The sequence below is a fragment of the Phocoena phocoena genome, chromosome 7 (genome assembly GCF_963924675.1).
Source record: "Phocoena phocoena chromosome 7, mPhoPho1.1, whole genome shotgun sequence".
Taxonomy (NCBI): domain Eukaryota; kingdom Metazoa; phylum Chordata; class Mammalia; order Artiodactyla; family Phocoenidae; genus Phocoena; species Phocoena phocoena.
The window spans coordinates 69,173,017-69,317,195 of record NC_089225.1 but is presented as its reverse complement, the minus strand read 5'-3'; the positions used below and the strand labels follow the sequence as shown (position 1 = coordinate 69,317,195).

The 144,179-nt window shown below is 35.9% G+C and overlaps 1 pseudogene; it reads right to left on the bottom strand.

Annotated features, from left to right (window-relative positions):
- Positions 1-67,544: 67,544 nt before the first annotated feature.
- Positions 67,545-127,951, bottom strand: LOC136125402 (serine/threonine-protein kinase VRK3-like; annotated as a pseudogene).
- Positions 127,952-144,179: the final 16,228 nt, after the last annotated feature.

Below are 144,179 nucleotides of genomic sequence, written 5' to 3'. Positions count from 1 at the left end.
CTTTTGACTGACTGTGAATTTATACATTTCCATAAAACAAACATATGCATTAAGCTAGAGCATAGAAATAATTTACTTGATTGCTTTTTTATTGCATTGTAAATCTATTCAATGAAAACTTACAACTTATTGTTTTTTAATACTATTTATAAAGAGTCCATAAAAAGCATATCAAAACGACCAGCTGGAGGACAGGAAAGGATTTTTGCAAGGGCGTAATTTAAATTCAGAACCTTCAAGCAAAATTTGCATTAAATCTGTCATTTCCAATATTGGATTTATCTTTATAATTATTGTTTATAAGTGTGAAAATGATCCTTCTATATACAATATTGGTCTAACAAATTGACTATAAGTACAACATAATGGTAGTGTTATGATGGTTAAGAGCTTATTTTTGGAACCAGATAGACCCAGGTTCGTATATGTTCTTTATATTCATTGTGTCAATACAGCAATTATCTGATCTTCACCAGCCTCTGGTTTCTCATCCACATCCACAATAGTAATACCTACTTCAGAGCTTCTTTTGGGGATTAGGTGAAAAGTTAGCACAGTGCTTGGTACAGCATTTGGCACATAGTTCTCCATAAATAAAAGTGATTATAATCTCCCCTTGTTATCCTCTAGCTAACTAATTACTAATTAGCAAATGAATTACTGCGGATTTGTTATTTTTATGCCATTACACATTTTATTTAAATTATTTTTCTTTTCCATATGCTCTACTCCTAAATAGGTCCTTATTTTATTTTTCTGAAATTTAGAAAAAAATATGTTTAGTTTTATAAATATAGTTTAGTTGCATATGTTTATATTATAATAATATATTTATAGCTTTATAGTATTATATATAGTATTATATATATATTTATAGTTATATATATATATATATATATACATATATCTTTGTCCATGTAGCAATAGTGTATAAGCAATAGTAATCAACTTTGATTTACTCAGGAATTTATTAAAATGATACTGGGTTGCTAGCAGAATGAAGAATGACCATAAATAGAACTTCCTGGAAGAAAAGGAAGAGTGATTATGGGAACCATACAACCAGGGTCACAGTTAAAAATCATGATAGAACAGGGCAGGGAGGACTCTGATGAAATCACCATTGAACACCTGTCATAGCTTTTACCTCTGGTGCTGCTGGCATAGAAGAGTGTGACACCACATTTGCCATTGTTGCCACAGATGCCCAAGGGGATTATATGTTTGTGGTACTCCTCTTGAAAGAACTGTCTTCACATTATGTTTGAACCTCTAGCTCTTGTTTACTATGCATCTGATTGACTGAGTTGTTTGAGAGGCCACAAAAGCAAGTTTCTAGTATTTTAGGTTCAATAGTAGGCTCTACTTTCCATCAAGAACTGTAAGGTGGGACATTTTCTAAACATAGCAAAAAGAATTTACATGCTGGGCCACCAAAATTGACTAGTGCTCAATATAAACAGTAAATTTTAAAACGAACCTTAAGGAAGTTTCCTGGTGACCTAGTAGTTAGGATTCTGGACTTTCACTACCGTGGTCTGGGTACAATCCCTGGTCAGGGAACTGAGATCCAGCAAGCCACGTGCTGCCAATAAAACAAAATAAAACAAAAAATAAAATGAACCTTTAAAAAGTTTTAATGTACACGAAGGTTGAAAAATTGACAACTACGATGGATAGAGGAATATTTCACCTTGAATTATACATCTCCACGACTTTTTTCCTTTAGAATAAATTATTCAGGATAAGAACACAGTTACCAAATTAGTCACAAAGAAATAATGATTATGAATTACGTATGGTACTGTCATGAATTCTGTAGGTTTTTGTTTTTTTTTAAAGAAGATGTTGGGGGTAGGAGTTTATTAATTAATTTATTTTTGCTCTGTTGGGTCTTCGTTTCTGTGCGAGGGCTTTCTCTAGTTGTGGCAAGCGGGGTCCACTCTTCATCGAGGTGCACAGGCCTCTCACTATCGCGGCCTCTCTTGTTGCGGAGCACAGGCTCCAGACGCGCAGGCTCAGTAGTTGTGGCTCACGGGCCTAGTTGCTCCGCGGCATGTGGGATCCTCCCAGACCAGGGCTCGAACCCGTGTCCCCTGCATTAGCAGGCAGATTCTCAACCACTGTGCCACCAGCGAAGCCCTGTAGGTTTTAATTTGAAATCTTACTGAAAGGATTAAAGCCATCATTTCTGAGAAGTTTTGATAAAGGAGGTTGCATTGGGTGAAATATTCATATAGATAAAAATAATAGCAAATTTTCTATCCTCTAATTATTTTGCATGTTACTTGGGGGTGGATGATGTCTACAAACAGAAGAGCAATACTATTATTTAGAATTTGTATAGTCCTTTATGCTTGTGAAGGTTTTTGCATGCAATTTGATCCAATCTTTCCTCTGATCTGTTGAGTTGCACTATATAGCACAGAGAACAGTTGTGAGCATTTCCATTTCTTAGCTGGAGAGAGGAAGCCCAACAGATTCTTCTTCTGGCTTTCCTGGAGTAAATTCACTTTCCTTTTGCCACCTTTACCCTTTGAAAATCTGAAAAATTTTCTTAACATCACTCCATCCAGAGTGCTTAGAGAAAACTGTAGGGTATGAACCTTGTGTAATTTATGTTTGTTGACATGTCAGTTAAGAAGATATATAGATGGGAAGAAAAACAAAACCATTTTCTTAAATGAGTTTGGGTTTCATACACAATCTGCTCCTGACATTAAACATTATCTTGGATCATTAGCTGTATGTATGACATTTATTTTTTTAATTGTTAGGGTTGGATTGGAGGGAGAGTGCTGTCTTCTCAGGTCTAGTAGGTTCCTGAGTGATCCTCAAGGAAGAGTAATGCAAATTTGGTTGCCTTTCTTTCACTCAGTTATCTTCCCTGCAGTCACTTTGACTCTGAAGCATGGCTTGTTTTTGTTGTTGTTTTGTTTTTTTGGGGGGGGAAGGGGGTTTGCTAACAGACATTTTTAGAAAGCTTTGTTTCCCTGTGAGTTTGCCTAATACACTATTTAATGTTTAGAATACTGGAACAAATCTAAATAGTTTGAAATTGAAAAGCCAGGTCATAGAGGTAGTAAGTTCCTGAAGTGAAGACAACGTCCCGAAGGTCAAATGACTAGATTTTCTTTGTCTCCTTTCCTCTGCATCTCTCAGGATGAAGCCAGGATTAGTTAGAAAATAAGAAAGAGAACTTATTCTTCAAACTCAATTAACTGTTACTTTTTAAAGAATTCTTTGCTATACTACCCCCACTTCAATATCCAATCTATTTAACAGCATAGTCAGTCAAATGTGAATAATCCCATCTTTTTACTGATGAGCTTTTCTCTATGTGTCGTGTGTGTGTGTGTGTGTGTGTGTGGTTTCTCAACAAGCCCTGGTGTCTATTCTCTCTCTATTAGTTATCTGAATCCCAAAGTGATGAGAAGTCATGATTTGTTCTATCTAGCTGTTTTGTACTGCTGTCCCTGAAGAAATGGGCTTTCTTTTCAGTACAGAATAAACTGTCGAGCACACTTAGATGTTGATCAAATGGAACAATTATAACTCTTATTGTGGGATCCTTAAAAGTCCTCTCGTTGGAAGATAAATAATTTAAATCACCTTGACTATTGTTTGAGAGTCATCTTTCTTCTTTTAAAAGGAAATTTACCTATGAGATTTTAGATCTTAATGTGATTTTTATTAATTTTTGAAAATGCCTCTTAAGTTAAATGAATTAATCAAGTTAAGTATATTCTAATACATACACATAAACTTAACTGTTGGAGGTCATAGTGGTGCAGCAAATACTTGAAGTATTCCTATAACATATTAGGCAGATATTTCCATAATACAAAAAGGTGAAAAGGATTATTCTCAAATAAGAATGTGTCGACGATTCGACACAAAGCAATTAGATAAGGAAAAGCAGGGCCCCAACAAGAGTATAATGGGATATTTTTTTTTGTATTGACTAGATGGTTAGGGTGACATAAATGTACTAAAAATTGTAGGGTAGAGGATGCCGAATATTAGAGTCACCTAATAGCCATTTTATATTTCTAAGTTTAGTATCAAGCCCAGATATCCAGTTTTTTAAAATGGATGAGATAAACAACAGTAACAACAACAAAGTAACATCTATTATCTCATTTGCAAAAGCTAAACTGGAAAAATCTATGGGAGAAAAGTCACACTGTGCTTACTTGCCTTGCCTAGATGAGTGATGGCAAGAAAACTCTTAGGTCGGTCACTGAAAGAGCAAGCACTAGTCTTACTCAGATTTCTCTTTACTGTGTTCTTTCTCCTCTGGTATTTTTCATTCCTATTTATTCATTACTTATTTGCTGCCTATTTGATTACAAAGTCCTCATAAACTTTTTGACTAGTAATAGACAAATTAAAAAATAATTTGTTGGATTATTTTCTCAAATGTATAAACCAGGACATTTCAATTTACTAAATAAGCTGGTGAGTGAATGCAACTCAGAGTATCAGTTTAATAAAGTATCTTAAATTAAGTCCTAGTTAAACACACTTGAAAAAGACCTAAATTAATTTTTTTTTCAGCTTTGCCACCTATTGTTCATTGTTTTCAAAATCAGAAGTCAAAAGTTTTCACTGAATACCTTAGTTTGTACAAGAAATTGTGCCTGATCCCAAGTGCTGGCTTAGAGAGAACAGAACAGACATGTTTCTGCCTCAGTAGGTAGGAAAATGAATAAGTGATTACTTCAAGTAAATAAAGAATTACATGATGATAAGTGTATTGTTTAAAACAAGATGTTCAGTTGGCCATAGGAGTATATAACAGGGTAACCTACCCTAGCCTGGGGGTTCAGGAAAAGTTTCGCTTTGGAAGTAATACTAAGTCATGCAGGAGAGTAGCACTTACATAGGCAAAGGCAAAGAGAAGAGAGTTCCATGCAGAAGAAAGGGCAGGTAAAGATCTGAGAGGATGAACAGTCCAATAGGTATGAAGAAATGAGAGAAGCTCAGAGAGCTGGCATGGAGAGACAGGGACAGCGTGTCCTGATAAGTGACTGAGAAGCACAAACCACTGTATTATGCAGGCCTTTGTAGATCGTGCTCAGGTTATTGGAAGAGTCCAGGTGAGAGAGGATGAACTATGCCCATGGCAGTGAAAAAAAGAGACAAATAGCTTGCTGATCAACAGGAGGGGACTGGGCATGGGTGAGAGTGAGAATGTGAGGAATCCAGAGGGGACCAAACTGACTCCAAAGGTCAGTGGATGACGGTGTGAGTATCAAAGACTGGGAAGCAAGAGAAAAATCACGTTTGCAGATGAAGATCAGATATTAATTTTTGGAGTTATTAGTTTATGACGTCTATGAGGCATGTCAAATAAGTTATTGTGTATAGGAATTTGGAGCTTGACCCTCCTGGAGAAATAGATTTGAGAGTCATCAACGTCAGTATAATATGTTGGAGAGGGTTTAGTCTAAATTGTTTTGATGAAAATAATCCCATATACAATGGATTAAACAAGATAGAAATCCATATGTTCTTTTTCAGCAGTGCAGAGGAAGGTAATACAGGGCTGGCCAGTTAACTCTATTGATATCAGGACATAGTTTTATGTCTGGACCCATGGTGGCTGGCTGCTCCAGCCTGTGCCATCCTGAATGCATTCCAGCCCAAAGGAAAGGGAAAAGAGGAGTTCACTTCTTCCTCTTAAGGATACTGAAAGTCAGACAAAGTCTTACAATCTCCTGACTTAGGCAAGAAAAGTGCATTCTGTATTTAGTAACATGGCATTGTCTAGTGACCTAGTTACAGCAGATTGAAGGGTATTTACTGGGAGCAGAAAGGGCAAACTTTTTGAGAAAATCTATCATGAGAAAACAGAGTGGGACAGAAGCTGGAGGGATAAGGGGGGCTCTTTTAAGGTAGGAACCTTTTGAAATAATTAAATTATTATAGAATAAATCATAAATGCATACAATTTGAAGACACTGAGAAAAAGGCATAATTGGTGGTGGAGTAATAGTCTCTAGATAAGAAATAAGACAGCAATTCCATCTGCAGAACAGTAGAAAAGGATGAATACAGCTGAAGGAATAACTGGAGGCTTGAAGGCAGAATTTTGACATAGTTTCATTTGTTGTTTTATATCTATAATAGATGGTAAACTCATCTGCTGAGAGTGACTGAGGAGATGTCACCAGGAGTCAAGATGTTAAGGAGAGAGGAGGGGATTTGAAAACATCACGGAGGGCAGGGCAGTCATGTACAGACCTGCGCAGGGCAGACTTGGGCAGGGCAGTCGCGTGCAGCAGGTTGTGCCCCGCTCCTCTTTAGGGATTACCATGCACACAATTTACCATGAGAACAGTGCTCCCCAGAGTTATAAAGTACGTAAACACGAGACTCAGGGCAGGCTTTCACATTCATAGAGTGTGTCACTGGAAAACTGACTAGAGACCTATGTTACCGTGCAACGTACAGGCCGTCAGTGGTTGTCAGCCTGAATTCATGGTGCATCAGTTTTCCATCATTCTTTAGCAATCAAACTGTGTTCCTATTTCCGACACTCTACAATTTGTTAGACTTCTGAAACTTTGTCATTTCATCAGTTACCTTATCTATTTTCAACCTTTTCTTATTCTGTCTCATTTGAAAAGTTGTTCAAGAAGATTCTACCTTTTTTTTGATACTCATTCTTAAGTTTTTCCCATTTTTCTCCACATTTAATTTTTTTATTTTATATATTTATAGTTTAAGCTTTTAAAAGGAAGTAATGCTTTCATATACTTAAGAACTTTTGTACTTTTCTCATGCTCTTTCGTTATGTCAGATTTCTTCAGTTTTAAGTGCTGATTTCTTCATAGCTGCCCATTTTCCCTCATTTTATTTGGTTTGTAGAGTTATTTTTTGTTTGTCTTAGGTATTAAATCTTCCAAAATCATCTCACTTTAAAATTTTTAGTGTAATAAATTGGAAGTGGCAAATAGGTTGTATCAGCAGGGGCCAGTTCTGAATAATGATGCCTGCTATGAACAAAAAGTTGACAAATGTGGCACATGTGACCTGTATCTCATTATCCTTCTTCCTAACATTGTTTATTATAAACAAACAAATGAACACATACAACAACAACTAACCTGAGGGTTTGGTCCTTTGGAATGTAATCCTGGTTTCATTTCTATCTAGAGACACTGAGGTGACTTGAGCAGAACAGAAGTTCTGTGTAGTGTTTGAAGTCTAAGAAACGGAAACCAGGAATTTTCAAGTGTATAACTCTATTGCTCACTTTATTCTTGTATCACAGTGGTTGTCCCTTATGAGAGCTTGACGGGCAGTATCAAGACTTGCTAGCTCTCAAAAAATCAATTCAGATATCTGAGTTTAATACACTGTATGAACTCTCTGTGACTGATCTGTGACTATTCTTCTAGAAAGGCAATGTCCTTGTAGGAAGTCTGGACTGATTACTAAAAATATGTGACATTTTATTATCTCCTTTTCCCATATCTCAACAATAAAAGGGAATGGTAGAAATGCATGGGGCAGAGAAATGTAGGTGGCTACAGGTTTGATCTTTAAACTTTGAATCAAAATGCCAAGGACTCACAATGTAAATAATGCAAAATGTAAATGAGTCTTTCAGGCTCTATGTTGTCATGTATTTAGCTATGTAAAAAAAGGCTGGTCCTAAACACGGTCTAATGAGGCTTAGACAGTGGTTCTAAAAAGATTGGTCCTACAAAGATTTTCTTTTGGTCAAACCATTTCCTAGGATAAACAGATTAACTCCAGATTAGATTTTGATGTAGATAGAGTAAATCTTATGATTCATGAGAAAGTCCTGGATCTGTCTATAGGCAGTCCTGATATCCATCTATATGCAGTGATAAAAAAGTTCCACATTTGAAGTAAAATCACAATGACTTTTTTAATTTTCAAAATTAAATATCAACTATGATAACAACATGGCTGGTATTTAGAATATATAGGCTTTTGTCATTCAATAAATAATAAAGAATAAATCAACTTCAGACATCACTCTCATATCAGTTAATAATTAGCTACTCTTAGTAATCTGGCTGAAATAATTGCACAGCACCCACCCAACAAAAAATCTAAGACATTGGGTTGCAAACTGCACCCTATGGAGCAGAGGGTTTCTCCAGAGTTTTCAAGTTAAGCTTAAGAAGCTTCCTGGGTGGATGAGGAACCACTGTTAACCTCCATCCTCTGCAAGAAAAGGAGGTCTGCTTTGATATCTTTGAAGTATGAACCCCTGCACAAGCATTCATTTGGAGAACGTATTTCTCAAACAAAAAAGAGGTTTGCAAATCACTGTTCTAAGGATTATGGAACCATCCTTTCCTACGGATACTTTAAACTCTATTCCTGAATCACGTTGGATAAATATCAACATAGGGACATTCTTTTAGCATAGATAGATCTATCTATATCTATACATATCTCCATATCTATCTATCTATCTATGTATCTATCCACCTTCCCAAATGCTCATTCCTGGCTTCAGGGTTGGGTCTTAATTACTGCTGACAAAAGTAATCCCATTTGCCTTGCCACTGTTGTTGACTTAGTGATGGGCATATGACTCTCTTTCTATGGAATGAGATGAAAAGAGGGCTTTATTAGGGTTTCTGGAAAGGGAAGTTGATAGCTCTTCTGGATGTTGATGACAATCCAATTCTGGATTGTCAAAAAGAAAGCGTCTCATCCCAATTCCAGCTGGAAGATGTCCTTGGAACATAAGGACTAGATTTAGAATGGAGCCCCCATGATGGGTGATTAAATCAAAAGGTGGAATAAAAAGCATGGGCTGTTCAAAAAGAGAGGAAAGAGGTCCGTATAATGTCAGTCAATAGCTCTTTTTCCATTGCGGAGCACAGGCTCTGGAAGCGCAGGCTCAGCGGCCATGGGTCACGGGCCCAGCCGCTCTGCGGCATGTGGAATCTTCCTGGACCGGGACACGAACCCGGGTCCCCTGCATCAGCAGGCGGACTCTCAACCACTGCGCCACCAGAGAAGCCCCAGTCAATAGCTCTTGATCAACATAATAAAGATCGCAACTCAAGTTTAGGTAGCAGGTGAAGGATTAAGTTTTTTGCAAAGATAGGAATTGTCTACAGAAAAATTACCCTCAATTTTCCCATTTTTAAGAGTATAATGGAGCAGAAAGGGCCTAGATTTGGAATTAGAAAGTCTGATTTCTTGTGTCTATTCTGACTCCAACCAGCTGGAAAATTTGTGCTGATGAATTATTCTAGGTTTCTCTTTTGTTTTTCCTTTGTAATGAAGGGACATTTTCTAGATAATTTCTAAGCTTTAAAAGTCTAATTCAAAGACAAATGGCAAGTGAATTCAGCCTGGTGCTGCAAGTAGAGCTTTATTGTTTTCAGAGAGCCCAGGATACAGGTCTGTGTTTGCATTTATTCTTTTTTTTCCCACTCCTCCGCTTTTTTTTTTTACTTCATGACAATTTTCATAAAATAACAGTTCTTTCCATTTATTTCCTGGTTGCTGAGGGGTGTGGGTCTTCCTTCTGGCTGGTTTGCTAGCCTGTATTCTGAACTCCACAGGGCTGAAAACAGAGCATGGTGAGTCTGGAGGCACTCTCTGGGATCTCCGCACATAAAAGCTCATCCTCTCCTCAAAAAAAAAAAAAAAAAAAAAAAAAAAGCTCATCCTCTGTTCACTAACATCTGTAGCACCAGCATGAGTTGGTGTCAGTCAGAAATGCAGAGAGGGCTTCCCTGGTAGCGCAGTGGTTGAGAGTCCGCCTACCGATGCAGGGGACACGGGTTCGTGCCCTGGTCCAGGGAGATCCCACATGCCGCGGAGCGGCTGGGCCCGTGAGCCGTGGCCGATGAGCCTGCGCGTCCGGAGCCTGTGCTCCGCAACGGGAGAGGCCACAATAGTGAGAGGCCCGCGTACCGAAAAAAAAAAAAAAAAAAAAAAAATTGCAGAGAGAAGCCGGCTGTGGAGGAATTGTATAGTCCCCGCCTCGTTTTGTTTTGTTTTTTTCCCAGAATGAGTCCCAGTGGAACCTGTTAACACCTCTGCTAGACCAAAGGCTTCCATAATTACCTGGAAATATGGAACTGCATTGCATTTTCTTTAAAGTCATGATTTTATAACATGAATTCATTGTATGCCACTCTTCAATCCAGAAATGGAGGACTCATACTCTGAGTTCCTAATAAAGTAAAATCTGTTAACTCATTATTTTTTAGTTTTTGCAGATAGAGATTAGCAATTTTCATTATAATAATTTTTTCGAAGATTAAACAAAACCAAAGCAACAGATTGCAGGATTTATGGAAAAATAGATATTTACTGGGAAACATAGTGAGAGACTTTAGGAACAGAAAATTGCTCTGAAGCAAATAACATAGACAAATGGAGATGGTAAGTTAGGAAAACAACTGAAATAAATTGAACTGTATTTCTATAGTTTAAAGGTATCAAATGAATATCTTAACAGAAAATGTAAATAAAATGAAATAAGTTCTTAACTCCAATAAAACCAATCAAGCAAAATAACTTGAAGAGCTCACTAAAAAGTTAAAAATACAAGCACATAATTTCTGGGGCAAAACCTTACTCTCTTCCTAGAAAAACTCATAGTTACTTGATTTCTATCATCTTATCTACTTCTCTTTGAGAGTAAGCATATTAAAAATATTCTATGATCTATAGTTCAGAAGTTTAAAGATCATGTTCACACATGAGTTAATGTGTAATCTGGGCTGAGTTTTCAGTGTTAAGTTCAAGGAGAACTTTTTTCTTTCTTATTTTTCTTGTTATCAACCATAGTTTTACACCTAATTTATCACTAAATAATCCAAGCTCCCAGGTAAAAAAATATAGATGACTCATAAGATAGAAGATACTGCTCTAACTTTAGCTGATTATCTTCCCTGACCTATGAAGTCTACATTATTCTTAAGGCCTTATTGATACCATTGTGGTCAAGAGTTTGGGTGCCAGAGTTTCAACCAGTCATGTCCCTAAGCTACACTAACATTCTTTTAGGAGGTCACAATGCAAGACAGGAAACAGAATATCAATGACTTATTGTAATTCACCCTTTTGATGGCAAAGAATTCCAGAGTACCTGTTTTGCTGACCCTGAGGGTGAAGGACAGCATAGAGGGAGCATCTGGAAGAGTGAACATACTGACTAAAACTTCAGCATCTCATTGAAAAGAGTCACGCTTGGCAGTTTGGTTTTTCCACAGGATAAAACTGGAGTGATTTCTCCCTTCCTATTTTAGAATTTCCATACCACTATCTAGAAGCCATTCTTCACATCACACAGCTTCCTGGAACTGAAAAAATAATATGTATATTAGCCTTTGCTAGTGAGAAATGAGGGAATAGAAGATAAAGAAAGATTGTGGAAGAAAATGTAAAGTACCAATTGGCAAAATGTAGTGAGTAATTAAAAGCAGAGAATCCAGGAACAAGAGACAGTAACAGCGATGCTGGATCTAAGGGACTTAGAAGGTGTGGGTGCCAGTGAAGTGGAAATTGAGGAGAAAGCTGGCTTTACAGGAATATGAAAATATTGAAAGAGCAATGCTCCAATTTAAGGAAGAACAAAGCAGTGCTGAGCTAAACTGCCTGATATTTCTTTTTCAGAATAAAGAGTTATTCAAACAAATTTGCAGGGGTAGATCTCTTTTATGTCTTTAGCTAATTATTAGATTGTTTTATGTAGTTAGACTTAGTTGGGTCAGTTCTCACAGTCAGCATTGAAGTGACAGTGGCCAAACTGGGTGAACCATGCATGACTGTCTTGGTCTGATTTGGGTAAATATGACCTAAGAATTAAAAATGAAGGCTCAAAAAAAAAAAAAAAAGAAGGCAAGAAGTAGAGCAGAGGGAATTAGAAATATTATCCTCAGCCTGAATGCAACATTTGCTGCTTATTTTTTCTTTGTACTGTCTGTTGAAGGGTTACCGAATATTTTCCCCTTTTCCATGTGACAGAATTTATTTTCTATTTTTGTTCCCTTGGTAATCTGTTGAGAAATTATGCTTTTTGACATTTTTCAGTTATAATGATTTCTGAAACTGGGCACATCACTGTGGGCAACCTGGAAGCTACACCATTGGGGATATTACAGGAGATACTGTCTCGTTAGGCTTTTAAGCCAGAGTAACTAGCACATCTACCTCAAGTGACTCACATTCCCTTCCACCTGGGCTATCACCTGGGGACAAAAAGGCATAGCTTGTGAATGAACTGCTGAAGACCCGCTGGGAAGACAACTCCTGTGCAAAGGAAATGGCTGATGGGGTTATCTGGGAGATATGGTTCTTGCCCTAAGCTCTCTGACAGCTGCAAGAGTGACCAGTTGAAACAAAGAAGTCCTCCTAGTGAGCACTGAGGAATCAAAGTAGGGAAATTTTTTTTTGCATTTTGCCCCCCTCCTGTTCCTTCAATGAAGAACACTTCTCTTTTCAGTTTTACTGCTATTATTTATTAGTGGTATCATCTTAAAGGACTATCTCAACGTGTCTAATTAGTCAGAGGAAACTTATTTTTTCACTGCATTTGTTACCACATTGGATACAAAAATTTTTCTTAGCATCTAAAAGTTGTCAAAATTATAAAGAGACATTGATTCAACAATTGAATTATTTGCGCTTTAGTGCATAAGGTTCAATCAATCATATGCTTCATTTACTGGCAAACCAACATCAAAGGCCATACAAAGTCATTTTCTTGTTTTGTTATTTGTTCCTTAATGCCCATCCTTACTTCAATTCCCAGTGCCGTCATAATGTCCTCTATAATTTCTTCAAAATACGTAGATGTATATTTGTGTGTGCATGTGAACACACGTGGAGAGAAAGAGAAAGGGGATGGAGGGAGAGAAAGATGTTTATGGACGTGTTACTAATCTATATAAATTTATAGGCCTCATAACCAATTATAGCAGAAGTACAAGTTTTCTAGAAATTAATTAAACAAGAAATGGCCAAGACCATTTTGAAAGATAATTTTAATATAAAAATAGTACTTTGGGTATATGCAGAACAATACTGTGTTTGTGCATGTGATTTTTAACATAAAAAAGTTATCAATTTTTTCAAATTAAGTCCAGAAGATGATACAATTCCAATAAAAATTGCACCAGAAGTTCCAGCTTATGGAATGACAGAGTAAGTTCTTTATGAGAAATTTTGAGTTATAAGTATATTCATTAGCATTTAATTTTTTATTGCAAATCCACAGACTTAGATTTATCACCTTTGTTACCATTATCTTGCCACATAATTTAAATAAAACTAATGTACACATTATGAGTTGAATTGTGTCTTTCCTAAAAAGATATGTTGGAGTCCTAATTCCTAGTAGTTCAGAATGTTACCTTATTTGGAAATAGACTTTTTTCCAGTTTTACTGAGATATAATTGACATATAACATTGTGTACATTTAAGGTGAATCACCTTTTTACTCTGCTTCTGTAAGTTTGATGTTTTTACAGTGGTAATCAAGTTAAAATGAGGTCATTAGGGTGGGCTCCAATTCAATATGACTGATGTCCTTATAAAAAGGAAAAATTTGAACACAGAGACAGACACGCACAGGGGAAGACAATGGGAGGACACAGTGACAACACGGATGTGAAGATGGAGGATTGGAGTGATGCATCTACAAGCCAAAGGGCGCCAATAATTACTGGCAAACCACTAGAAGCTAGAAAGAGGCAGAAAAGGATTCCCTACAGGTTTCAGAGGGAACATGGCCCTGCCTGCCGACACCTTGATTTCAGACTTCTAGTCTCCAGAACTATGACAATACATTTCTGTTGTTTTAAGCCACCCAGTGTTTGGTACTTTATTAAATCGGTTCTAGGAAACAAAAGTAGTACATGATAAAATTTATTATATAATGTATATATGCCAAAATTAATTACAAATAAGCTCTATTTAGGTTTTCCATAAATGTACTAATTTATATTGTTTAATAAATTGAATAATTTGACCAAACATAGTGACCAACAGTTTTGTGTTGTGTTGATAGTCTCAGAGCTGATAAGGAAGTAAAAAGAAACTTACTCTTCAGGTCAAATTTGACATTCTAATTATTCTTTTCACATGTGACCCTCATAAAAGAGTTAATTGTCAAATTGATTAAAATATATGTGGTAATGAATACATATAAGTATATATAAAATATTGGTTGTCTTTAACCAGGAATTAGCCAATTCAATATTATAATATAAAAATAATATTATTATATAGATGTGCGACTCTTCCTTTCACTTGAACACTTAGAGGCCATTGTATGGTTCTTAATTGGCTCAATTTCAATGTTGTTGTGTCTCAAGGAATGAGAAGGCCTGAGGAGAAGAAAGATTGGGGAGTGGCTGGTCGGTGGAGCAGTCAGAACCCACACAACATTTATCGATTAAGTTCACCATTTTGTATGGACGTGGTTCTTGGCACCCCAAAACAATTACGATAGTAACATAAAAGATTACTAATCACAGATTACTGTAACAAATATAATAATAAGGAAGAAGTTTGAAATACTGCAAGAATTACCAAAATGTGACTGAGACCTGAAGTGAGCAATGCTGTTGGAAAAATGGCACCGATAGACTTGGCTTGAGGCAGAGTTGCCACAGACCTTCAGTTTGTAAAAAACACAGTATCTACAAAGTGCAATAAAGCAAAGGAGGCCTGTCTGTATTAGTTAATATCAAATCTGGCTCCTTCTCTTGTCGCACTTCTCTCACTTTAAATCAAAAGCTAAAAATGATTTAGCTTAGTGAGGAAGGTGTGTCAAAAGCTGAGACTGGCTGAAAGCTAGGCCTCTATCACCAATTAGCCAACTTGTGACTGTGAAGAAAAGGTTCTTGAAGGAAATTAAAAGTCCTATTCTGGAGAACTCATGAATAAGAAAGCAAAACAGCCTCATTTCTGATATGGACAGAGTTTTATTGGTCTGGATAGAAGATCAAACCAGCCACATTTGCTTAAGCCAACACCTAATCTAGAGCAAGGCCCTAACTCTCTTCAATTCTATATTTCATGCCTGCTAACATAACGTTCATGCTCCAGCTCATGGATCAAGGAATAATTTAGACTTTCAAATCTTATTCTTTAAGAAATTCATTTTGTAAGACTATAGCTGCCACAGATAGTGATTCGTCTGATGGATCTGGGCAAGATAAATTGAAAACGTTTTGGAAAGGATTTACCATTCTAGATGCCATTAAGAACCTTCGTGATTTAAGGGAAGAGGTCAAAATATCGACATTAACAGGAGTTTGGAAGAAGTTGATTCCAACCTTCATGGATGACTTTGAGGGGTTCCAGACTTCAGTGGAAGAAGTAACTGTAGGTATGGTGGAAATAGCAAGAGAACTAGAACTGGAAGTGGAACCTGAAGATGGGACTGAATTGCTATGATCTCATGATAAAACATTAACTAATGAGGAGATGCTTCTTATGGATGAGCAAATAAAGTGGTTTTTTGAGATGAAATCTACTCCTCGTGAAGATGCTGCGAAGATTGTGGAAATGACATCAAAGGATTTTGAATGAAGCAGCAGCAAGTTTTGAGAGGATTGACTCCAATTTTGAAAGAAGTTGTGAACGTAAAGTGCCATCAAAATCATCGCATGCTACTGAGAAATCATTCACATTCATGAAAGGAAGAGTCAGTCAATGTGGCAAACTTCATTTTTGTCCCATTTTAAGAAATGGCCACAGCGACCTCAACCTTCAGCAGCCACCACCTGATGAGTCAGCAGCCATCAACACTGAGGCAAGACTCTCCACCAGCAAAAAGATCATGTCTCACTGAAGGCTCAGATGATGGTTAGCACTTTTTAGCAATAAGGTATTTATAAATTAAGGTATATACATTGCTTTTTAAAACATAATGCTATTGCACACTTAATAGACTACAGTATAGTGTAAACATAACACTTATATGCACTGGGAAACCAAAAAATTCATGTGACTCACTTTATTGCAATATTCTCAAACTTTAATGCACTGGTCTGGAACCAAGCCCACAACATCTCCAAGGAAGGCCTGTATTAAACTGGACAAAGATTTTTAATATCTGACAAAAAGTTCTAATACCCACAAATGAACGGATAGCTATAGATTCTGTCTAGGACATTGTTCAAAGATGGGGAAGGAAAACCAACAGAACTGGTTTCTAGGGGGATATTTTTAGTTTTAAAAATATTATATATATACTTATATATAATACATATTTTAAAATATGGGGACTTCCCTGGTGGTGCAGTGGTTAAGAATCCACCTGCCAATGCAGGGGACATGGGTCTGATCCCTTGTCCGGGAAGATCCCACATGCCGCAGAGCAACTAAGCCCGTGCACCACAACTACTAAGCTTGTGCTCTAGAGCCCACGAGCCACAACTACTGAGCTCGCACGCCACAACTACTGAAGCCCACGTGCCTACAGCCCATGCTCCGCAACAAGAGAAGCCACTGCAATAAGAAGCCTGCGCACCGCAACGAAGAGTAGCTCCTGCTTGCCGCAACTAGAAAAAGCCTGTGTGTAGCAATGAAGACCCAATGCAGCCAAAAATTTAAAAATAACATTAAAAAAAGTTTATAAAAAAATAAAATACGTATTTTTTCCCTTTCATGAATGACTACTTTAAAAGGTAAAATGGAGTAACTGGAGAATGCCAAAGTAGAATAGGATCACCCAAAAGTAAATCATCCACAAAATCACTGATTAGGTTAATTGTTTCTTTCAACATTAGTAGAATAGTTTAGATAATTTAGGGACACAGAATAGCCTTTATCTACTATATAGTAGGGTAACATGCTATCAATTCCATACAAGTACTTTGGTTGGACCCGTGGTATCTTTACCATGAAGCTAAGTTTTTGCATATTGCTAAACTAAAATAGTTTTAGTAACCCATTAAACCTATCAAATTTCATTATTTATGCTAACTTTGGACTCTGTGTTCATATCTAAAAATATGAAAATGTTGAAGATAAAGTATAAAATTTATCATAGCTATATATAATTAAAATACAAAATAAAGTATACATGTAAACTCAAATTGTCTTTGCAGTTTTGAGATTAACTTGTTTATTTGCTAGTGGCACCTTCGGAAAGGTGTCTTTTGCTTCCTTGAGAGTGAAGTTCTTTAGTCCTTTCTCTTTGTAGTGCACCATAGGAGGTCTGGTGTTCCCTTTAGTCTACCTCAGATCAAAAACTCCCAGTGATGGAGAAACAGGTACTTTTTTTTTTTTTCTGCCAACTGTTGTTATGTCTGCCTGGGGGGAAAACCAAACCAAACCAAACCAGCCAACCAATAATAAATAACTGTCCTCTATGGAGCTTAAGAAGTCCTTTTACTGAAGGGTGCTATACATATCCCCAAACAGCTCAGAATAAAACTTGGACTTGTCCCTTTTTCTAACCTATTGTGAAACGGGTTGTGCAGGGGTAAGCGGCACTAGGAAAATTAATCTCCCAGGATGTCTGTCTATTCAAGAACAAAGAAATCCCTTTGGAGAAAAAAATCAGCCTAAAATAAAAGAGTAAAGAAGTATAAGTTTGGTTTAAAGACATTGCATCAGTATCAGAAGAAAACTGATCTGAGGTAAAGCTGTAGGCTCTCATTAGATTATTCTGTGCCCCACATCCATGAACTTACGTCTTAACTCCAGGGAGAAAAAGCTGCAATGAAAGAAAAAAACTCTAGAGTCAGTTGCTTTATATTTTACATAAGACATCGAGAGCACTACTTAGGTCTTTTGAAACAGAAGAGCAATGTTTAAGCTGCAGGTGCAGTGCATAATGTCCATTCAGACCAACCTCCATTTAGGATAGAAAATAGACATCAGATATTGGTGCCTTCAACATGAATGGTGATGCCTTTGGTGCCAGTCTTGATAGCTTTGGCGGTAGACACCACGTGAAAATAGAGCAGGAGTGTGAAAAACCACAGGCACAGCAGGGGATAACCAAGATCAAAATTTGGTGAGCAAACAAGAGACACTATCCTAAAGAAAATGAAAACTATCAGGCAGGAACTTAGGGGAGTTGAAATTCTTGCAAAGAGGGGAGAATCCAAAGGGAAATTTTTAAAAATGTTAATATGATTCTATTACTACCCCCAGGCTAGTGTCATTTAAATACAATGAAGCAGCTGACTAGATAAAATTATCTATTGAAAATTTAGAAAATACAGGGAAGGAAAAAGCCATCTATTATCCTACAGGTAGACTCTTTGGATGCTTTCATGGAGAAAATAGATTTGGATTAAGGGAGACATCAGAACCATGCAGTTGCTACTAAATATATGTTTAAAGGTGACCCATAGGAGGATACATTTCTGACCAGAAAGTTTTATGCACACTACTTTTTTTCTCATAAGAACTGCAAATCTAAAGAGGAACCTAAAAGAAAGGAAAAAGAATCAAAATAAAAAGATAAAAATTATAAATTATAATTATAAGTTATAGAGACAGGATGTTAATGTTTTGCTGATATTTTCAATCAACACTTTAGGAAGTGTTTAAATTTTAAGTACCAGAATCAGTTGTTTACAATTCAAGGGTAGTTAATTAGCATTTGAAAGACTTTAATCAAAGGCCCACACTTCAGCCATCCCTTCAGCAAGCCATTCAATTAGTGTTATCTAAATCTGCACTAGAGAATTTGTTACTTAACATAAGAAATGGTAAAAATAGGGCTTCCCTGGTGGCGCAGTGGTTGAGAGTCTGCCTGCCGATGCAGGGGACAAGGGTTTGTGCCCCGGTCTGGGAAGATCCCACATGTCGCGGAGCGGCTGGGCCCGTGAGCCATGGCCGCTGAGCCTGTGCTCTGCAACGGGAGAGGCCACAACAGTGAGGGGCCCGCAAACTTAAAAAAAAAAAAAAAAAAAAAAAAGAAATGGTAAAAATAAATTTTGACTTGCAAAACGAATGTTGAACGAGATACGTGATTGCTTAAAAATAATGCACAGGTGGGTGGGGGAGGGGCAAGATAAAGGACGGGATTAAGATCTACAAACTACAAGGATGGAATGTACAGCACAGGGAATATAACCAATATTTTATAATAACTTTAAATGGAGTATAATCTATGAAACTATCAAATCATTATGTTGTACACCTGTAAATCAACTATGCTTCAATTGAAAAAAAAAAGAATGAAGAAAAAAAATGCACAGGCATCCATTACCAGTGTATCAAAATCTAGGAAGTTCAGCAAGTGAACAGCTTTGGAGTAGCACCCTAGTTCTAGCACTTCATGAAGACTTGTTCCCTTCACTTTTTTTTTTTTTAAATCTTTATTGGAGTATAATTGCTTTACAATGGTGTGTTAGTTCCTGCTTTATAACAAAGTGAATCAGCTATACATATACATATATCCCCATATCCCCTCCCTCTTGTGTCTCCCTCCCACCCTCCCTATCCCACCCCTCTAGGTGGTCACAAAGCACCGACCTGATCTCCCTGTGCTACGCAGCTGCTTCCCACTAGCTATCTACCTTACATTTGGTACTGTATATATGTCCATGCCACTCTCTCACTTCGGCCCAGCTTACCCTTCCCCCTCCCTCTGTCCTCAAGTCCATTCTCTATGTCTGTGTCTTTATTCCTGTCCTTCCCCTAGGTTCTTCAGAACAATTTTTTTTGTTCGTTTTAGATTCCATATATATGCTTCAGCATACTGTATTTGTTTTTCTCATTCTGACTTACTTCACTCTGTAGGACAAACTCTAGGTCTATCCACCTCACTACAAACAACTCAATTTGTTTCTTTTTATGGCTGAGTAATATACCATTGTATATGTGTGTCACATCTTTATCCATTCATCTGTCAGTGGACACTTAGGTTGCTTCCATGTCCTGGCTATTGTAAATAGTGCTGCAGTGAACATTCTGGTACATGATGCTTTTTGAATTATGATTTTCTCAGGGTATATAGTCAGTAGTGGAATTGCTGTGTCATATAGTAGTTCTATTTTTAGCTTTTTAAGGAACTTCCATACTGTTCTCCATAGTGGCTGTATCAATTTACATTCCCACCAACAGTGCAAGAGGGTTCCCTTTTCTCCACACCCTCTCCAGCATTTATTGTTTGTAGATTTTTTGATGATGGCCATTCTGACCGGTGTGAGGTGATACCTCATTGTAGTTTTGATCTGCATTTCTCTAATGATTAGTGATGTTGAGCATCCTTTCATATGCCTCTTGGCCATCTGTATATCTTCTTTGGAGAAATGTCTATTTAGGTCTTCTGCCCATTGTTGGATTGGGTTGTTTGTTTTTTGATATTGAGCTGCTTGAGCTGCTTCTATATTTTGGAGATTAATCCCTTGTCAGTTGCTTCATTTGCAAGTATTTTCTCCCATTCTGAGGGTTGTCTTTTCGTCTTGTTTATGGTTTCCTTTACTGTGCAAAAGCTTTTAAGATTCATTAGGTCCCATTTGTTTATTTTTGTTTTTATTTCCATTTCTCTAGGAGGTGGGTCAAAAAGGATCTTGCTGTGATGTATGTCATAGAGTTTTCTGCCTATGTTTTCCTCTAAGAGTTTTATAGTGTCTGGCCTTACATTTAAGTCTATAATCCATTTGGAGTTTATTTTTGTGTATGGAGTTAGGGAGTGTTCTAATTTCATTCTTTTACATGTAGCTGTCCAGTTTTCCCAGTACCACTTATTGAAGAGGCTGTCTTTTCTCCATTGTATATTCTTGCCTCCTTTATCAAAGATAAGGTAACCATATGTGCGTGGGTTTATCTCTGGGCTTTCTATCCTGTTCCAATGATCTATACTTCTGTTTTTGTGCCAGTATAATACTGTCTTGATTACTGTAGCTTTGTAGTAGAGTTTGAAGTCAGGGAGCCTGATTCCTCCAGCTTCATTTTTCTTTCTCAAGATTGTTTTGGCTATTCGGGGTCTTTTGTGTTTCCATACAAATTTTAAGATTTTTTTGTTCTAGTTCCATAAAAAATGCCATTGGTAATTTGATAGGGATTGCATTGAATCTGTAATTCTTCTAGGTCTCTGTTAAACATTTCTTGCTTCTTCTCGATCTTTGCCTCCATTCTTTTTCTGAGGTCCTGGATCATCTTAACTATCATTATTCTGAATTCTTTTTCTGGAAAGTTGCCTATCTCCACTTCATTTAGTTGTCTTTCTGGGGTTTTACCTTGTTCCTTCATCTGGTACATAGCTCTCTGCCTTTTCATCTTGTCTATCGTTCTGTGAATGTGGTTTTTCTTTCACAGGCTGCAGGATTGTAGTTCTTCTTGCTTCTGCTGTCTGCCCTCTGGTGGATGAGGCTATCTAAGAGGCTTGTGCAAGCTTCCTGATCGGAGGGACTGGTGGTGTGTAGAGGTGACTGTTGCTCTGGTGGGCAGAGCTCAGTAAAACTTTAATCTGCTTGACTGCTGATGGGTGGGGCTGGGTTCCCTCCCTGTTGGTTTTTTGGCCTTAGCCAACCCAACACTGGACACTACCTGGTCTCTTCGGTGGGGCTAATGGCGGACTCTGGGAGGGCTCACTCCAAGGAGTACTTCCCAGAACTTCTGTTGCCAGTGTCCTTGTCCCCACGGTGAGCCACAGCCACCCCCCGCCTCTGCAGGGGACCCTCCAACACTAGCAGGTAGGTCTGGTTCAGTCTCCCCTGGGCTCACTGCTCCTTCCCTTGGGTCCCGATGCACACACTACTTTGTGTGTGCCCTCCAAGAGTGGAGTCTCTGTTTCCCCCAGTCCTGTCAAAGTCCTGCAATCAAATCCCACTAGTCTTCAAAGTCTGATTCTCTAGGAATTCCTCCTCCCGTTGCCGGACACCCAGGTTGGGAAGCCTGACGTAGGGCTCAGTACCTTCACTCCAGTGGGTGGACTTCTGTGGTATAAGTGTTCTCCAGACTGTGAATCACCCACCCAGCAGTTATGGGATTTGATTTTGCTGTGATTGTGCCCCTCCTACCATGTCATTGTGGCTTCTCCTTTGTCTTTGGATGTGGGGTATCTTTTTTGGTGAGTTCAGTGTCTTCCTGCTGATGATTGTCCAGCAATGAGTTGCGATTCTGGTGTTCTCACAAGAGGGAGTGAGAGCACGTCCTTTTATTCCGCCATCTTGGTTCAGGGCCCATTTAAGGTAATTATTGATATGTATGTTCCTATTACCATTTTCTTAATTTTTCTGTTTGTTATTGTAGGTCTTTTCCTTCTCTTGTGTTTCTTGCCTAGAGAAGTTCCTTTAGCATTTGTTGTAAAGCTGGTCTGGTGGTGCTGAATTCTCTAGCTTTTGCTTGTCTGTAAAGGTTTTTATTTTCTCTGTCAAATGTGAATGAGATCCTTGCCGGATAGACTAATCTTGGTTGTAGGTTTTTTCCCTTCACCATTTTAAATATGTCCTGCCACTCCCTTCTGGCTTGCAGAGTTTCTGCTGAAAGATCAGCTGTTAACCTTATGGAGATTCCCTGTATGTTATTTGTTGCTTTTCCCTTGCTGTTTTTAGTATTTTTTCTTTGTATTTAATTTTTGATAGTTTGATTAATATGTGTCTTGGCGTGTTTCTCCTTGGATTTATCCTGTATGGGACTCTCTGTGCTTCCTGGACTTGATTATATCTTTTCCCATATTAGGGAAGTTTTCAACTATAATCTCTTCAAATATTTTCTCAGTCCCTTTCTTTTTCTCTTCTTCTTCTGGGATCCCTATAATTCGAATGTTGGTGCATTTAATGTTGTCCCAGAGGTCTCTGAAACTGTCCTCAGTTCTTTTCATTCTTTTTACTTTATTCTGCTCTGCAGTAGTTATTTCCACTATTTTATCTTCCAGGTCACTTATCTGTTCTTGTGCCTCAGTTATTCTGCTATTGATTCCTTCTAGAGAATTTTTAATTTCATTTATTGTGTCGTTCATCATTGTTTCTTTGCTCTTTAGTTCTTCTAGGTCCTTGTTAAACATTTCTTGTATTTTCTCCATTCTTTTCCAAGATTTTACATCATCTTTACTATCATTACTCTGAATTCTTTTCCAGGTAGACTGCCTATTTCCTTTTCATTTGTTGTCTGGTGGCTTTTTACTTTGTCCCTTCATCTGCTGCCTATTTCTCTGTCTTCTCATTTTGCTTAATTACTATGTTTGGGGTCTCCTTTTCTCAGGCTGCAGGTTCATAGTTCCCTTTTCTTTTGGTGTCTGCCCCCAGTGGGTAAGGTTTGTTCAGTGGGTTGTGTAGGCTTCCTGGTGGAGGGTTCTGGTGTCTGTGTTCCGGTGGATGAGGCTGGATCTTGTCTTTCTCGTGGGCAGGACTGCGTCTGGTGGTGTGTTTTGTGGGGTCTGTGAACTTAGCATGATTTTAGGTAGCCTCTCTTGTAATGGGTGGGGTTGTGTTCCTGTTTTGCTATTTATTTGGCATGCGGTGTCCAGCAATGGAGCTTGTGGGTCATTGAGTGGGGCTGGTTCTTAGTGTTGAGATGGAAATCTCTGGGAGAGCTCTTGCCAATTGATATTACATGGGGCCAGGAGGTCTCTGGTGGTCCAGTGCCCTGAACTTGGCTCTCCCACCTCAGAGGCTCAGGCCTGACACTCGGCTTGAGCACCAAGACCCTGTCAGCCACATGGCTCCACTAGGTATGAGGGATGCTTGCCAGTGAATTAAGGTGTGAAAAAGACAAAAGGCATAAATACCAATGGTGTTGCATGTGGTGCCAACTCTCTGGTTCCACCTGTTCCCTTCAGTTTGGCTAGAGCGTTTTCTCTTGATTCACCCAGAAAGGAACATATTAGGTGATGATATTTGCCAGCAAATATTTGTTGAATTTGCCTCAGTTGAACTTTGTTTTTTTTTTTTTTTTTTTTTTTTTGCGGTACGTGGGCCTCTCACTGTTGTGGCCTCTCCCGCTGCGGAGCACTGGCTCCGGACGCACAGGCCCAGTGGCCATGGCTCACGGGCCCAGATGCTCCACGGCATGTGGGATCTTCCCGGACCAGGGCACGAACCCGTGTCCCCTTCATTGGCAGGCGGACTCTCAACCACTGCATCACCAGGGAAGCCCTTTTTTTGGTTTTTTTTTTTTTTTTTTTCAGTTGAACTTTTTATCCAGATGCTAGTTAGAGTGCCTAAGAGGATTGAAGGCTGAGGCTTTATCTAGCTTACATTAACATGGCTTTAACTATTTTTGCACCCTTTTATAACCATGTTATAAAAACTTCAGTCTGAGACTTACTGTTATGGTAACATACCAGCTGGTAGTGAGGTTCTAGGAGAGGAGACATATAGAGCACACGAGCTTCAAATTGTTTTCAGCTGCCAAATTGACTTGGTTAATTTGTAACAACAGTAATTTTCATCCTTGGAAGCTCTAAACAGTACTGATGCCTGGGACACTCCCAAGAGATTCTGATTAATTGGTCTGGTGTGTGGTCTAAGCATTGGAAGTTTTGAAAAGTCCCTGGCAATTTTATTGGGCAGTCAAAATTGAGAACCACTGTCATGTTGCTTTCTCCACAGCAGTTTTCCTATAATATTTTCTCTTTGTGCAAGTCCTGGTCTCTCTCCATTTTTCAATATTTAAGTAAACTTTCACCTATTTATTAGGGAATTGAGAATATCCTCTGAGAGTTTTTTTTTTTTTTTTTTTTTTGCAGTACGCAGGCCTCCCACTGCCACAGCCTCTCCCATTGCGGAGCACAGTCTCGGGACGTGCAGGCTCAGCAGCCATGGCCCATGGGCCTAGCCACTCCACGGCACGTGGGGTCCCCCGGGACTGGGGCACGAACCCATGTCCCCTGCACTGGCAGACGGACTCTCAACCACTGCGCCACCAGGGAAGCCCTCTCTGAGGGTATTTTAGCGTCCTTTTTTTCCTTCTTCAAGTTTCTCTGTCTTCACCATCTATTGTATATACCTATGTAAATTAGAATGTCTCTTCATTGCTAGTAAATACACTTATTGCTGTTCTCTTGAATCCATCTTCTCCTACATTTGCTAGCACAGTGTCCCTTAAAGTTTGGTTCCCAGACTACCAAGCATCAGTATCACTTGATAGGTTTTTAGAAATATAGAATCACATACACTATCTCAGACCTGCTGAATCAGATCTGTATTTTAAACATGATATCCAGGTCATTTGTATGCACTTAAAGTTTGATATTCATTTTTCTAGGGCAGTACTCCACTAAGTATCTCTTAGTTGCATCTCTATTCTCTCTTGGTTGACTCTCTTTGACTAAAAAATAAAAATCAAATAAATATTCTCATCCTGAGATAGTATTCTCAGTACCTTCCTCCCCATGAAACAAAACATCTTACCTCAGTCCTCCTAAAATCTCAAATCACAGTTCTCAACAGTGCATTTATACATTCATTTACTGACTTATTCATTTTGAAACATTCATTCATTAGTAAGTATTGATTGTGCCAGGCACTGTTAATGCACTGGAAATACAATGGAGAGCAGAAGAGGCACGGGATTTGCTTTCAAGAATATTAGGGATAGTTAGGGAGTTTGGGATTAACATATACATACTGCTATATTTAAAATGGATAACCAACAAGGACCTACTGTATAGCACAGGAACTCTGCTCAGTATTATATGGCAATCTAAATGGGAAAAGAATTTGAAAAAGAATAGATACATGTACATGTATAACTGAGTCATTTTGCTGTATGCCTGAAACTATCACAACATTGTTAATCAACTATACTCATATAAAATAAAAAGTTAAAAAAAAGAATATTAGAATAAACTAGGAGAGACATATAATTAAATACATAATTAAAATATAGTATGATTATTCCTAAAATGGAGGGAGCATATGGTACTGTGTATGTGCAGCAAGGCAGTCATATCCAGCTTAGTTCGGGAAGACTTCTGAGAGGAAGTGACATTTAGAATGTGTCAACAAGTGATGTTGAGAGGAAGGGAAGTGTGATAGAAAGATGTTAGGAATAAAGGGCAGAGAAGAATTAATGGCACATTGACATGCTTGAGGATCTGAAAGAAAACAAAGATATTGGTTTACATTTATCCCTTCCTTAGTCATCTAACGATAATCTATATTGTCTCAATTCTTTATCCTCTAGTCATTTCCTTAATTCCTTTCAATCTGACTTCTCATACCAACACTCTACTTAGCTTCTCACTTGGCAGTACCAATGTCCTGGTCATTGTAGAATCCAATGGAATTTTTCCCCATCTTCATTCCCTTAACATGATATTGTGTAGCAGAGTGCCTGATTGGGCAAAACTTGGTTAGGAGAAACAGCTTTTCAAATCTTCTGGCTCCTTCCTGATAGAATTGGATCAGAAACTCACTTTTTATCAGATTGTTTGTTATTTAAAGAGTAACTGAATAATTCCTCTTAGTTATATTATAGTAAGACCAAAATGTGCTTATTGCTTAGAGAAAAGCTTGCTTAAATTTTTTGCCCCACCTTAAATTCCTTGGCAAGCATTTGATTACTAGGCAATGACTGGATAAACTGTCTTTTAAAATTATCAAGATAATATACGTAAATGATTAACACTGATTAAGTGGGAATAATAAAAGTGATGGCCTTCTCTTTCATCTTTCTCCACTTTAGCACTGCATTACAGAGGTAAACACTTTTAAACAATTTTTATTTCAGTTACTTTCTTAGCTTCCTCTGTATCTCTAAATAAAATTCTTATGTCTCTTTTCCATAATTTATTAAAAATATACAACCCAGTAATTTCCTAAAAAAAATATATATAAAGTTTTGAGCTATTTGCCACATCTTCATCTCCCTTCCTCCCTTTCAATTTTATAGCGATATCAGTTTTTTTTTTTTTTAACATTTGGTTACACTTGAAATTTAAGTAAATAGGCTTCCCTGCTATTTCTTTTCCCATCAACATTTGACTGTACATCTTGTTTTTGTGTTTTTGTAGTTCTGTTTTTGAAGTTTTAGAGACTTTTTGGTCCCTCCACTTCCCTTCCCATTTATTCTCACTCTTGCTAATACGGATAATTGTTACCAGATTAGTAACATTTATACTCTGCGCTGTAAGAGAATTAACTTTTCAATACATTGAATGTAGGTTGATTCTAAAAGTTGAGAAATCTGTTAGCCACATTAATAATATTAATGTACATACATATGGATTGTCACAAAACCCAGCTATTCACTGATTATATTTCCTTCTCTACACTTCCAACAACCCAATGATTCAGGTGGTATAAAACATAGAATATGCTTAGTTTCAATAGATTCAATAATCATTGCCAGCCTTTTTACCACAAATTCTAAAACTTCTCTAATTCATATGATTAATTTTTTGAAGTTTTAATTTTTTTACTTAAGAAATGCTCCTGGGGCTTCCCTGGTGGCGCAGTGGTTGAGAGTCCGCCTGCCGATGCAGGGGATGTGGGTTTGTGCCCCGGTCCGGGAGGATCCCACATGCCGCGGAGCAGCTGGGCCTGTGGGCCATGGCCGCTGAGCCTGTGCGTCCGAAGCCTGTGCTCTGCAGCGGGAGAGGCCACAGCAGTGAGAGGCCCGTGTACCGCAAAAAAAAAAAAAAAAAAAAAAAAAAAGAAATGCTAATGGGTGTTATAGTTTCTGAATTTATTCATGTTTGAGAATGTCTTCCTGACATTAGCTTATCTATCTGTCTACCTATCTATCTACCTATCTATCATCATCTATCTGCTTTTCCCAGTTTCTTAAATTGTTTCAGACTGTTTTCATCTGTCTTTTCCAAACTAATTTTATCTTTCTGTCTCTCTCTTTATCTCTCTCTTTCCTTGCTTTAGTGTGTTTGAATACTTTTAAGGTCATAACCTTGCTTGGATTCTCCTTAATGATTATTTGCCTCATTTAGGACTTTGCCTTACCTTGAGAGATACAGATGGCAGGCTAGGTGTTATGTCTATACAGTTTCTGTAGTTGAAGCCATGGGGGAAAGCTCTTCTGACCCTACTTGCAGTTCTTTTTGGAAAACCCAGGATCTGTTCTATACTCTGAGACAGAGGAAAGACAGCCATGTGAAGATGGAAGTAGAGCTTGGAGTTACGCTGCCACAAGCTAGGGAATGCCTGGGGCCATCAGAACCTGGAAGAGGCAAGGAGATATCCTCCCCTAGAGGCTTTGGAGGGAGCATGGCCTTAGCAATATCTTGATTTTGGATTTCTAGCCTTCAGAACTATCTGTTGTTTTAAGTCATCTAGTCTGTGGTACTTTTTAATGGCAGCTCTAAGAAACTACTACAATGTTGAGTTTAAAAAAAATTTTGGTCACAAAGAGTAGCAGGTGTTTTTAGTACCTTGATATCTTTAGTAACTAACATATTTTTTTCCTACCTTTCTCCATTGAATTTTACCTAGAATTAACTATAGTTCCTATTTTTCTTTATATGTGACTGAAGCATGCTTTTATTATCTTTGTCTCTAAGAAGGTAATATTCAAATATCAGTGTCCCATTGTTGATAAGAATTTGAAATTTATAAGGAGAATGACAGAAATAATTCTGGGGAGGGTATTAAATAAGAATTTGAGTCATTGGAATTAAAATTAACAGTAATACAATGAATATGAGTTGGTATCAATTTAGTTTTTCATCTATCTGTACAATTAATACATGTCGTACAAAAAGTATGTTTCATTTGGACTCACTTTTCTTTCATAGTGTAATACTTCATACAGTGTCATATCATCACAAATTATTCACTTAAAATAATTCATCCTTGTGTCAGGTGTTAACTGGTTTTAGTCCAATCAATTGTGAAGCGTGTTAAAAGTGATTATCTCAAAAAAAAAAAAGAAATGAGGAATCTGAATAATTTATATCTTAAGTACATTTAAGTGAATTCAAATTATTTCTTCAATAATATCACCTGCAGTGACATTCACATATGTTTTATGAGTGTATTTAGCAAAACTGAAATTTGGATGGGAAAGGCTTCTCTTCCCAAGTAAAAAGATAAAGTCTCACAAAGGTAAGTCCTCCTATACTTTCCTTCCCCGTTTTTGTCTATAATGTAGACATTATATCTAGAGAAGTAGAAGCCATCTGGTGACTTTAATTTTTTGATGACAACAGGCTTAAAAATGCAGGATAAAAAGCCATTGTAAACCATCTACAAGGATCATTTGCCTATAAAATTGCCCACTCTTAGGTCCCCATGATGATGTGTAATTAATGGTTAAATTAAAATTGTGGCATCTGACAATTCCAGATATTATTATAACTCTAATGTCAAGGACAGAGCTATGCTACCATTCTATTTTAAAACAAAATTATTTTTAGCTTTTGAATGGTTTTCCTTTAAGTTAAACTCCTTCTAATTCTGAAGCTTCTAAAGTTAGTAATTCTTTGTCATTGCACTAGTCGGACCTGGAATGGTGAAATGGGTGAACCATACATACAAACTCTGAGATCTTTTAGTTGAATAAACAAATGATCATCAGCTAACTTAAGGATATTCATTCCCCATATTGCTGTCCATCAATCTGTGGCAACCTAGACAGGAGAAGGTAATTTTCCTTCTTAGAAATTAAACTAAAATTATTAAAATAAAAACATTTTTAGCAATGAGATTGGAAGCTAAGATGTCATAAGGTAGAGGGTCAGGACTATGAAGAGGTGTAACAAGTCAATGTTCCAAGCAGGCTGAAATCCTGTTTCAGCAGATACTATTAGACAGAGGAAAAAAAGTATACAGTAGAGATGGAGAAAGGTTGACATAGAATGATACAAAGAAGGACTAAAAAGTTTAGCTGAGCATCTTCAGTGATGGCCCACGGAGTGAAAATTTTAGGGTAAGCATTACCATAAATTCCAGATTTATCCATGTATCTGACTTTTCTCAGTCCATGCTGTTCAACTCTGACTGTTCAGTGTTTTATGGATTTGAATGTTCATATATGTAAGTTAAGATTCTTTTGGTTACAAATAACTTATGTAAGAATATGAATTTATTGTGAAATACTTGGGCCTATCATTGATTCCAATCCAATGAATAGGTGGGTCACCAGACATGAAAAAATCAAGATTTTATGAAAATTCTCTTAATGTGCTGCCATCAATGTAACTCAGCTCCCATGAACTCAAACTCTATCATTTAGTTTAAAATTACTAATTTGTAAGAAAATAATATTTGATTAGCCCAGCTTTTTTTTTTTTCTTTTTCAGATATTCTATTATAATGCCTAGGGAAGCAGAATTACATAACAGAACAAGGACTGTGGAAGTGACTCCAGTGTTAAACGTGGGTAATTTTCAGAGAAAAGGAGCTGAAAAGATAACCTAATACGAATGCACCACAATATTTATTCTTACAACAACTTCTGATTACTAGGATAATTCAACAAGTTTTTGTTGATTGCAAACAAGAGAATCAAGCAACCCTAGGTATTAAATTTGAGATATTGCATGTGGTTGTAATGATACATCTTCATATTTGCCAAGGAATTATACCCAGAGCTTCTGCATCCTATAGTTTCAACTGCCCAAATCTGTTCACATGTTTTCAACTTGAAGATCCCAAGAGTTCCAGAGTATATCACGAGTGTCTGAATTGTGTGATTCCAAATGAGGTGGCTGAATACTAGGCTAACATGACTAGATAATTTTGCCATGAACTAGGTTTAGTTAAGAGTTAATTTCATTTGTTAGGAAGAATGAACAATAACTGGAGAGAGAGATCACACTCTTTTTGTTGGAATGACAGAATTACCGAATTATCTACAAGTTTCCCTATAGTCCTAATCATCATTTATTTCATAACTCTTAACTCCCCGAGCAAATTCTTACAAAATCTCCATTCTAATTAGTTAGTTTCAACACCTGTGTTCTTGAAAATCCTACCAGGCTTGCTCTTGAATATTTATTGGAATGATCTGCTTTAGGTCTGTATATACTAAGAGGCCTAGATACTTTAGGAGATGCGAACATAGACACTTCCTTGGCTAATAGGGAAAGCATTTTATGTGATCTGAAAATAAAGTAAGAAATGTGCCAGAATGATTAAAGAAGTTTTCTTTATGTATCTTAAGAACATACAACTAGGTAAGTGTATTTTGCCTCATAATACTGGTAATATTTCATACTTCACTATTTCATTAACACGTCTCTTCAATGCTTCAAAATATTAACTCTTTCTTGAGAGAAATGTAAGCAGAAAGTGAAATTTTATAAACTTTAGGGAAAATTCAAGGGTCAAACATAAAAAGAACATTCATTTTGCTTTTAATATTTGTTATATTTTAAAATGTTAAATGTTGATTTAGTTAGTAATAGAAGACTAACCAAAGAAGGTCTCATCTAGATATAAGAAACTTAGGAATGACCATGTAAATACAGAGCTATTCCAAAAAAGAGATGTAAACCAAGGAAGGCTTGCTTTAAACTGAGTCAAAATTTTTGACACATTTTCATTGAAATCAACTGATTTAAAGGTTATTGCTAAGATAATAAAATGGACAGTTTCAGATGAAGATTTTGGTGTGATAGTTTTTGGAAAAGAGATGTATTCACTTGCTTTTCACAGTGTCCTCACAGCTTTTCATTAACATAAACAGAGAAAAACAAAGTGCAGCAAATGTTCCATTAACAGGAATTTGATTTTTGGAAGACTGACAAAATAGAATAAAATTAGAATGATTAGAGGAAACTGATAAAATAGTAGAAAAGTAATTCCTTCATTTTGGTAGTTTAATTTAAAATAATACATTGAGTAAACAAGTTTAGAGAAACACATCAACGGTTCTCAGTAATTTGAAGTTATGACATTAATTCACTGTATAAGCCTGTTGTAGCTTGAAAGTTTGTAAGATGCTATATTGTTAATATCCTTTGATAAGAATAACAAACTTAAAATTGAGATGTTCTCAAGTTGACCTAATCTTAACATTACTTTTAAATTAACTAAAACAGCTAGAAATTAATGTCATTTGTTTAAATAGGCATTCTTCATTTTTCATAGACCAACCAGTCATTCAAGTGGTAGGATATATGGGAATTTAAAAGTTTGCTGGCTCCAAAACAGCTTTTTAAGGCTGTCAGAATTCCTGAGGTGCTTACAATTATAATTTGGTTGAGTCTAAGAATTGGAGACAGAGGAGGTGAGGGTGGGAGAAAATAAACATTTTTCAAATACTGTGCTATGTATAAAAATGCATTGACTTGCTATGTTAGCTGTGAAGCATTTATACAATAAGATTTATTCAGCAATATACCAGCACAGCTGGTTTTCAGATTAGTTCACTAGTCATCCAGTCAGGTACTGAGAGACCATTATATGGTACCAGATAGTGGCATTATATCAGAGGAACAGTGACTGAGAGGAGAGAAAGGGAATACCAAACATATTTCAGTAATACCTACCAATACCCCTAAGAACTAAGCATTTACTGAATGTGTGAGGCCCGCATTTCCCAGCATGAATTCTAGGAAACTCTAGAAGATCTGGTGTGTTTATTATTCCAGGGTAATGTTTAATGGTCGAATAAACTAGAGAAACAGTGAATTAAACAAAGGTAAATAGGTTTCAGCATTGCAGGACTTCATAGATCTTTTAATAAGCTAATAGGGAATAATTTCAAAAAGGGATTTATATATTTTAATCCTAATTAAACTAATCAGTGAAAACCTTTGTCTTAGAATTTCTCTTCTGGCCAGTATTTTATGTACCACACTTTGGGACATGCTTTCCTAGACCTATTAATAATAAATGCACAGTATAAAGCCCTGATTCCAATCATTTGGCAAAGCAAGAGTTCCCTATGCAAAGGCAAAGCTAGGCTTGTATGAAATTTTATTTTGAAGGTATTGCTAAAAGAGAAAATGAAACTCTTTATAGTATTACTTTAATTCTCTCACTTAGATATTTACAAAACAAGAATTTATAGAGCTTTAATTTCATAACAGATCCAAACACTTGACTATAATTAATTTGTAGTAGTATTGAGAATATTCATTTGTATTTGAAGTGATTAAAATAAGAACCTCTTGATTAAGATTATAAACCATAATAGATTCAAGTATTAGGTATAAATCCATTTATTCTTATTTGTTTCTAAGAAATTAGTTGTTACTGAGAAAAGAAAAAGTTGTTTTTTAAAAACAACATACTTGGTTACAGCTGAGCAAAACCTGCTCACTGAAATGTGTCACCAATATTATTAATGTGATTTTTTTGGTACTGACTTAAAATGATTATAAAATAAAACAGTTTAGAGATAGTCTACACTGCTCTTTTCTTTCCATACTTCATTTTATTCAAGTTATTTTTTATATGAAATAAAATTATGCAAATATATATTGTTAGAACTTTTGGTATCTTTACTTATCTATGTATAATAGCACATTTTAAAAAGTAACAAAACCAGGCCAAAGAAATACAGGCATACCTCATTTTTATTGTGCTTTGCTTTACTGAGCTTTGCAGATACTGTGTTTTTTACAAACTGAAGGTTGGTGGCAACCTTCAAGCAAGTCTATTTGATGTCATTTTTCCAACAGCATTTGCTTAATGTCTCTGTGTCACATTTTGGTAATTATCACAATATTTTAATATTTTTCATTATTATTGTATTTGTTATGTGATCTGTGATCTTTGATGTTACTATTGTAATTGTTTTGGGGCACCACAAACTGCGCCCATATAAGATGGTGAACTTAATAAATGTTGTGCGTGTTCCGACTGCTTTACTGACTAACTATTCCCCTCTCTTCCTCTCTAAGGGCCTTCCTATTCTCTGAGACACAACAATAGTAAAATTAGGCCAGTTAATAACCCTACAATGGCTTCTAAGTGTTCAAGTGAAAGGAAGAGTCAACTGATGGGACAAACTTCATTGTTGTCTTTTTTTTCACATTGGGAAGCATTAGTTTATTTCAAAATCAATTGGGTCTAAAGAGAGTGTTCAAAGAGTCTTAGCAAAGTGGCTCCTGATGAAAAGTTTCCTGAGGGCACCGTTCAGATCTCAGTTCCACAGGCTGTAGATGAAGGGGTTCAGCATGGGGGTGACCATGGTGTATATCACTGTGGCTGCCATGTCCCTCTGGGTGTGTGTGGATGTGGGGTTGAAGTAGACTCCAATGACAGTCCCATAGAAGAGACAGATTACACAAAGGTGACAGCCGCAGGTGGAGAATGCTTTCCATTCCTCCCCCACCACCCCCACCGGGCTGAGGGCACATTGTTGTCTTATCTTAAGAAATTGCTACAATCACCCAACCTTCAGCAACCACCACCTTGATCAGTCAGTAGCCATCAACTACTGATCAAGTGGTGATCAGTGGGTAAGACACACCACCAGCAAAAAATATTATGGCTCATTGAAGGTTCAGATGACGGTTAGCATTTTTTATCAATAAAGTATTTTTAAATTAAGATATGTACATTGTTTTTTAGACATAATTCTGTTGCACACTTAATAGACTACAGTATAGTGCTGATGGAAGAAATTTTCACATATTGAGGTATGGCAAAGTCATTCTGCCTTATACATGATTTGGCTTGAACTTTATGCTAACTAGAACAGCTTGTTTCATGGCCTGTCAAATGTGCATTGTACATCTGCTTCAACCATTAAAAAAAAAAAGAATGCATTTAAAAATCAAAATGGAGTAACTGTGGTTCAGGCATTCAAAATGCAGCAGGGTGACCATTAGGGATGTAGTTTCAGACATGTTCCTGAATCACCGAGAACTTGAATTTTCTGAAGTTTATCAAACTCAAGGACACCACCAGCCATTCTCAAAACAATATCTGCTAGCAGCTGCCAGCTGCAACCTTATGGTCTCAAGGTTTCTCTTGTAACTATGCAACCATTTCAGACCCCAACCAATTCTTGCTTAACAAGCACTCTTATTTCTTCTTCTTTTTTTCTACAGAACACTTTAATTCTCTTTTTTTTAATTAAAAAAAATTTTTTTTTAATTTTTTGGTCATGCCATGCTGCATGCAGGATCCCAGTTCCCCGACCACACCCCCTGCAGTGGAAGCATGGAGTCCCAACCACTGGATTGCCAGGGAAGTCCCAAGTACTCTTCTTGCCAGCTCCAATTATAACTCTTGACAACTTATGTAATTTTTCAGTTTCTACTTTTATAAGCCTCCGCCATTGTGTAGTTTGATGCAACATAATCCAACTGCTTCTTGAGTCTGTGTCTCCCATGTTAAAGTCTCCAGTTTGCCTCCAATAAAACTCTTTTCTATCCTTATTATAAATTGTTTATTGGTTATTTCCATCAACAGTGTAAACATAACTTTATATACAGTGAGAAACCAAAAAATATGTGTGACTTTATTGCGATATTTGCTTTATTAAAGTGGTCTGGAACCTAACCTGCAATATCTCTGAGGTATACTTGTAAAAGGAATACAGATTAGAAAGGAAGAAATTTAGTTGTCTCTAATTGTTAGTTCCCTCCTTTCTGTTTTTACTATCATCTTTTCAATTCAGGGCTTGCTTCTGCACAGAATAATGGCCTATTTTGCTTCCATTCCTGTTTATTCCACCCTGCACAAGACTACAAGGTTATTCCTTCTCAAGTAGAACTCTAATAACTTCATCTGCTAAAAACAAGCAAAACAGAAACTGCCAGTACCTCCCCATCACCTACAGTTTAAACTTGTCAGGCTGCATTTTAAGGCACTCAGTGATCTGGCTTCCACCTGTTTCTCCAGATTCATCTCTTGTTATTCTTCACGACTTCTGGGCCACAGTCAATCTGGACACCTGAATGTTTCCTTAACACTCTATGTATGGTCCCACTTCTATAACTCTCCTTACTGTTTTTTTTTGTTTGTTTGTTTGCGGTACGCGGGCCTCTCACTGCTGTGGCCTCTCCTGTTGCGGAGCACAGGCTCTGGATGCGCAGGCTCAGCGGCCATGGGTCATGGGCCCAGCCGCTCCGCGTGGCATGTGGGATCTTCCTGGACCAGGGCACGAACCCGTGGTCCCCTGCATCGGCAGGCGGACTCTCAACCACTGCGCCACCAGGGAAGCCCTCCTTACTCTTTTATTTTACCTTTTCTTGATTTCTTGACTCCTACCATTCTTTAAAATGCCACCTCATTCATAAACCTTTCCATGAGCCAAACCATCAGTTACAGTCACTTACTGCTTTCTTGAATCTCCACTATAGTTTAGCATATTCTGCTTTTAATGAACTGTGAAATAATAAGAAATACATTTCTTACATATTTCGCGGTTCCTGACACACACAGCTCCTAAGACCTTTGTAATTTCCTGAGTGATAAGATCCTCTGACACCGAACTCCTAAATCCCTTGGGACTTCCTAGGTGATAGGAATGGTTTTTGTTTTAATCAGGTGACTCTTCGTGGGCTTCTGGATGAGGCTGGTCACCAGAAAGCCCATCTAAGCCATGATTAGGAACTTGGAAATTTTACCCCACCCCGCCATTTTCCAAAGAAGCGAGAGGGGCTGAAAATGAAGTTAACAATTGACCTTGCCTACATGATGAAGCCTCCAGAAAATTCCTAATAGTATGGATCTGGGGAGCTTCTGGGTTGGTGAACACGTGGATGTGCTGGGAGAGTGGCTCTCCCACATACTTTGTCCTAGGCATCTCTTTCATCTGGTTGTTCCTGAGTTATGTCCTTTTATAACAAACTGGTAATTTAATAAGTAAAATGTTTTCCTGTGTTCTGTGAGCTGCTCTAGCAAATTAATTAAACTCCAGGAAGGTTCATGGGAATCTCCAATTTATAGCCAGCAGGTCAGAAGCAAAGATTGACAACCTGGACTTGCAACTGGCATCTTAAGTGAGGCAGAAAGCAGATGGGGGCACAGTCTTGCTGGACTGAGCCCTTAACCTGAAGGATCTAATGGTAACTCCAGGTAGATACTGTCAGAAATGAATTACAGGGCTTCCCTGGTGGCGCAGTGGTTGAGAGTCCGCCTAATGATGCAGCGGACGTGGGTTCGTGCCCCAGTCCGAGAAGATCCCACATGCCGCGGAGCGGCTGGGCCCGTGAGCCATGGCCGCTGAGCCTGCGCGTCCAGAGCCTGTGCTCTGCAACGGGAGAGGCCACAACAGTGAGAGGCCCGCGTACCGCCAGAAAAAAAAAAAAAAAAAAAGAATTACATTGTTGGACACCAGCAGGTGTTGCAGAATTGCATGATGTGTGGAACACCCACACATATGGTGTCAGAAGTGTGTAAAGGAGAAACAGAGGTTTTCCAATACATAAACAAACAAAGAACAAACAGCCAAATCATAAAATTATGCAAATTATAAAAAGTATTTTATCAATTTCTCTATTCAAGAAACCACTGTACTGCAGGCACATTGAAGTTAGGATTTGTGCTTTACTTTGTATTGCTCCTTGCCTGTGTCACCCCTGACACCTTTATAAATTCCATATTATTTTGCACAAAGTATATGTATAGTAAAGGTTTGGTGAATTGAACAGAATCACCAGAAATATTTTGAATTAAGCTATTCCATTTTGCCTCAGAATTAAAGCCATCATTTTCTTTTCTCATTATATTAGTTCACTATTAAGTTCAAGATGTGAATTTTAAAGCTTGATAGATGGTATGTATCTGAACAGAGCACTGTGGCCTTGTGTTCACATTGGCATTTGGATTTGGCAAAACCTAAAGATGCCAGACTGTACTTTTCCACCTGCTGTTCCAGCTCAGGGTTTGATGTTGGATTTTAAATCTGAGCCAAACAGGTAGGGGAAATAAGTACTAACCATCTGATACTGTAGAGATTGAGACCACATGGAAACTTGCCTTAAAAAGTCAGACCAGTTTCAGTCATGTCAACATGAGCTACCTTGAATTTCTGCTTTGGAGACATTATTATTATTATTAATGATAGTATTCACTGAAACATTGCATTTTATTAAAAAAATAACCTGGAAGGTAGGCTCAGTAATGTGATTGTCAAAACGTTAATCCTGAATCGGAGGTGGTAGAAAATAATAATTTTAGCTTGTGTTTAATTTCCACCAATGATCTTAAAATCTGGAGCTGAACTTCTTGAAAAGAATATCAAGTTGGCTCTGAAGACTGATATATGCATAGCTGCAAATGGCTATTTTCTCACAAAAGTAGTAAACTTTAAAAAGAAGTGCAATGATCCAGCAATTAATTTCTCCAGAATTCGTTTCCTGAATTTTTACTTTTTAGAACATTTAAAGTTCCTATAGTACTTAAAGAGAGACTGGAGATACGGCATTCACAAGAGTTTGGTGATGATGGTAACTTTAAGAGAAAAAAGGCAAGAAGACTTTAGTATGGAAATAATGAAGGGATGCCCTTAAAAGGTCAGATAACACACACTCAGCCATTCAACATAGCCCATTAAAAAGTGATTACAGAGTCATAGAAAAGGATGCACTTTGACTAAATGGGAGCTTTATAATTTTCCAAACTACTATCTTCCTAATCATTGCAATGGCCTACTTGAATATGAGACAGGTGATCTTTTGCTTATCACAAACATCTACTGGGAAAACACCTGCTCTCTTTCAATTGTCTGCAATTTTAATGGTACCATAATGCATAATTATCACACTGAACAATGACCTCTTTCCTCTCATACAGTTACACAGATGCTGGAATAAATGATCAACATTGAATCATACTGTGCCTTCATTTATGTGTCTTTATCTTCCTCCTTTAATGTAATTAACAAATTATCTCGAATACTATTTCAATCTTCAATATTTTCCATTATTGGAGTCTTCAAGTTCAGAAGAAAAAGAGTATGCTAGCTCATTATTTACACACAATTATATTATCTAAATAGGTACTCAATCAATCCTCTTTGTTATCAATAATGATTACGCAGAGATCCTGTAAGCATAATGAGCAATATAGGAAAGAATGAATTGTTTCTCTCTGTCAGAAAGTAAATTCATTCATTCATTTTCTCATTAAAATAAATTTATTTAGTGGCCATTATAAAGCAGATGTGCCAGGTTCCAGGGATACAAAAAAGATTAATACTGAATTCCTGTCTTTCAGGAGCTTGGCCTCTCAAAGAAGCTGGCAAGTACATTAATAAAGAAGTCTGTATGAGGGAGAATGAAGCCAAAGGAGAGAGTTTTAGAGTTTTGAGACCTTCAGGACAAATAGAGCCGGCTTTCTTTTTTTACACTGTTTTCTTCTCCTGTTTTAAAATTGCATGTTTATTTCACAACCTCCTGATTAAAAAAAAAAGTTCTGCATCAGTTTTATGATAGCATTTATGAAGAGTTGAAAGGACACAAGGAAGCTAGTTTTTCACTTGGGTGGGACATCAAATGTGGGGATACACAGAGTGGAATAAATACATTTTGTGGGCTGTACTTCAGATTTGTAAGTCTAGAATATTGACAAGGGTGAGAGAGAGATATTAACACTAGAAAAACTCAAAACATTTAAGACAGAGTGCCTATTAACTCACCTGGGAGCACTTTTTTTGCAGCCCCTAGAATACAAGTTATTCTCTCACCTCCAAATCACTGCTCTCCCCTCAGAGGCCAAACTGGCAAAGAGGTGAATGAGCACAGTGAATATGGAATGGGTTTTGAGAGAGTTTACTAGAAACAAATAAATACTGCCATTCTGATAAATCCCCTTATATTGACATATTTTTTTTCTTCAGATAGGCTGTAGTACAACTGATTATGTTTATGATAAACTCCATCCATTTCTAGAATGGATTAAGCTACAGAATCATTTATTATTATGAGTAGGCTAAAAAGTGGTATAACTGAGACTGCCATAGTCACTCTGATGGAAGCTTTTACTTCACCTATTTTGTCTCTTCTTTAGGGTGGATCATTTCCATAAGTAGCTCATTACAACTGGTAGCTATTATTCTTGATTTCATTCTTCTTCAGTTTGTCAAGGTTCTAGGAATGCCTTATTTGCTACACATAGGTTTTATGACGTCATATATGTTATATTGATGTTGCTCTCATTTAATTTATGTTTACTGTATGCATGTGGTATGCATATCTGCCCTGGTAGAATCGGCTTGAGTTTGCAGTGTACATTGTATGCTTTCCTGCTATTCTTCAGTGTGATTTAGATTGATATGTTAATTTAAAAGTAGACATTGGAACAAGTGCTTTTTGAATGACATGGAACCTAATAAACTCTGAACTGATTTAAAGAGGACATTAGGTCAATTCCTGCTTCTGCCTTAACACAATGTCTAAACTTGAACAAGTACCCACAATTCTCCAGATTTCAGAATGTTTGCCTATAAAAGAGAAGACCCTAGATCATCTATCTCTAAGCTATCTTTCCATAGCAAAAAATATATTACAAACCACATCATGATGCTGTAGGGCAAATAATAAAGTATTGCGTAGAAGTATCAGTACATTTTCTGGAGAGATAACAGCTAGAGAACTCTGAACTTAAAGACATGGGTAGTGGTGAGACACAAAGATCAGGCTGAACATAGATATAAAGGCAAATAAAATAAAATAAAAGACTTCTTGTTAGTGTTTTGAGTCTTTGGGATAGTTCCTTGGGCAGAGATTTCTACCACCATAGCCCTGTGTTGAATCCTAATCTCTATAAGTCAAGAATTCTTTCTGCTCACCTTTCTCCTGCATACTCAGTGATCATTCCAGAATTATACCGTTCAAAGCCTTAGTATTAGAAAATTCAGTAACTTCTTGACCTTGAAAAGCTCATATATGTAAATATTTATTGGAAATTTAAAATGTGGGTATTATGTTTACCTCTTGATGCCAGATTAGAAAACAAATCTAAATATTTTATTCAGATTATGAAAATAAATGAACATAATACTAAATATTGGTAGTAGGTATTAAATTTATAGCTTCTTGTTTTAAAAATTAAACTACACCAAATAACTTGTTAGAGATTCCTTCTATCGTCTGAAGAAAAATCTCCAAGTATAAGGACAAAGTCCTTTTTTTCAATGAAAATTAATTCAGTCATAATCACAGATAAGTGTGAAATAAGATAAGAGGAAGATAATTATTTACTTTTGTTCAAATTATCTCTTAGACTTAATTACAGTAATTTGTAGACAGAACATTTATAGATTTGACAGTGTGATTTAGAACAGACTTGGACATAAATTCAAAAAATGTACAATTCCACTAAAACTTTTATTGGTCTACTTTATCCCTAATTAGGAGAAACATAGTGAAATATATAATATTCTTAGTACTAATTCTACACTCTGGGTAGTGTCAGTCTCTAAGATTGAATGAGGTCATCAGCATTTGATGTTTATCTGGTAGAGAAAGGGGTAGATGACATGATGCATGAATAGGCATTGGTTTCTTTAGAGGAAAAGTGTGTTTACTTTTCTATTAGTGTCATAATGAGATGTGAATTACAATTGAGGGGAACCGAAGAAAAAGGAATATATTAGTTTTTGCTTATTTTTTGAAGAGAATGTTTACCAAAATGTGTTTCTAGAATAAAAAATCCTTTTATTGATCACTCTATATTTACAAAAAGTGTTTTTGTCACTAATGCTTTGACTCAAGCTGAATCAAAACCTATTTGTTTCATTTTTAGGAAGCATAAAGAGCAAAATAAATATAGCCAACCACATGAAGCAGGGTCTTTCTAGTCCAGAAAGCCTTAAGGTTTAGAAAGAAGCTACTTGTTCAAAGTGTAAAAAGGAACACTCTTACACTGTTGGTGGGAATGTAAATTGGTACAGCCACTATGGAGAATGGTATGAAGGTTCCTTAAAAAACTAAAAATAGATCTACCATATGATCCAGCAGTCCCACTCCTGGGCATACATCCAGAGAAAACCATAATTCGAAAAGATACATGTGCCCCAATGTTCATTGCAGCACTACTTATAATAGCCAGGACACGGAAGCAACCTAAATGTCCATTGACGGAGGAATGGATAAAGAAAATGTGGTGTGTGTATATACACACACACACACACACACACACACACACACACACACACTGGAATATTTCTCAGGCATAAAAAAGAACGAAATAATGCCATTTGCAGTGGCATGGATAGACCTAGATATTGTCATACTCAGTGAAGTAAGTCAGAGAAAGACAAATATCGTATGATATCATGTATATGTGGAATCTAAAAAAATGGTACAAATGAACCTATTTACAAAACAGAAAGAGAGTCACAGATGTATAAAACAAACTTATGGTTACCAAGGGGGAAGTGGGGAGGAGGGATAATTTGGGAGATTGGGATTGACATATACACACTACTATATATAAAATAGATAACTAATGAGGACTTACTGTATAGCACAGGGAACTCCACTCAATACTCTGTAATGACCTATATAGGAATAGAACCTTAAAAAGAGTGGATATATGTATATGTATAACCAATTCACTCTGCTGTACAGCAGAAACTAACACAACATTGTAAATTAACTAGACTCCAATAATAATTAATTAAAAAATAAAAAAACTGAATCCTCAATGGAGCAGTCAGACCTCATGGCTGTGTACACCTGGGCTGAGGAGAGAAAGGTATGGATATAACAAGTGCCTGGGAATTACACAACTGAAAGCCTGTGTTTAAGTAAGAAGAAAACCAAATACAAATCTGGATAGACTTACAAGTAAAAAGTGTCTATTGCTATTAACAGTAGGATAAAGTTATAGGAGTTAGGATTTGTTCTCCTATGAATTAGTGATATAGGCAAAGTAAAAGCATGAAAATTTTATTGCTTTTTCTTATATCTTTGATTGAATGAGAGAGAGAATAAGTGTTACAAGATTTAGAGTCAGTCAATAAGAAGGAAAAATAATACCTCGAGTCTCTTCAGTTCTCACCTTTACAACTCTGCAACTACCTAGACCAAGGTATCCCCATTCTTCATCAGGGCACTGCAATAGCCACCTAAATGGAGGCTTCCTCCATCCATGATGGCTTCTAGCCCATTCTCCAAACAGCAGTAGGGGTAGGATTTCTTGAATGTTGGACTGAGGGAGGATCTCCATAAATCCACTTAATAAATGCAACAAAAGTACTGGCAAAATTGTGAAAATCAGAATTCTACTCTGACTTGACAGAAAGCCATGGCAAAGGGACTTTCATGAATGTGATTAAGGTAAGAGCATTAAAATGAAGAGATTATCCAACATAATCAAATGAGTCCTTAAAGAGGAGGACATTTTCCTGCTCTGGTCAGAGAGAAAGATGATAATGGAAGAAAGGCATGAAGATATGCAAACCCATTATTGGACTTGAAGATGGAAAAAGGGGACCATGAGCCAAGGAATGTGGGCCACATTTAGAAGATACAAAGAAATGTATTCTCCCCTGGAATCTCAGAAAAGAACGCAGCCCTGTTGACAACTTGATTTTAACCCAGTGAGACCCATGTCAGGCTTCTGAACTAGAGAACTGTAAGATTATATATCTGTGTTGTTTTAAGCCACTAAATTTGTGGTAATTTGTTATGGCAGCAATAGAAGTTGAGTATGTCCTTGCATACTCTGTCAATTTCTTTATCCCTCTCTCACTTTACTTGTCTGGCTAAACTAAATGTTGGCCAGACCCAACTCTGTGTTTATTCTCATGTAGCTGAAAATAACTGAATGAAAACATAAAACCTTCTAGCTAGTCTGACTTTAAATTCATAATCATGTACCTCAAATTAACCCTTAAATGTACCCAGCAATAGTTCCTTATTCTATTCAATCTTCTCCTAGCGATAATTTCCCACATTCGCCTCTTTCCTAAATCCATTCCTAGATGTCCTACGTCCTAAGTTTGTAATTATTTTCCTATGTTACTGAGAAAATAGAAGTAAAAGGACAAGAACATTCATAATGCTCTACCATCCCATCTATACACTTAGCTCCATCCATTTTCATATTCCCTTGCCTTGTTTTTTTTTTTGCGGTACTCGGGCCTCTCACTGTTGTGGCCACTCCCGTTGTGGAGCACATGCTCCAGACACGCAGGCTTAGCGGCCATGGCTCACGGGCCTAGCCGCTCTGCAGCATGTGGGATCTTCCCAGACCGGGGCATGAACCCGTGTCCCCTGCATCGGCAGGTGGACTCTCAACCACTGCACCACCAGGGAAGCACCCCCCTTGACTTGTTTTTATTGCTGTGCTTCCATCCTTTTATTTAAAGCTAAGTGCATCTGCTTGTTCATTAGATTTCATCACCTATCACTTACTCAAGGAAACTATTTTATCAATTTTTCCCCCTTTAGCTTCAAAATCTATCCTGAATCTAATTACTTCTCACCACTTCCATTCTTGCTACTTAGCTCAAGCTGTTTACATTATTGTCCCCCTAAAGTGTATTCTCCACCCAAATGCCAGAGTGGGAATGTTAAAATATGAGTCACCTTATGAACTGTTCAGCAGTTATCCATACCTCCTAGATTATTTCTGTAAGTATACAAAGATGCTGTTGTTTCTCCCACCCACAGTAGCATTTTCTTGACTTTACTTTTTTTTTTTTTGCCAGACCCTGCCTTATTTCTACTCTTTTTACAGAAATAATCATTGAAAAGGAAGTCAATTGTTTTGGTCTTAATCAAGTTTCACCCCGACTAGGCTCTGAGCATGATCTTGTCAAGGTGAACAATGACCTTCATGTTGTTAAATCTAGTGGTCAATTTTCAGTCTCTTAATTAAACTTTAGCAGCATATAACAGAGTTAATATATATTTTTTCACTTCCAGGACTACAGGCTTGCTTCTTTTTCCTCTAGCTCACTGGTCAAATTCCCTGGTTCTTCTTGCTTCCCTGACCTCTAAATTTTGAATTGCTTCAGAGTCCTTGGAACTCTTCTATTTTTATTTTTATCCACTTTTTGTGTTGGTGAATACTGTTACCCTGTATATACTGCTGACTCCTACGATTCCCAAATTTATAGCTCCAGCCAGGACCTCTCCTCTGAACTCAAGAATCATATATCAAACTGTCTACTGGAAAACTGTACTTGGATGTTTAATATGCATCTCCAACTTGATTTGTCAAAAACTAAGGTCCTGGAATGACATGCTCCTCAAATCTGCCTGTATCCCAGGCTTCCTCATAGTAGTAAATGACAACTCTACAGTGTGCTCAGGATAGAAGCCTTGTAGTCATTTTACTCTTTTCTTTTATATGCCACATCCAATGTGTTGTCATGTCTTGTCAGCTCTGCCTTTAAAATCTATGCAGAATCTACTACTTCTGACCACTTCCACTGTAATTACTTTATCCAGATAATAATCATATCTCACCTTGATGACAATGTCCTCTTACCTAACCTGTCACCTTGATTTCATGCCTGTTTTCCTAAAGAATATTCTCAACTCAAATCAGAGTGAGACTCCTTAACACATGTCCATTCATGTTATTCCTTTCTTCAAAACCCTCCAAAGTCATCTAATCTCAGTCAGACAAGAGACACAATTGTTACAACTACCTACAATGCCTGATTACCTCTTTGACCTGATCTCCTACAAATATGCCCCTTACTTACTCCACTCCGTGCACGTAGGTCCTCTTGCTGCTTCTTGAGTAAGTCAGGCATGCTTCCATCTTTGCATTTCCTATTTCAGTTTGTATATCATCTGCCTGGAATGCTCATCCTTCAGATAGCCAATAATTTGCTTCAAAACACTTCCTTCAATTCATTTTCCAAAATTCATCCCCTCAGTGAGACCTTCTCTGGCCACTGTGTCTAAAGCTACAACCTCTTCCACTACCACCATAGTTTCTAGTTTGACTTTCTGCTTTATTTGTCTTTTTAAACACTAATTGCTTTATAATATGTGACTTTTTTTGTTGCTATTGACCTTGTTTATTGTCTGTCAGCACTTCTAGAATACAGCCCCAATGAGAGTAAAGGTTTTACTGGGTTTTTTTTTTGGTAACTTTATCTCCAAAACCTAGAATAATTTGCTGGTACTTTATATTCTCCATAGTTGCTTAATATATGATTATAAAGTAGATGCTACTGCTTTTTCCATTGTAAATGAGACATACTTATACACGCATTTACTTTTTTTGTCTGTCTCCTCTAAGATGTGAGATTCATGAGCGCAGAAAAGTTGTCTTCTCAGCTAGAATAGTGCCTTTTATAAAATGGCCTTCACTTCAAAGAATCAGGGAGAGAGAGACTCCTTTAAGTTTCCGATATACTCTTAAGAAAAATGCAAACATGTACAACCATTCAGAAATAGTTTTCAGGGAATTTATAGACACTCTGAAGCCCATTATTAATGTCCATACTGGTAGAAATGTATGATTTCTACTTCAGTGTTTATCTTTTGCTGCATCCTAAAGGTCTGGTATCACAATTGAGAACTTGAAAATAAAATATTTATTACAGCTTATAATTGTACACAGGGTGAAAATAAATATTAATGGATTTGTGAGTCATGGAAATCCTTCTTTTTTAAAAAAAGAGATATATGTGTGCATTGACCAAGGAGACAAGAGAATCCTTTGTGCCTTATGTGCCTTATGTGAATGTTGGAACCCAGTGGTTCTCAACCAAGAGTGCTCTTGACACCTGGAAGACATTTGGCAAAGTCTGGAGACACTCTTGGGTGTCAAAACTGAGGAGCTATTGGTAGCTAGTGGGTAGAGACCAGAGATGCTGTGTAAACATACTTTAATGAATAGATCAGAGCCTTCCCCACCAGCAGAGAATTTTCTAGCCTAAAATGTCAGTAGCGACAATGTTTGGAAGCCCTGATATAACCTTGGGGTACAAGCACTATGTTCACAGATGTATTCTTCAGCATGATTCCTGCGCATAATAGATACACAAGAACACCTGTTGTGTAATTGAAAGATAAAGCCTAAGCAAGTACACTAGTCCTTCTTAAAAATAACATACCATATCTAATTCATCCCAACATCCATTCATCCACCCATTCATTGATTCATAAGTATGTACTGATCACCTCTTATGTGTCAGGCATGGGACCAGGCAATCGGAGCACACTGAAGACTAGGGTCTTTGTATCTAGTAATGAAAACAGATAGCTCACAGATAATTTCAAAGCATCGTATGTACTCTGATAATGGAAATGCTAGATTTTGTGAAAGCCAGCACTAACACAGGTCATCTAATCGAAATTTGAGGGTGAAGAAAGGCTGAGTTTTCTAAACCAAGATTTGCAGGACGAATATGAGTTAACAGAAGGGGAGGTAGAGAAAAAACATACAAAAAAGGGCCAGAAGCTAAAGACAGCATTCCATATTCCGAGAATTATAAGCAACTTGGAATGGCTCAAGTTCAGAGTGTAATAAGGTCCTAGAAAGTGATGGATCTAGAATAATAAACATGAGTCACATGAAGAAGTTTGGACCTTATTCTGATAGCATTATAGAATTTTAAGCAGAGTTATAAAATAACATAAATGTGAGGTATTACTATTATTTTTGTTATTACTATAAATGTTATTACTTTTCCTTGTAAAAAGTTGAAGCAAGTATAAGAAAATTGAAAATAAAATAAAAATTCTCAATAGGATTTATTTAAAAACAAAAAGTTCACAAATTTTTAAATGCTAATGTGTCATTTTACTTTAGCCCTATTTCTGCATTTTATGCATTTTTATATGTCTGTCTGTAAGGAAAATTGGTATTGCCTATACATGCTTTACTGGGCAAATGGTGCTTGACTGTGAAACTATCTGTAATCACAACCTCCATGAAAGCATCCACAATGGGAAAATAGAAGATATGATCATCTAATCTAATGTAATTATACTCCATCAATGAGGAGGAAAGAGGTTTTAAAAATAGAGGTGGGTGCTCCAGGATTCAGACAGTAGAGTGAAAAGTTTAAAGCGGAAGTTATTTACAAAGGCTCTGCTGATCCTTTCTGGGTCACTTTGTCAAAAAAAGAGATGTTTCACCTTCCTTCAAAGTCTACAAGGGGAAGCCACAAGTTGGAAGAGTGTCCTGATCCTTTTTTTGAAGACGTTAATCATTTCAATTCTGGTCTCGACTTAAATGTCCTTAGCAGTTTTAACAATCTGCTGGTTTCCCACATCCCTAACTCATATTCTCAGAGGGATTAAAATATAATTAAATGTTACCTTTCACACACCACTTCACAGTTTACCAAATACTTCAAATCTGCATTGTCTTAACAAAATGTTGGAGGTTTGGCTTTCACCAAGGGTCACTTAATTGCCATGTTTTTCTTCTGGTATAGAACTTTACATGGTGAACACTGCAATTCAAATAATGATTAACTAGTCAGACATTTTTACGCTTATCCAAGTATTCATTTTGGAAAGTTATAGTTTATTTGATTTTTAATTATGTATATCCAAAGTGCATAATAACATTTAATCATGAAGACAGCTTTTTTAAATTTGCTCCACCTTTTGGTCTTCACATTGTTTATGGCATTGTTTTAAATCTAAGAGCTCAGAATGTGTTTTCTTATGTTTTCATGAATAAGAGAATCTGTCATTCACATGGATCTGTTAAGACAATATACAGTAGGTGAGACCTGTAGAATTATTTCTTAAAAGCAAGCAATAGAGACTTCCCTGGTGGCGCAGTGGCTGAGAGTCCGCCTGCCGATGCAGGGGACACGGGTTCGTGCCCCGGTCCGGGAAGATCCCACATGCCGCGGAGTGGCTGGGCCCGTGAGCCATGGCCGCTGAGCCTGCGCGTCCGGAGCCTGTGCTCCGCAGCGGGAGAGGCCACAACAGTGAGGCCCGCATACCAAAAAAAAAAAAAAAAAAAAAAAAAAAAAAAAAAAAAAGCAAGCAATAAATTATTTTGGTTTCAGGTAAAAAAATACTTTATGCAAGTAAAGTAATGAAAGAAAGTGAATGCATTGTGCGATGGTATTTTCTTAGTGAAATGGGAATATTTTTCTGATCAATTATTTGGAAACTGTAATAGAAGCACATTGTTTTGAAAAACAATGGCATAGGTAAAAGGAATAACCAACAAGACTTTCATTAAAAAGGCAAGTAGAACCAGCAGCAGAGGAAAACTATAAAGACATTATATTTAGGAATGACCCATTTAAGAAGCACAAGTTGCTGACACATTTCTTCAAAAGGATGTATGTTTAATATATTTGGAAGATGAAAGAATCTGCAGCAAAAGGAGTTAGCTTTAGGTTGTATTTAAATCTCACACACCCGCCTTAATATCATGTATACAACTGCAATATCTTTTCCAAAATACATATTTTTTCCTTCCAAATTTTGAGGATAACATTTTTTACCTTCAGAGTGTATAATTTCCTCTTTTAAGTATTTTTCAAATAAGCTTTATATTTTAGAACAGTTTTTTATTTACGGAAATGTGATATTAGTACACATCACACTATTTACTATATACCCTACGCTATTTCTGCACTTGTTAATGTCTTATGTTAGTATGCTACATGTGTTACAATTAATGTTATTGATACATTATTATTAACTAAAGTCTACACTTGATTCAGATTTCCTTAGTTTTTAACACATGTCCTTTTCCTCTTCTAGAATCCCATCAAGGATACCATATTACATTTAGTTGTCATTTCTCTTTAGACACCACTTGGCTATGACAATGTCTCATACTTTCCTTGTTTTTGAAGGTTTTGGCACTTTTGAAGAGTAGTGGTTGGATGTTATATAGAATGTCCCTAAACTGGTTTCATCTGACATTTCTCTTATGATCAGATTGGGGTTGTGGATCTATGGTAGAAAGACCACAGAGGTTAAAATGTCATTTCATCATACCATGGCAAATGTACATTCTATCAACATGACTTATCTTGATCACCTGGAGAAATAGTGTTTGTCAAGTTTCTCCACTGCAAAGCTATTCTTTGTTTCCCCTTCTGCATACTGTACACTTTGGAAAGAAGTCACTATACACAGACCACACGTGAGAAGTAAAAATTGTGCTCCATTTCTTTGAGAAGAGAGTAGCCACATAAATTACTTGGAATTCCTCTGCATTGGAGATTCCTATTCTCTCTCATTTAAAAAATTCAATCAATCATTTATTTATATTAGTAGGGACTCATGAATATTTATTTACTACTTTGGGTTATAATCCAATACTATTTCATTTATTTTCTTGCTCAAATTATTTCAGCTTTGGACATTGGCAGCTCTTTCATTTGGCTCCTATATCTCTTTGGCATCACTGTTGTTTATTTTTTCCTTTTTGAGCACTTATTTTCTGACATTACAAGATGTTACAGACTCATGTCTATATTTTCTGCCCCATGCCTAGAGTAAGCCATTTCTCCAATGATCCTGGTGCTTTTTATTGGAGGATGGTATTAGAAATCAAGATCCAGGAACTAGTTGTGTTCATTGCTCCTGGGGATTCATTGCTTCTAGGCCTTCTCAGGTGACACAGCAAAGAAATACATGTGTATATACTTACTTGTGTATATACACAAATCTATAAGTCTTTCTATTATATATGTAATCATCTTTATCTATATTAAGCTAAACATGGGTTTGTACTAACGACTCCAACTATAATCCATTACCACATGGATCACTCTAACCTATTCCCTTTGCTTATCTGTAAACTCCTACTCTAAAAGTGAGAAACTTGGCTCACACCATCTACCATGCATTTACTTTCCATCCAGTATAGATGTATAGTGGTATCAGAATTGTTAACTCATACCCAAAGGAGATTAACTTTATTAACTAGAATATAAGGCTTATGTGCAGTTTCTTTCACTTTTAGTCTTACAGATTCCATTCATTTTTAACATTACTTAGTACTTTTTATCTCTACTCCCTTCAGTGAGGTTGTTTCATATATATTCTAATACTGTTAGATTGTTTTGTTATGTTCTACATTCCATTCTAGGATCCCTCAACCTCCTAAATGATTCTTTAAAATTTGTATGAATAGTTACTCTGTGCTAGAAAGTTGTATGCCTTCTGGAAAATGGATAGTATCATGCCTTTACTATTGAAGTATCATACAGAATAGTTTTACTGCCCTAAAAAAAACCTCCTGTGCTTGATCTATTCATTTCCCTTCCCTTGCCACCTGATCTTCTGAAACCACTGATCTCTTTGCTGTCTCCATAGTTTTGCCTTTTCCAGAATATCATATAGTTGGCATCAAGGTAGCCTTGGCTTCTTTCACCCAGCAGTATTCATTTCAGATTCATCCATATATTTTTCTGACTTGAAAGCTCATTTGTCTTTATCACTGATTAACATTCTATTGTATGGATATACCACAACTTGTTTATCCACTCACCCATTGAAGGTCATCTTGGTTGCTTCCTGTTTTTGACAACTATGGATAAAGCTTCTGTAAACATTCATGTGGAGATTTCTGTGTGAATATAAATGTTAAAATCAGTTTGGTAAATACCTAGGAGCACAATTACTGGACAGTATGGTAAGATTATATCCAGTCTTGTAAGAAACTACAAAACTGTCTCTGGCAGTGGCTATACCATTTTACATTCCCACCAGCAATGAATGAGAGCTTCTGTTGCTTTGCATCCCAACACATGCATATGTGTTTTGCAAATATCTAACCTCCCCAATGTGTGGGGTTATTTTTTCCCCTTCTCATAGCAGTGTCTTTCATGGAAGTTTTTAATTTAAAGTCCAATTTGTCAATTTTTTTCTTTTATGGATCATGCTTTTGAGGTTTTGATATTTATATTTTTATATCAGTTTACTAAACACATGCTCTAAATGTTATTATTTATTAAGATTTTCCTGTGGCCTAAGAATCTATTCTAGAAACATTCTATTTGTTTATGAAAAGAGGCTTGATAGCACATTCTCCTGGTTTTCCTCCTCCCAGTCTGACCTTTCTTAGTTATTCTCCTATGTTGCTGGGGCTCAATCCTAGGCATCCTTATGTTTGCTTTTACTTCTCACCTTTATGGATTCCCATAAGCTTCCAAAGCCTTTCATGTACCTGCTCCCAAATTTATTTCCCTAGTACAGATATCTTTTTTTCATTTTCAGCCCCATACATTCAACAGCTTACTTACATTATCACTCATATGTGTTACAACATCTCAAAATCTGCATATGCAATACTGAATTTCTGATATCCATTTACTATGGCCAGTACTTAGGTACTTGGTCCAGAAATCTTGGTATTGTCCTCCATTATGGTCCTTCTCCTGAACTCTGACTTGAAATCCTTTTACTTTAATCATCCACTTCTTTTACTTCATTTATCCTACCCAATTTAAGCTGTGATCATGTCTCTTGGACCATAGCAATATGTTTCCTGGGTGTCCCTGCTTTCATTTTTACTCTCTATCATTTTTCATATAGAACCTCTGCTTTAAACCTTTTAATAACTTATTATTATAATTAGCATGTGATTCAAATCCTTAACATGATGGGCCTTACCCGTGACTACTCACCTCAAGCCACTTTTCCTCTCTACTCGTTACACCCTAGCCCCCTCTAAATTTTCAGTTGGCCTCCAGCTATTTTTTTCATTGAAGCTTTTACACATATAGTTCTGTTTATCTTTAATGTTCTTTTGGCCACTGTGTACTCGGCCAGATCCAAATTATTCTTCAGGTCACAGCTTACTGCAACATTTTGGAAGAGAACATCACTGACATGCTAATATAAAATATCTCTCTTTTCCGTTCTTTCATACTACTCTGACATTTTCCTAAATATTTTCTTCTATAACTCCCAAATGTGGATTTTCCTTTTCAATTACACACAAAAATGCAGATGCAAAGCTGCACATTTTCTTTTAAAGATGCATTTTAATCTTTGAAGATGGTGCCCTCACCTAATTATCTGCCTATCTATTTTAACTAAGAGTGAACGCTTCTTAGCATAATATAATGTAATTTCCTCCCCTATTTTGTTAAAGCTTTGCTAAAATTTTGATCACTGAGAACAGTAGATGGTTCTGGGAGTATATTCAAGGCTGCCTTTGTGTACAAAATATCAAGATAAAATACGCAATCAGGAAACACAGAGAACTTTTGTCAGGGATTTCATATATTAAGTTTAATGCTTTAAAACAAAATATTGGGACTTAACAGAGTTATACCACTGAAAAGAAAAGGAAGTAAATTCTTCAGCTTTCAAGTTGAGCTAACAGGTTTTAGTAATAAAATAATAATGTCTTCATCCTTCCAATGGCCAGCCTGATGAGTCTTACCCTTCTGATTTCAACTTTGTGATTGTTTTCTCACTTCTAAATGAGAAGAAACACTGTGTCCAGTGCACTGGACAGAGAATGGGGTATATGCTAAAGTCACTACCCACACCTCACACTCATGTTTTACGTCCAGTTTTCTATAGCATCTGTTTGTACTTCAAATGTGATTGTGTGACCTATTGTCAACTTCAGCTACATATGATGAAGATAGATTCATCATATATATATGATGTTTTATATATATAAAACTTTTTCTTACTCGTATGACATCCAACTAACTGGATAAAAAGGTGTCATTTTTCTGACAGCTCACGTGAAGACATAAAGTGATTTTCAGTCCATCTCTCTTTTGATTGTCATATACATTTGGTTGTAATATCCTGCTGCTTCTTCATATAGCTCCCCCTGGCACCCTTCCTGTGTCACCTTCAGTACTGTCCTAGATGTCATTTCTTCTAGAACTACTTCTGGAACTGCCACTTCACAAGATATTTTCAATACTCTTCTCATCCACTGAACATCTGCCCTGCCAACCTTCATTTCTACTGTCAAAGGCATTCTAGTACAGGATATTTTGAACATATCACACCCACTCTGAGTCCTTGGAAGTTTACCTCTGTCTTCCCATTCCACTACAGATCAGGTCTCAGGTCCTTATTCTATATATCAAAACCCTCCCACTAAGGGATATGTATTTCCTCTCCTTATCTTTCTATTTTTAAATCCAAACAACTTTCTGAACTTTTTTCCAGGAAGCCTAATGTCAGTTTTTCTTTACTCCCATCTTTGATGTTTTTCCCCTCTCCAAGCAATGCCACAAGCTTGGAATTCTCTTCCTTTAATGACTACCAAAATCTCTGACTCTTCTCCTGCCCCCACCTCTTTTGTTTCTCTTTCCTTAAATAGTGTCTAAAAATATTTCACTTATTTTGGAAAATCCTTCTGTATTGATCACAAAAAAGTTAATAATCTTGCTTAGTTTATTATGTGCAAGGGTATTTTATAAGGCTATTTCTCCCATCTTTCTCCTTTATTTACATTTATCTTTTCTTCTTGATAGATGTTACATTTTATTTTGATATAGTGTACTTTTATCATTATCTTTCATATGATGGTCACAAATTTTTAGTCTCCTCATCCTATAAATGTGTATTAGTAAGAATGTTTGGTTTTAAGCAACAGAAAACACTTCTAAATTAAGTCCAAAATGAAATTTTTGATGGATATGGAGTAACTCTCAAAACCAACAACAAAAATCAGGATATTGGCAGATACCAGTAAAGGTAGCCAGCAGAAGTGATGGCTATATTCATGACCCAATAAATGTTTGGTCTGTATACTTGCCCAGCCACAGGAGGATCCAGAAACTGAACTCTCCCTGACTCTACTGTGATTGACTTCTAAACTCTGCCCAAATTTTCACCTCACCACCAAGACTGCTATTATGAGCACCAATTATCTGAGCATACATTATATATAAGCGAATATAGCTTTAATTCCATGTGGTAAAGAGAGGTACTAATTCCTTGGCTTTCTCTTGGAATTCAGAACATTGCCTCCTAAAGAATACTCAAGTGATGGAAGATTGCTCCCTTTCTGTCACTATTTTAGATTGTAGTCTAGGAAATAGGAAAAAAATTTGTATTATTCTTATATGCTATTATCCTGGTTTTTAAGCATGATTTTATGTTTGGGGACAATGCTATTAATATCATTTTTGCTTCAGTATGAATGCCTTCTTTTACAGGTTAAGAGAAAATTTTCCTCTACTTTAGTTTAGCATTTAAGGTGTTACATGTGCTAGAATAATGAATTAATTTCCCCTTTTTAAAAAATAGTATCTGTGTATGCTGAAAACATCATCTGGCTTCAAGTATTTGTCTTAACTTTGGTTTCTGATTAATTAGAAGCTTAAATTGTGAGTTTATGTGTCTTATATATTAACTTAATTACCTGGCTCTAATGCACAATCTGCTGGATTTAATTGGCAGGGTGTATCACAACTTTTAATGAGTCACATCTTCCACCAAGCTATGCTTTAAAAAGAAAGAAACCACATAATTAGATCAGGTTTACTCCATTTAAAAACATTGGACTGATTAGATACTTTGGCTTAATTTGCTGGAAAAAGATAGGAAGTTTTAAATTGTGTTAGTTATTCATGCTGTGCTTTTCATCCATTTCAAGTATGAATCTATTTGGGCTATGGAAAAGAACTAGGCATGTTTTGCTTTTCAACAAGATAAATAAAAATGTTTGTATCAGGTGGAAATTGAGTATATATATATGTGTTTATGTGCATTTTTTATCCTGGTATTATTGAACTCTCAGATATTTAATTTAAAATATTATATGTATATCTATATGTTCATTAGATTCTCAAAGAGATCCTGACCAGAAAGAGATCCAGAATCACACTTTAGTGACTTATTTTATATTGTTTTCTTACTACTTAATAAAATAAATTTTAACAAAGTGTTAAGTAACCCAATTATTGAAAAATATCTTGTATTTGTATATAAATATATAAAATACCATCTCCATAGTATTATTATATCCATTTATATTCTTTAAATTTATTTGGTGAAAGATAAGTTAAAAATTGAATCCCTATATTAATACATGTGTAAACTAGATCTATACATTCACTAGAAATACCTTGATGAACTTACAAATTTGAATACATTCTCAAATTATATATATATATAAAGGGTTAAAATGTTAATAATGAAGTCTCAACTTAAAAAAGGTAGGGATTTTGTAGATTTTTCAATGTGAACAATAAAAAAAATGGAGGAAATATTCTTCCACTATTCAAAAGCTATTGCCTAATTAAGTAGAATAGTCATTCACATCACTGACAAACACCTGAGGTTCTGGTGTACATCTTTATTTCGTTTACATTTTACTTAATGTAAATAAAAATATCAACCAACATTCATGCTGAAGCTACAATCAGAAAGCTAATTGTTAAACATTTAGCAGCACACCACTGCCTGCATATATGACAGCTGTGTTCAATAGATTGGACACTGTGATGCAGAGAGCAAGATTGCCAGTTATGCATCTGTATGGTCCAGTCTGCTTGGCTGTTATAAGATGACTTTCCTGCTACAGCTACTAACTGACATGTTTCCCCTTAATTACATAAGGAAATATTAATCCGAATTCTTCATTTTTACTGGAAAAAAATAACACCGAATGTATGTCTCATTGATATGAATAACTTGTTACTCCAAAATAACTGTTCTAAAATTAATCTCATTGATTCCTTTTTAAACCTTTGCATATATCAAATGTAACTGCTCATTATACATGATTATATGTTTACATTAAATGTATATTTATACATTTAAAGATATTTACAATATTTAAAGAGGCATCTCTTCCCCAGTTCCACTGACCATTTTTAAGAGGTACAAGTTTTTACTTATATGATTATTGACTGTCTTCTTTCTGAACTATTTGACAGTTTTCACTACTAAAACATAAACTGGTAATTATATATTGTTGTTTTTTTTCCCCAGATCATCTTTAGGTTCTCTAGCTTGCTGTAGATTATGAGAGTTGGGAAAATCTTTTTAAAAAGCCTAAAACTATAAAAGCAAGCACACATACACACACCCAAATACACACTGAACAGTATTTGTAACTGTAATAATTACTTAAAAATTCACAATAGTCTATGGGAATGATTTGTAATTCACTCAGTATGTTAAAATCATATTTAAATTTCAACAGGTGAAAAACATCCTCTGAAATGTAGGAATCTATGGTGAATATGTTTCAGTTGAGGATCATTTGGAGTAAAGCCAGCCAGAGATGGCATTGGCAGAGTGGAGAGTATGATGGTGGGGCAGTGAGTGTCTAGCTACATATAGGCAAAGTTCTCAGTGCCAGTGGTAGCAGCAGTGGGCATCCATCTGGAAAATGGCCAAATCCTTGTAATCTACATTTTGGTTCCTGCTACAGCCTTGTATTTCAGCCTTGCTGTTGATTGTCTCAGTTTCCCTATGTCATTCTCACTTTTCAGTTTTGGTTAACTAGAGTCAGAGTTTGTTGTTTGTTTGTTTTAGAACAATTGATAATGGCATTTTCACATTTAAAGCACCGATATCCTATACCAGATGGGAATTTTCTCTTGGCCACTATTATTTCATTTTTCAGGATTCCTATTCATTCTCATTTATGTCATATAAGAATTCATTTTAAAAATCAACCAATAGGGTCTTGAATTAGATGTGAAGATGAGTTGGGATTCTATATCTATGATAGATAAAACTCTAGTGGGTCTCTGGACAATGAAGCACCTATGCAGTATATGGCTATTCAAGGAAGGGGGTAAAGTTTTATTTTCAAGCTGTACCAAAAATATATTGTGTATTCTAAAAGAGGGAGTGGTCAGAATCTACATGTTGACCACTACTAGGCATAAATGGGATTATTTATACAATAAAGAGTCTATCTATTAGGACATCTTGCATTTTTTAATTTGTAACATCACTTGACCATTTTATCTCTCCTTTCTAAAAATGAATGGCATTGGAAACTAAGCATTTGTCATAACCAAATATTTCCTGAGACAAAAGAGACTTGAATATTATTATTCATAAAGTTTAATGAACATTTATACAACTTCAACAACTATATTAGAGTTAATACTCTCCTTTAACTGAATGTTCAAGTAATTGATCCTTTTAACTAGTAAGTTGGGCATTTTATTACAATTATTCATCTAGTTTAAACAACAGCAAGTCTTCCATAAAATAATTATTTATAATAGGAACCTGATGAGCTGGAATATCAGACTTTGCCAGTATTAATTGTGTGCATTAACTCTATCTTTGTCTAATAAATAAAGGAGAAGATTTCAGCTTGGCACAGAGTAAACTCAACGGTCCAGATGAGGTGTTGAATTTCCCTTTTCAGATGTGCAAGTTGGGGAAAAAAAAGGATAACAGAAATCTAATCATATTCTTTAATATTAAACACACCTCCTGAGAACTGTGAAAGTACTATATTTGCCAAAATACATAATTTAAAGCTGAGATTTCCTTTTAAATAGAGTGAAATTAAGCACATATTTGATACGTATTATTCCGAGGTGGGAGGAGCAAATAAGAACATGAGAGAGAGAGAGCCTGAATCATCTAGTATAATAGAGGGAGGACAATCCCAGAGGAGAAGAATTAATAGCTGTGCTTTAGTTGTTCCAGTAGGGTGTAGAGATAAGTTGGATTGGAAGTTTCATTTAACCTGCGTCTTGATGGAGTTAGATAATAGTCAACCCTTTAACACTTTATAGTGCTTATCATGGGTCAGGTGTTATTTGATGTACATTATGTATATATAGTCCTTTAATGCTCACAACAATCCTATTAGGTTGGTTCTATTAGAAATCTTGTTTGGAGGATCTAGCAAGGGAGTGCAGCTACTGGTGTACATGTGACCATACAACCACCCTCCTCTACTGGGGAAGGTTGTCCTCTTCCACCAAGTGTACAAGTTCAGAGCAGATGCACATGGAGCAGTGGGGACACCTGCCTAGCCAGATAAGCCAAATCTAACCTGGCAATCGATCGGGTGACTGATGTTGCAGCCAGATCGCCCTCACATCTGAGGTTGGTCTTATTAGAATCACCAGTATACAAATGAAGAAATTAAGGTAACAAGAGATTAAGAAACTTGCCCCAAGGACACACAACTTGTAGCAGCTAGCCATGCAGACTGGATCCAGCACCAGTGCCTTTCATTCCATATCCCATTTCTAGGTCATCTGCTTTGCTTTCAGTGCTACTAAAGGAGTGGCTCTTATTGGTCATATCCCTTAGTCATAAAACCCTGCCTCCTGCCATGTTCTCAGAAAACAAATATTTTATGCAAATACTATTCAATATTTTGCGCAAATAATCAAGCTGAGCAAGTGAGTTTGAATTAAGAAATACAGTGATGGCTTCCCTGGTGGTGCAGTAGTTAAGAATCCACCTGCCAATGCAGGGGACATGGGTTCGAGCCCTGGTCTGGGAGGATCCCACATGCTGCAGAGCAACTAAGCCCATGCACCACAACTACTGAGCCTGCGCTCCAGAGACCACGAGCCATAACTACTGAAGCCCGCGCGCCTAGAGCCCACGAAGCATAGCCCCCGCTCATCGCAACTAGAGAAAGCCTGCACACAGCAACGAAGACCCAGTACAGCCAAAAATAAATAAATAAGTTTATTAAAAAAAGAAAGAAATACAGTGAGACTAGGCCAGTGGGTGGTGGAGATTGAAGCACAACTGTCATTATTAGGAGAAGAATCTGAAGGGGCCATGATGGCCATGACCAGAAAATGAAAATGGACTCAGGGGGCTTCCCTGGTGGTGCAGTGGTTGAGAATCTGCCTGCCAATGCAGGGGACACAGGTTCGAGCCCTGGTCTGGGAAGATCCCACATGCCGCGGAGCAACCAGGCCGGTGAGCCACAACTACTGAGCCTGCGCGTCTGGCGCTTGTGCTCCGCGACAAGAGAGGCCGCGACAGTGAGAGGCCCGCGCACCGCGATGAAGAGCAGCCCCCACTCGCCGCAACTAGAGAAAGCCCACGCACAGAAACGAAGACCCAACACAGCCATAAATAAATAAATAAATAAATAAATAAAAAGTAATTTAAAAAAAAAAAAAAAAAAAAAAAAAGAAAATGGACTCAGGAACCTGATTGGCAGAAAAACAGCTTAGAGAAGACAATAGACTCATGGCAAGCCAGAGACACCACGAAAGAGAGTTTGAATAGTTCATCCCATTCCAGGTGTTTCCTTATAATAAGGCAGAGAAATTGAGAGTGTGTCTATTTCTGCTTGGATCTTATCATGGATTATATCACTGGGGAGTCATTGAGAGTTTTTAAACAGAAAGATGAAATAATTAGGCAGATGATGCAGTAATGGTAGGTCAGACAGCAGAGGATGTAACAAATTGAAATGGGAGAGACTAAGAACAAGATGCTCATTACAGAAGGTGATGGCTATAGTTGAGGTACAAGAGTAATATCATTAAGAATGGCTCAGAAAACTATTACAGAGATAAATCTGACTTCTTTCATATGCTAATTTATTCATTCACTCATTTGCATCTTTGTTTCTGTATTTTTTTGCCAAAATACATTGACTCCTACATGGGTTTCTGGAAACACTAAGGTGAACAACTCAGTCCTTTCCCTCAATGAGCTCATTGACTAGTGAAGACTGTTATCAAACAACAGATCATTCATAAAAGGGACAGCATATCCAAACTAAGAAAATCAGGGAAACTTTTCAAAAGAAATGACGTTAAGTTAGTGGTTGGAGATGGGGAAGGAAATGTGCAAGATTTTGAAATTGGTGACTATGAGGATAGTGCTGATAATAAGAAATATAAAGACAACAGGAGGATGATTCATCAAGAACTACTTTTTAGGAATCAATGTGAAATTTGATGGAGATGAGAGAGATAGATGACCTGGTCCACTAATAACATATCCTTAATTTGTCTCCTATTGCCCTATAAGACGACTGAGGAAAATGTAGCACAGATTTGGTGGTCTAGTTAACAAACTGTTATTAGGTTGAGACCAAAACAGCTTTGGAAGGCTTATCTTAACTGGAAGGATCAAATGAAGGATTCCCTGGCTTCACTGAAGGCAGGCCTAAAGTTCAAGAAGGTAAATGACTATTGTCCTCATATCCATTAATCCTATCCTCTGATGAGAAAAGTCAATTTTGTTGACAGAAAACAAGCAAATGAGCATAAGGACTAGAACGAAAAGCCAGAAAATTTTCTCCAAAACCAGGAGCCTCTCATGCCAGCTTTTCTCAGTCCAGGGTGCCTCCAAAGCAGGACCACAGCCCTGGCCATCTCATCTCACCATTTAAGGGGGAGAGAGAGCCCAAAGGGAGTCAAAGTGGGAACCAAAGAGAAATACAATATGATGTTTTTAGCCCCTGGAGACAAGACTGGCCTTAAATGGATAAGAACCCAAGAGACTGAGAGAGACTAAAACTTATCTCAGAGGAAAGCAACATTGCCCATCTCCCTTTGACCTTTCTTGCCTCTCAAAAGTGCCTTACCTTTCTGGTATTAAAGAAAGATATGCATCTCTAAAGTAATAATTTTTAAATGAGTTTGGAAAATGTTTACATACCTCTTCAAGATATCCATGCACGTTAACACAGAAAAACACTAAAAAAATCCCATAGTAAAGAAGTTAAATTATTTTCAAAACTTATTTGATAATCAATCTTATTTATGTAACCTATTAACATGTTGCAGACAACACCTTGTGAAATATTGCAGTAAAGAAAGAGACTATAGATGTTTGCCAGGGCTTTTCCCTATTCTAAAGTAACATGTATTTAAAAATATATTTTCTAAAGATAATATATATTTTTCAAAATATATATTTCATGCTCAATAACTTTGGAGTGAACAAGTATTATTTTCTCTGTGATGGACATTTCTTATAGTGCCATGTTAGTCGCTGGGAGTTGATAATCGTGGTATTCCCAAAATTATACTGCATAAGTACCTACTCCTTTTACCTTTTTTTTTGAGTTTTCACCTAGATTTTATTTTTATTATTTAAAAAAATTAAGAAAAATTTTTATTGAAGTATAGTTGATTTACAATGTTGTGCTAATTACTGCTGTACAGCAAAGTGATTCAGTGATACATATATATACATTCTTTTTTTAAATATATTCTTTTCCATTGTGGTTTATCATAGATATTGAATATAGTTCTCTGTGCTATACAGTACTCCTTATACTTTAAAATAAACTTAATTCTCAGAATTTAAAAAGGTCCCCACTATTCTCAGGGCCAAGATGACCTGTAAAGCCATGGCACTGGAGCTTGCCTGCTTTATTCATAATTTTATTAGGGACAATGATAGTTTGGGTTATTCAGCATATTTAAATGTAGGCTAATTCTTTTAAATTTAGGAGTTATCCCTCATTGTTTGCTTTCCTAATCCCCACATTTCAATCTATCAGAAAATACTGCCTTTTCTAGCCAAATATATTTGAAAACCATTGACAAATTTTCACCTTGTTGGCAGTACGCTATTCTCAGCCATAATCATCTGTCTCCTAGACTCCAGCAATAGCTTTTATATTGGTCTCTTCTATCACATATTTTTCTCCACAAAATTGCCAAAGTGTCAGTTTTTAAATATAAATGAAAGTATGTTGCTTCCTTGCTTCAAGTGCTTAAAATAGCTTCCTCTTGCTGTCAGAGTAAAATCCAAATTATCATGGCCTACAAGTCCCTTTATAGTTTGCTCCTAGTTTCCTAAGTCCTAATGAAGCAGAATCTCTGGAAATGGAGCCTGGGGTTTTATTCTGAATAAGATTTTGATGGTCAGTCATGACTGAGAATTACTCCCTTCTTCAGTGTTGGTGTTCATTCAGTTCCTTCACTTTTCACTTTCTCAGCAATGTTCTGGTGCCTTAAAGTCTTTGCTACCTGTTAGCAGAGAGAGAGCAGTTTGGTCAATGGAACACATCATAGTTCCCCTTAGAGATTCTAGTCTTTGCTGCATCTTTTCACTTCAGACCCAGAGCCTTCTCTGAGGCTACTCTGGGTCTTCCCGCTGCTTCAGCTGTAGCTTCTTTGCTTCTGCTATCATAGCTGCTGTTGCCAAATAGTCTATGCTGCCAGAGTACCTGCCAAAGCACTTCCAAATGTCACTCATTTCCAGAGTTGGGAGATACATTTTGACCTTGGCATAAAGGAAATCTTGTCCCGGTTAACATTCCCAAATTTGGAAACGAAGCATCAAAGGACTACTAAGTTATCACCTTTCAACTGCATGCCAAGATCCATCCATGAAGAAATGCTGGGTTATTTGATGATGATAATGGCCTTAGCCTTGAAATATTCTCATCTGAAGACTTCTAGTAATGCTCCATCCCCCCAAACATATACACACACACACACATGCACTCACCGCTACGTATGTGTATATGTTGTTGAGCATACTCTCTAACACCAAAAAAGGAATAAAGGTAGTTTTACTCTGAAGTATATAGGTGACAGTCACTATTGTAAGTAAATATAGAATCTAGTTTTTGAAAATAGTTGATAGTGGAGAAACATACAGCTTGGAGGTAATGTAGAGAATCATGATGAAAGTGTAGTAAAAGTATATTTTACTGTAGCTATGGTGTTAGCCTAGGTTTCCCAAATAGTAAACTCCCCAGACAAAAACCTCGTTCAAATGGGAAAGTGAAAAACAAGACAAAATAAAACAAAGTGTCACTGGTGGTAGACTGCAGTAAAGGAGCAGTCCAGGCAAAATTCTAGAGCTGGCTAATGATCAGTTGCTTCTATTTCATTGATAGTATGCCTGGGTATAATTGAAAAAGGGACATAGTGGTTGTATACCAGACTGTTAAAAGTGGTAAAAAGGAATGGACAATAGATTTCACAAGATGGAGATACTCAGAAAGATTGAAGCAAAAATGTTTTAATTTCAGGATCAGGGTTATCTGAAATAAAAATTTTGAAGAAAATGAAAATGTCAGAAATTCAAGGCATTGTCATGTTCTTTATTTAACAGATTGTATGAGTTTTCCACCTATATCTTTGATTAAGATAATCATGTCTGATGCCTATAGTTTTGTTTTGTGAGTACTAACATGACTACATTTTAATGCTTGAATTTATATCCTCTAAAAACCATATGAGGACTACCTTTTTAAAGGTCATCCTTTGAATTTTTAAAGATCTAAAATGTTCAGCACTGTTTTACGGTTTTCTCCACATTTGTCATCTAAATCTTACCTGCACATCCATTTGGGGTTTCCCTGCACATACGTTTGTCATTTATACATACATATTCATGACACCAATTTGATTAATGATCTTGTCTTTCTTACTCCTACAGTTTAATGGACAAAATAAGATGTTGACAAGGCTCTGGAGGTTGGAATGAGACATGCTAATTACATTTTTTAAGGCCAATAGACATTTTCAGTCATAGAACTTTCTGATGTTCTAAATGTCTGGTATTTTTAATGCTTAATTCTTCAAATTCCTTCGAATGTAATGATGATGGTGAAATAATGGTAATTACAGCAGTTGTTTTGTTGCTCCAGACTCTGACATTAAATCTATTATGCCCAGCTTCTTAGAGGGAATGGGTCTGAGCATTTTTTAATCAAGTGAGCAGGGTCATTATTTGAAAGAAACAAATAATGTGTAGAGTATCTATTTTTCTCATTATTAGATTTAATTTTGTCAAGAAATCCTATTCATTTTTTATAGTTTTTGACAATAATCCTGATTATAACATAGTCTTGAAGAACTTTATATTTGAATAGTTTTCAATAGTTTATTAGCTATCCTCCACAGAAATCTTATGAGGTCAGTATAATTATCTCTCATTTTATGGCAAGCCTATTAGAAAATGTTCTCCATCTACCTACCAAAGTAGCATTGTTATTTTAGTATTCATTTTTAAAGTAATAGTGGAGACTGTGCTCAATAGTGTATCCTCAGGCATACTGCACTTAATATGTTTTATTACCTGACACTTTTTTCATTTAATTTCTATAATAATGCAAATGTAAAACAATAAAGACTAAGAGACATATGTATGACCTTCAAGATTAAGTATGAGCCCATAAAGGAAAGAGGAAAGAGAGACTGTGAAAATATGGTCAATATTGAATAATTATAGATAGAAATTATTCACATGTAGTTAAGCTATTTAACTCATTTTATGTTGTCTCAAGATATATGGAAAGCTAATTATTTTAAAACTGTATTACATAAAGCTGTATGAAATAACTAATGCTTTTATGAAAGACACACTGAAAACATTTTTATTGCATGATAAATTTTCAAATCTATCCTGCCCCTTGTCATTCACATACAGTTGTCTAACTTGGGCAAGGGCTAGCTCTTTGGCCTCCCATTTTTGTTTCTTTAAGTGTCACCTACCCAAAAAATATTTATGAGATGTATACATGTATACACGAGACATACTTTTTTCAGTACAATGAAGAATACCTGTATTTTTACACACATATATTCATCCTAGATTTCAAAGATATATCTAGACTTTACCCAAAGTAAAATCCTAGATTCCAAAGATATATATTAGACTTTACCCAAAGTCTAATATTATATGATCTATATGTATATATACCTATAAAGTTAGAAATAAGTGGATTTAAAACCAAAGTCCTAAAATATGCTTCTTATAAAGCACACATGTTAAGCAAAATCATATAGAAAATATAAAATTAAAGGAATAGAAAATATATACCAGTTATGGAATAACTGGGAGAAAAACTGATTAAATATGGAGCCTGGAAACAAACATATACACATATGGTAATTTGATATAGAATAAGAATAAAATGAGAATGAGATGGTAATGATGATAGTAACTTATGAGGATGATGAAGATAATGATGATGGTGATGAAGATGATGATGATGGTGGTGAGGATGATGGGGTACGTGTTATTGTTTGCAAATCATGTGCCCAGGTTTATAAATGCTTTATATACTTTAGCTGATTCAGTTCTCCTGACACCTATTAAGGACTTTAAAAGATATAATATAAACTAATATGGTGCTTTAGTTGCTATCAGTGGGTATCCTTGATTTTAGATCTTTAATATTAAATGTGAAAAGAAAACCTGACAATCTGATAGAAAACTAGTCTATGAATAGGAACAGTGAAAATATACACAAGAGGAAAACCAGGAAGCTGATAAATCTATGTAAAGGAACACATTTCTCCACTTATCAGAACAACAAGTTACTGTTTCATGCTCATCAGTTTGGCAAAACATATAAAGTCTGAAGATACAACAGTCGGCAAGGATGAAAATTCAAAACATAAACTTTTATACAGCTGGTAGAAGAGTAAATTGGTACAGCCATTCTGGAAAAGTTATAGAATAAATTTACCTTATACCCCACCAAGCAATTCCATTTCCAGGAGTACACCCTGGAGAAATGCTTTCACACACTAACAGGGAAACATACGTAAGAATGCTCACAAAATCAAAGCTTTTGTTTGGAAACTATTGGAATTAATTTCATGTAGATAAATCTCAAATGCATAATATTGATATGGGGAAAGGACTAAGTAAAGGTACATAAAATTGGTACATAAAAAAGGTACATAAAGTTGAATGCCATTCACAGAAGTATGAAAATATGAAAATTAAAGCTATGTATTCTTTCCGAATCCAATATATTAAAAATATAAAAGGATGAATGGCAATAATGAAACAAATTCAAGGTAGTGACTACTTCTGGGGAAAGAAGGAGAGAGACTCCAAGAGAGTTGTACAGCTTCAATTTTATCTGTAACGCTTTATTTTTTTAAAAAAATAGGAAGTGATACATGAAAATGCTAAATTATATTAAACCTGAGCAGTAGCTACAGAGATATTTGTTGTATCATTCTTCATATTATATTGCACATTTGAAGTATTTTATAATATTTTGTATATATACTATAATCTAACAGTATGATATATTAAATATTATACAGAGGTTTATAATATAATTCATACTTTCATAACTCTTTCTTTATATATGTCCCAATATGTTTCCTCCCTCCCAGTTGTCTCAGCATTCTTTCTGATTAGCATATTACCTATCAGATAGATGGAGTTCAACATGTGTTTCCTAAGTAAAGAGATGACTGACTGAATATTAAAATCCTTCTATATACAGAGTGTATAAATTACCTCCAGGAGGTCTTCAGTAGGTAAAAAAACACAAATATAGAAAGTGGGATATACTGATAAGACATTATTCATGAAAAGATTTTACTATTTTTGCGCTTTTCTTAGAAATAATTTACTCCAAATGTCCTTGGAAATTTTCACTATTTCAAAACAAGTTTAAAAGATTATTTAGATTGAATTTAAGGATGATTACTATAGATATAATTAATTATTTTTTGATATAATTAATTTTTAAAAAGATGTTGGAGGGCAAACTGAGCACATAGTTTTTTCAAAAGTTATATCAGTAATCTGTAGATCTTTTACTACAAGATATAAGCAAATGAGAAATTCTTTAATTCCACTTAATAAGGAAGTTCCTTAGGAATTAACACAGTCTGAACAGCTGCTATTTATAAATGTAAATCCAATAGACAACTTTTGAGAACATAATTCAAAAACCAAAATGATAGCAAATCACATTAATTATGTAATACAAATAATTTAAAAATTTCAAAGTATTCCTAAAATTAGGGCATTTTCATATTATGACAGTACCTAGGGAGGGAAACATCTAAACAATATAAATTCTAATTGTTACTGTAATTTGTATATAATAAATCTTTTCTTCCTCCCCTCTCATATTAGCCTGGAGAGGAATCTATTTTATTTTGGTAATAATTTACTTTTATCATTATGGTCCTTTGTCTTATAGATAACCTGAACCTGAAACTCAAAATTTTACTCTGAGCAAAAGAAACAGATATCATAAAGGGAATGTAGCTGTTTTTAGTAAACAATCAACTTACGTGATGAAGAGTCAGAGATGCTGATCTCTTTTAGGCACTGATGGATGATAGGAGAATGGAGATGGTGGCTGACATTACACACAGGGATCCGAACATGGTCTAATATGAAGAGACTGGAAAAAGACATTAAGTGTGATTTTTGTTATTTGTAAGAAAACACAATTAGACAATGACTAACTTCAAAATGGATTTATAGTGACTCATAACACTAAATTATATACATGACAAAGAGCTGAAAAGATGGCAGACTTGGCTCTTTCTTCAGACCAGATCTGGAGCTACCCCAGAACTGAAGGAAAAGCATCTGCGTCTAAGGAACACAAGACTGAAGGAAACCCCTTAGGATACAGAAAGTGTCTGCTGGAGTATCCCAGGATAGCGGAGTCCTGGTGTCACAGTTCGTGAATAAGTTGGGGAAAGCTTTTTAAGTATGCTCTTTTCTGTCCACAACACAGTCCTGGGCAGGTTATGGTTTCTCAATAAATAACATGAGACAAAATGAATATACATACATATATAAATATATATAAAATAAAATAAAACTTAAAAAGTGATAATCTATTACTTTTTAAGGATTGGAGGGTTACTAATACTTAAAATAATCAAAAATTTCTTTCAAAAATAATAGGTTATATTGATAATAGAAAGTAGGTAGGAGTAATTATAAAGAATTAAAACCAAGTGGTAAAGGGCCAACTTATTTCCAAAGAGAAATGAGTTATAGCAGAACTTGGGGGCAGGGCCATTTTTATTTTCAAAAGAGAACATTTTCACTGCCAAGTTCTTTGGGCAAATTTTCAATGTATTGCAACATAAAACATGGAAAAGCTGATTTTGCCATCATTTTTCTTTTTAAGATATGCCACTATTATTTGATCTCCTTGTTGTTCATTAACATCCACAAGTACCTGACACCCCCATTCTGTTTTTTGGTAGGGGTGGACCTTTCAGGTTGAATTACAGCAAAATATCTCCAAATGGTGGAATTAGTTAATCTGTTAGAAGAGGAATTTAGTATTAAGCATTGACAAATTCTGTCAAAAATCATGATTCAAATTTAATTTTATTGATACTAAATTGTCCTTTCTGGCAAAAATTAGCCAACAATTTAATTTGTTTTTTATATTGAATCTTTTTTTTTATAATAAAAACTACCAACATGCAAGAGGACTCTCATTTTGTCTACTTGATATAGGGTATTAATCTAAAATAGCTTGTATATTATTCAGATATTATAAAAAAAACAAAGGTGAGGCTATTTCATGCACTATGACATACAATAAGGGAATTTTACCTGCCAGAAACTTCTCCTGGTTCTGAGACTTAGAGTAATATTGTGGTACAGGCTTTGTTGATGCATTAATAGCATAGGATTTATATCAAGACTGTTCATTCTGGAACACAGTCAGAATCTATTTGTGGAATCAAGGCAAGATCAATGAGCACAGTGAAGAGCTTATTCTGTTATTAGCCATTTTCTTGGTAAGACGAGAGTGAGGTTAGACACAGTAGTGGCATAATTGTGTCTAAAACCTGCTTGCTTCTCACGCAAGATATTAAATTGAATTATTCATTCTTATACTCTGTTGAGAGAGAAGCTTAGTATAATATTAAGGTGACATTCAACATATAAAAGTATTTATAACCTGGGGGGGATAAGGACTTCTTTTCATGACAATAAATTAGACTGTGTTTTGAGACTATCTAAAAAGCTTCTAGAATAAATAGTTTAGAATAACTGAATTTGCCTTTCAGGGGAAGAAGAAAAATATGTAGTTGCAAGAGTTGCCTGATTTGGCTTTTTTAGTTTAAGGAGATTATGCATTTTATAGTAGATAAAATGATAGGAATCCCAGAACTATAATAAATTCAGAGAGGTATTCCAAAAACTATCAATTTGAAAGAAATACTTCACCTAATCACAAATACAGCAGTTTTCATTGTGAGTTAGAGGCTTTCCAAATGGAATATTGGCTCTGGAGACTAAATCCAAAGACTCCCTTTGAAATCTGTTAAGATAGAAACTGTTTTAATTATTTTGAATTGCTTACAAAAAGTCTAGCAACTTTTTTTTTTTTTTTTTTTTGCGGTACGCGGGCCTCTCACTGTTGTGGCCTCTCCCGTTGCGGAGCACAGGCTGCGGACGCGCAGGCCCAGCGGCCATGGCTCATGGGCCCAGCCGCTCTGCGGCATGTGGGATCTTCCCAGATCGGGGCACGAACCTGCGTCCCCTGCATCGGCAGGCGGACTCTCAACCATTGCGCCACCAGGGAAGCCCTAGCAATTATTTTTGAATCACTTTATTCAGTTGCATAAATTTTTATTTTCTTCCTGATATTTAAACTTTACTTCATGAAGGTTTAAGTAGTATGTAACTTAAGGAAACATGGATACATTTGGGGATTAACTGCGTCATATGGAAGTATCTAATTCAACACTACCCTGGGTAAATTTGAAATCTTCAGTTCATTTACTGAAGGATGTTGACTCTTCCAGAGCAAAACAGCAACAATGCCCAGGTAATAGAGATATACTGTATACTTTCCAGATCTCTGAGTTGACTGCTCTTGGATGACTCACACCATGTGACATAATTTTACCTGTTGAGATAAGATGTATGAGGAGGATTCTTTTTTTTTTTTTTTTGCGGTCCGCGAGCCTCTCACTGTTGTGGCCTCTTCCGTTGCGGAGCACAGGCTCCGGATGCGCAGGCTCAGCGGCCATGGCTCACAGGCCCAGCCGCTCCGCGGCACATGGGATCTTCCCGGACCGGGGCACGAACCCGTGTCCCCTGCATCGGCAGGCGGACTCTCAATCACTGCGCCACCAGGGAAGCCCGATTTGTTAGTTTTATCAAGGGACTTCGCACATTTCTACTACTGCCAGCAGAAAATGATGGTGTCTCCATTGATAACCTCTGTTTTAGGCAAAGATGACATTAAAAATATTTCACATAAGGCCGTGTGGAGTATTAAAGTCCACACTGTGCTAAGAGTTTGTAGACCAGTGATATGGGTGAGCTAGGTATTCAACGTCCTGTAGTGAGACGCTGGTTTGCTTTCTTGAATCAAATATTGGAAGCTTAAAACTAACACAATTTTGAGAGAGCATTCTAGAGATAAGCTATCAGTTCTCTTCACAAGTTTTCCTTCTTGAGGTAGTTAGTAGGAATAATACTGAGCTGTATAGATTCCAAGATATACAGGAGTTCATGGGAGACATTTAAGGTAATCTGGAGAGTCCACAGGAAGAATTAATTTACTGCCAGAAACTACAGTGTGTTTGCAGTTTTCAAGAAGAGACTTCTATGCTGTCTAGACTCAGTGCCTCAACTCTAGATGTAGGAAACTTTAATAACAGTTTAACCACTAAGGAGAGCTCAAGGGTCCTTCTGCTTATTCCATTTCTGTTGTGAGTCAGGAAACAACTCACCGTGCTTTTATGGTTTCAGACTTGGAGTGAAAGGGATAAATAATTTAAAAGCACTATTATCCTCACCTGCACCCTCTTTGGATTGCCTCTTTTGAAACAACTACTTACAACTTGTATGGGTACTCTTCCATGTCCTGTGGCTCCTACGCTAAATAGTCTTTCTTCAAGAGGGGAAAAACCCAGAAACCCCAATCCTCCACCTCACCCCATGCATTAGAACATGTGAGAATAAGAGGAAACCAGAGACTAGCATATTATTTGAGCAAATCACTCCATCTGCTTCCAATCTACAAGCACAAACACTCTCAGCTATTTCTGTCTCAGTTTACCAGAATCTCTAGAGCTCAAGAGCTGTGCTGCTTTGGCCTGAAGGTGAAGAAGCAAAGTTAGAATCATATCTAAAGCTCTTTTCAAATAAGATATTGGGGGCTTCCGTGGTGGCGCAGTGGTTGAGAGTCCGCCTGACGATACAGGGGACACGGGTTCGTGCCCTAGTCTGGGAAGATCCCACGTGCCGCGGAGCGGCTGGGCCCGTGAGCCATGGCCGCTGAGCCTGCGCAGGCGGAGCCTGTGCTCCGCAACGGGAGAGGTCACAACAGCGAGAGGCCCGCGGACCGCAAAAGATAAAATAAGATATCGAAGGAATCTATTTTTCCCTTCCTTTCCTCATCTCTATAACCCTTGTCTGCCCTGATACAGATGCAGTGCATTTTACTTAAACGTTCCTTAATGAAATAACTGACTAGTGTCATAGAAAAGGCACTTCAGGATTTACTGCTGTATTCTGTGATTCATCTACTTCTAGCTGTGACGTTGATTGATGTTTATAAAATACCTAAACCTCTACTGGCAGCTATGGTTATTATTTTAGAGCATATAAACAAAGAAGTGTGGGTGAAATTATGCAAGAAGAAAAAAATTTCTTGACTTTCCTTTCAAAATAATGTTAATAATAGCAATTATAAATTCAAGGGAAACATTTGAGCAAATAGAATTTCTTATCTAATGTTTTCAAACCAAAAGTTTGTCTTCATTAATTTTTTTTTCTTTCCTTTTTTTTTCCCCCTATTTTGCAAGTTGGCTCCACGGATGTATTTTAGTTAGCACAATAATAGATCACTTTTTGACTGACTCTGATTATCATTCCACATGGCAATAGCAGTGAGATTGTAGTCTGGTATTAAGGATCTAGTCATCTTACATTTTTAGAAGTTCTGAGATAAAGAATTGAGGCATCAGCTAAACATCAATCATTTTAAAAGTTGATAGTCATTTTAATGGTAATCTTAATAGAGTCTTTCCTTTTAAAGACACACTCATGATATATCCTTCTAGGGGTTAAAAGCACAGCTATTTGATAAACATATTGACAAGGAATTCCAACAGCTATAAAAATATAAGGCCCTGATCATCAGCCAAATAAACTAAATTCTGCTCTCAGTTAGGTCATTTGTTTTCCCGTTCAAGTCATTCCAGAATTTGAAGCCAAGTAGCTGAATAACATTGTAACACAGCCATACAATCATAGTCAGCAAGAACATTCCTAAAACAATTCAGTAAAAATCTATTGGTTGTAAATTGTAGAAAAGCATTAGTATATTAAATTTTCAAATAGGTGGAATATAAGCTTAAAGGTTTCTCTTCCCTTTCAAATTGCTGCTATAACAAATGGGTTGTAGCACCAATCCTTTGGGGAAGAAGTTGGTTTTCAAGGTTCTGGTTTACAGCTGGGATCTGTTTGCCAGTTAAGCCTTGACTTGAGATATACTTTGGTTACAAAGTCCCTCCATTCTAAGCACTCAGTTAAAAATATTGAGGTAAATCTGGGAAGCCACGTGAAGAACTGGGCATAGCTGTAAACTCTGCTCCTCTTGCTGATGTTCTAGTTTACCCCAAGATGGCCAGACTATTCTACACTTCAAAGAGAAAAATGCCTAATTCCTTTAAAATAATAAACGCTCAATAGCCACTGGTTCTGTACCTATCTCTACTTTCCTTATTCCAAGGGCTGATTAGCTCTGGAAAGGTGAAGAAGGTCTATCTTAAATTACCACCATCTGGGACTTTTCTAGACAGTTAATACCCACTTGGTAAATTTAAGACCCCATAAATCAAGAGCCCTGGGAATTGGAGCTAGGTGTATGCTCCCAGATTTTATGGCATTTGTTAGACTGCCAGGGTTCGAATCCTACCATTGACACTTACTAGTTGTGTAACCTTTCGTCAAGAGTCTTAAATAGTTCTGTATAGAAACTTAAGACATTTAGTTTCCTTATCTAAGAAATGGACCAAATTAGAATATGTGTCTCATAGGGTTATTGTAAGTATTAAGAGAATTGTTAATATAGGTAAAGCACTTAGAACAGTGTCTGGCTCATCATAAGTCCCCAATAGGTGGTGGCTATCATTAATGTTTATTATTAATGTTAATAGCCCTATGTGTCAAGGAAAATGATAGGTACTCATTGATATATTATGAATTAATATCTCAAAATATTTTTCAATTCATGTATTTTTTCTCAAAAATCTTGCTTTGCTTGTTCCATAACAATGGAATTGATGACCAGTAAAAACATGTGGTGATTAAGTAAAAATATTTATTAATGTTTCTATTAAGCAATGTAGCATGCAAAATGTAGGGGGCAGATTTAATAAATAAAAAAGTAAGAAAAATGCTCAAGGAATTTGTTATATCTTGCAATTTAAGAACCAATCATTATTTTAATCAAAAACTATTAATGAGAATTGTTCTATGAAATAAATACAAAGAAACTTTAAGTCATATTAGAAAAGCAAGTTTCATGACTAGAAGTGTATATTCTTGAAAAAATACAGATTTTCTCAATTTACATTGTCCCCAAATACTTAATAGAGTTCAAGATTAATATTTCATCCAGTTGTAGAGCCCACTTAATAATTATATGGATACATCAATGAGAGATTAGAGTGAACTCATAAGATAAGTAAAGTCTTGAAAGTAAGTCCTACCAATTAAAAAAGACAAGGGATTGAGGTTATTTAGTTGGAGGAACTAAGACTAGAGTGTGAATTAAGAAGTAAACACAAAAATTCCTTCTACAGAAGTGATAGTCATGTGACTTAACTGAAAATTCTAGAAATCAAGGAATCTGTATAGAATAAAAGTCAGTAGGCATAATATACTCACTGACAGTAGCCTGAGGAATTTTGGTCATATCCCTAAGAGCGGTTTCTTTTAAACATATGAATGGATTACTGAGAATGACTGGAACTACTCTCAGTTCAGAACTGATGAATTCATCAATAATTAGAACATTTTCGGTTGGCAATAACTAAAAACCTGACTTGAACTTGCCTAAATAATTTACTGGCCCATGTAATTGAAGTAGGTCATGCAAGGCTCAGTGATATGACTAAGAGTTCAGTTTCTATCTCTGTGATTTACCTTAAAAGATATTGGCTTTATTTTAACTGATGTTCCTCTGGTGATCCCAGGCTTCCAAGACTACATTATTCTTCAGTTATATCATCATTCATAGCAAATCTCTTGGTTTCACAGTGATTGGGTCAACTTAGTTCAGATGCCTCAAACAGTACCAATCACTGGAAACAGGAAAAGAAGCGCTGATTGGCTTACCTTCTTACTTTAGGACACTTGCTCTAAAAATGGAGCTGAGGGCTTCCCTGGTGGCGCAGTGGTTGAGAGTCTGCCTGCCGATGCAGGGGACACGGGTTCGTGGCCCGGTCCGGGAAGATCCCACATGCTGCGGAGCGGCTGGGCCCGTGAGCCACGGCCGCTGAGCCTGTGCGTCTGGAGCCTGTGCTCCGCAACGGGAGAGGCCACAGCAGTGAGAGGCCCACAGACCGCAAAAAAAAAAAAAAAATTGGAGCTGAGAAGATTCGGTTTCCCCAGAAGCACACCTTCATTAAATAAAAATCTGGAACTACTGGGGAAGAGTTAGAGTAGACGCCAAGAAAGCACTAACAAATCCTCCATCTAGGTCCTATTATGCAGAAATGGATTTTAATTTCTCCTTGGTAAGTTTAGCAAAATTTTCTTTAAATTAAAATAAAGAAGATTAGATAACCGCCATCCCACTCTTGCTACAAAGTGTATATTATATTAATATGCTCCATGATTGTACTCTACATCTGTGATAAGCTAAAGGGTAGAGTGTAGAGAACGCTAGAGATGTTATCAGGAGACCCGGGGCCTAGCCCCGCCTCCACTGCTTGCTAACAGTTAAAATTCAGCAAGTCACCTCATTTCCTGATAATTGGTTTCCAATTCTAAAGTGGATATCAGGTTTTTCCCTTTCCTCCTTAGCAGAGTTGTATTTATCAAATGAGATAATACATGAGAAATAAGTAGGTAACTTATTTTTATTGTAAAGTAGGTAGCACTATATAAAATAATGGAAATACTGTTTTTTAAACATTAGAGTTTTGTCATTGGTTTAAGAATTGGTCTGAAATGAATGTTTTTTGTTGTTGTTTTGTTTTGTTTGTGGTATGCGGGCCTCTCACTGTTGTGGCCTCTCCCGCTGCAGAGCACAGGCTCCAGACGCGCAGGCTCAGCGGCCATGGCTCACGGGCCCAGCCACTCGCGGCATGTGGGATCTTCCCGGACTGGGGCACGAACCCGTGTCCCCTGCATCGGCAGGCGGGCTCTCAGCCACTGCGCCACCAGGGAAGCCCTGAAATGAATGTTTTTAAGAGCTCACTGCATTAACATTTAGAGCTTGTCAAGATTTCATTGCCTATGAGACTTGGAAATATAAATGAATTCCACATGTAGGATACTAAATTTATTATGTTGCTGTTTTATTTCAGAAAGTTGTTATTATTAAATTGCTCTTGAAAATCATGCTCTATATCTCCTCTTTATCGGGGATTTTAGTACCTTTGAAACTTGATTTCTTTCTTCTTTTGGTTAGGTTTGAAATATAGCACAATGGAAAAGGATAGAGGTAGGATGTGTGTTCAATAAAGGTTTTTTCCATAACTTGGAGCTCAAGAAATGAATCAATGTCATTGGCTAAGTGAAGGTCAATATCAAATAATTCACAGGAAGGTAATGAGACATTTTAGACTTCTATTCAAATACAAATTATCAAGTTTGATAAAGCTGTATCATTTGTATTAAATCATATAAAATAGTTCTATTATTTCAAATATAAATTTGGAAAAATATTGCTCTTTGATCCTTTGAGGCATTAAACATATTTCATTGTATTAATTTAAAGGATTATTTTTAGAACTGTTACTGTCAGTTATTAAAATGGTTTAAGCCTAAATATCCATTTGTGTGTGCTTACATACTCCCCATTGCCTCAATACCTATCCCCATGAATTCAGATGATGTTAAAATATAAATCTTTTATGCAGTTATTTTAAAATGTTAGAAACTATTATAATGTTTCCATTTGACATCCACCACTCTACATTAGCTTATTTTGAAGAGACTAATGCTAGAATTTATTCGTTCATTATATATTTAAACACTGTTATGTAAAAGGTATTGTACTAAATGAATGTAGATATCAAATTTCATAAGAAATCATTCATGCTTTTAAGGTTTTAGAATCAGGCACAGATATAAATCAATTATATGTAAGATCTGTGATATGAGTGGTAGACAAGCACTGAGGAAGTGTTTGACAAACACTAGGGAAGCAGGCATTATTTCCATCTTTAACCCAGGGGAAGGAGCTCATGCAGACAGTAAATATTTAGCTGGGAGGTTCACATGTAGTGATCTGAGTGGAAAGTGCATTCTCAGCTGAGGGAAGGTAATGAGCAAACCTGCAGAGGCAGGAAAATATGATGAGTGTTGGTGTGGACACACCAACTGGTGGTCAGCTGGCTTAATTTGGTCTGCAGAGATGTTTTGTTTGTCCTGTATCACAATTAAAATTCTTTAGAATTGTTGCCAACATTAAAAAGCAGAGAAATGATGGGTTTCCAGTTTCTTGTGAAAAAGTGAAGTTTTAACTCTATCCCACATTACAACATTCCAACAGCCCCAAACAGCAATTATTTGGAGCTGAGAAGCTGCTGCTTCATCCTAAGCGAGAAATCGCCTTCCTTTCTCAAAATAACTGGCTTTTTCATTTCCTTATGTTACTTGCTTTGTTCCTGTAATTGAGTTAGCTGCCCCTAGCCAGGATTACAAAAGTTAATGCTGTGTGGAGTTGATTGATGTCTCTGTTTTAGGATGTATTAAAACCTGTAACATTTGTTGTAAATAATATATGTTCCACAAAAAAAAAATCTTGACTATTTTTTAGGGAGATTAGAAATGAAATTTCCTTCAGATCTAATCAAATTTGAATGTTAGTTTATGTTGTGCTCACTATCACTAACAATCAATCATTTTTAAATGTAAATTAACTATTGAGGAAATATTTTCAGAATGTCAACAATTTGAAATACTATTTAACCAACTCTGTACATGCATGTTATCGATTGACTGATTGAATATGTGTTTAATGTAAAGATGAGCTATGTTTTTACAATCCAAGATTTGGATCATGTAAAATGATAATTGGGAGTTTTATATATTCCCAAGTCTTTTTATGCACCTCCCCACAAAAAAAATGTACACTGCTATTTCTCTCTTGTTTTCAGGAGATCAGTACGAAATTTTGACACAATTAATCCTTTTCAGGATAATAAACTGTGAGGAATTGGCCTACATTTGGTCAGCTTTGTCTCATGCAAGTGTTTTATACACTTGTCTTAAAAAACAAATCTGCTCAATTTGAAACTAAACCTTTTACCTTATATATGTTTAATTCTTCTCAAGTTCAAATGTATATTTAGATTTTGATTTTCATAGGTTACATGTGATTTTTAATCCAAGGAACAGCTACTTATAGTAAATTGAGTGTTAGTAATATTGGTAATATGTAATAATTATTACATATTATGTAGTGATATGTATTTAGGAATATGTTTAGCTTACCATAATTCATAATGTGCTCTCAACCTACAACAGTAACTGTCCCTTTGGACACAACTGGAAAAAGTGGGTATTTAGGCTTAAGATTTTTTTTTTTTGGTGTGAAACTTCATTGTTATATAAACACCATTGCCTACTATCAAGTTGTTCCATAATTCTCAAAAACTGTGTTTTAATTTGTCCATCAGATCATTGTTGGGATGTTCTGTGTAATGAATGGAAATATTTACCTGTATTAGTTCTATTTTTAATGTCAAAAATTATTTATTTAATATTTTCTATGTGTTAGGCATTCTTCCAAGCATTTTACATAAATTAACATTTTACATAGTAACAACCATCTTATGGTGAAGGCATCATCAATAACTCCACTATATAGATGGGGAAACTGAATCATGGAGAAATTAACTTATTTGCCCAGGGACACATCGTATGGAATGGAATAGAAATTAATTCCAGGTGATCCACCTCAGAACCCATGCTCTTCACCTCTAAGCTATGGTAGTGCAGACCAGAATGACCTCCTTACTCTTAGGAAAGTTCGGATGAGATTGACATACTTCACGTATTTAGTCTTCAGAGCTACTAAAAATTCCAATGCTACGCTAACCTTTGCTGTCACTAGGGAGGATTTTGCCATTCTATGTAATAAGGTAGAAGTATGTGAAATTAGCGTTAAATATTCATTTTTATCTACAAAATGCCATATGGTTTTATATGGCTCAAGAAAATACCTATTAAAAGTTTATCCCCACTTGAAAATCCACATTAATGTCATAGTTTATATGAACTTTCTCCTGATTACCCTGATATAAACACAGCTTAGGTAACAGTGGGAAGAGCCAAATGGCCATAAAATTTAGTCTAAAAGTTCAAATAGACACTGGGTTTAGGTGATGATAGTGGTTCCCACAACATGTGGTTATACTTTGGGTCAGATGTTCTGAATAATATGGAGAGGAGTGACTTCAGAAATTAGATTCAATTTATTAGATCAAGGAATTAGAAAATATCTGTAATAAAGCAAAGCTTAAAAATGCAAACCAACCTCAAAAGAGCCTAATCACTTTGTCATAAGAATTAAAAATACTGGTTTTCAAAAATAGAAGTAGAACATATTAATTCCCTTTATGCTTTAGCATGTATAGACAACTATTTTTTATGATAAATGAGCATATAATATATGGGATTCCAAAAAAGTGTTTTATATTTATTTGAATCCTAGAAGATTTAGAGGGAAGGCTTGATTCTCCTTAAGTTCAGTGTAGATATAATTCTTTCCTGTTTTATTTCTTAATGTAATTTAAATTTAGTAGTATCTCACGGATTCCCTCAAAGAAGATTCAGGTGTTTGAAATAAAAGCTTGAAAGACGATTTGCATGAAATTGTCATATTAGCAGAGTATATGTTGTTAGATTTTAGAATCTGCTCTTTGGCACATTTTAAATGGTCAATATCCTCCCACACACATACTCACACATACACTTACCAGAAGTCACATCATCTATTATAGTAACAGAGAACAGAGAAAGACAAATAATGCCAGTAAATACCTATTCTATCCATCAACTGCTGGATAACAAACCTACCTAAAACTTAATGGCTAAAATAAAAATTATTATTTTGTTTATGAATTTTCAATTTGAACAAGACTATATAGGAAGAACCCATTTCTACTTCACTCAGCATCACTTGAGGCAGCTTGAAGGCTGGGGCGCCAGAGTCACGTGGGGTACCATTTACTCATACGATTGAGAATTGATGCTGCTGTTCACTAGAATGTTAGCTGGGCCTTTGGCCAGAACATTTCAATATTGTCTTTACATGTGGCTTTCTATGCTTACCAAATGGTGGTGGGGGTCCAAGGAAAAGCATCATGAGAAGGGGAAGGAAGCAAGCAGAAGGTGTATCACCTTTTCAAATTAGCCTTGAAAGACATCAAGGTACAAATCTTCCACATTCTACTGGTTAAAAGCAATTAATTAAAGTCAGCTGATAATCTAGGGATGGAAACTTACATTCCACCCTTTGATGGGAGAAGTGTCAAATTATGGAGTTTAGTTTTTTTTTTTAGCAGCATTCCTGAGCTATGATATAGAGTAAAATGCATATGTTAAAAGTATAATTTGATAGGTCTTAAAACATGTATACACCTATGAAACCATCACTACAGTCAAGAGGAAAACATAGCCATAACCCCCCAAAATTTCCTTGTGCTCTTTGTAATTCCTTCCAACTAACCCTCCTCATCCTGTTCATCCATATATAGACATTAATCTTTTTTTCTGTCACTATAGATTAATTAGCATTTTCTAGAACTTCATAAAAATGGAATCATGCAATAGATTTTTTTTGTCTGATTTGTTTCACTCTTAATTATTTTGAGATTGATCTATGTCGTTGCATGTATCAACAGTTAATTTTATTGCTGAGTACTATTCCATTGGATACTACTGCATTGGATATACCACAATTTGTATATCCATTCACCAACTGATGTACATTTGTATTGATTCCACTTTTTGGATATTATGAACAATTCGACTAAGAACATTTCTGTACAAGTCTTTGCATGGACATGTTATCATTTCTCCTGGAGAAAATACCTAGGAGTAGAATGAATAGGTCATATGGTAGAAGTATATTTAACTTAAAAAAAAATGCCAAACTGTTTTCCAAAGTGGTTATACCACTTTCATTTTTAGCTCCCACATATAAAGAGTTTGAAAATTGTCACTCTATTCCTTACAGGAAAATGCTGGACGAAATCAACGACTTTCGGTCTTCCCTGGTGGCGCAGTGGTTGAGAGTCCACCTGCCGATGCAAGGGACACAGGTTCGTGCCCCGGTCCAGGAGGATCCCACATGCCGCAGAGCGGCTGGGCCCGTGAGCCATGGCCACTGAGCCTGCGCGTCCGGAGCCTGTGCTCCACAACGGGAGAGGCCACAACAGCGAGAGGCCCGCGTACCGCAAAAAAAAAAAAAAAAAAAAAAAAAAAAAAAAATCAACGACCCTCTCATGTGATTAATATGATTAGGACTCTATATCAGAGAACAGAGTTTTCAGAGAAAACCACCACCCTGAAATCTAGATAGAAAGATGAATTCAGAGAGAATCACTATCCAAGATTTGCTTACATAAGGCAGAAGATTCTTAACACCATACATTGGTAGAACTATTTCCTTAACTAATAATTTTGACAAATTTCTGGAGACTAAGTACAGACTAGTGTGAGAAAGTGAGAAAATTCTAAAGGCTGCAGTTACAGAGGATCCCCTTCTCTTTCATGGACTTCCCCTCTAGGAAGCCCAATGGGTCCTCATGATGAGGAACTGAGAAAAATCTCTTCCTAGCTCTGGAAGGGGGAGGGAAAGAATAGCCATTGTGAATTCTACCTAGACCATTCTGCGTAACAGAAACCTACTCTCCAGAGGGAAAGACTTTTACCAAAAGGCTTACCTCAGGGTTTTGCTAAAACATTGTCCCAGATGGCAAAAGAAAATTCCACCCACTCCAGCCTGCCTCAGCCTTTCTGTCCCACCTAAGGGAAAAATAAAAAATTATACTCAACAGGTAAGAGGGCCTCAAGGAAATAGATTGAGAATGCTGCACCAGGGAAAAGAATATAGGGAAGAGAGAGATAAAAAGCTACACCTGTGTAGGAGAGACAAAAACTCTTGGAAAGGTTTCACTCTGAGATACAGGCCTATTAAAGCAATGAGTTTTTAAAAAAAGTTCATAGAACATCCTGTTCTGCATCACCCATCATCACTTCAAAATGCCTTCACTATAACAGTGGAAATATCTGAAAGATGCAGACTCTCTCTGAAGAACAGAACAAAGGTAAACCCCAAAGCCATGGAGGGAGACGAAATAAGGACATTTTAAGAATCTGAAGCCTCTAGTACTTATAGCTGTAACAAATATTAAACAAAACATATCTCCTCTATGGGACATTATAGGCTTTTTAATTTCATTACCTATTACCCAAAACAGCATGTCCAGATTTCAAGACCACTAACAAAAAACAGCAGGCAATCCAAAAAGTGAGTAAAAACAAAGTTTGAAGAGACACAACAATCAAAACCAGATTCAGAGATGACACATATACTAGAATTATCAGGAATTTAAAATAACTATGATTAATATGATTAGGATTCTAATGCAAAAATTAGAAAACTTTCAAGATCAGATGGATAATGTCAGTGGAGAGATGGAAACCGTAAGAAAGTTCAAAAAGAAATGATGTTAACTAACAGTTCATAGATTTTTCTAAAAATCAGGTAAGAAAGCTTCTTTCAATTACCAATTAGCTAAGAGCTTTTTTTTTTTTGCGGTATGAGGGCCTCTCATTGTCATGGCCTCTCCCGTTGCAGAGCACAGGCTCTGGACGCGCAGGCTCAGTGGCCATGGCTCACGGGCCCAGCCACTCCACGGCATGTGGGATCTTCCCGGACCGGGGCACGAACCCATGTACCCTCCATCGGCAGGCGGACTCTCAACCACTGCGCCACCAGGGAAGCCCTAGCTAAGAGCTTTTTATTAGGAATGTTGGATTTTGTTAAATGCTTTTTCAGCATTTACTGAGATGCTCACATATTTTGTCTGTTTTTAGTCTGTTTACATTGATAGATTTTCAAATATTAAACCAAACTTGTTTTACTTAGTTAAACCTCATTTGGTCATGATATATTACCCTTTTTAGATATTGTTGGATTTGATTTGCTAAATTTCCAACAAAAAATTTCCCATCTGTGTTTATGAGGAATATTTATTTTCTTTCCTGGTATTGGAATAATACCTCATATTATGAGTTGCACAGTATTTTCTACCTTTCCATTTTCTAGATTTTTGTATCATTTCTCTCTTAATTGACTCACTGAATTTCCTAGTAAAGCTATCTGGGCCCAGCATTTCCTTGGTTTGAATGTTTCTAGATACATATTCAATTCTTAAAATAGATATAGGAATATTCATATTGTCTATATCTTTTTGTATGAGCTTTGGTACTTTGTCACTTTCAATAAATTTGTCAGTTTTATCTGTTTCAAATTTATTGATATAGCATTGTTGATATTTATTATCATTTTAATATCTGACAAATCTGTAGTGGCATCACCTCTTTCATACCTTACATTGATAATTTGTTCTTTTTTTCCTGATCAGTTGGGCTAGAAGTTTATTAATTTTATTTATTTTCTCAAAGAATCAGACTTTGGTTTAATAGTTTTCTATTGTTTTCTGTTTTTTACTTCATTGATTTTCACTCTCATCTTCTTACTTGGGTTTTTAATTTGCTCAATTTTTCTAGTTTTCTGATTTCTTTATGTGGAAGGTCATTGATTTGAGTTTTGGACTTACTTTCTCAGGGCACTAGCATAACTTTTAGCAACTCATGTCAGATAGGCAAAATATTTACCACCCATATGTATTATTTAGGGTTCTCCAGAGAAACAGAATCAATAGGATATATAAATACAGATACAATATATTTTACATATATTTATATGTATATATTTATATATCTGTATCTATATATTTATATCTAGAGAGAGAGAGAGAGATTTATTATAGGAATTGGATCACGTGATTATGGAGGTGGAGAAGTCCCATAATCTGCCACCTGCAAGCCGGAGAGTGGAGAACCAGGAAAGCTAGTGGTGTAATTCAGTCAGAGTCTGTTATACAAGCACCGGAGAAGACATATCTCAACACCAGCAGAAAGCAAATTAGCCCTTCCTCTGCCTTTTTTGTTTTATTCAGGCCCTCAGTGGATTGGTTCTGCATTGGTGAGAACAAATTTTCTTTATTCAGTGTACTGATTCATATGCTAATCTCTTGTAGAAATACCCTAATAGACACATGCAGAAATAATGTTTTACCAGCTATCGTGGTATCCCTCAGCCCAGTCAAATTGACATATAAAACTAACCACGGCACCATGCTATTTCCTACTTTTTGTCTGGCACAGAGTCATACTCTGTCAAACACTACCATTTATGTTGTGTTGTTTATCTCCTCACATGGTATAGTAAAGCAAGCACAGTCCTGGGTTAAAAGACCTAATCTAGAATCCTGCATCACCCACTTATTAATCTACATAGGGCTCAGTTTCCTACTACTAAAATATGAGTATAGTCGTATTCCTCTAGGAAGATGAAAGCACTAAATGAGATATACCTGAGACTGCATTTCCAAAGCTTCAGTTCATTTGTACTTGGTTTTAACTTTATTCTAAGAATCTGATCACTCCTTCCAGTAGTGGAAACTAAAGTGATAATTTAAAATATAGTAATCGTCCCTCTCTATTCACATCTCTCATGTTTAATTTTTGTATTGTGCACATCTTCTTTTAAGTCTAAATTTATTTTAAAATATCAAGCAAAATTTACCCCAGGATTAATCACCACAATACTTCTTGTTCTGTGACCAAGATCTCCAAAGTACTTAAGTTTAAATCAATATTGTCCCATTACTAAACAGGAGACATCAATGCTGTAAGATATATCTGTGTGATACATAAAACCTTAGGAGAAAAAAGGGACACTAGTACATAACTGGCATGAAGAGTCCAAGTGCAGATGACCAGCCAAAATTTTCCCTTTTTCTCAGTTATTTTGGTATCATGTAAATGTAGCTTCTTTTAAAAGAGCATTTGATAATGTTATAATATAGTCAGTGACTTGCTGATATAATGTGGACTGATACTTGTATTCTGCATAGTCATATCTATATTAAAATGTTGATTAAACTGAAATTTTATTTCAACTGGTATAATTGAAATAAAAAGTCACTGTATTTCTTCTTCTCATTTTTTGCCTAACACATTTTTATCTGAAAATATAAATTCCTTAGGACAGTATTATAAACTAGGCCATGCTATTGAAATAGTAAGTAAATAAAAAGAGGAACCTGGAAAGTCACAGCCAATTCTGAGATAAAATATTGCAGGTAATATGATAAAACATTTGTCCTGAAGTTATTTTTCTAACGCATGAATAAACTAGGATGAGAAAATATTAAGTTCTTGAAATTTTATATGCTTGCATGAGCAATATGATTTTTCTTTATATTTGTTGTAGAGAATAGAAAAAAAATCAAAGCTATGAATTCTCTCTATATTAATATATGGATTGACATCTATAATTGAATGATTGAAAGTTTAAAACATATTAGACATAATGTCCAGTCTCATTTCTAACCAACAATCAAGGAAATGCTGGTAGAGGTTTATTTCCACAGTCATGTTTCATGTTTCCATTACTACTTTTTTTTTTTTAAGAAGGCAAGGCAAAGTCTGCCTGCCACAAAGGGTTTCCTTATACCATAGGAAGCCCAGCAAACTCCCCTTAGAGGCAAGAAGTTTCCTGAGAAGTACAGGGAAACAGCAAGGGAAAGAAGGGAGAATAGATGAACCTTGCCCTAGGGGGAAATTAAATCTAGTATTTTTTTTTTTTTTTTTGCGGTACGCGGGCCTCTTACTGTTGTGGCCTCCCCCGTTGCGGAGCACAGGCTCTGGACACGCAGGATGTGCAGGCTCAGCAGCCATGGTTCATGGGCCCAGCTGCTCTGCGACATGTGGGATCTTCCCGGGCCCGGGTATGAACTCGTGTCCCCTGCATTGGCAGGCAGACTCTCAACCACTGCGCCACCAGGGAAGCCCTAAATCTAGTATTGATACAAATTTCCAGTGTGCTCATCCAGTCAAAGGTGAAAAGAAGAGCCATGGTTTACTAAAACCTAGAAGTTTCTCATTCAGTCCTGTGGCAAAGCATAGATACAAGCAAAACAGAACACAGCTTATCAGAAGCAAAAAGTCCACAGGTTAAAGTAGAAAATCTTATACTTTTCAGTCAAAATAAGTGAATTCAGAAGATGTCTGAGTGCTCCCTTTTGCCAGCTTATCTCTAGGGAAGTAGCTATATACAGAAATAAAGATAATTGTCATTTGAAGGCAAGGATGGAACCAACAAAGAGGATGACTTGAACAAAACCAAGCACAAAACTATCAAGAATTGAGAGTTAAGTGAGGATGAAGTGGGGTTTATATAAATTAGATTGTTATACATGTGCCAAAGTTAAATCTTTAGTAAACCTACATAACATCACTATTTTGTTTTGCTCCCAAGTAATTAATAAATAACATTTGTCGAGCCACTGTAATAAGCAATGCTTCCTCTGCTTTACAGCAATTCATTCAGTCATCACAAGTTTCCTATTATCTAGGCACTGCTGTTATTCTCTTTTTATTTACACTTTTTATAAAGTATAGATGAGCTAACTTGCTTTTTCCATAGCCTGAAAGCAGTAGAGCCCAATTTGAACTACGCAATTTGTCTCCAGAGGCTGTGCACTCTTAATCACTACTGCACAGCAGAGGCTCAAGTTAAAGAATCGCTCCAGGTGTTACAAACCAGATGCAGTTGTAGCCAACCAACCATCTATCAAAAATGTGGGCCTTTGACAGCAGTTCTTTTAAGTGCTCTCACCATCAGTTGCAGGGTTACCTGTTACACAATTTGTGACTGAAAAAGGAATGCCCTTAGTGTAGGTATCACTAGTTCACCAGTGTTGTTTGAAGCTATCTGTGCTTATTGGGCAGGGAAAGGATTGGGATTCATCTCAGTATGCTACGAGAGTAAAGCATCAGCGAGAGCTGAAATATTTTCATTCACACAACTTCAGCCACAGGAATTAAGGTAATGTGACCACACTGGTACCTGAAATTCACCTTGAATGCCCATATTATCTGAAGCAATACCTCTGGAAAGCATGAAAACAAACAGGTTTTCTTTTAAAAATACAATATACCTAAATGTATAGGTAATGATTTTTAAATTTCAGAATGAGAATTTTTGACTAGATATATGAGTAGATTCCTAACTTACTAGAATGCGAATCATATTCTATGTTATTTCAACGGTATAGAATTCTTAGAACCTGCAATCTCCACTATTTGGTATCCTACTTCTCCTAAGCTGCATATTTCACAGGGAGTATCCCCAGTAGTAAGGCTCTGAAAAGGCAGGCATGGTTACCTTTGTTAGGTAACCGTGATTTCTTACAAAGACATAAGGGCATGTGTGATAGACTATGGTAGAGGAGTGGATGGAAAGCGCTTGTACATTTCCCAGACTTCCTGCTTTGGGTTAGAGGGAAAGAGAGTTGTCAGAAGCTGCTGAGGAGGTCCCTTTCCCATATCACCTTAACTATTTGTCTGGTTGGGAGATATAAATAAGAAGTAGCTGTGCAAATCCTACATAGATCAAAGGAAATGAATGGGGAAAAGGAGATGTTTTCTATATTGCTCCTTTCCTCTCCTGTGAATGGACACTAAAAACAGCTAGATATACTGAGCATTTCATTTCGGGCACTATATTATCTCCTTGATTTGTTTAGGGAACTACAGTTGATTTATTTCAACAAATGAAACAAATATTTCATTTACCTATATGCTTTCATTACTTTCATCCTTCTAGTCACTTAAGCTTTAACTTGGAACACACAATGTGTATTTTTCACCTTAATCTTTTTTTTTTTTTTTTTTAATGGGTCCAACTCTGTATGTTAACTTCTAAGAACATTGTTCGAGTTTTATTACTTGCTCTGGTTAAGCCTGGACTTTGAACACTTTTTCAAGGATGCAATTAAATTGATGAATATTTGCAATGTTTGGTTAAATAAAATGGAAGTATCTAAGATTTTTGATTTGGTTTTAAAAGTATTTTTACAGAAGTTATTGCTCCTATTATTTTATCCATCTATTTGTATAAGAACAGCAACACTGACAATACAGTATAAGTTTTCATATATATTTTTCTTTCGGAAAATTACTTGGGTCATTCTGCAATCCAGTTTTGTGAAAGCATCGGTCTCTATCAGAATTTATCAATTACATTGCTATCTGTGAAGGTAAGCAAAGATAAAAAATGAAGTCACTTCACCATAGATCAGAGGTGGGGTGAGAGGGGAAATGGGTAAACTGTTTATTTTTCTTTTTAGTATAAATAAATTAAATTGAAAATTTTAAAATATAAATAAAAAATTGAAGTTACTTTAAAAACATCTATTTTAATTTTGGGAATATTCACTAAAACTAGTCCTTCTCATTACATGATTTGCTTATTTATTTTACTGTTTTATCTTTGTGTCTCATACTAAAAAATTCTGCATTCTTCACTAGCTACCATTTATCTGTCTCATTTTCTGTATCCTGGTCTTTTATATCTCTACATATCGGAGTAATCTTAGACTCAGAGTTTTCTTTTCTTCCTCTATGTTCATGCCCTACATGAAATTTTAAGTTCCATAGCTTCTAACTGCCTCAGTTCTGATAACGATCAATTTTTGAGTAGCCGTACATTTTCTCTTGAACTCTATAAATATACCATATGACTATTAAACCTCTCCACTTGGATGTTTAGCAGATATCTCAAATCTAGCACATCCAAAACTGGATTATTGATTCCTACCTCCCCCCACCTCCACACTACCTACCAAATCTTTTCCTATTACAATGTTCTCATATTTCAGTGAATAGCACTATCTGCCTGGGTGCTGAAGTCAAAATCCTTGAAAATAATCCTTGCATCATCTTTCTCTCCTCATCCATATCCAATACAACACGTTTCGTAGTCTACACCTTCAAAATATATTCTGGAACAAATCACTCTCACCATTCCCACTACTCCCACCATCTCTGTGTGGACTACTGTAGTAGCTTTCTCCCTGGTCTCCCTACTTCCAGTCTTGGTGATCCCTAACACCCTATAATCTATTCTTTCACAGTAAGCAAGATTCGTTTAATACATCAATCATATCAAGTCATTCTTCTGCTCTAAACCTTCAAGTGGTTTTCCTACACACTTTACCCAAAGTCCCTCCCATGGCATACAAGATCTGGCCTCTGCCTATCTCTCTGAATGTATTTCAACTCCATGGCCTTTGTTCCCTGTGCCTCATCCACTCTGGACTCTTTGCTATTCTATGAGTACACCAAATCCCCTCCTGCCTCTTTGCTTACTCTTTATGCCTGAAAATCTCTTATGCCAAAGTCTGGATAGCTCATTGTCTCACTCCGTTTTGATCTCTGCACAAGTATCTCTTCTTGGAGAGCTTACTTGTTTTCTTAGCCACTCAATGTCTTTTGATTGGAGAATTTAGTCCATTTACATTAAAGCAATTATTGATAGGTATTGCCATTTTGTTAATTGCTTTCTGGCTGTTTTTGTAGCTCCTCTCTGTTATTTTCTTCTTCTTTTTCTCTCTTCCCTTGGTTTGATTGTTTTCTTTAATGTTATGTCTAGATTCCTTTCTCATTTTCTTTTGTGTATTTACTATGAGTTTTTTCTTTGTGGTTACTGTGAGGTTCACATATAACATTCTATGTATATAACAGTCTCTTTTAAGTTGATAGTAACAATTTTGAACACATTCCAAAGCTTTATATTTTCCATCCTCCATGTTTTATATTTTTGATGACACATTTTAACATATTTTTATTTTACATATCTTTCTTAATGAATTATTGTATTTTTAATTAGTTTTACTACTTTTGTCTTTTACCCTTTATCCATGCTTTATAAGTGACTGATCCACTATCTTTATTATTTGTTTACCTTTTTTGGTGAGATTTTACTTTTGTATGTTTTCTTATTATTAATTAGTGCCTTTTCTTTCTTTCTTTTTTTTTTTTTGCAGTACGCGGGCCTCTCACTGTTGTGGACTCTCCCATTGCGGAGCACAGGCTCCAGACGCGCAGGCCCAGCGGCCATGGTTCACGGGCTTAGCCGCTCCACGGCATATGGGATCTTCCCGGACCGGGGCACGAACCCGTGTCCCCTGCATCGGCAGGCGGACTCTCAACCACTGCGCCACCAGGGAAGTCCAGTGCCTTTTCTTTTTATCTTAGAGAAGTCTCTTTAACATTTCTTGTAAGGCCAGTCAAGTGATGATAAACTCCTTTACTTTTTGCTTATCTAGAAAATTCTTAATTTCTCCTTCAATTCTGAATTCTTTGCTGCATACAGAATTTTTGGCTGGCATTTTTTTCCTTTCAGGACTTTGACTATGCCATGCCACTCCCTTCTAGCCTGTAAAGTTTCTTCTGAAAAATCTGCCAATAGCCTTATGGGGTTTCCTTTATATGTAATAAGTTGCTTTTCTCTTTCACTTTTAAGATTCTCTCTTTATCCTTAACTTTTACTGTTTTAATTATAATGTATCTCAGTATGTCTCTGTTTGGGTTCATCTTATTTAGAACTCTTTGGGCTTCCTGTCCTGGATGTCTGTTTCTTTCCGCAGATTAGTAAAGCTTTCAGCCATTATTTCTTAAAACAATTTTTCTGGCCCTTTCTCTCTCTCTTCTCCTTCTGGGATCCCCTGTAATGCAAATGATATTCTGTTTCAAATTGTCCTAGAGGTCCCTTAAGTTATCCTCATTTCTTTTAATCCTTTTTTTTTCTCTGTCTGGGTGTTTTCCATTGCATTGTCTTCCAGCCTGCTGATTTGTGCTTCTATTTCTTTCATTCTGCTGTTGAACCCCTCTAGTGTATATTTTGGCTCAGTTATAACTTCTGTTTGGTACTTTCCTATATTTTCTGTCTCTTTATTGAAGTTCTTGCTGTGTTTATCCATACAACTCCCGAGATTGGAAAGCTTTTTATGACCACTAATTTGAACTCTTTATCAGGTGGGTTGCTTAATCTATTCCATTAAGGTCTTTTTCTGGACACTTGCCTGTTTTTTGCTTTTGTTTTTGTTTTTGGAACATATTCCTCTGTCTCCCTGAAATAACTACCTCCCTGTCTTGAAGGAGTGGTTTGTATAGGAGCTGTTTTGTGTATCCCAGAAGTGCAATCTCCCCCAGCCACCAGAGCCAGGCACTCTATGAGTGTCCTTCACTTGCGCTGTGTAGGCATGCTATCTGTAATAGGGCCGTGTTGGCTGCATGGGGAGAGTGGGGTTCAGGGTGCTTACCTGGCCTGGCTTGGCCACTGTAGGATTTGAGTCATTTACCTGTCCTGGCTACGAGGTTATGGCTTGATCTCTGCGTTGGGGGGTCAGGGCTTGGAGTGTTCATCTGACCTGGATGTGGCTTGTCTGCTGTGTAGGAAGGGCAGGACTCAGGGTGCTTGTCTGTTCTAGGTGTGATTCAGTCTCTGTGCAGGATGGCTGGGCTTGAGGCACTCATCCAGGTTGGTTACAGCTTGCTTATTGAGTGGGGAGGGGAGGGCTAGCAAAAATGGTGCAACAGGCTCTGTCATGTAAAAATGAGTTTGTAAAACTGGCATTTACCAGTACTTCTGTTCCTGGATAGAATCCCTACAGGTTCTTGCCTCTCGCCAACCACTTTAAAATTAGTAACTGAGTCTCCTTCAATTATAGTAGAGATATTTTTCAATCTGTTGCTTTTGCACTAGATCTCAGCTTGCTTGGGTTTGTTTGCAAACCCTTTAAGAGTGGAATCTCTGTTCTCTGCAGTTCAGATTCTCCTGGTCTGAATCCCCATTGATTTTCAAAACAGGACATTGTAGGAGCTCATCTTTCCAGTGATAGCCCCCAGGGTTGGGATGCCTGACATGAGGCACAATCCCTTCACTCCTCAAGAGAGAGTTTTGTATTGGGGGATACTTCCTGATTGTGGGGTCACCATGTCCAGGGTGGGGTCCGAGGTAAGGCTGTGTTTTTGCCTCTCCTACCCTTGTCCATGCATCTCTTTTGTCTTTTGTTGTGGAGATGCACTTCATCTAGGTCTCAGGTTCTTTTCCAAGGAAAATTACTTATATGTAGCTGTAAATCTGTTGTGTCCATGGGAGAAAGTGAGTTCAGGGTCTTTCTATACCACCATCTTAGATGCCCCTCAATTTATTTTTATTTCTGAAAGATCCATTTGGCTTTATCTTTTTTCTTTTTTGTCATTGCATTGTTTCTTTATATATTTCACATACATAATTGTATCTTATTTCTTTAAATATTTTATACATATAAAATTAATGGCATTATTTCCTTTTTGCTGTCTGTCTCTGTCTCTTAAAAAGATTATTTTCTTATAAATTTGACTGTCTTTAATAAGAGCTCATATTTGGCTGATCTTAACATGTGTAAAAACTGGGGCCTAAAATGAAAAGGCTTTCATCCAGAGAAGATTCACTTTTGCTTTTTTTTGAGCCAGGGAGTATTACCAATCTCATGGCCCCTTTCAGATTCCCTGGCTCAATATAGTACACTCTGGTTCACCTTCCTCCTCTTCCTTTAGACAATCATGATATTGGAAAGTTCCTTAGGAAAAACCTACCTTTCTTCTGTGCTTATTAATTCAAGCTCAGATTTCAGGGTCCCCTCCTGCCCCTTGGAAATTTTCTTTACTTCCACCTCCTCAACTCAGTATTACAACAAAATTCATATTTTATCCAAGGTCTATCCACTTCCTCACATTGATAAAGCCCTAGGTATATGTGCTGTGCTGGAAGCAAAAATTAACTTTCTTTAATCATCTGAGTAATTCTTTTATTTAGTAATGTTTTGCATTGATTAGTATTACATTTTACAGAATTCCAACACAAAGCCAACTAAATTTTTTAAAAAGAGAAAGAATTTAATGACTCACAAAATTGTTTCCAAACGTTCTAAAATAGGAATGATCAAGAATGCTCCCAGAATTGGTTGCAAAATCTTTCTGACTGCTGTTGCTGGTTTTGTTCTGCAATTTGTTGCCTTTCTGAATCGCTAGTTTTTTCCTAAAATGCTGATCTTGTCTCTAATGCTGCCAAAGAATGTGTCTCATTCAGCCAATATTTACAACTATTTCATTTTGCTCTGCAAAGGTTAACTTGTCCTTTTAGATTGTCTATAACCCTGTTTCATCCACTTAATAATGTGGAACAATTTCCCCTGGGCTGAGTCAAAACACTTTTGAGAGGACATTCAGATACTTTCTTCAGTCTTAGTATCTCCACATGAAGTGCTTGTCTTTTGACAACTTCCGACGAATCTGGTGAAAGGTCTTAACCTTAGTTTCCTGGTACTCAAGTTGTCTTCATTATTTAACAGTTGATTCTAAAACAATTGTCATGCAAACAAAAGACTTCTGCCAGTTTTCTTTGATATCATGTTTTAGCAAAAATATAGCTATTTATTTATAATTTGAGGAATACCATGAATGGACTATATGATTGCCATAGGTTATAGATTTAATTAATTATAAAATTTATATTAAAATATTATAATATTAAAAGATCATAATTTGAGGAATGCCATGAATGGACTATAGATTGCTATATGAGTGTAAACTAAATCTAATTTTTGAAATGAGGAATGGCAGGGAAAACTTCTCTGGAGAGGTGAAATTAAAAGTGAAGACTTAAAAAAAAACACACACACAAAAAACGGTACTGGGCTTCCCTGATGGCGCAGTGGTTGAGAGTCCTCCTGCCGATGCAGGGGACACGGGTTCGGTGCCCTGGTCCGGGAAGATCCCACATCCCACGGGCGGCTAGGCCCGTGAGCCATGGCCACTGAGCCTGCATGTCCGGAGCCTGTGCTCCGCAACTGGAGAGGTCGCAGCAGTGAGAGGCCCGCGTACCGCAAAAAACCACAAAAAAACAAAAAACAAGTGAAGACTGAGAATAAATAAAAGCCAGGGTTGAAAAAAAAAAGGAAGTGGAAAAAAAACATTTTAGGCAGAGGGAAAAAGACATTCAAAAGCCTTGAGGAAGAACAGTGAAAAAGCAGTTACAGAAACAAAAGCAGAGTGACTAATTTGTACTCAGTAATGGAAGTGGTTAGAAATGACCTTGGGAGAAGTGGGAAGAATTTTAACATCAGATAGAACATGTTAATAAAATGAGACTTTAAATCTAAGAACTATGTGAGACATTTAAGGTATTTAGTACGTAAAAAAATTATATTTTAAATTAAAAAAAAATTCTAGCCATAATGAGAAAAAAGGGATTTGGTTGAGAGTGGGGGCAAGAGTGGATCCCAGGAGACCAACTTGGAGCTTTTGCAGTGGTTTAAGTGAGAAATTATGGTGAGAGTTACAATGGAAATGGAGAGAAGGAGCTAGATTTGAAAGATACTGAAGCAAGGAACCTACAGGATTTGGCCACTGGTACAGAGTGATGAAAAAGAAGAGTCCATAAAATTAACTTCAGTTTTTGATGAAAATATGACCTTTTCATCCTTGATAAATGGATGATGGAAAATCACTATATTCAGTCCATACTTCCATTTTCCCATTTTCAACAGACTCCCTTTTATATACCTACTCTTCCCACCAAATATCCTTTGCCACTTGTACATTTTCCTCTAAAAAATTACTGAGATTTTTTTCTCTTTTTTTTGTATTAGGCACAACACAGCACTAGGTTCTTTTCAGTAACCCCCAATACCCACCTCATTTTGTCTATTTGTTTTTATCTTGGAAAAATTGAAAAAATAAGAAATTTCAGCAGCAGAATCTTTTATATTTTCTCTGCATGTTAAAGAGGGAAAATAAAAGAGTTTCTTTTCCCAATTCTGTTTTTTTGATGTGATGGACTTAACCCCAAATATACTTGAAATAATTATTAGAATTACAAATTCATTTTCAGGAAGTTCTTATTTATTAATGGCATAAGCTTAAATTTGCAGGAAAATCTCCTCCCTGTTTGCCTGACCTATGACCCTATTCTCTGATGACATATTCTGATTTCCCAAGAATGGCTTCTTAAGATCTAAACTGGTTTTAGAGTTGATTTCATTATTACTTTCAAGGTGGCATGTCATCTTTTACAGCTTAGTTTCCAACTTGCATCTTTCTAAAGTACATTAATAAGAAACTGTGCTACTAGTTTAGAATTTTATTAACATTCAAATCTTGCAATGGAATTGTATTAGAGTTCTCTAGAGAAACAAAACTAATAGGATATTTAATTAATTAATTTATTTATTATGAGGAATTGGCTCATATGATTGTGGAGGCTGAGAAGTCCCACAATCTGCTGTCTGCAAGCTGAAGACCCAGGAAAACTGGCTGTGTAATTCCAGTCTGAGTCTGAACAGAACTAGAAGATTGATGGTATAAATACCAATCCAAAAGCAAAAGACTTATAGCTCAAGCAGGCAGGCAGTAAGGGCAGGTGGAACAAATATCTGCTTTCTCTACTTTTTGTTTTGTTCAGGCTCTGGACAGATTGAATATTGCCCACTCACACTGGGGAGGAGCTAAATGCACCAATTCAAACACTAATCTCATCTGGAAACACCTTCATAGACACACCCAGAAATAAAATTTAATTTGGAAATCCCAGCCAAATTGACACAAAATTTACCATCACAGGAATCATCTGCTATACAAAACAATATATTGTAAAACAAAAATCAAAACATCTGATTGCATTTTATGTTATCAAAGACAAAATGCACCAGTTAAGGAGAGATTTTATTCAGTCTATTGCATTAGGGAGAGCATTACAGATTTGAAGATTATACGGGGCTTCCCTGGTGGCGCAGTGGTTGAGAGTCCGCCTGCCGATGCAGGGGACACGGGTTTGTGCCCCAGTCTGGGAGGATCCCACATGCCACAAAGCGGCTGGACCCGTGAGCCATGGCCGCTGAGCCTGTGCGTCCGGAGCCTGTGCTCCACAACGGGAAAGGCCACAACAGTGAGAGGCCCGCATACCGCAAAAAAAAAAAAAAAAAAACTAAGCTAGATATTTCTTTTTCAGAAGATTTTATCTAGAAATTCAACTTTGTTAAAGACTATTCAAGTTTTCTATTTTATGTTGGATGTTTTGATAGTTTATGGTTTTTGAGGAATGGCCCTTTTCCTTTTTGTTGTTGTTCAAATTGGATAATTTCTTGATCTGTCTTCCAGTTGGCTCATTATTTCCTCTGTCATATTCATTCTTCTATTGAACTCATCTTTTAATTTTGATTACTGTATTTTTCAGTTCTAAGATTTTATTTTTTTCTCTATATCTTCCATTTCTGTCAAAATTTCTGTTTTCATTTGAGTCAAGAGAATTTCTAATATCTTATCAGAGAATTTTTATGATATCTATTTTATAATCATTGCCAAATAATTACAATATTTGATATATCTTGGTTTTGCAGTCTGTTGATTTTCTTTTCTTATTCAAATTGATGTCTCTGGTTCTCAATATGGTGAATAATTTTGGAGTATATTCTGGAAATATTAAGTCATATATCATAAAACTAGTTATGTTTATATCTTCTATTTTAGTAGGTAATCTTCCTGCTAAAGTTCAGAATGCATGTCCTGGCTCACTCTGGGGGCTGTAATTTAAATGCTGAGGTTTCAAAACCTTTGTAGTGCTATTTTGGTCTGCTCTGTTCATGTGCTTTTCAATGAATGACTAATTAGAAGCATAGGCCACTCTGGAGTCTGCCCAGAATTTTATACACAGAATACTTTTCTGCAGCTCCCTTCTCTCCCTATGCCTACCTTCCACTTTCTAATTGGGTGGATGCTAGGTGCTTCATCTTTGCTGTCACTCAGTTAGAACAAGCTTAGGATAGTAAGACTCCATTTTACTGTCTCCACAGTACATGAGAGGTGAAAGAGTGCTGCTTCTTTGCTGATGCTCACTTAGTATAAAACTGTGATTATCCATATAGCTAACTCCACAGTTCCACAGCCACAGTGTTCAATATGGAGCAGAGGGGATGCACCTCTGCTCATGTTAGTGCAGTGTGGTGATGGTTGATAGGGTTCTGACACACAGTCTCTCCAATGCATGGTGGGGAGAGGTAGGGATACTACCTCCTAAGTGTAGAGCAGGGATGGAAGATAGTGTTCTGTCTACAGTCTCCAGAGCACACTGTAGGGAAGCAGTGAGGCACAACTTTTATCTTGTTATTACAGACCTGGAGGGAGGTCAAAAAAGTTATGTCTCGCAGGACATAAGTTTTCCCAGTCTTTGTTTAGGGAGACTATGCTTTCTTAGGGCTTTTTAAAAAAAAGTCTGTTACCATTGGCATTTGTAGTTTATGGGCTTCCTTAGTACCCAGCCTAGGATATATTAGAAGCAAAAACAAACAAACAAAACATTTAGAATTCACTTCTAAGTCATTCCTCAAGTCACAAAATCCCTAGCTAGTTCTTTTATCCGCTTTCAGATTCCTCTGATAATTATTTCATCCAGGATTTTTAGTTGTAATTACTAGGAAAATTAAGGAAGAATGCACTTTTATGGAACTCTTTTTACGGAAGGGAAAGACCAATGTCTAATCAATTTTAAGGCCATATATTCAGTCCTAGCCTCATTTTCTGTTTTATCAGCATTTGCTAAATATGTTCTGTGTACTATTAGCACTCCTGGAGAGTTATAAAGGAAGTAGAAGACTTAGTTACAGCCCTCACATCTATTATGATCAAATTCAGTCAAAATACATTTACTGAAAACCTTTTGTTTGCCAGACAAATTTCTGAGGTGGGGATAAATATCATGGTCTAGTTAGGGAACAGACATTCAAACACATTATCCTATTACAATGGGTTAATGATATACTTAGAAATGTTTTAAAAGATTACTGAAGCAGTGAATATTTCTCTTTTTATACATATACATTAAATTAAACCTGTGACAATTGAGTTGGTTTTGGGAGTTAAATATGAAATTGATAGACTACTTGGGAAATGAGATAAAGAACAAAAATGCAAATTTTCATACAATAAATCTTCAAATTCATGTAACCAATAAAGTCTATACAGAGATATAATTTTTATATGTGGGAGGAGGAAAGCATAAGGAATAGGAGAAATGGCATAAATTGTATTGTGATTTGGTTTCTGGAGTAGTTTTTTTTTTTTTTTTTTTGGAGTAGTTTTTTAAGTGTTAAGATCAGTCATAGAGAAATGTAAACTATGTGAATTCAGTCCATAACATATACCTGAGTAAAAGCCATTTGATTCTCTTACTATGGAGATAGTCATGTGCTGTTATTTTGAGAATGGTGATAGGTAAGGAGCTCATTATCAGTCATTTTAATTTTACAAATGTCTTAGTTCAGGCTGCTATAACAAAGTACCATAAGCTGGTGGCCTATAAAAAACAGAAATTTATTTCTCACATTTCTGGAGGCTGGAAGATCAGGGTGCCAGCATTACTGGTTCTGGTGAGCTCCCTCTTCTGGGATGCAGACTGGACTTCTCATTGTATCCTCACATGGCTGGAAAAAGGACTAGAGTGCTCTCTGGGGTCTCTCTTATAAGGGCATTAATCCCATTCATGAGAACTCTGCCCTCATGACCTAATTACCTCCCAAAGGCCCACTTCCTAATATCATCACATTGGGAGTTAGGATTTCAACATATGAATTCTGGAGGGGGACACAAAATTTAGTCTGTTGCAATATGAAAGGAAAATATGGAGCTACTAAAATTAAATATCAGACACACTCCCTGACTTCAGACTACACTACAAAGCTACAGTAATCAAAAGAGTATGGTATGGGCACAGAAACAAACAAATGGATCAATGGAACAGAGTAGAGAGCTCAGAATAAACCCACACACATTTGCTCAATTAATCTATGACAAAGGAGGTAAGAATATACAATGGAGAAAAGACAGTCTCTTCAATAAGTGGTGCTGGGAAAACTGGACAGCTACATGTAAAACAATGAGATTAGAATATTCCCTATCACCATATACAAAAATAAACTCAAAATGGATTAAAAACCTAAATGTAAGGCTGGAAACCATAAAACTCCTAGAAGAAAACATAGGCATTATGTTGTTTGACATAAGTCTTAGCAATTTTTTTTTTTTGTATCTGTCTCCTCAGGGAAGGGAAACAAAGGCAAACATAAACAAATGGGACTCAACAAAACTTAAAAGCATTTGCACAGTGAAGGAAACCATCAGCAAAATGAAACGGCACGTTACTGAATCAGAAAAGATATTTGTAATAATATATCTGTTAAGGGGTTAGTATCCAAAATATACAAAGAACTCATACAACTCAATATCAACAAAGCAAACAACCCAATTAAAAAGTGGGCAGAAGACCTGAATAGGTATTTTTCTAAATAAGACATACAGATGGACAACAGGAACGTGAAAAAATGCTCAACATCACTAATCATCAAGGAAATGCAAATCAAAACCACAGTGAGATATTTCCTCATGCCTGTTAGAATGGGCATCATCAAAAAGACAAGAGATACAAATTACGGCAAGGATGTGGAGAAAACAGAACCCTTGTGCACTATTGATGAGACTGTAAACTGGTACAGTCACTATGGAAAACAGTACGAAGGATCCTCAGAAAATTAAAAATAGAACTACCATATGATCCAGCAATTCCACCTCTGGGAATACATCCAAAGGAAATACAAACACTATTCCAAAAAGATACTTGCATCCCTATGTTTATAGCTGCATTATGTACAATAGCCAAGATATGGAAGCAACCTAAGTTGCTTAGATGAATGGATATAGAAGATGTGGTATATATACACAATAAAATACTACTCAGCCATAAAAAGAATGAAATCTTGTCATTTGTGACAACATGGATGGACCTGGAGGGTATTATGCTTATTGAAATAAGTCAGACAAAGGAAGACAAATGCTGTATATTTTCACTTACCTGTGGAATCTAAAAAATAAAACAAATAAACAAATATAACAAAACAGAAACAGACTCATAGATTCAGAGAACAAACTAGTGGTTACCAGAGGGGAGAGGAGTGGGGAGAGAGGCAAGATAGGTAGAGGGGATTAAGAGGTACAAACTATTAGGTATAAAATAAATGTCACAAGGATATAATGTACATCACAGGGAATATAGCCAATATTTTATAAGTTAATATGGGGTATAGTCTATAAAAATATCAAATCACTATGTTGTGCAACTGGAACTAATATGGTATTGTAAGTCAACTATACTTCAATTAAAAAAAGAAAAAAAAAAGAAGATGAAATGGTACAATACCTATATAATTCCATGCTCACTAGTGTGTATGCAAAGTAAAGATAAATGAAAGTTAAAGACAGCCATGGCAGTAACTCAAAGATAAATTAATTAATGTCAGAATCACTCTAACAGAATGACTCAGGTGACATGTCCATTGTTTAAAAGACCTGACAGAAGAAAAAATGATTACAATAATTCCTTACAGAATATAGTTTTTAAAAATTAAAAACAAACAAAAACAACCTTTAATTCTTAAATGACTTAGAAACTATTTCCTTCTAAAAGGAAATTATAATTTATTTCTGAAAATGTCATGTCATTTTTAGACTCTAATTGTATTTGATATTAGACTGATTATAATAGGAGGAAGGCAAAAATCAACTTTTAAGAATAATTTTTATACTACAGTGACTTATATAATAAAATTAAATTTGAAATAGTTGAGTTACCTGATTTTAAATAAACCAATGTATTAAGATTAAAGATGTGGAAAATTAAATTTCTCCATAGTGTAATGGAATGGCTTACAATCTCTTTATTTTCTAATAGTAATCAAATAAGTCCATTTAAATCATATATTTATTTCTTAATATTTCACTAACTGATGACATATTATGAACATTCACAATGTTTAGAAAGGCGAAATCTGCCACTCAAAAGTAGGAAGCTTACTGACATAGACCTCCACCTGCCACCTAAAAGCGTTAGGAGAAAGACAGTGGGTCCTGGAATAGAGAGGGCTTTTCTTGGAGTTATGTAGGAACATCTGCTAATGCTGAAGCTGCTACGGGTAAAAAAAGGAGAAAGATCTATATGGATCAATGAATCTGGCAGGGATATAAACCCTTGTTATAACAGGAGTGCATTTGGCTGTAAGCAATAGCCAACCAGACTCACAGGGGCTTAAATACCTAGGATATTATTCATTTTACATAAGAAAATGTCTAAAGATAGGTTTTCTAGGGCTTGAATGACTGATCAAGGATAGCAGCAAGGGCTCAATTTCCTTCTATCTTCCTGCTCTACCATGTTTAATATGTCACCACCATCCTTAGTCTAAAAATAGCTGCTGTGTCTTTAATCATTGTGTCCATTGTCCAGGTAGAAAAAGAGGAAAGGATGAAAGGAAGAAGAGCAAGCACCTGAAGAGGTATGCAAACCAAGCCTGTCCCTATTAAAAGCTTTTCCAGAGCCCATACCTCCTACCCCCCAGGAAGATCCCTTATATCTTATTGGCCATAATGGGGACGTGTGGCCACACTTGGCTGTCATGAAGTCAAGGATCATGAGAGTCAGCATGTACACCACTTGCGGAGAGAAAAAGTTTAGTTAGAAGAGACTATGGACTGCTTGTTTTTGAACAGAGCCAAACCATAGAGTATGCCACAGGGATGTGGATGATACTGTCAGGTGGTTGATTCAGAGTGAATTGATCTCAGAAACTTCTGAGTTCACCTTAGTGCCCTTGAACATTCTGTATTTTACAGCACAAGAGCATACAAAATTTCCACATCTTCTGGAATATGCTTTATTACCCTAGGTCTGTCTTCTGGTCCAATAACTATTTAATAGAATCTAAAGAGATTAAATTACCCTTGGTCTCTAACTTCTGTTGATTAATTCTGCTCAGATATATCCTCTCCTCTTGTTGTATTAGTATCTGATTACGGCTCATTCTGAAATTTGCTTTTTGTCTAGCTAGGAGAGTTTGATTTCTAGTATCTCCCAGTTTCTGTAGTATTTTGTCTCTGTTTCTCTCTCTGTGTTTGTTGCCTTTAACCTCTCTGTGTGCCTTTCTTGATTAAGCTGCAATTATGGCCATTTGTGGCTCCAAGGCTCACATCTTTTCAGCTTCATCACTGGAGAGGAAGGGACTCTATTTTTTAATTCCCTATTTGAAATATCCTAGAGAAAGACTGTTGACATTGTCTGGTCACATGCCCACCTCAGAAAACATGTGTAGTGAGGTTAATTGCACTGTGATGTGCCTAAGTACGTGTTCAACTATTTCCCTTAAAAAAGAGCTGGGGATTTCTAAGCAGAATGAGGGGAAAAGTACTGATAAAATGAAAAAAATGATACATATTATTCTACCATATAAGATTCTATTTATATTTTTCTATGCTTAAAAAAATGCTATACAATAATTTCTTATGGTTGGTAAGGAGACGTGGCTTGACATCCTTTTCTAAAATTTTGGATTAATTCTCAATAAACATCAAGTCAATGAAGCATGCCATAGATTATTCCAAGTTTCAAGGGAAATCCCTTTCTTTATTAAACCAGATTACAGGTTGTGAACTACAAAGAGTAAAACTGTGTTTAAAGGTGATAATGGGACCACATCCAATCTTACCTAGGATGAATAGAGGTATCAAGCCGTGTGGCTATGTAGTTTCTCAGGTCCTGTTCTTCTAAAGTAGACCCCGACAATTCTAAAGAGAAAAGGGAAAAGATATTAAACATATTTTACACTTACTAAAATTGTGAGGTAAAATACTGCCTTTTATCTGATAAATACTGAACTTGAGTCCATGTTAGAATATCCCACATTTGTTACTACTCTCTACCCAGAGTTATAGTTCCATTTTTGACATTTTGATTCACTTTTAGGACTGTGACTATGAATTAGCAAAATATATTCCCATTTAGATTCAGTTGAATCTCATTATCTCTGAGAAGTGAGAGTTATTGCAGTTTGATTGAGCAAGTGATATTTGGTGGTTTTCATTCTAGGTGGGCAGTAAATAATAAATACAGTGATTTAGTGTCAAAAGTGTAAATGAAAGATATTTCTAAATGCAGAAGAGCAACAACGCCTGTCATCTGAAAGCAATAATGTCTTAACATTTGTGTAAAACAATTATTGACAAAGCACTTCCACCTATACTATAGCATTTAATTCTTAAAGTATGTCAGTGAGGTATGAAATGTTTTCTTCATTTTTAAAAAGAAAAAAAATTGTAACCAGAGAAATTTACATACTCAAGATCCCCACCCATTAAATAAAGCCCAGAAACTCAAACCCAGGTCTTCTGATCCTAGTTCAGTCCTATTTTTCTATCACAGCTGTTCCTTTCAATGTAAGATGAAATATTCTGTCAGCTCTATGACAATGGCATGAAGGAACTTGAAGTAAAGTTACCTTTATGACAAAATCAGAGGATAATTTACTCATTCATTTCAATAATATTTATTGTGAATCAAGTATAAGTTTTATCACTAGGGCCCAGAAGAATGCTGACACATACAGTAGGTAAGATCAATGGATATATATGATTAACGAATGGGTGAATGAACGAATGAGTGCTAAGTCAAGCAAGCATCATGCTCCACTCATGACAAGTTAAAGACCCTGCTTTCAAAAAACGTCCTAATTAGGAGACATATACATATCAATAAGAAAATGCCACATGAAGTGAAAAATGCTGAAATAAAAAAATAAAGATGTTTTGAGAGCACTTAAGTGATGGATAAATTGAGCAAATCTTCACTGAGGAGGTGACATTTGAGGTTGACCTTGAAGAACTAATAAGATTTTACCTCACAGAGAGAGGGAACGTCATGCTCAAAAGTAAATGTCAGGGAATGTGAGTGGTTCCATGTGAGGCTGCTGATCAAGCAGCTGGGGTCAGAGGAGCTTGAGACAGCAAGTAGTGACTGTGCAATGTTACTGGCACCTTGTGAAGGTCACGGTTGTATACCCCATGGTGATAAATGAATTTGTATTTTAGAACATTAACCCTGGTGGGAGCAGGGAGGATTGACTGGAGTAAGGAGAGCTGCTAACCAGACATTTTATGTCTGGCTTGAACGTGAGAGAATAAACTCCTGAACCAGTGTAAAGAGGGTGAAGGTGAGGAGATAGATTCCAGTTCTGTGAGGCTTGAAGCTTATACAAATTTCAGGGCTCTCTCTCTAAAAAAAAAAGTGTTCAAAATTACAAGTACAAAATTACGTATAAAAGCAAATATTTATTTATAATGAGGAAAAGAATCTGAAATCATTACTAAATTTAAAGGGCTGACAAGTGCTACAAATTTCATAAAATCCAGAAAAATAACATATTTCTATGAACTACCTTCCTGACACAGCTCTCTATATTAAAGATATATAAACTTTTTAGATGCATACTCTTTAATATCTTCATATGACAAACATTTATTATATTAGTACTATATAAAAGACTATTATACAAATTATAATAGTATTTTCTGTGGAGCGATTAGAAATAAATTAAGATTTCTTTCTATTACAGTTGATCAATTTTTAAAAAATTGATAGTTTAGATACAAAAACCATGTGGCTTTACACACAGTTGAATCTGCTGCTTATAGTACTGCTACGGGTTGTGCCCTACACACAGGAATTCTGATAAATTTTATTTCAACCATCTTTCATCAAAAGAAGGAAGAAATAGAGTATGGCAAGTTTATAATTGTACATGTTGCTATAAATCATATTTCTGACCGGAAATAACTTTTGTTTTATTAGGCATTTTATGGGAATCAAATATCTCTTTAAAATTACATATGTTTGAAAATTGGAAGAATTTTCTATATATTGGCTTCTAGTTCTGTACATGTTTAACCATATTTCTCCTCCATTCTCATGGTTCTAGTACCAGATGCCAGAGGATACTTTCATACAGTGACACATTTATATCTTTTCGACTTCCTGCTATTATGCTGGGTGGGTCAGCACAGTGTGCGGTAGAAGTACTTCTGGAAGCCATTCCTACAGCAGGAATGCTGACAATTACGTAACCATTTATAGAAGTGACTGTAAACCACATTGATACATTCCAATAAACCAAAAATGAAATATTTCCAATTCAACTGCCCCTTAGCTGCATTCCAAACATGCTTTGTTGTCACCCTAACACTACTTAACATAAATGGAAGTGTGAGGGGCAATCACTGTGGAGACAGCCATCCTAACTGACTGTGATGCTTTTGAAGTTTTAGAAAAACATATGAATATATGAACACATTTGTAAGAGCGCCTCTCAGTATTGGAAGGGGTTTGTGCATGTAAGATGCACCAAAATTTACACTACATTAGTTTATGGTGAACCTGCCTCTAGAGGATAAAACCTGCTTCTGGAAACTGGTTGCATATGAAGGATGAGAGAAACAGGTATCATGGAAAGCTGATGGGTTTTTCTAGTTTATAATACTGGTTGGATGATAATATGATAAACAAAAAAATGAGGTAACCAGTTTTCCAGGTTTGATTGTCCCAGTTTAAGCACTAAAAGTCTCTCACCCTGGAAACACCACCCCAGAATGCAAAAATATCAGTTTTTAGGTGAGGGAGGTTGGGGAGAAAGTATCAAACAGAAAAGGCAGCCCCCCAAAATAGAGACTTAAAGAAAAACTGCTTTTAGTGTCAAATGAAGATAGCATAGATTATCTGCCTTTCACAGTTGCTACTGTTTTTACCTCTGACCACTGATGTGGTTGGTAACCATGATTTTCATTTCACAATAATGGATCATCTTTTATTGGATCACTCCGAGTGATGCAATTTCAGGGTGAAACTTAAGTGCCTTGTAATGGTGAGCATTAATAACCTGTCTTTGACTTGGTCAAAGGATGTTTCAGGATGCAAAAAGATCTTACTAGAAAAAGGCAGTGAAGTTAAACATGACTTCTCTAATTGCTTTACAAAAACGCCCACTTATTTGGAATTCAGCTTTGATTTACCAAATTCAAATTACCTTTGTGCTTTAAAACAATTTTCCCCGAGAGTTACCTTATGATAACATTCAATGTGCTTTGGAATGTTTAAAATAATGACATTTTAGACATGGAGAGCCTATATGATAAGTTTATAAATGCAAAAGACCTGACTGATATTTGGCATACCAAAACAAGTCTGCAGAAGTAAAGGAGAAGAACATTTTAGGACAGCCAGAAATTAATCCCTATAAGTCCAAAGATTTGCCGTTGCTAGTAAGTAAAATCCTAAATAATCCATTTTCAAACACTTTCATTGAGAGGATATTTACATTAAAGTCATCACGTTTGATAGACACCAGGAATCAGTGTAATGTGGTCTTGATATGAGCAGAGCTTCTTGTCAAAGAGAATTTCATGTTTGGCTGTATTCAGTTTTAGTACTACATAAAAGAATAAGGGTATGTCCTAAATCCTAAAGGCAGTTCAAAGAAGTATTATTCAAAAAGGGAAAAGAAAATTATTCTACTTTCTCATAGGACAGAAAGAAGCATGCCAATATTATATTTTTTAAATTAAATATGGGTAATACCTATTAGTCTATATTTTCTTTTTTTAAACTGTCTTACATTTCAGTCTCTTAAGAGCACATAAAAATACAGACTGCAAAATTAACATTCCAAAAAAAGGCTTGAAAAGGAATTAAAATAAATTGGTATGTAAGAGGACAGGAAGAAAATGATAAACTATAAACAATTGTTATTTTTCTTCACACATATTATCTGTTTAATTTATTTCTGTTTTGTTTAAATTATAGCATTTATATAACAGAAAAGTGAATAAGAAGTAAAAATCTATGAGCTTGTTTTGATTCATAAATAAATAATTCTATAGCTTTGAAAATCTATACACATCTATGTGAAAATTTTTTATAATACCATTTGGAAAACTGAGCAATTTTTTTAAAGAACCCCAAATTTCTATGCTTTTGAATACATAGTTTTCATTAATCTATTTATAAATACAAAGATCAGAGTAAATATAGCTTCATTAAAGTGATATAGACCACTACAGTATATATGTAAATAAATATTTGTTCTTCCTTATAACATACTTTAAATGTTATTTTGTCCTTCTAACTTTCAGTTTTTATTTTCATGTAATATCCTACAATACAACAGATATTGATTATTTTGTTCACTTCAGAGAGTGTTTTATTATCTCAATGTTTTGGCTTAAATACTGAAGATTTTTCTTTGTAGGCAATATTCTAAGGCTAATATTTAACATTCTGCGTGTGATTCTGGATTAAATCAATTAAGTCAGCTACTTTATGACTGAGTATCTCTGATATACTTGCTTTTAGGTCTAAGTACTAAAGAAAAACAAAAGCTGTAAAAGAGCAATGCTAAATGTCCCCTTACATGCAAATGGATTATGTTTCCATATTGTTAAGTATCCAGCATGTTTTTAGAGCCACTAAATTAATAAATTTAAAATTATATTTCAGTGATATATAATTTAACTCTCTTAAGCATATATTTGAGTTTCTTGAAGAGCTGTATTCATAGCAATTAAAAGAAACTATAAATTAAATGCTTCATCAAATATTAACAATTTTATAATTTGACAATTGAATGTTAATGATTTCAAATGAGAGGCGATCATCAAATTTATTCTAAAAGATACAGAAGACAAATAATTCTAAGAAGAGTTCTGATGAAATTTTTGACTGGGATTTGGCTCCTGGTTACATTGGGGTACAGGTTAAATTATTCTTTGTTAGTTTTCTCTCAGTCATTCTGGGGATCTCAAGTCCCCCTAGGAGTCATAGACCTTTAAGTAGAGCACAACAAAAGAACAGAGGAAGAAAGGAATGGAGGGAACAAAATGACACAATCAGAAGGTCTGGCTTTCAGACACAGGTGTATCGTTTTCTTACTAGATAATCTTAGCTGAGTCATTCTTGGAGCTTGAATGATTTTACTTACAAAATGGAAATAATAATTCATAATTCATACACTTTTTGAGAGGAATCATTGAGATTACACTTGTGAAATGCCTAATGTGAAGTCTGGTGCATGAATGATATTTAACGTGTGTTCATTCTTCATTCTTTCAGTTATTCACTTCTGAATTATTATTCATGAAACACTCCTGTTTTTTAGTCCCTAGAACCAAGTCTCAGTCCCAGGTTGGATTTTTTTCATTCTTTTTTTTCTCTGGCATGACTTAACTATTTGGCTTGCATGTAATTATTTCACTCTTAGCTCTCCTATAGAAAGAGAAGCATTTTCTAAAATACCCTGTTTTTTCCTTCTCTGAAACACACATAAGATATCACGAGATTTTGGAAAGTAATGATAGCAATTGATATTTCTGAACTTTTCTCAACAGTGTATTGGCATAGGCTTCTCTCTAAACTCCCTTCCTAATGTTATTTGAGAAAGCTCTAGTTCTTTTCATGTTATCAATAATTTTAGCACAATCTTATGTCAATAATTGAATTTTATTGATGGGTAAAATTTATGATTCTTCAGTCCAAAACAGGTTCCTCGTGAAAGTTATGCCAAAACTGGGATCCCCAGTTTTCTCCAGATATGCTTCTTATATTTATGTCATGATATTATCTTCTTTTCCCTTCCCAACCTTTTCTACCACCTCATTCATTTTTGGTTCTGGACTCAATGAATTTCTACCTTGTAGATTCCTCAAAACTCTTCAATCCTGCCTTTGGCTAGTCTCTGGATGAAGAATGAAGTCTCTGTTTTAGCTTTTCAAATTTCCTCTGACCTAAATGTTGTCTACTTTGCCGCTCCTGAAACGCTTCACGGTCCAGTTCCTGGACGCTCTACCCTCTCTTCTGACCTGTTTCACCTTTCTGTGCAGTTTTCCCATTTCTAATCAACGTTAAAGTCAAAGTTACGGCTGTGCTATCCATGAAGCTGTGCGCCTTTGTATATTATCAATAGTATAAACTAGTCTTACTAGTTGTCAGCATGCTCTTCTTGTTTTAAAGGTCATTCCTTTTCAAGGCATTCATTCATTCATTTTTTTAATTAAAGTATAGTTGCTGTACAATATTATATAAGTTACTATTCATTCTTTCTTAACAAACATTTTTAAGCTCCTTCTTTATTCAGATCCTGGGCTAGGTGGTCCAGTCTTAAGAGAAAAGCAAAACAAAATAAAATATAGTCACTAACCACAAGGGGCTCTCAATCCAAAGGTAACTTACTATCAGTTAATTTGTATTCCTCTTGATAAATAGTGTGCTGAAAGCAATCACAGGATGCTATGTATAGAAGGGGAAAATAACCCAGAAAGCTTCAGGAGATACCCAAATGGAGTAGATTTAGTTTGGTGAAGAAGTGGAAAAGGTCATTTCAGAACATCATGTACAAATGCATGGCAGTGTGAGGGGCCATGTTTCTTTAAAAGGATTTGTAAATCATTTACTGAGCTGAAGGGGAAAGTACATTTGAGAAGTTTAGGAAATATTCAATGAGAATATTGAAGGTGCCAAATATGGAGGGCTGAAGGCAATAATGTTCATTATGGGAAATTAACTTGAAGGATTACTATACATATTTTTGCTTTTATATTCATCCTACTTAATTTATCTTTGCCAAACATTGTCTCCTCTTTGTCTCATTCTGCTTTCACAATCAGATAACCTAATCTACACTATAGTGTTATTGACTTGAAATGGCTAATATATTATCTCTCCAAGTACCAACTACTGCATAGTTGTATCTCCTGGAAATGCCAGTGTTTTAACATTCACAAAATGTACTACTAAGGGTGAAATTTTAGCCACTAGGTCTGTATTAGAAATTGTTTTAAGCATTAGGTCTTTTTCAACACTGCAAATAATTTCTGCTTCCTATTTCTGTCAGTTTCATGCCTGTAAACATAACATATACTAGAAGGTTGGATCCAAATTGTAACAAGATTTATTCATCCCACACTTGTAGACTGAGGCTTTAGCCATCATTTGTGGAATTTTAGAAGTTCCATATTACATATAGATTTAATAAAGTGTTATGATTTTTAGTTGATTTTATGTATATTTGGTAGTTTGTATCTTCTAAAGATTTGTCCCCTTTCATCTAAATTACCAAATTTGGAGTTATTCGTAGTAATTCTTTATTATATTTTTAATGTCCACGAACTTGGTAGTTGTGACCTCTTTTCCTTATCTGATATTATAATTTGTGTCTTCTTTTCTTTTTTTTTATTAGCTTGGCTAGACATTTAGCAATTTTGTTTATCTTTTCGATCTAAAAATTTTTAGATCCCTTAATTTTCTCTATTGTTTTCCTCCATATATAATGGTATACAATGGTTCTTTGACTCTAAAAAGACTAATACACAAGAATCTGAGGGGGTAAATAAAATATTTTCATGCTCTGAAATGAGATATTCAACAAGGATCATGTATGTGCACACAAACACACATGAGAATGGATGAGAGTTGCTAATGCACGCACTTAATTTACTGTGGACTACACTGCTCTGTCTTGTTCAATCCACTTTCAATTTTTAACTTATTCTTCCATTCTGCAATTATTTCAGGAAAACCTGCTATGGTCCTGGCACTCTTCTAGTGTCTGGGGATATGCAGCAAACAAGTGGCCAATCTAGCAACAGACGGAACTTAACTTCTAGTATAGTGTATAGAAACTATAAACTAAGAAATAAACATTAGATTGTAATAAGTACTATGAGAAAATAAAATGAGGAATGTAAATAGGTAGCTAGGGAAGGGCTATTATATAGAGACTGGTATTGGGAGGTCTTTCTGATAATAATATTTGACCTGAAGAAGAAAAACTGAACCATGTGGATTAATGGGTAAGACTATTTTTAGAAGGAGAAGGAAACAGAAATTTCATGAAGTGGAGAAAGCCTGGTGTGTTCAAGGAACATCAAAGAGTGTGTGGTTCAAAAACATCTACTAGTGTTCACTAAAATTAAAGAGGAATAATTATTAAGACATAATAGAGTAAATCCTTGAGAGAGCCCAAACTCAGAATTGAGCACCCATTCCTAACTTTCTCTAGAAATGTGATAGGTATTTAAGCTCTGGCATCTATCTACATGATATATAGGGGTTGGATGCTAAAGTCAGGCCAGTAGGAACACTGTCTAATCATTTACATAGTCCTCTTTCATTATCCACTATGGATTAAATAGTTATCTTAAAGGGAGTTTGGTTTGGAAGGGGATGGTCTGGTACCTGCATAACACTAGTAGTTGAGTGGTTCTCAAATTTTCATGTGCATAAACATTACTATACACAATTGTGTACACAAAATTAAATTATAAAGACATAATCTGTGGATAGCCAAGGAAAAAGGAAGTTTGCAATGTACAATTGTTGTAATAGATTCTGTCTTTAGAAGTTTACTTCTAAATAAGTTGCAACATCACTGTAGTTAATGGAAACGGAACCCACTTCCTCTTAGATAGTGTAAAAATTGTTGCTTATGAAAACTTTAAAATACATATTTAAACTAGGGAAGCAAGGTATATCCTCATAAGAATTTTAATGTTAATAATACAAAAATATTTTTAATGTCATATGTTTTAATTTATTAAGAAAGAGTTAAATATTAATAAAAATGAAAGAAAATAAGTAAAAATCTGTCAGTGGGCTTTATAACAATTGTTTACTATACAATAATAGTTTACAATGATTGCAAATTTAATAATGGCATGAATTTTCCTTCTTGTTGAATGCTATTTAAACCAAAAATATAATAACTTGGTGATACTATATAATGAAATGATGCACTGCTCTACTTTATCTCTATAAGCCACAAGAAAATTTAAACTTTACTGGAAGGGCCAGTTTGTATTGATCAGTAAGCACAGATACTGTCACTGATATTTCTTAGAATGGGTTACTTTGCAGTGTAAAATGTAGTCAAGAAGTCGGTCCCACTTTACTAAACCCTATATCTAAGTCTCATTCTTCAGTGGTGGATGAAGTGTGTGTTTTGGGGTTTTTTTTCTCCCAGTGTAGATATCTTCTAGTGGATATTTACTAAGAACTTAATCCTGTGTACATGGACCACTGCACTGGATACTAAGCACATCTCTAACGTATAGGAGCTTATGGCCTAGTGTATGACAACCAGAAGACAGTTGGTTATAAGGTGATATATGTGCAGATGAATATAGTAAGTCCCCTACATACAAACAAGTTCTGTCCTGAGAGCACATTCATAACTCTAATTTGTTCTTAAGTTCAACAAAGTTAGCCTAGGTACCCAGCTAACACAATCGGCTATGTAGTACTGTACTATAATAGGCTTATGAAAGTTTTCACACAAATAATACATAAAAAACAAACACAAAAAATAAAGAAAACATTTTTTTTTTCTCTCTCTTTTTTTTTTAAATGCGGTTCGCAGACCTCTCACCGCTGTGGCCTCTCCCGTGCGTTGCGGAGCACAGGCTCCAGACGCGCAGGCTCAGCGGCCATAGCTGATGGGCCCGGCCGCTCGGCGGCATGTGGGATCCTCCCACACCAGGGTAAGAACCCGTGTCCCCTGCATCGGCAGGCGGACTCTCAACCACTGCACCACCAGGGAAGCCCAAGAAAACATTTTTAATCTACTGTACAGTACCTTGAAAAGTACAGGAGTACAGTACAACAGCTGGTGTACAAGGGCTGGCACCGAGTGAACAGGCAAGAAGTGTTACTGACTAGAGGAGGAAGAGGAAGTGGGAGATGGTAGAACTGAAGGGTCATCAGCAATAGGAGGTGGAGGGCAAGCTGCAGTTTCACTCATGCCTGACACTGATGGAATGCACCTTCGCCTCTTTGAAAGTTCGCAATTGAAATTTCGTATGTAGGGGACTTACTGTATTGTCTTAGGCAATGAAATAACTTTGTATATTTTTCTTTTAAATAAGTAGCGGAGTTAGTTGATTTCATACATTTCAATCTATTGATACACAGAAGTGACTATGAGTGAAAAGAAGGAGAAATGTGCAATAGAAAATATCTTTTCTTTTTGGCTGTTGTTTGCTTTAACCTAGACATTGATTTTTGACCAGAAGGAAGACACTGTGTCTAGTCTCTTCAGTGGCATGCACCTGAAGGAGACATGTGGCAGCGCTATGAATCCCTATAATATCTGCACATTTAGTAAACTGCAGTAGTTGCTGAGGGATTGGGGATTGTCAATAATACCTTTCGTGGTTCTCCAGAGAACTACCATCCCACTAGATAGTGTGGGTTTGGATATTCACTGCATATATTTTATATCTACCACTCATGGAACATCGCTACACATATAAAGTAGACACTCAGGAATGACTGAGAAATTGAATTAATTATATTCTCACTATTGTTCATATATCTAAGTTCCCCTCAAGTTATATGACTTTTCTATCTCCCACTAATTTTTATTGTTCAGAGATAAATTTTGTTAGATAAACTCTACTTACATAAAACATTCACAGGTAAAATTTACATCAATTACTATTCAACATCCATTAATCTCCTATGACAATGATAACATTAACTCTTACTAAACATTACGAAAATATTATTTCAGATCCATTTATACCGATCAGAATACACATTGGAATTAATTCCAAAACCAATTAAAAAGCATAACCTAGAAGTTAACAATTAACTAGGCCTTCAGCTGAGTTTAATAAAATTAAATCTTTGTAAATATGGATGTAGTAAATTGTATTTTCTAATGATTTATATCTGATGTCATGCATTGTATGCCTAACAACTGTCTTTTCTTTTCATAAATGAAACCTCTACTTTTGTATTAATAATTATAATATTGACTCAAATATTGATCAAATTCTTATTAATCTCCATATATATTTTGTATTAGTTTATTAGTGTTTGGTTATAATACAGGGTCTTAAAAGGCATATGTTTGAGAATTTTTGATTAGTAAAGGAAAAATAATTTGAGACTTAGTTATTTAATAATACAGAAAGAATATATACATATATATGCATTAACACATACTGATCATGTATCATACACTATGCATACAGTTGGGTTTTTTATATATTAGCATTTCTATCACATTCTCAGTCATTAGTCATGAGCTCAAAGCTATTCATTCAGCTAGAGATTTAGCTCAAAATTGGATTCTAAGAGGCAAGAATGGATTTTGTCTCAAATTTTTTTTTTTTGCGGTACGCGGGCCTCTCACTGTTGTGGCCTCTCCCGCTGTGGAGCACAGGCTCCGGACACGCAGGCTCAGCGGCCATGGCTCACGGGCCCAGCCGCTCCGCTGCATGTGGGATGTTCCCGGACCGGGGCACGAACCCGTGTCCCCTGCAACGGCAGGCGGACTCTCAACCACTGCGCCACCAGGGAAGCCCTGTCTCAATTTTTTGATTCAATGTTAGTATGTTATTTTTGTTGTTTTGTTTCCTTTGATCAACAGCATAAATCAATTTTCTCAAAAAAGAAATTATATCAAAATGAATAGCATGTCACAACTTTTCATTTACTTATTTTTTTCTTCCTGTGTTGCAATACAGAATATTGTTAGAATTTATTACACAGAAAAGGAAAATTAATTCTGAAAAACTTCTGAATTTAGCACACAGAGATAAACCTGCCTAAAATATTACTTTATTAAACTGCAAAATTTCTTTGAATGTTTAACTGGTCACGACATCAAATACAACTCGATTCTCTTTAATTAAGCCCACATTTGCACATATTGTGATGAAAATCCTTGTGGAAAATTATCACAAAAGCATAATTTGAAGGCATGAACTATATATTAAAGGTAACTGGCAATTATTTTCTAATTTTACAACTGATTAATGTTGTGCACATATATATACACGTAAACATCTGTATATATATATATATGATTATATGCATTTATTCATGTATAATCATAAATGGATGATTATTGGTTAAGAACTCTTAAAAAGTATACTTGATTAAGAAGCCTTTTACAACAGTCAGCATCTGTAAGATAGAAAACTTGCACATCCAAATAATGAAATCAGAAATTATTCAATTTTTTTTAAAGATTTTTTTGATGTGGACAATTTTTTAAAGTCTTTATTGAATTTGTTACAATATTGCTTCTGTTTTTTTTGGTTTTTTAGCCACAAGGCATGTGGGATCTTAGCTCCCCGACCAGGGATCAAACCTGCACCCCCTGCATTGGAAGGTGAAGTCTTAACCACTGGGCCACCAGGGAAGTCCCCTAATTATTCAATTTAGATTAGACCATATATGTGCTTTGCCCTTCTTTTTTCCTTCCTCATTATTTTAGACAGACTGTAATAATATGTCATTCATAAACTAAATCGTAGTAATATGATATTCCAATGAGTTTAAATCTTAAATCTTTAAAACTTAAATCTTCATTACTTCTATTCATGGAATGTCCTGTAATTTATGACAGTGTATATTTATATCATTGTTTGTGTTTGCCTTTGTAGTTTAGAAACCTTAAAATTCCACAGTGACCTTCCTCAGTGCAGGAGGGCCTCTCACAAGTAGACCTTGAAAGCCATTTAGTTTTAGTCTCACCTTCACAAAGGCCTCAAATTTGGATTATTAACTATTGAGAAATTAAGCATAAGATCATTTTATTTGTGGGTTTATATGTGCTAAAATGGTTAATTTCTTATTTATAAACATTTAAAGTGAATCAAAAATTTAACCGTATTTTCTATGTCTTCATGTTTCTAGCATATTAGTTAGTAAACCATAAAAAGCATTAATGGCCTAGTTGTCTATTCAACTCAGATTATCATTGTATATCAGCTAAAATTTCATAGGGTAATGCAACTGAGACATGAGCTTTAAACTTTTCTACCTCTCAGAAATGTTTACATTTTAACAATGTCAGAAACTGAGTAAAAGGGGAGATAAAATTTCACAGATTATTAATTCAGGAAAATTACATAGGAGATGGAGTTCAAAAATTTACCAGAAGAACACCAGAAAGTTATTTCTAAGAGAGTTGAAATGTCTTACTTCCATTACTCCCAAACTAGTTGATGTCAGTCTTGGAATTACTACTTACAATTAGAATTCTTTAGGTTATATATGCTTCTTCAAAAAACCCAAATAATTTAATAAAAAAGTATTTGCATCTGCCATCATACCTTTCACACTAAATATGCAACACAGTGATAGGGATTTGGAAGACACAACATTTTATTCATGTAAACTACTAAACATAAGAATGTCCAAATTTGGTACACTGAGTTTTGTATTGAATTAATAAATACCTGATAATTATTCTAATTTAGTTCTTTAAGTAATAAATCATTTTCCTGGAGAAAGAAACAAAATTTTTATGGACTAGAATAATGTAGATTTTATCAGCATATATATATTAACATTTTTCAATGCACCTGGTCTTGGAAAGAGTTCAGTTTTCTTTCATAGTGTCTTGCATCTCTCCATATAAATTAATAATGATCAGACTGTTGTGACACTCTTCAAATTCAAAATGACTTTCAACTATTAATAAATCTTAGCCCTATGGTGTAATTAAATATTAAGAAGTGTGATTAAGAAGGTTCATGAACCATCTAATTTCTGGGAAGCTACAAGAATTTACTATTACATAAAGATAAAGTTCTTATAGCAATGAAAAAGAAATTGCATGATATCATTTCTTTGAATGTGTACTATCAAAATGTGAAGACATTCATTAGGTGTTTGTTGCTTATCACTGACATTAGTAGAAGTGGAGCAAATATGTCTAACATATAAAAGTAATATATATTTTATGCTTGTAACTTTTCAAAATCTGAATTAAGAGAAGAGTTCTAAGATTTGAGAAACTAGATAAATGAATAGTTAGCATATCTCTTAGCATAGTTCTCTGGAACATCAATCATTTCTATAGCACTCTGTGCTGAACTTGGAAAAAGAAAATAAAATATTAACATTCATAAGAGTACCTAAAGTACAAGAATTCTGGGTGGTTGATTGAAAAGATATGTGCATTAGTTAAAATCAAGCAGATGGAAATGTAGATTTTTTTTATCTTTTTGGTCGGAGTTGTAAAAATGTTAAAGCCTAACACATTTTAGTCCTGATGGAATAGAATATTATCCAAATTCTATGCTTATAAAGACTATAAAAGAGCAGAGCTAAGATTATTTTCTTTCTGAAAAAAAAAACCAGTTTTGTCTATACTCAAAGAATAGGAGAGTCTTTGCTTGGAAGATTGTGAGAGTAGGAAGATCACACAATTTGAATATACCAAAGGGAATCAAAAGAAAAACTTGATATGGCTGCTGAAAATAACTTTATTTTAACTGAATTGCATTTTTATGTTCTTGTCAGATGAGTTTGTAAAAAAAGAATTACATATTTTCAACTAAACAGACTAGCATGGTATTTAGTTTTTTAAAAAATATGTGAGTAAAAAGACCTTGTACTGACAAAGTATATGACTAGTTTAACTGAACTTCTCTATTTCACTTTCTTGTACTGTTACAGTCTAAGTTAGGCAAGTATATACACCAAGCTTCGGGAGATCTGATCCACTTCTGGAATGCCAGTGTGAGGAGCTCTGCAGACCAACTCCTCAACAAAACAACTATAACTGGTAAAGATTATGAAAAACAACCTGACCACTTAAGTATCTGGAATTGTCCTAAGGGCATACAGCAAAGAAATAAACATTTATTCAAGAGAATCTGCAAAAATTCAGTAAGAACCATAAGAGTATGTGACACTTCTGCCTGTTAGACACAAATATGATTTGCTTCCACCTCCTCCAGCCCTGCAGTCAGCATGATAGAAGCTCTACTATAGGAGTATATGACCAATAAAATGAGGTTTTCTCTCCCCTAGCTCCCAGTCAAGGACTATAGCACTGTATTAGTTTCCTGAGGCTGCTATAATAAATTACCATAAACTTGGTAGATTAAAACAACAGAAATGTATTCTGTCCTGATGCCAGAGTCCAAAATCAAGATGTCAAAAGAGCTGCACTAACTTTAACTGCTCTGGGTGGGGAAGAATCCATTCCTTATTTACTTATTTTTTTTCCCCAAATTCTGATATCCTATTTCCTGCTGTGGAATTTTGGAAGTCTGACAACCTTCTCTTTTTTCATTTTGTTTGTCTCTGTCTCTTTCAGTACTAGCTGGCAGTATATCTACTGATATAATATTCCCTAAAACCTTGTGGGTCTCCTGTGTATGTCATGAGAACTCACACTATTAGAAAAAAAGGTCCTCCACAGATCTTTCTTGGATTATTCCATTCCTATTCCTGGCTTCTGTTGAGATGGTTGAGTGGATCTATGAACAACACACCTAATCTCTTTACTTAATGCTTGTCCAGCTACCCACTTAGCCTTCTCTCAAGAGCACACTTTCCTAACAGCATATGTAATTTTAGTGTATTGTGTAATTAGATAGGCTGAGAATTTTTCATATTATCAAATGCTGGTTCCTTAACATTTCATTTCTCAATTTATCTTGTTTTTCTCGTATTTTATTATTAGCAACAAGAATCCAGGTCACACCCTCAATACTTTCTTTAAAATTCTCCTCAGCTAGATATCAAGGTTCATCACTTACTAGTTGTGCTTCCTTTGATGCAACTATAATACAAAATTCAATAATGTTGTCTGTTATTATATACAAAGGTTCACCTTTCCTTCAGTTTCCAATGACTCTTTTCTTCATTTCCTTCTGAGCCCTTACCAGAAGTACCTTTAATGTTCATATTTCTACCAACATTCTGTTCATGACTATATACTGAAAGTATTAATGGAGAAAGAATATTCCTTTTTTACCCTGTTGCCCTTGCTTTCATTTGTTCATGGGGTAACTGAGGCCACTAATGAAAATGAGAAACCCTCAAGTCTGTCTTGCAGAGAGTGTGGTAATCTTGTCAGCAGTCATTTCTGGGGAGGTCACTTACTGTTGGTTTTTTGAGGGTTGGCAATGATTCTGCATTATACATAATAAAGAATTTTTGTTTGAGGAGGTGTTGATGTTTACATAATGTGCTGAATTAGAACAAATCAATCCTGGACAATTTGACTACAGTAAAACTTACCTGATTGGTCACTACTTAATCTCCTAGGATCTAATTCAGAATAAGTGCTACTTACTAACTGATTACATGGAATTTCCCCTGAGTTACCTTGTTACTCTGTGCCATGAAACAACAGTAGTTGTTTCACTTTGAGGGAAATCAATGAACCAAAAATAAGTTTACTTACTTCTACATAGGACAGGCAGGAGTGTTTGAAATTACAAATGAAATAATTTAACTTCTGACTTAAAGTAATTTTTTAATACACAGATTTAAATGTCACTATTATTGAAATTTTGGGCAAATATACACACATACACAAATATACATATAAATAAATAATATGACTTGTATATATTATTTATTTTATGTCATGTAATTATATACAGAATATGTTACATATATTATACATAATCAATTCCCAGTTCATGTTTCCAAGTGGATAATCTAAAGTCTGGGTTGAATTAAGCTTAATTATTGCAAGAGTACTTTTAATTAGTTGGGCTAGGGCATGTCAGATGTTAACTGTTTGAAGTAGAATTTTTTAGGAGTTTTTTCCAAGGTTAACCTGTAAACTGTAATAAATCTTCACAGTCTTACCTATGTCTCTATGGACATGATTTTGTTTTAAAAAAAGATTTAAGGGCTTCCCTGGCGGCGCAGTGGTTGGGAGTCCGCCTGCCAATGCAGGGGACACGGGTTCGTGCCCCGGTCCAGGAAGATCGCACATGCCGCGGAGTGGCTGGGCCCGTGAACTGTGGCCGCTGAGCCTGCGCGTCCGGAGCCTGTGCTCCGCAACAGGAGAGGCCACAGCAGTGAGAGGCCCGTGTACCACAAAAAGATTTAAGAACAATGATTTTGTCTTATTTATTTCTCTTTAAAAGAAAAATGCACTCATAATCCTACTGCTTAGAAGTGGTCAACTGAAGGCATTTTATAATTTTCGAACTTTTCATTAATATACTCATTTAGCACTTTTTCATAAAAATGAAATTATATTTTTAACTTGCTCTTTTCAATTTATTTTTTAAAATCATCTTTCTATGTTAAGTACGTGGGCCTCTCACTGTTGTGGCCTCTCCTGTTGTGGAGCACAGGCTCCGGACGCGCAGGCTCAGTGGCCACGGTTCACGGGCCCAGCCACTCCGCGGCATGTGCGATCTTCCTGGACCGGGGCACGAACCCGTGTCCCCTGCATTGGCAGGCGGACTCTCAACCACTGCGCCGCCAGGGAAGCCCCCCGCGCATCCCTCTTGTAAATGAAATACAATGTTTGGATCTTGGGGGAATATAAAAACAAATAACAAAACTTCAACTGGTTAGTATTAAATCACCTTTTTTTTTTTTAAGTAAGCTTTCTTATAAACAAAGCAAGAACTGATACACATTTTTTTCAATGCCAATAAAACTTTGGAATTGAGCAAATACCATTGTTGGGTGTAAACACCTTTTATAAACTGTCATTATTTTAGCACATATTTAGGTTGATATGTGTGAATGTAACTGAAAGTTCTATCTTGGAATCACTAATATATGAAAAAAAATTATTGATATTGACTTAGAAAATATTTTTAGCATATTGGCATGAAATCAATATTTTAAAGAAATTCTGGGGCTTGCCTGGTGGCACAGTGGTTGAGAGTCCGCCTACCAATGCAGGGGACAGGGGTTCATGCCCCGGTCCGGGAGGATCCCATGTGCTGCGGAGTGGCTGGGCCCGTGAGCCATGGCCGCTGGGCCTGCGCATCCAGGGCCTGCGCTCCGCAACAGGAGGGGCCACAACAGTGAGAGGCCCGCGTATCGCAAAAAAAAAAAAAAAAAAAAAGAAATTCTGAAATTTGATGAATCCATATCATCTGTGAATCTGAGTGTGCCCTATATTTTGGAGGTTTGTGTCAATTTAATTGCATATGATTTAGTTAGGTGTTAAGTAATGAGACTATGAACTTTAGCAGTATGGTACTTGATATCCAAGACAAAAAATTCATGAAATAAATTAACCAGGGCATAACTATTATTTCAAAGCATTTTAATGATATCTTATGCTTTATAAATTTATATACTACTCATTATCAAGTAATGAATTCATAAATGAAGGAGGCTTCTGAGGTTGATTCAAGTCTTACGCTGTTCTATCTATCTAAAATGTTGAGAGCAGATTGAGTTGTAAGACTTATTAGATTTCGAATAAAAAGATCTGGATTCAAAAAATACATGCACCCCAATGTTCATAGTAGCACTATTTACAATAGCCAAGAAATGGAAACAATCCAAGTGTTCATCAATAGATAATAAGCTTAAGAAGATGTGGCATATATATATACTTCATTATATATATGTGTGTATATATATATATATATATATATATATGTAAAATGAAGTATTACTCAGCCATAAAAAGAATGAAATACTGCCATTTGCAGCAACATGGATGGACTTAGACAATATTTTGCTTAGTGAAATAAGCCACACAGAAAAAGACAAATACTACATGATATCACTTATAAATAATAATCTAAAAAATAATACAAATGAATCTATACACAAAATAGAAACAGACTAAAAGACATAGAAAATAAACTTGTGGTTACCAAAGGGAAGAAGGAGGGGGGCAGGGACAAATTAGGAATATGGGATTAACAGATACAAACTACTATATATAAAATAGATAATCAACAAGGATTTACTATATAGCACAGAGAATTATATTTAATATCTTATAATAACATATAATGGAATATAATCTGAAAAAAAACTACTGAATCACTATGTTGTGCACTTGAAACTAACGTAATATTATAAATCAGCAATACTTCAATAATAAAAAAAAATCTCGGATCTAGGCTCAGTCTTTCAGTGACAAATTTCTTAGTTTTCTTTCATTTAAAATGTGTACTGACACCAAAAGCAAAGGCAACAAAAATAAAAATAACCAATGGGACTATATCAAACTAAGAAGCTCCTGCACAGCAAAGGAAATCATCAACAAAATGGAAAGGAAATCTACTGAATGGGAGAAAATATTTGCAAATCATCTATCTGATAAGGGGTTAATATCCAAAATATATCAAGAGCTCATACAACTCAATAGCAAGAAAACAAACAATCCAATTTTTAAATGGGCAGAAGATTTAAATAGACATTTTTCTAATTAAGACATACAGATGGGTCTTCCCTGGTGGCACAGTGATTAAGAATCCGCCTCCCAATACAGGGGACACAGGTTTGTGCCCTGGTCTGGGAAGATCCCACATGCTGTGGAGCAACTAGGCTCGTGTGCCACAACTACTGAGCCTGTGCTCTAGAGCCCGCAAGCCACAACTATGAGCCCACGTGCTACAGCTGCTGAAGCCCACGTACTTAGATCCTTTGCTCCTCAACAAGAGAAACTACCACAATGAGAAGCCCGTGCACCGCAATGAAGAGTAGCCCCTGCTTGCCGCAACTAGAGAAATCCCATGCGCAGCGACAAAGACCCAATGCAGCTGAAAATAAATAAATTAATTAAAAAATAAAAAAAGATATACAGATGGCTAACAGACACATGAAAAGATGCTTAACATCACTAATCAACAGAGAAAAGCAAATCAAAATCACAAAAAGATATCACTTCACACCTGTCAGAATGGCTGTCATAAAAAAAGACAAGAAATAACAAGTGTTGGCAAAGATATGGAGAAAATGGAATCCTTGTGTACTGTTGGTAGGGATATAAATGAGTGCAGCCACTATGGAAAACAGTATGAAGGTTCCTAAAAAAATGAAAACTACCATATGATCCAGCAATTCCACTCCTGGGTATTAATCCGAAGAAAACAAAAACACTAACTTGAAGAGATACATGCACACCCCCATATTCATTGCAGTACTATTTACAATAGCCATGACATGGAAACAACCTAAATACCCATTGATGAATGAATAAATTTTTAAGATGTTTTATATTATATATATATATATATATATACATGGAATATTATTTAGCCATAAAAAGGAATGAAATCTTGCCATTTGTGACATGAATGGACCTTGAGAGCATTATGCTAAGTGCAATAAGTCAGACAGAAAAGACAAATGCTGTATGATCTCACTTATATGTGGGATCTTAAGAACAACAAAAGCTCAGCTCATCAATACGGAGACTGATTGGTGGTTGCCTGAGGTGGGGAGTACTGGGGCATGGGCAAAATGGGTGAAAGGGCCCAATTTTTTGTTATATTGATAAAATGAATGTCTTGGGGATATAATGTACAGCATGGTCACTACAGTTAATAATACCATATTGTATATTTGAAAGTAGCTAGGAGAGTGGATCTTGAAAGTTCTCATCACAAGAAAAAAAATTTGTAACTATGTATGATGCTAGATGTTAACTGAACTTATTGTGGCTATAATTTTGCAATATATAAAAATATCGAATCATTACAGTATACAACTGAAACTAATATAACGTCATGTTAGTTATACCTCAATGAAAAAAGAAAAGAGTAAAATCAAACAAGTAAAAAAAAAAAGTGGGTGTGATAATGACTATTCTATCTAATAATCTCATTAGATATTGGGCTATTAAGAGGATACTATGTGAAGGTCAGGGAAATTTTAAAAGTACATGCAAAACAACACAACTTTCTATTAAAAGGACACAGGTATTTGAAAGTTTGAAAACATTTCTGTTTATATATATATCTCTTTACATTTTTTTGTGGATGAATTTTTGTTTTGACTTTTCAAAACCTATCTCTACCTGCTTTTTAGACTATTATTGCACTATTTGTTCTAAAATTAAGTACTGCCAAGGCCCTCAATGAATCATTTTTTCAAATAATACTTAATTGTACTTTAGTTTTCTTAGCTTATATGAATCACATATAATTATGCAGAAAAGATTTTGGTAGGTATTTTATTTTGCCACACGTTTGTTTGTTTATTTTTTCCCTCCTACTGTCTTTTAAAATAATACTTCTATGACTTTTTCTTTTTTACATTTTGAACGACAGTCTTTAAGTTTTCAAAAACAGAAGACACATTTTCCATCTCAAAATAATGCATTAGTACATTGAATATAATGAAGAACAGTTGCTAGCTCTTAGTACATGCCTGCACTAAATAACTTTTGCTGAATCTCTTGTAGAATTGGCATTGACACAGACCTTGAAGTTTTCATGTCTTTTAGAACCTGGGGTGATGTAATGAATTGGCTGTGTGGTAGATAATATAAGGTATATGGGAATAAAGTCCTCAAAACTCTTAACGGATTATTTATGGTGCCTGCTAGGTAGAGAGGATAGTTTAATTCATTCACCCATAAGGTTATTTTTTCTGACTAGAGAATTTATTTTTAACACCTTTTGAAAGGGGTGAAAATAAGTTTCCATATACTAAGACCAAAATCACAGTAGCCTATAGCAAGGGATATAAAGGTTTTTTCCCTAAAGTTTATTGCCAATAACAAAATATTAAATGTTTACCAAACTTAAATTCTTTAAATTTAAAGAAATACAGTGAATAAATAAGGTGATCCTTGGGAAAAAAAGAAACAATGAACAGTATTTTTTACAGTTAAAAAGTTTTGCAAATAAAACACTTCTGAAAGATCTGGGAGCTTCCAAAAGACATCCCAACTTCCATTTCTATGACCAATCTTATGACATTGGTTTCTGTGTTCTTTATTTAATTGTATTCCACAATTTGGAAGGCTTTGTGACCTATAATGTAAGCATGGTATGGTAAGGAAGTAAATATATGCATGTATGTGGTATTGGAGCTATATATTAAAATGCCAGTATGGTTCTCTTGTTTTTCTTCCAGTAGTATATCCATCGGCTTCACATAAATTAGCACCAAATCACAGTCTGATTAATAATCTCTACACTGTATATATTGAGTTGGCCAAAGAGTTTCTTTGGGTTTTTTCCATAACATCTTATGGAAAAAGATGGTGACAGTATATAAAATAGAAAACAATTGATAAGCTATTTTCAAGTACATTGAATAATGCAAATATATTTATATTTGTAGTGAGTGATTAGTGATACTAAAAGAAAAATAAACACATATCCATCATTTAACCAAGAGTTTCAAAGAATAATTTACTTATTTAGTGGTGGTTTTTTTTCACAACTAATAACCAAAGACTATGTTATCTAGTGAGTGATATTGGCTTTCAACATTAAAAAAATATAATTAGCTTCTATAATTGCTACAGTAATTAAGAGTAAAGAGTCTATTGCAATCTTCCCCAAATAACACATTTGAGCCAGTTAAATTAAGTTCCCAATACCAGTCTTTTATAAAAAGAAAATAGGACTACTTACTTAGGTAAGTGGGGGGAAAAGTGTGGCAAAAATAAATCAAGAAATAAAGGAAGAAAGAAAGACTTTCTGCCTATTTTCTGATTTACTCTCTCGTCAGGATATTTTAATGGCACTTTCCAATGGTTCTGCTTTTTAACATTGTCCCTGTAGTGCATATTATTTTCATCTTAGCAGAACATTCTCCTTTCTTACAGGTTAGTTATATGATGTAGGTGGGGTCAATCACAGTACTTATCAATCTGGCCAAATGTTAATATAGGAATAGTTATATGATGCAAATTGGGGCAAGTAGGGTCTTCCTGTGAGATTTTTCTAAGTGAAACTAGCAGGAATAATTCTCTCTTCTCTCCTGGGCATCAAGTACTAAAAGTATTTCCAAGAACTTCCAGGGACCAAGTCTTTTGCCATGTGAGAATATCCCAGAAACTCATGCAAAGCAGAATGAGTCTTAGAGGATCAGGTCCTTGATTCCAGTCTACAAGGCTCTGAGATGCCCTGTTCCTGCAGATCTTCATTTCTCAGAGATATCCTATATCCTTCCAATCCATCCCGTGCTTAGATTCAGCTATGTTGAATTGGGTTTCCTTCAAGTGGAACTGAACATCTCTGGCTTAAACAGCATGTTCAAAAGGGGAATGTCAAAGGATACTGCATCATGCTTACATTAGAAACCTTCTTTCCACTACTCCTCAGTTATTCATCTCTACCAAATCTTACGTTGGAATTGGAAATTTCCATTGCATGGGCTTATTTATAACTATAATGTGGGTGTTATTGGGATTCCTCATTTGCCTTATTTAATATCAGCCTCTGCTACTCAATAATGCAATCTGTACATTTGTTCTTTTTTTTTTTTACTGTAAAGGTCGTGTCTTCTCAAGTAGACCCAAAAGGCTTAGTTTTCCCATTGTTTTTAGAGCTACAGAGCTTTTCCACGTAACTTCTCTTTTTTCAAATTCATATGATAATCAGCTATTCATTTCCCTGTTAGATCTCCTAAATTATTTTCCAATTAAGTCAAAATGTTTTAACTTACAAAGAAAATTAAGAGATGCTCCTTTCCCTTTTTGAAGGAAAATTATTTTTGCATATATTTTAAGCATGGTCTTCACTTTAAAAAATTACTTTAGGTCCGTGAAGAAAATCTTATTGATTATATTTATCTTGCATCTGTTTCTTTTTAAACATCTGTATAAACACTACCTTATCTAGTACCATCTGAAATTTATAATTTATTCATAAAGCATTTTTTATGATTTCTGTGTTTTTTTTCTATATTTATATTATTCTCATATTTTTTCTGCTTTTACCTAAAAGCAAAATTTTTTCTTACTGAATCTAAAGCTAATGCATAATTAGACAGAAAATTAAATAAAAATTAATAAGAAAGTAAACTTCACTAAATCTAAACATGTAGTTATAAATACTTAATATGCAGGTGAACACCTTATTTTTTTTTCAGAGAGCATCACTCCGTTTATCTGAAATGTCTAGAATAGGTAAATCCATAGAGACATAAAGTAGATTAGTGGTTGCCAGGGGCTGGGGGGCGGGGAGGAGGATGAGAGTAACTGGTAAAGGTACAGGGTTTCCTTTTGGGGTGACAGAAATACTCTGGAACTAGATGGTGGTGACGGATGCGCACCATTGTGAATCTACTAAAACCCACTGAACTGTAGCCTTTAAAATGGTGAATCTTATGTTATATGAATTTTATCTCAATTTTTAAAAATGCAAAACACCTCATAAAACCACATAAAGTGCTTAGAACAAGGCCTGGCCTGGAGTAAGCACTCAGTTAATGCTAGGTTGATTAATACTAACATTTCCAGTGCAGTTATTTTTTCCTTCATTGTAACAAGTTGTCTTGCTGCATTTTTTGTTTAACTATTGTTTTGCTTAACTTTTAAGCCCAGCCCTGCTTCTTCCCGTCCCACTGATAAGAAAGCCTGGAGCTCCCTCTTTTGGTGATGGCAGAGATTCAAACCACATGAGGCTCTGGCCCAGGCAGAACCCTCACCCCAGCCCTGCCTCTTAACCACAGTAAAAACTGGGGCTAGGTGCTCTTCCTTGTTCTCACAGAGCTTCTCCCCCCACCAGAGATCTCAATTATGCAAGCAGTAAACCTTTCATATCTTCATCAGTCTCAATATTCAAACCAAATTTGGAGGAAGGGTCCATCCTATCTCTGCAGGACAGACAGAACAGTGACCACTGTCCTTATCTTCTGGCCACACTGGGCCTGCACTCCCACATGACAACAGTAGGTGGCAGTGGAGAAGTGTCCTCTTTATCTAGGGCACATGCACTCTGGTTGGCCACAGTCCCCACCACTCCCAATAGCCTGACTCCCAGCCTCCTGCACTCATTTACTCTACCTTCCCAGCTGCTGTAGGTGCATAGGTTTGCAGTCCCAACGCTAAGAGAAAGCTGCCTTGAGGCAGGTCTGCAGCTGGGATATGGCTCCATCTCCATTCTCAGAAAGTGGTTCCCTCCCCTTTGCCTTGGCTCCAAGATGGCCCGACCCAGCCCAGCCCAGCCCAGCACCTGCCCACCTGTGGACAGAGTGTACCTTCATAGAGAATGCCCTGGCCATCCCTGCTCTGGAGGCATCTCAGCTTCCAGTGCCACCCACTCTTGTCTATCAGCACCATCCCCTCTGGCAAAGCCTTGAGCAAGGTGGTCACTCGGCTCCACTTCAGTGTCTGAGAGCTCTGCCTGGGTGTCCAAGGGCTGCTCCGGGAGGTTGGGGATCTGCTCCAGCACCCTTTGGGTTTCTCACAGGTACTCAAGGTATCTTCAGATTCAGAACTGTCACCTTCTGAGAGAAGGGATGATGGGGGAGAGGAAGCACAGCTGGGCCATTTCACTTTCTTGGGAGATATTTCAGAACTGGTGTTCCTCCTTCTCCTTGAGCCTTGGGAGGATGACATAGACGGCTTGACAAATGTCTGGGACCCCTCGTGCTCCTCTGTAGGCAAAGGTTTCCCGCACTAGGGGCAGAATTTGAAAGTTGCTTCAACACTTTTGCCACAGTCTTGACAGGAGATCATGCTTTATGGGGTCATAGTCGGACCCTCAGACTCACTGGGCTGGAAACTCCATCTTAACTGTGTCCTTCTCAGTTGCCCTGAGAAAACTTCCGCTTGGGTGGAAGGCGCTGTGCACGCATCCTCTCCCTCGCGGGAGGACTAACACCTTATTTTTTAAAATAAACTTTTAAGTTATAGATTTATGTGAAATTCTAAGAAATAATATGGAGAAATAATATGAATAATGATATGGTATATAATTATTTTTATATATTACTGAACTGTATATTTTTAAAGCAATTTTTGTGTCTATATTCATGGTAGATATTGGTCCATAGTCCCCCCCACCAACACCTTATTTCTTGCACTCTCTTTATCTAGTTTGGTTATCAGGGTAATACTTAACTTGTTTCATAATATGAATTGTCAAGTGTTCGCTCCTCTTCAATTTTCTGAAAGAGAGTTTCCTCTTTTCTAATTTATGTATTCAGTGCTATAACTTTCCCTCTCAGCACTGCTTAACTGTTTCTCATATAAGTAGATATGTTTTTTGTTTGGTTTGGTTTGGTTTTTGCGGTACGCGGGTCTCTCAGTGTTGTGGCCTCTCCCGTTGCGGAGCAAAGGCTCCGAACATGCAGGCTCAGCGACCGTGGCTCACGGGCCTAGCCACTCTGCAGCATGTGGGATCTTCCCGGATCGGGGCACAAACCCGTGTCCGCTGCATTGGCAGGAGGACTCTCAACCACTGCACCACCAGGGAAGCCCAGTAGATATGTTTTATTTTAATTTTCATTTCATTCAGTTTAAGGTATTTTTGATTTCTCTTGAGAATTCCTCTTTGATTTATGGATTGTTTACAAGTATGTTGTTTAGTCTCTAAGTGTTTGGAGATTTTCCTGTTATCTTTCTGTTAATGAATTTTTGTTTAATTCCATTGTGGTCTAAGAACACACTCTGCATGATTTCAATTCTTTAAATGTTTTGAGGTTTGTTTTGTGGCCCAAGATGTGGTCTATCTTGGTGTATGTTTCATGGGCACTGGAAAAAATAGGCATTCTGCTGTTGTTGGGTGGGGTGTTCTGTAAATGTTGATTAGGTCCTGTTGGTTGGTGAAGTTTTGAGTTCTTCTATATCCTTGTTGATTTTCTGTCTAGTTGCTCACTCAATTGTTGAGTAAGCCATGTTGAAGTCCCTAACAATTATTGTGTATTTCTCCTTTCAGTTCTGTTTGTTTTGTTTCACATATTTTGCAGCTGTGATGTTTAGTGAATTCATATTTATGATTGCTATGTCTTCTTGTTGAATTGACTTTTATCAGTATATCATATCTCTTTCTGGCAATTTTCTTTTTTCTGAAGTCTACTTTATTTGTGCTGACCAAAGAGCATATATCATTGTGCCCACAGAGTGAGCAGAGCAAAGCCACTCATGAGCTACTTGGGTAAATATATAAACACAACTGCAGAGGACCCCATACCTGATCCATCATTTATATATAGGAATGTATAGCCTTGTCCTACCAAATCAAGGAAACACAAAACATAAATGATAAAATTAAGATGGGAAATAAAATAACTGATGCAGAAGTGAAGTTTTTGTTCAAATATCACTTTAAAATCATTGAATTGATATTCTCAGAAATATATGATTGAGAAAATATTGCACTGAGTAATAATAATAGGCTGCTATGTGCAATATTAGGAAGAATAATATTGCAATAAAGGAGCAATCTAAGAATATGGATTGAGTACCTGCAATTAACAGTATTTCTAGGATAAAAAGAAATCCACAGAAAACTGAAGAAATTTAGATGTATAAGTAACACTTAGAATTATAGTCTTTGAGAATATTAGGGACTAAGGCCTCTCCATCATACCCTGTCTATTCATCCATTTTATAGATTGGTCCCAAGCCCCCTCAAAAGTAAAAATAACATGAAAGCTATATCCCAAAACAGCAAAAATACAAAAAGAGGAAAAGTATGACTAATAGTTCACCTAAGAGGATAGATCCAGTAGCTCTGAAACTTGTTTAATAGAAATATCAGAAGAAGAGGATAAAGAGATGAAAACAATCAAAAACATAATTGAAGATAATTTTCTAAAAATTAGAAAACAGCCTTGAGTGCCAAGAGAAAATAATGAAGCACATCTTATACACACTCAGATAAAAATGAAACATACTACACATTCTCATGACAAAAAATTTAATAAATCAAGTTTTAAAAAAATCCTAATTTGTTCAATGACTAAAAACAGCTCCTGATGAAAGAGCAAAACCTGCTAATATTAGACTTTTCAGTGACGAGAGGAAAATGAAGGGATATGGTAAGAATTCAATGGAATGATAACCTTAAATTTATGGGTGGGCATGATCTTGAGCCTAGATTCTTATACCCAACTAAACTTTTATTAGGGCAAAATAATGAAAGTTTTAATATGCTAAGACTCAGAGGATTTACTGCTCATATAAACCAGGGGGAAAAAAATCGCTTAAGGATGTACTTCAGAGAAAACAAAATGTATTCAAGGTAAATTATTACCTTTGCTCTTGAGATTATTTATGTCTACTCTATTTATTTGTTGGAAATACTATACAATGGCAAGCTGTTGTGCCATACTCTGCATGTTCCTTACTCTGCATTCAGTGACGCCTTTTGGTAGCTTGAAATCAGTTAATGCTACAAACCAGGACTTGATTCTATATTTCGTTGTTTGCCTAGACTTAAGAAACTAATGAAGAAAATAGTAATCATGCAGATCAAAGTTTGCCATGTCTAGTGCTGAAGCTTGAAGATGTTTCACTTTAATAAGTATAATTTGTATAAGGTAAGAAATAGTCTAACAGCAGATTCTAAATAAGACTTAATGACAAAACATTTTTTTGCAAAAAGGATTAGATGATTAGGATATAATTCCATGTGTTGAATTATGGTTGGATTACAACCATAGATTTTCTACAGAAAAAAGGGTTCAACAAAAATCCATGAAAGCATTCTGAAAAATTAATAGGTGGTATAGAATTTATAATAAAGAGTATTGTGTATTTTATTATTATTTATATATCACTAAAATTTATAAAACTTATATATCAACACATACATTTTTTTTCCCCCAAAGAGCCAGTTGTTAAATGTTTACTGGAACAGTACTGGTTTTGAGTGATTTTAATTTCCCTTTTTATAGCTTTCTTGTGTCTGAATTAAATATGGCTTTTATTTTATAATCAAGAGAAAGCATATTCTATACAAGCTATAACAGACTGGTATATCACCTAGCTTTAGCTAGGTGATAGTAGCTGTACCAGAGTGCTACAATGTTAAAGTGGCTGTTGGATGAGTTCTCAAGTTCAGAAAGAAAAGTTACATAAGCTATATCTAAGATGCACCGGGCCAGCCTTGTTTTTGTACACAATCCCATTTAATACTCATTATAAACCAACAAAGTAGCCATTTTTGAAATTTTAAAGATATGTGGGGCAGCGAGTTCAGAGGTTTAAATTGGAGGAATTCAGATTTCAGGAGCCTGAGTGAAATGATATTTACCCGATCTCAATGAGGCAGATCCAAAAATGCTATTTTGCCAATATACTGAAATTGAAAGATTCAGGGAGATTCAGGGAGAATGTAAGCAGGGACAGTGGGTATAGATGTTGTATGTGTGCTTGTGTGTGTATGTGTTTGTGGTGATTCTATTGGGAACCAGGAGTTAAAGAATTTGGAGGGAAGAGGCAGAAGCTTATTGCAAATCAACTGTTTGGAATCTTGGGCACTGCTTCTATGATTCTTGTACTCTTCTTCACCTTGGTTCAGAATTCAGATTTTTTTCTTAGCCTGTTCTTGATGAATAAGGTAGATTAATCATTTGGATCGTTTTGCTATGCTCTTAGAGAATTCTCTGTGTGTTGAATTAGCTTTTAGCTATCTAAGCCAAAGTTAATATGCTGGTTCTAGAAATTTCAGAAAAGTTTCCAATTCACTTGATGGTAGTGAATGCGGAAACCATGAAGTCCAGAGAAGGCCTAATGAATGCCTTCATGGATTTTCACCAAACTTTATAATATTTATATGGCCTTTAATAGGATCTATTACATTTCATATATATATATATATATATATATATATATATACATGTATATATGCCTACACAAACATATATATATATATGTATATATGCCTACACAAACACACACACACATTCACTGATAAGAATGGCAATTTAAAAAATAGTACAAGAATGTTTTTTCTAGAGATCAGTCTTTTAGGAAAGAATTAGAGGCTAAAACAGGGTATTTATGAATATGAATAGCTTGAGTATCTGTAAATGAGGTATATATACCCTATATGTAACAATCTCCAGGTCAACCAACTTATAACAGGCTTTTTCAATTGCTGATGTGGAGAAAATACAACTTCAGCTTGGTAGGGCAATGATTATGAATAATGACCTCCCCAGAATTCATACAGAGCCTCACCTCCCAATACACCCTCTTCCAAACACACAAATCATTATGTCTCATTACTATCACATAAGGTAGTTATTTATGTATACAAGATTGAGGAATTAGTAAGAATGGTTGGCTCTATACCATCATCCAGAAACCTCACCTAATAAGGAGTAAGTTTTCAAGGTTACTACAATGGGGTGAACAGGGCTCCATGGCAAGAGCATCAAAAAGGACTTCTTTCAAGATGAGGATGGAATGGCAGATAAAGTTAGAACTGCCAAATTTGTTGAAGACTGAAAATTATTTAGCGAACTCTTAAATTATCCTGATCAACTTGAAGCCAAAAAGGGGACTTGGAGGATGATCACAGAGATTTAGTACTTAGGCAAAGAGGTAAGTCACAGATGGCATATGCACTTTTTCTTTCAATAAGACCCCTTTTTAAAGGTAAAAACTTCCAGTTATAAAATAAAAAAAATCATGAGGAAGTAATGTGCAGCATGGTGATTATAGTTAATAATACTGTGTTGCATATTTGAAAGTTGCTAAGAGAGTAGATCTCAACAAAAGAAAAAAATTGTAACTATGTATGGTGACAGATGTTAACTAGACTTATTGTAGGGATCATTTTGTAAGATATACAAATATCAAATCATTAGGTTGTATACCTGAAACTAATATAATGTTATATATCAATTATACTTCAATAATGATTTTAAAAGACCTCCTTCATTACACTCTAGACAGCATCTTGGTAATGAGGGCCATCCAGTGAAACAGGTATCTCAGATTTCTGGTAGGGATCTGAACCAGTGAAATAATGGCATAATTAAAAGATTTAAAAGGCAATTTAGGAAAACCAAATGAAGGACTTATCATACACATGCATTGCTAAAGTTATTTTTTAACCCCTAGAAAGTGACCCCCCCCACCTCAAGCATTTGAGATATGTTTTAATATGAATAACATGCCTTTTCCTTGGTATGGAAATAGATGACAAACCCCTAATTGTCTGTATACTGCCTTTATCACCTCCTTTTTAGTGCCTTTCAGTGCTGCCTTAACAAAGAGGGTTGGGATAGTATATGAAATAAAGGACAAGACCAAATATTATTGGTTATTACCAGCTGATTTTCTATCCTTTTTAAGATTCAGCTGTCTTCCTTACACTTGCACCCAGCTCTCTGTAGATGCCTTCTGCTAGTAGTAGAATAAGCATCCCATTTACTTCTGATCAAAATATAAAATGCTTAATGTAAAATATTAAGATATAACATATTATATGACACTGAGAAAATATTTAAATAGCATATATATTTTAATAAATTTTCTCAATTCTCTAATCTCTAAAACACCCTAAGTTGGCCTATATATGTACTATATATATATATATATATATATATATATATATATATATATATATATATAAAATTTTAAAATTTTATCCCATGTATTTACTTCTTAGAGTTGAACACTGTCAACTAAGTGCTAAGATGAATCAGAAGAAATTTGACTTGAGTTTTCTCTGAGGTCTTGTAGCTTTTGCTTTTCAGTGATCAGATTGCAGATCACTCTGCAATAGACTTCATCCATAACTCCCCTGCCTGCTTGGCCTGCCAGAATTGCTAATAGGTTTAAATATAGTAGGCAACCATGTTTCAGGCTGATTATGTCACTTTCATTTCATCATTATTTAGTATACACATTTTAAAAATGTTTTCTGGTCCTCATATTTACTTTGAGCTACTATTCCTGTTGCTAGCATGTATTTTTTTTTTTATAATTGCACACTAAAGTCAAATGTCTTCAGGTTTTTCAAGTATCAACTTGTCAAAAGCTTAAATAAATTTAAAAGTGACAGGGCAAGCAAAGTGAACTGAGATACTTCTACTAGGTTATGTCCCTCAATTTACTTTCCAAACAAAGGGAAAAAAAGCCAAGATACAGGGTTAATAAAGATACGTCACTTTATGATAAATACTGTTTTCTAGTTTGAAAATAAATATTGTTTTCTCTATGTTTCCACTAAAAATAAAATCTGTTTTTTTGTGTGTGTGTAAATTTTCTTCCTTGTGGCATCAATAATTTTAGTCTAAGATGTGACAACTTAATAAAATAGAATGAATATTGTATTAAAATCTTGTAGACCAGGATTCATTCTTTACAAGCAGCCTCTGAGTGATTACGATCTCCCAAGAAAGTAGTGCTATAGAAAACCTTGGTAAACAAATCATGGTTTCTGTTATAAAGAAACATGTAGCCCAATGATGGGGTGGGTGGAGACCAGACAAGTAAACAGGCTCTAACAATCCAGAGCAGTAAGGACTATGATAGAGGAGGTGCCGTGGGAATAGAGTACATGCAGAGGGAACTAACCCAGTGTAAATTGTCAAAGTTTCCCTAGGAGTTATTTCTAAGTTTATAACAAAGCACAATGGTATTAAATTAGTTACATGTAAAATCAATTACATGTAGAACTGGAGAAAAGAGAAGGAATTTTGGAAACTAAAGAAGAGCTGATGAAAAAGTGTGGACATATTTAAGAGTTCTTAGGAGCTGGAAGAAATAAGACATGATGATTAATTGCGTATCAGGGAAGAAGGACAGGAAACAGTTAAGAATCATATCAAGATTTCTAGGTTGAGCTAGGCAAGGGATTGGCCATTCACTGAGATTTATTTCAATGGAAAAGGTGTTTAGGGACATAGGAGGTGAAAAGAGACTCTTTTGGGGATGAAAGGTACTGGATTTGAACACTCTGGAGTCATCCAAGTGGAGATGTCTAGTGGTTAGTTGAATATGTGGGTTTGGAACTCAGTGACAGAGCTGGGATGGAGCTGGAGAGCAGAATCTTGAGCAGAAGTATAGTTATCATATTTAGTTACTGCATTCACTCCATGGGAGTGAGGGAAATTGTCCCAGGAGAATATGAGGAAAAGAAAGAAAAATTTAAAGTTTAAAGAAATCACATGATAAAAGAAATCTGTAGACACATTATGAAAGTGTACAGAAGAAAAAATAATCTAGGCCTGGCTGTGCTTTGAACAAGCTGTATAACCTCAACTATTCACTTAATGGCTTCATTTTAGTTTTTGTCTCTTTAAAATAACAGAGCTGCCCACATGTTAAATTTTATTAATTCTATAGCACTTTTTAAAATGGTGCATGTTATGGGCTGAATTGTGTCCCTCCTTCCCCTAATTCATATGTTAAAGTTCTAATTCCAGTACCTCCAAATGTAACTGTATTTTGATATAAGGTCTGGAAAGAGATGATTAATTTAAAATGAGGCAGTTAGGGTGGATCCTAATCCAATATGACTGGTGTCCTAATAAGAGGAAATTTGGACATACAGAGAAAGAGACACCAGACGTATACACACAGGGAGATGACCATGTGAGAGGAGAGGGAGAAGACAGTCATCGAAAAGGCTCAGAATGAGACCAACCCCGCTGACATCTTGATGTTGGCTTCTAGTCTCCGGAACTGTTGGGAAATAAATTTCTGTTGTTTAAGCCACCCAGTCTGTGTGTTTGTAATGGCAGACCTAGAAAACTAATTCAGGTTTTGGTATTGAGCATGGGGTGTTTCTGTAACAAATACCTAAAAATGTGGGTAACAGGTGGAAGCTAGAAGACTTTTGAGGTCATGTTAGAAAAAGTCTAGATTGCCTTGAAGAGAATGTTGGTAGACACATGGACATTAGAAGTGCTTTTGGTGGTCTCAAACGGAAATAAGGAACATGTTATTGGAAAGTGGAGGAAAGGAGATTGTTGTTATAAAGCAGGAAAATTGCATTCTGGTGTTTTGTGGAAGGTATAGCTTGTAAATGATTAACTTGAATCATTTAGCTGAGGCGATTTCTAAGCAAAGTATTGAAGGTACTGACTGGTTTCTCCTTGCTGTTTATAGCAAAATGTGAGAGGAGAGAGATAAATTGAAGCAATTGTTAAGCAAAAATGAACCAGAACTTGAAGATTTGGAAAATTCTCAGCCCATCCATATTGCAAAAAATGAGAAAGTGTTTCTAGAAAGAACATCAAGTGTGTAGCTGGACAATCTTTTGCTATAAAGAGATTATGAATATGACTCATGGATCCAATTAGCTGGACAATCTTTTGCTATAAAGAGATTATGAAAATGACTCATGGATCCAATTATCCATATCAGCAAAAATTCTGCCAGCTTGAACTGAACGGAACAGAGACAGGACAAAGTGAAAGAAGGCTTTCAGCCTTCTGAGATGCTACAGGATGGTCCAATAAAGCTATTCAGCTGTGAACATGCATTATCCTTTATGAGAAGGGAAACAAATGAGGCAAAGGCAGTTCAGGGGTTCCAAAGCTGCCACTATGAGCTGAGGGGGCACAGATTCGGGTGCTGGGGCCATCTCCTCTTTGGTTCCATAGGCCAGAGCAGCTGCCCAGGGTCCCTGGGATGGAGCTGCTGCCTGTGGCCACAGGGATGGAGCTGCCTCCATGGTTGGCCCTGAGAACAGAGCAACAAGTCAAAGAGCATTAGTCTTGAGCCTTAAAATCTAATGAAATTTGCCTTACTAGATTTCAGTCTTGCTTGGGACTAGTGACCCCTTTCTTCTTTATTATTTTCCTCTTTTGTGATGAGAATACCTACCCTATATCTGTCTCACAAAATCTGTTGTATTTTGGAAGCAGGGAACCTATCTGATTTCACAGGTTCACAGCTGGAAGAAAATTTTGCCTTAGGATGAATCATACTTCAGTATCACCCACACTTGATTTAAATGATATTTAAACAAGATTTTGGACTTAGAGTTGATATTAGACTGCATTAAGACTTTCCGACTGTTGGAATGAGGGTGAATGTATTTTTCTTGTGGAAAGGACAAAAATTTTGAGTATCCAGAGGGTGGCGTGTTACAGGCTGAATATGTCACCAAAAATTTATATATTGAAGTCTTAACTATTAGTCCCTCAAAATGTAACCACGTTTGGAGATCTTCAAAAATGTGATTAAGTTCATATGAGGGTTTTATGTGGATGCTAGTTCCATGAGTTGTGCTCTTGTAGGAAAGGAAATTCGGACACAGAGAAAGAGAGACAACAGACATGTGCACACCTAGAAAGATAACCATGTGAAGAAAGAGGGAGAAGACAGCCATCTACATCAAAGAGAGAGGCTTCATAATGAAACAAATCCTGCTGACATCTTGATCTTAGAAGTCCAAGTGTTCAGATCTGTGAGGAAATAAACTGCTGTTGTTTCAGCCACCCAGTCTATGGTATCTATTACGGTGACTCTAGCAAACTATTACGGTGCACGTTATTTTATTTCTAACAATATTGAGATATAGATTTTACTTGCTCCACTTTAAAGATGAAACCGTTGAGATTTTGTGAAATTTAAGTACTTAGTCAAGATCAAAGAGTAGATGACAGAAAAAAGACTTAATCCTGGATTTAGGAAAGGCCTAGTTCTTTCCAGCATATCATAGCTGTTGTTCCTGATATTAGCTATTTCATAGAAGTAAATGTGTATATGTAGAATAGCATTTTGACAACAGTTTTTGTTGTTTGATTAAATATCTATAACCACATATTTAAATATACATTGAATTACATTAGCGTCAATATTTTATTCACTACTTTAAAAAAATTATTTATTTATTTATTTTATTAAAAAAATTTTTTTTGGCTGCATTGGGTCTTCATTGTTATGCATGGGCTTTCTCTCATTGTGGCTAGCAGGGGCTACTCTTTGTTGTGGTGTGTGGGCTTTTCATTGCAGCGACTTCTCTTTGTTGCGGAGCACGGGCTCTAGGCGCACGGGCTTCAGTAGTTGTGGCTCGCAGGCTCTAAAGTGCAGGCTCAGTAGTTGTGGTGCATGGGCTTAGTTGCTCTGCGGCATGTGGGATCTTCCCGGACCAGGGTTCGAACCTGGCATTAGCAGGCGTATTCTTAACCACTGCACCACCAGGGAAGTCATTTTATTCACTTCTTAATAAGTAAAGATATATGAGTATAAAAACATTACATTTTAGAAGGTTCAAACAGCATCTAAAATGATTGCTTTATTTTTATTCATTTATGAAAAGTAAAAAAAAATGTGCTTATAGAAGAGTTATGGCTGACTGACTGCTCAGGCAGGAGTGATAGTTAGCTGAGTGTTTGTTTTATACTAGCACCATTAATACTTTATCTTAATATTTATTATGAAATAGTCATATTATTATCCCTGTTTTCGATGAGCAACAGAGGTTAAGTAATTTTATCAAAACCATATGTCTAATAAGATATGTAAACCCAGGTTATTTGGCTGCAGAATCTGTGCTCTTAACCACAAAAGCATAATCACTCTTTGTAGCAACTTGTCCAGGGTCTAAACTTTGTTTTTTGCAAATCATTAGAGAGTATCTTTCTCATCACTAGAGTATTTGTTCCATGAGAACAAGTTTCTTTTTCCTGGATAGTGTAATATAAACTCTCTTCTAGGATCTGTGCAGGCAATCCAAATTCATTTTCAAATGGGTAATGCTGCAACTTTGAATCTAATCGAAAATGTTTGGGCTATGCTTTCCAATACAAATGTCAATAAGAACAATGAAATTTTTAATAAATAAAACCAAAAAGTTATAGAAGCTATAGATTTAAGAAGGTAGGATATTTTACATGGAAATGTTTATCATGTAGATATGGCTACAGAACCAATTAACAGTGCATTGTTTATAGCCTACCAAGAAGGAGAAAAATAGTAATTTTTAGAAATCATCAATTATTTTTCTACATAAAAACTATGGCAATAGAATCTGCTATAAAAATTACTTTATTGGGGCTTCGCTGGTGGCGCAGTGGTTGAGAGACCGCCTGCCAATGCAGGGGACACGGGTTCGTGCCCTGGTCTGGGAAGATCCCACATGCTGCGGAGCGGCTGGGCCTGTGAGCCATGGCCGCTAAGCCTGCGCGTCTGGAGCCTGTGCTCTGCGACGGGAGAGGCCACAACAGTGAGAGGCCCGCGGACCACAAAAAAAAAAAAAATTATTTTATCAAATTCTAACAGAGATCTGTAGTTCTGTGATTATTAATTTAACTAAACAAACATTTAATAATAATGAAAAATATGAGTTGACATTACCACATGATGAGGAGAAGGAGTTGTACATGAATGTGTTTAAATCACAAGGATAAATAAGTCTTCAGGGCACACCCAGATTTGATAGACAGGAGAGAAAGATCTGGGAAAGTGAGTTCAGAGATGTAGAAAGAGAAACAAGACAATGTCCTGGATGTTAAGAGAAGAGTTTCATTGAGAATTGAAGACATTGTCAGTTGAAATTGGAGAGAGACACACGTGTTTCAAAGAGAGCAAGGAGCTTGACTGAAAGCATTTTAACTCTAGTGAGCCTACTCTACATCCAGCTGATCTATTCCTTTTCATCCTCTCCTTCACTAATACAAAGAAGAAATTTTTAAGAAAATGGATATGGAAAATCATAGCATTCCACTTAAATTGAGATCGTTCTTATTTATATATTCCCTAGATTCTGTGTTTCATCCATTTCTTTATCCTACAAAGTCTGATAAATAACACAGTATTAACCTCCCTCCCTCCACTGAAAAAAGAATCTTCAAGGCCGATGTTCCCCCTTACTGATTCCTTCTAACTTCCATGAGCATTTTCTCTGTTTTCTAGATTTCTATTATTTTCACAGTCTTAAATGCCCTTAAATCTTTTCTATTTTACAAAAAGAGAGAGAGAGAGAGAGAGAGAGAGAAAGAATACAAAGTAAAAAACGAAACAAAACAACAACCCTCTTTTGACTGTGTATCCTCTTCCAAGTAAGGCCAGAGATGAAATTTTAGCTTTTAAAATGGAAATCCAGTAGCATGATGGTGAAGATTGAGTCCAGAGTCATATTGCTTTTGTTTTACTTTCAGCTTTAGTACATGGGCTAGTTACTTAATATTTCAATGCCTTGATTTTCTCATTATACCCATTTCACAGATAGTCCCATCTCTTATGATTGTGGTAAGTACTAAATGCATAAGTATACATCAAATGCTTAGAATGGCTAACACAAATTGAATTGTTACTGTGGCCCAAGAGCTGTTCTAAGCGTCTCCTCAGTTAGATTATAAGGCACATATAACCAGGGGCCATGTGTTATGTTTTTATTTCACCTGCAGCATCCCATACTCTATTTGTTGCTTAAATAATACACTTCCATTTGTGTGACAAATGAATGAATGCATAGAAACATAGGCATGACAAAACTCCCTGCAATGGAGGAAGGCCTTTTAACTGAAGAAACAAAAGTTGTTGTATTTTTGGAAGTCATACCATCTTCTCGCTTCAGTATAGTATTCATTGTTAAGCTTCAACCATTATCCTCAAACAGTATGAAATAAAATAAATCCAAGTGACACCAGAAAGAATCTGCAGGATGCCACTGGAAGACTAAAAAAAACAGAATATTTTTGTACAAGTGGCCTTTAGAAATTTTCTCTGTCTGCTGTTCTGAGAATGAAGTTGAATTTTTTTATTTCTCTAGTCTAGAATGTTTCTGTGTAAAGAATACCATGCCAATAAAAATAATGTAGAGAAGTAATATGTCATTGTTAATTAAATGGGGGTAATGAGTAAAGAAGAAGTGAACAAAATAAACCTAGTGGAGTATTCAATGATGTTTTAGTTTCTAGAATTTTGGTCTAGGAGGTTTAAATGTGGGACGGTACCTCAATTATAAAATTACATGTAATCTTCAAAAACTTACATATATGTGAGAGGCTGATGAAAAAATAGTTTTCAACAGGAGACTGAGACCTGTGAATTTTCAGCATGTTTTCTGAAATGCACTTTACCCACGTGAAGATTTGTTTTAAGTAATCTTCCCCCTTCTCTAAATTGAACTTATATCAACGATAGATATTTGAATCAGTACAATGTTATTTCTACTGGCTGTACACTAACATAATCAGGCCAAATTAACACTGATCTCTGTCATTTAATATTCACCAGTTATTTGCCAATCCTCCTGTCTGTCTTCTTTACCAAAAGAGACAATGAATGAGAGTTGAGCTTTACTACTCAGAACTCCTTGTAGAATTAAAATATGATGACAGCTAATTTTTCAGGCAAGGTTATAAATGTCTGTAGTTATGGGATGTTTTACTGAAGTCTTATCAAGTAGTACAATATTTTAAATCCTGTTCTAATCCCTGGATAGAAATGAATTCCAAAAATATATAAGTTGTTTGCTTGAATGTAGGGCAAAATAGTTATGATATGCTAATTATACTTTTCACACATTATGTGAGCAATTCCTACTATATGATGAACCATGTTTAGTGAGGTTCTCTGAAGTTTGTTCAATAATATACTGAAATCTAAAGATTTAGAAGACTCATTCATACTGTCACCTGAGCTATTAAGGTAGGCCAACAGTACCCAGATTTTATTTCTTAGTTTAATAAAAAATAGTTTTGATTCTTAATGTTAACGACTGCACAATTAAAGAATTTACAGCACAAAGGGGAATTTAAGTGACATAGATAAGATGACCATATAATTTATCATCGAGCTCTACTCATAAGTAACTCATTCAAGAGGATTTAGGGTATAAAATGCCTCAGCAGATGAGAAAAAGTTTGAAATAAAAGGTTTTGTAAAATATTTTGTACTTTTATCCTGCATTTCGAGTATATCTACAAGTGAGAAGATAGTTTATTTTGTATTGCTGCAAGGGAATAAAAAAAAAGTGGCAAACTCTTTCCTAGCCTCGAAAGACAGTCAGTCATTTTGACTTAGCAACTTTGAAAACAAAACAAAATTGTTGCACTACTTCCAGAAGAGAACTCCACCAGACTTTTGTTTTAAAAAATAATAAATACGGGTTGTGAGAGGACAAAGGCTATTCACACTGGTTTGGAAGAAGTGTTGAGGGCCAGGGATGAGCACTGATGAAACTCTTTCTGTTGCAGAGGTATCTGCACCATGAAATCTTACATGGCAGACCCTCTGAATGGATGGCAGGAGAATGGTGGCTGCAGTGAACAAACAGAGGGAAGTGTGTAGGCCAGAATACTAAAAGCACGGAGAGCACAGAAAAGCACCTCTGTGCTCAAGCTTGGCATAAAAGCAAGAGAAACACCCAACATCAAGAAGTCATGTGGGCTTCAACAAGTGGTGCTCAATATGAACCCAAGATCACATATTCTAGATTGCCTAAAACACAGGAGAAGAGGAGACCCCATAAAGTATGACTCTGACTGCATTTACCAATAGCCAGATGAGCAGTGGCATCGAGTAGGTATGATTTAGAGAAATAAAGAGTTAAATGAGTAAATTTCATTCCTGCTATACACCCCTCATAAAGTTATAGGTAGGGAGATTTTTGTAAAGTATCTGATTTATTTTGATTATCCATATTCATTAAATTGACTTATGCCTACATTACTCAGTTTGAGATTTTCTACTTTAACTGTAAAATCAATTTCAATATCTAAGATTGATGTTCACATAACTGGGTAATTAAGTCCTAAACTATTATTTTTCTCTATCCTCAGAGAGTAATCTACTGACCTTGGTTTAAATGGATTTGGCCTTGGGAGACATTATGATACCCTAGGATTTTGGAATCTTGATAGTACAACTAGCATACTACAAGCAAAATCACAGCTGTTATAGCTGTCTCTGATGCCAGGGATTACTTATCTCCAAGTATCAGGGAGAAAATAGAACAGATGGTCTAATATGTCTCCAGCAAAAACTTTTAGAAACAACTGCTAAATTTTGCTTATGGGCACCAGAAATACGATACCTAGGTTGAAGCTGAAAAAAAATGTTTATTTTATCCTCAGCATTTAAACAGAAAGAAAACTATTTTACATGCAAACCTTTGAAGGACTTAGACCATGCTTATATAATCCTAAAACAATTACCAGGTGCAATTGTCCTTGTATGAGGACATAATTATAAAATATTACCTATCAACAGAAACAGTAAAAAATTAAAACCATGCCCTATTTCAGTAGCTAAAATGCACAGGCCCTCAGATTCCATGCTTCATCACTTTCATTGCTGACCTTCTTATGGCATTCTGTGATTGTGACTAAGCAATCTATTTGGGTTCTGGGTGTCTCTCAGGAGCATCTTCTGCGTGGAATTGATGGTATACATCACTAAATTTATTGTGCCATACAGCCTCAAATATTTAAAACCTTGGATTCTTTGAGAATAATATTGTGGAAAACAAGTTCCTAACATGTTAAGAAAAAAAAAAAAGAGGAGGGCTACCAATTAGAACTAGTGTTTACCCATTTATTTATTTTTTTTTCTTTTGCGGTACGTGGGCCTCCCACTGTTGTGGCCTCTCCTGTTGCGGAGCACAGGCTCCAGACGCGCAGGCTCAGCGGCCATGGCTCATGGGCCCAGCCGCTCCGCGGCATGTGGGATCCTCCCAGACCGGGGCACGAACCCGTGTCCCCTGCATTGGCAGGTGGACTCTCAGCCACTGCGCCACCAGGGAAGCCCTATTTACCCATTTACTAAGACAACGAATATTTTTTGAATCTCTGTGTGTCAGTTGCCGGGAGACAAACTTCTGTTCGTATGTGTATGTGTGCTTTTCATAGCTGTTAATGATGGCTAATTTTATGTTGATAGAAGTGTTAATATTTGGTCTATTTATTAATTTTTGGCAGTTTATATTAGAAATATAATTATTACTACAGAAATAAAGCACTGAACGGAATCTTAATAGCATACCATGGATATATCACTGCATTTATTTTTTCATGATGTCTTTAGTGGGTATCTGTTTGTTCTA